The 127,539-nt window shown below is 42.0% G+C and overlaps 3 protein-coding genes and 1 non-coding gene across 15 annotated transcripts; 3 read left to right on the forward strand and 1 right to left on the reverse strand.

Moving 5' to 3' along the window:
* Positions 1 to 16,470: 16,470 nt before the first annotated feature.
* GJA8 (gap junction protein alpha 8) lies at positions 16,471 to 17,799 on the forward strand. Its single transcript, XM_004461125.2, has one exon. The coding sequence runs from the start codon at positions 16,471 to 16,473 to the stop codon at positions 17,797 to 17,799; it is 1,329 nt and encodes a 442-aa protein (XP_004461182.2).
* A 6,157-nt stretch (positions 17,800 to 23,956) lies between these two features.
* Positions 23,957 to 87,280, forward strand: GPR89A (G protein-coupled receptor 89A). 8 transcript variants are annotated; one of them, XR_011645365.1, is made up of 15 exons: positions 23,974 to 24,142; positions 32,562 to 32,621; positions 34,215 to 34,318; positions 38,950 to 39,056; positions 39,462 to 39,563; positions 46,004 to 46,124; positions 50,707 to 50,787; positions 60,232 to 60,341; positions 62,242 to 62,330; positions 63,191 to 63,283; positions 68,522 to 68,617; positions 69,926 to 70,015; positions 71,040 to 71,105; positions 71,184 to 71,605; positions 71,727 to 71,814. XR_011645365.1 is itself a non-coding variant. In XM_071207386.1 (15 exons), exons 5-15 carry the CDS (start codon positions 38,972 to 38,974, stop codon positions 71,931 to 71,933), a joined length of 1,140 nt encoding a protein of 379 aa, XP_071063487.1. In that variant the 5' UTR covers positions 23,974 to 24,142; positions 32,562 to 32,621; positions 34,215 to 34,318; positions 37,104 to 37,241; positions 38,950 to 38,971; the 3' UTR covers positions 71,934 to 76,034. The 8 variants fall into 8 exon arrangements, 7 of the variants coding, with proteins under 7 accessions (XP_071063488.1, XP_071063486.1, XP_071063487.1 ...); XM_071207386.1 differs by lacking the exon at positions 71,184 to 71,605 and adding an exon at positions 37,104 to 37,241 and having other exon boundaries at positions 71,727 to 76,034; XM_058309598.2 differs by lacking the exons at positions 71,184 to 71,605; positions 71,727 to 71,814 and adding an exon at positions 82,258 to 87,280.
* On the forward strand, positions 50,424 to 50,528 carry LOC111764775 (small nucleolar RNA U13). Its single transcript, XR_002797298.1, has one exon. It is a non-coding gene; the product is annotated as a small nucleolar RNA U13 (small nucleolar RNA).
* PDZK1 (PDZ domain containing 1) lies at positions 73,067 to 114,259 on the reverse strand. 5 transcript variants are annotated; one of them, XM_058309591.1, is made up of 9 exons: positions 114,185 to 114,259; positions 94,157 to 94,367; positions 93,169 to 93,418; positions 90,502 to 90,638; positions 88,830 to 89,025; positions 87,047 to 87,243; positions 75,552 to 75,776; positions 74,622 to 74,909; positions 73,067 to 73,547 (listed from the first exon to the last, which is right to left on the reverse strand). In XM_058309591.1, exons 1-9 carry the CDS (start codon positions 114,244 to 114,246, stop codon positions 73,494 to 73,496), a joined length of 1,620 nt encoding a protein of 539 aa, XP_058165574.1. In that variant the 5' UTR covers positions 114,247 to 114,259; the 3' UTR covers positions 73,067 to 73,493. The 5 variants fall into 5 exon arrangements, with proteins under 5 accessions (XP_058165574.1, XP_058165576.1, XP_058165575.1 ...); XM_058309593.2 differs by lacking the exon at positions 114,185 to 114,259 and adding an exon at positions 112,243 to 112,460 and having other exon boundaries at positions 94,157 to 94,393; XM_058309592.2 differs by lacking the exon at positions 114,185 to 114,259 and adding an exon at positions 112,243 to 112,457.
* Positions 114,260 to 127,539: the final 13,280 nt, after the last annotated feature.

The following is a 127,539-nucleotide window of genomic DNA, read 5'->3' on the forward strand; positions in this document are numbered from 1 at the left end:
AGTACCTCTTAATTTGTTTTGTGTCTATCTCTTCCACTGTAACATAAACACCATGAGAGCAGGAATTTTTTTTACTCATCATTGTATCACCAGCACGTGGAATAATGCTAGAAACCCAGTGGATGCTCAGTATATTTTGTTGAATAAATGGGGGGGAGGAATTAAACTGAAAAACTTAACTGAAAACTAAGGTTAGAAGAGAAAGAGCCATGCTTTGATTTTATCCTGTGAACAATGGGGAGTGACTAAAAGGTTTTAAACAGGGGAATGAGGCAATCAGATCTGTGTTTTACAGGAATCCAGAAATGATGTTTAAAATGTTAAAAGAAAACTAATTAAGGAACTGGCACCAATCAATCAGACCAGAAAAGGCCAAGGGTCTTGGGGGTTGTGCCAGCTGTTAACCCTTTACTTGCTAGGTCAAATGGGGTTGGGGAACCCATATGAGGAGTCAAAGAAGGATGTGGGAGAATCCCTGAGAACGTTCAGGGAAACATCCATTTGCCAACTAGTTCAAAGTCATTGTGACTAAACTATCCCATCAAGCAACAAATTGCTCTGACAGCAGCATGGAAGAAAACTATAGCAGCTGAGACTGGAGGAGGGGACACCAGAGCATAGGTAGAGCAACAGCAGGTAAGGGTGAGGGGCCATCTCAAGCAGGGGCAGGTGAGGCTAGAGAGGAGCTGGCAGATTTGAGAGAGATCAACCTGACTCAGGGTCTGATAGACTTGGATGTGAAGGAAGTGTGGTATACTAATGGCAGGGCAATGGATGCAGGCTATATTAAAACAATGAAACAACTAAAAATCAATCTGCTATTCCTAAACTCCCACTTCCCACCTCCACCTCGGTAAAAGTCTTCTGTTGGTCAAGGTCCTAACAATTGCTGTAATTATTATTTAATACTATATATGTAAGCTTCAAATTAGCACAGTTTTACTTATCCTTTAATAAACTTTGTTTCCTACATTAAAGTTAACTCAGAGAACTCCTGATTATCACTAGACCCCTTCCCACTTATCAACTAAACTATATATGTTCTTCTAAAGAGCCAACTTGTAATGGTTCAGTACACCTATATTAGGGTTCTCCAGAGAAAAATAACTGACAAGATAGATAAATAGATAGATAGATAGATAGATAGATAGATAGATAGATAGATAGATAGATAGATAGATAGATAGATAGATAGAGATGTAAATATTATGAGATTTATTACAGGAATTGGCTCATGCAATCATGGGGATTGGCAAATCCAAAAGCCATAGGGAGACCTCAAGTCGGGAACTCCGATGAAAGTGTTGATGAATTCCCCAGGAGAAACTGACTGGCTGAACAAGAGATGGAAATTCTTCTTTCTGACTGCTGAAATCATCAGTTCCCCCCTTAAGGACTTCAACTTAGTGGATGGGACTCTCTCATTGTTGAAGGCAATCTCCTTAGTTGATTGTAGATACAATCATCTATAAATGCAATCAACTGACTAACGATTAGAATATCTTCACAGTAACAATCAGGCTAGTGCTTGCTTGACCAAACAACTTGACACTATAACCTAGCCAAGTTAACACAGAAATTAACCATACAGTTAGTCCCTTATCAGTTTGGCACCCATACACATCTCCTTAAACCACACCTAACCTCTAAATAAAAACAATAAAGTCATACTTTTGCATAACATAATCCAACTGTCCCACCTATAACCAGAAATGCACTAAGCCTTTCTCCAGAAGAGGATGCAAGTCCTAAGGTAATATTCACTCTTAAATCTGATAATTTTTGTTATATGCTAAGGGGAAAAGATAAAGAAGAAAGCAAAGATATTTACTTCATGTGCATATACAGCATATTCATAACAAAACAAGGAAGAAATACTTATAATCATTATAGTCTTCATTTCTGAACCTGGGTATATGGACATAGGTCATATTTACAACTATTTTCTTCAACTACCCATTCTATATTTTCTTTACCTTCCCAAGCACTTCAGCTTGTCTTGGTTCTTTGCCTGGTGGGGTGACCCAAACCTTCATTATTGAAGGTCCCAGGTCATTAACCTGTCTGGATTGGGTTTTTGCAGTTTTCCATTGACTTAATCACAGGGCATGATATCATTAAGAGAAGCCCTAAGGGATCTCCTGTTTTCCAGGCATACTTTTCTTTACTTCCATTGTGAAGTAGCAATCCTATTTCCCCTTGATAATCAAGATCATTCACCCCAGCCAGAAAAGTAACTCCCTTCTCTGCCTGTTGATTCAGAGGCATGAGTAGCCCAAAGTGGCCAGGTGGCAGTCCTAACTAACAGATTAATGAAATTATTGCTGTGTCTCCTTTTTGTTTTTGTTTTTTAATTTGAAAGTGTTTTATTTTAGAATTGCAAAACAATTTTGTAGACATTTCTTCCAACAGTCTCGTGAAATACTCATGATCAATAAAGTTATATTTAGCTACAGAAACACAGGGGCAGAAAATTACTGTCTTCTAGTGGGTTTTTTTTTTTAACCATAATGCAGTATCTTTGCAACTTCCTGTGATTCTATAATTATTTCAAAGTGAAAAGTTAAAAAACAACCAAATCACACAGCACCATTATTATTGAGCTCATACCAGAAATAAGTAAATATGAAATATTGTATCATACATGAAAAATAGGAAGAAAAAATCTATACAAAAAAGTCTTCCAGTGGGGTGAGGGGGGTGGGGGGTATATGGTGACCTCATATTTTTTGAATGTAATAAAAAAAAAAGACAAAAAAAAAAAGAAAGAAAGGTTTAAAGGGAAAAAAAAGGAAAAAAAAGAAAATAAATACTCTTGGGCTCTGCCATAAAAAAAAAAGTCTTCCAAGTAGTTCTTCATTCAATGGTTACTATATGGATTGTAAGAATATCTGAAGTGGATCCAACAGAGAAATAAGGCCTAAGTTTTTTCTAAGTGTATCAGTGAAAGTGTAATTGATAGCGCTATTATAAAACTTTTTAAACTAAGATCTGCAGACCAGCCAAGGTTAAGATAGCAAGGACAAGAAGCAAAAATGTTTCTAGTGGATCACAAGAGGTAATAGTGAGTGGTGCCACACCCATTTCCACCCCTTGATTCCTGGACCAATGAGTCCTGGCTATGGGTGAAACAGTACCATAGAGTGGAGGCTGATATAGAGTATAAACAACCTCCTGAAAAACTTTCCCCATCCCTGCAAGGGATGTCACCTTGTGTGTACCATAATTGAGTCTTTAAAAAGGCCATTCTATCAATCTAGCTGCTTAAGGATCATGGGGAACATGGTAAAATCAATGAATTGCATGAGTATGTACCCATCCCTATACTTCATTTGCTATGAAGTGGGTTCCTTGATCAAAAGCAATGCTGTGTGGAATACCATGATGGTTTATAAGGCCTTCTATAAGTCCATGAATGGTAGTTATGGCAGAAGTATGGCATATAGGGAAGGTGAATCTGTATCCAGAGTATGAACATTCCATGATGGAAGTGGTCCAGTGCAATCAACCTGCCACCAGATAGCAGGCTGATCATCTCAAGGAATGATGCCATATAAGGAATTGAGTGTTGGTCTCTGCTGCTGGTAGATTGGGCACTCAGTAGTGGTTGTAGCCAGGTTAGCCTGGTGAGTGGAAGTCCATGTTGCTGAGCCATAACTTCCATCCCTACCATCATGGCTACTTTGTTCATGAGCCCATTGGACAATGACAAGAGTGGCTGGGAAAGAGGCTGACTGGTAGCCACAAAACAGATCATATTATCCACTTGATAATTAAAATGCTCCTATGCTAAAGTGACCCTCTGATGAGCACTCACATGGGACACAAATATCTTAATGTTTTTTGCCCATTCAGAAAGTTCTATCCACATACCTCTCATCCAGACCTCTTTGGTACCAATTTTCCCATCATATTCCTTCCAACGGCCCCTACCCATCTGGCCAAACCATGGGCAACAGCCCATGAACTGGCATATAAACACACCTCCAGCCATCCCTCCTTCTAAGCAAAATGAACAACCCAGTACACTACTCAAAGTTCTGCCAACTGGGAGGATTTACCTTCAATACTATTGTGGTAGTTTGAGTCTTTTGTGGACCCTGGAAAATCATGTTCTTAAATTAATCCATTCCTGTGGGACCCTCTGATTAGATTACTTCAATAAGGTATAGCCCAGAGTGGCTTAATCCTCTTACTGGAGTCCTTTATAAATGGGATGAATATACAGAGAAAAGAGGCCACAGAAACAGAGAGAAACACCCAGAAGCTGAGAGAGAAGACCTCAGGAGCCAGAAACTGAAAGCAGCAGAACACAATAGCTGAGGAAGCTGCTGAAAGCAACAAGGCCTGGTGGAGGGGGAGAGATAAGACGATGCCACCATGTGTCTCACCATGTACCTTGCCATATGAGAAAGGAATCCAGTACCACCAGCAGCCAGTACTTGGGGAGAAAAGCTTTGCCTGATGTCTTGATTTGGACATTTTTCTCGGCTTTGGAACTAAAAATTTTTTAATTAATAAATCCTCATTGTAAAAACCAGCCCATTTCTGTATGTTGCCTTGGGCAGCTTTTAGCAAACTAAGACGACTGACCTTCAGGGACATCCCAGAAAAGAGATGTAGTGCTGCAGCTGTCCACTCTCAGGTGGGCACCTGTATATCATCCAGAACCATCTGTAAACCAGGCCTGAGTTTTCTCTTCCTTAGTCAATTGATTGTGGGAAACTCATCCAAGAAATCATAGATGTGAGCTGGAAAAAATGCAGCAGGAGTGGGGGCCAAGAGCATTTGAGTCACTTCCTTCTGTAACTTATTAGGGCCTTCAGGGCCTGCTCAAGCCCAATTTTGTGTATACCACTTCCATTTGATAATGGAGTATGCCATATACGCCCAACTTTATAGCTTTCTGGGTCAGGCAACACCAAGTTCATAATGGGTGACTCAAGTCTCATGGTATCTTAGTGGCCCATGGTTAAGCATTCAGGCTCTACTAAGGCACACTAGCAGGTCAAACGCTGTTTCTCAAATGAAGAATAGTTATCTGCATTATAGTCAATATAACTGAATACAATTAAACTTTTTTATCTTCTTTTTTGTTGTTGTTTTTAATAAGGAGACCTTGACTATGTAATTCAACTAATCTGTGTTCATCTGTATATCTTTCTGAACACTAGAGGAACAACTGAGTTAGCAATTGGAATTAGATGAAATAAAAATTCCTGGAAAAGAAATTTTAAGAGTAATGTTTCCATAACTTGTTGAACTGCCTTTTTCTGTTCTTTTATTTTTGTGAACTTGAAATAAAGTTGTTAATTTAAAAAATTAATGGACCAACGTGATGTCTTGTGGAATGGAAAGCAATCAAGTTCCCTGCAGACTAGATATGACATATGGCTGGAGAATTGATATAATCCTAAGGACAGTGAAGGTGTATTGTTGGCCTTGTCACCTGAAACAAACTGTTTCTGTTGGTCTTTACAAACAAGTATCAAGATAAAAATATTGACTAGATCAATAGCTTCATGTCAGGTACTAGGAGCTGTGTTGATTTGCTCCAACAATGATACTACATACGGAACAGCAGCTACCATTGAAGCCACCACCCAATTAAGTTTACAATAATTCAGTATCATCTTCCAATATCCATCTTTTTTTGGCACAAGCCAAATAGAGGAGTTGGATGGAGATGTGATAGGGATCACCATGATGATGGCACTGCTTTCCAAAAGCCTTCCAGGAATGTGGTATCACTTTTTTTTTAATTTATTAAAGAAATTGTGAGTTAAATCCTGCATAAAATACAGGATTCCCATACACCACCCCACCACCAACACATTGCTTTGGTGTGGAACATTTGTTACAACTGACAGCAATTTTTTGTAATAGTGCTGTTTTTTTAAGGAGGTACCAGAGATTGAACCTGGTACCTTGTATACGGGAAGCAGGTTCTCAAGACCTGAGCTATACCTGCTCCAGTACGTTTTTTGTTTTTTTTTTCTGATTTGATTAGTTTTTTTTTCTCCAAATTCTACTCAATTTATTCATTTTTTTAAAAGATATTACATTAAAAATATATATATGAGGTCCCCATTCGCCCCCACCACCCCCACCCCACCACTCCCCCCACAGTAATCCAGTACTATTTTTTAACAGTAGTTACCTTTGTTACAACTGATGAAAGATTACTAAAATGGTACTATTAACTTTCATCCATAGTTTACATTAGGTGTCTTTTTCCCATATATCACCCTATTACCAACACCTTGTATTAGTGTCATACACGACACTAATAATTCATGAAAGAACATGAATATAATAAATCATGTTATGGTTCATGAAAGAACATTCTTATGCTCGTATTATTAACTGTAAGTCCGTCTTGTACAATGGGGCTCACTGTGTTATATGGCCCTATGTTATATCTATTAATTTTTAGTCTAGTAATATATATGACCTTTTAGAGACTTCCGGAAAGATGGGGGGCTAGAAAGACAAGGGACTCTCTTCTTTCCCAGAAAAATAGCTAGAAGACAGGCAGAAGCAGCCTGGAAAAAAATCTTCTAGGGTTTAGGACACCAGACTGGACACCTCCCAAAAGAGAGCGGGACAAAGGAAAAGAAGCACAACAGCAAGTCTGTGAGAAAAAAGTGGCAGCTGCTACTGCCAGCACCCTCCCCCAGGCGAAAGACAATTTTGAATTCTCAGGCCTCAGATCTGGAGGCTACAGACAAAAGGGGCCCCAGGGATCCACCTCCCCAGGAAAGGGGAGAGAGAGGGACACAGCTTAAGGCTGACTCAGGTTTTGACCCACAAATTTGGGCTGTTGTGTCCCAGGAGCCCTTCCAGGCTGGGTGTGGCCACACCATTGTTTGCCTTGGGAGCCAGTTCAGGACTGAAGAGGTCCGGCCCTCTCATTCTTCGTCTCTACTAACAGCCACTGATTATTGAGGATGCAGATAGGAGTGGAATTCTTTCCTACCCTGGAAAAAGGAGGAGGTTGCAAGCAAAGATTAGAGAACAGTGGCTAAAAAAGTTTTAATTACACTGCTCTTGTCCTCCAGGCAGGGACCTATATAACAATGATCAAGTCTTTGTTGGGTTTCCAAAGAGTGCTGTCTGCTGGCAGACCAAGGAAGTGCACATGAGGAAATTAAAAGTAAATAAGAGAGGCTTTCTCCAGCCTTTATAGCTTCCCTCCCCAAAGCCCTAGGACACAGGTCTACAACACATTACCGGGTCCAGAGCCAAGTTTTGAGCAACTAACAGGGACAACCCTAAAGACCCAGACTAAACCAAGAATCAAAGAACAGCAGTAACACACAGCCTCCTGCCACTAAATCCCTATGGAAGACAGAGAAATTGAGTATCTGAGGAAACTCACCATCCTAATCAGATGCCTAGACATCAGCAAAAAATTATAAGCCATACTAAGAAAATAGTAGACATGGCCCAAGAAAAGGAATATATCAAAGCCCCAGAAGAGACTCAGGATTTGAGACAACTAATTAATGAGATGCACACAAATTTCCAAAATCAAATTAATGAGTTGAAAGACAATATAGCTAAAGAAATAAATGACATCAAGAAGATATTGGGTGAGCACAAAAGAAGAATTTGAAAACCTGAACAGAAAAGTAACACAGCTCAAGGGAATGAAAGACACAACAGGTGAGATCAAAATCACATTAGAGGGAAGCAGATTTGGCTCAATGGATGGAGTGTCTGCCTACCACATGGGAGGTCCAAGGTTCAAACCCAGGGTCTCCTGACCCATGTGATGAGCTGACCCATGCACACTGCTGATGCGCACAAGGAGTGCTGTGCCACACAGGGGTGTCCCCCACGTAGGGGAGCCCCATGTGCAAGGAGTGCACCCCATAAGGAGCCACCCAGCATTAAAAAAAATGCAGCCTGCTCAGGAGTGGTGTTGCACATACGGAGAGCTGACACAGCAAGATGACACAACCAAACAAGACATGTATTCCGGGTGCCGCTGACAAGAATACAAGCAAACACAGAAGAACACACAGTGAATGGACATAGAGAGCAGACAACCGGAGAGGGGGCGGGGAAGGGAAGAGAAATAAAGACAAAATAAATCTTTAAAAAAAACACATTAGAGGCATAAACAGCAGACTCAAAATGATAGAAGAAAACAAAAGTGATACCAAAATCACATATGTGTTGAGGCTAAACAATACACTCCTAAATAATCAGTGGGTCAAAGAAGAAATTGCAAGTGAAATCAGTAAATATATTGAGACAAATGAAAATGAGAACACGGCTTATCAAAACTTATGGGATATAGTCGAGGGGGTCTTAAGAGGGAAATTTATAACCCTAAATACCTATATTAAAAAAGAAGAAAGAGCTAACAAATAGAGCAAATAGAGAACAAATAGAGAAATTAGAAAAAGATCAGCACACCAATCCCAAAGCAAGTAGAAGGAAAGAAATAATAAGGATTAGCCAGAAATAAATGAAATTGAGAGAAAAAAAAAAAGAAAAACCAGTTCTTTGAGAAAACCAATAAAATTGGCAAACCCCTAGCCAGCCTAACAAAGAAAAAAAGAGAGAAGTTGCAAATAAACACAATCAGAAACAAAAAGGGGAAAGTTGTGACTGACCCCACAGAAATAAAAAGGATCCTAAGAGGATATTTTGAAAAATTCTATGCCAACAAACTAGACAACTTAGATGACATGGACAAATTTCAAATGCACAAGCAACCTACACTGACACTACAAGAAATATAAGAACTCAACAAACCAATCACATCTAAAATCTCCCAACAAAGAAAAGATGGCTTTGCAGGTGAATTCTACCAAGCATTTAAGAATTAACATTTTATGAAGCCAACATCACCCTAATACCTAAACCTAATAAAGACACTACAGGAAAAGAACATTCCAGACCAATCTCTCTAATGAACATAGGTGCAAAAATTCTCAACAAAATACTTGCAAATCAAATCCAACAGTATATCAAAAGGCTTACACACACAAACACACACAAAAAAGACTTATACATCACAACTGTGATGGTTAGACTAATGTGTCAACTCAACCAGGTGATTATGCCCAGTTGTTTGGTCAAGCAAGCACTGGGCTAATTGTAATATAAGGACATTTATGGACTCTAGTCATCTGTGAGTTTACTGCATAGAGGGCTGACTACATCTAGGATGTAGTGAGATTTCCCTCAGCAATGGGTAACATTTTACCTAATCAGTTGAATGCCTTAAAAGGGGAATTATTTCAGCTTTCAGTGCGATAGTCAATAGCTGCCTTTGGACAGTCAATATCTCCCAGAAACTCGTTGAGGACCTTCACTGGACTTTCACTGGAACGCCTGGTTTGCAGCCAGTCTGTAGAACCTCGACTTATGCATCCCCATGGTCACATGAGAGGATCTTATAAAATCTCATACTATTAACAGATATCTCCTATTGATTCTGTTCCCTGGAGAACCCTAACTAATACAACAACCAAGTGGGATTTATTTCTGGTATGCAAGGCTGGTTCAATATAAGAAAATCAATCAATGTAATATACTACATTAACAAAATGAAGGGAAAAAAGTCACATGATCATCTCAATTGAGTCAGAAAAGACATTCAACAAAGTCCAGCATCCTTCTTGATAAAAACACTTTGAAAGATAGAAATAGAAGGAAAATTCTTCAATATGATAAAAGGCATCTATGGAAAACCCCTGCCAACATCATACTCAAAGGGGAAAGGTGAGAGCTTTCCCTCTAAGATCAGGAATAAGACAAGGATGCCCACTGTCACCATTATTATTCAACATTGTACTAGAAATTCTAGCTAGACCAATTAGATAAGAAAAAAGAATTAAAGGTATCCAAACAGGAAAAAAGGAAGTAAAACTCTCACTATTTGCAGATGACATGACCCTATATTTAGAAAATTCTGAAATATCTACTACTTGAGCTAATAAATGAGTTCATCAAAGTGGCAGGATACAAGACCAACATGTGAAAATCAGTAATGTTTTTGTACACTAGTATTGAACAATCTGAGGAGGAAATAAGGGGGGAAATTCTATGTACAATAGCAACAAAAAGACTCAAATACCTAGGAATCAATGCTAAAGAAACAATGCTAAAAGAAATAACAAAAACCTAAGCAAATGGAAAGATATTCTATATTCATTGATTAGAAAACTAAATATCATGAAGATGTCAATCCTACCCAAACTGATTTACAGATTCAATGCAATACCAAACAAAATTCCAACAGCCTACTTTACAGAAATAGAAAAGGCTATTACCAAATTCATTTGGAAGGGAAAGTGCACCCAAATAGCCAAAAGCATTCTAAAAAAGATTTCTCCTTTTAATGTGGTATTGCTTTTGATTTATCATTTTGCTAGGTAGAGACAGTTCTAATAGCCTCTTTTCTACCATAATAGCCCCTACTCCACAAATAAAGGAACCCATGTGGGAATTCTACCAATTGATGAGTATGTCTATTCCAATTATGAATCCCAGAACAGGGGAAATGACCAAAAAAGGGGTTTGGTGACCCACCAGACTCAAGATGATCTTGCAGTAAAATTCCATTGATAACCAAGCCTCCATAAGTCCCCTCTGACTGGTGGGCCACAGTGATGTTTTGGTTCTCCTAGAATTAAGCCAATCCCCAAAATGTCTAATCTTTTCCTTTTCCCCAATATACACTAAACCTGGCAAAAAGCAATAGGTCCCTTTGGGGAAGTATGGTAGAACAACTAACAGTATAAATTTTTAGACCCTCAAGGGGACCTGACCAGACCTTCATTCAAGGAGTGCTGGATCCGTAAACTGTCTCTCAAGTGTGTGAATTGTTTGAGGGACATGACTCTGTTTTTTACAATTCAAGTTAGACTTTTCTTCACTTGCCCTAACACACTTCTGCTTATACAGATCAAGTTAGAATTTACCGGACTGTCCATCTGTTTCATTTTTAGGTGCCCCATGATTATTTAGCCAATGCCATAGATCTCTGCAAGTCAAACTATTCTGATTACTGCTTTGACTCTGCTGTCCATTATTGTAGCCATGTCCATCTTGTATTTAGCAATTAACATTGTCACTTGGCTCCTGGCAACCTGGGAACCAATCATCTTCATTGTATTTAAGGGTCCAAGTTCAGTGGCAGCAGTTCCCACAGTAATATGTGACCCTTCAGAGAAGAGTGCCACAGAGTTCTTTAGGGATGATGAAGCTGCTCTTAAATTTATTCCTCACAGTCCTGGTGAAATGTGTATCCTCTGGACATTGCTCGGGTAGGTGAGCAGGTCTTACAAGAGAAATCCCCTCTAACATTCACATCTCTCTAAGTCTTTGGTTCCCCTCATCTACATCATACCAGGCCGTTCTGGCATTCAACATCAGGTAACGTATGTCATCTTTTGGTCCATGCTTCAGCCAACCACCCAAGCAAATTGTTAGAGCCCTTTCAAACTTCAACATTAAATTCAGAATCTCTGCTTAGTGGGCCCATATCAATAAATTCAGCCTGATCCAACTTTATGTTCCTTCTACAATCATCACACACTCTTAATATCCATTTCCACACATATTTGCTTGGTTTCTGTTCATATAAATTAGAAAAATCATGCAGTTCTTTTGGAGTGTTGTGAAACTCCTCATGGGTTACGTTTTGCACCTCATCTTTTGGGACCTGTTGGGACTTCAGACTAGTTATAAGATTGGAGGAAAAGAGAAATTGTGAAGTTGGGTCATGGGAGGAATTAGTAGTATCTTGCAAACCAACCACTTCAGGGCATGCCAGTTCAGTTTCACCTGGTAAAAAAGGGTTAATCTCGTCAGATAAAAATGTGAAGTCTATTTTATCAGAGGAGGCAATTACAGGTTTATCATGCACAACAGGATTAATCTCTTCAGGTGGAGGCTGGATGGCTGATTCCTCAGGACAGATCATTATAGGTTTATCTGGCAAAGAAGACTCAGCAGAATCTAGGTTTCAACATCCTCACTGTTGTCATTACCAGCCCATATGTCCCCATCCAATTTTCAGAATCCCATTCCTTCCCTATCAACACCCTTACTTTAACAGCAGGCACCCTGTAAGGTTGGGGCTTCAATTTATTTTGTAATTCAGCCACACACACAGTGAGACTCTGGATCTGGTTTTCAGAAACCTCAAATCTGCAACTACAAGAAATAAGAGTTTCTTTAAAAACATACATAGAAACTTTCATCTCTTTCATGCAGCTCTTGAACTGGGAATTTGAAGCCTTGATTGAACTAATCCCTTTCTTTAAAAATTGTATCCAACATATTTAGGAACAACCAGCCAACATCATTATACTTTTTTTTTTTTTACTTTTTTTAAATTTTATTTATTTTTTAATTCATTTTTTTTAATATTACATTCAAAAAATATGAGGTCCCCATATACCCCTCACCCCCCTCACCCTACTACTCCCCCCATAGCAACATTCTCCTCCATCATCATGACACATTCATTGCATTTGGTGAATACATCTCTGAGCATAACTGCACCTCATGGTCAATGGTCCACATCATAGCCCACACTCTCCACGTTCCATCCAGTGGACCATGGGAGGACCTACAATGTCCGGTAATTGTCCCTGCAGCACCACCCAGGACAACTCCAAGTCCCGAAAATGCCTCCACATCTCATCTCTTCCTCCCATTCCCCACACCCAGCAGCCACCATGGCCACTTTTTCCACACCAATGCCACATTTTCTTTGATTACTAACCACAATAGTTCATGAATAGAATATCAGTAAGTCCACTCTAATCCATATTCTATTCCTCCATCCTGTGGACCTTGGATTGGTTGTGTCCATTCCACATCTATGTCAAGAGGGGGCTTAGATTCCACATGGATGCTGGATGCAATCCTCCTGCTTTCAGTTGTAGGCACTCTTGGCTCCCTGGTGTGGTGGTTGACATTCTTCAACTCCATGTTAGCTGAGTGGGGTAAGTCCAATAAACCAGAGTGTAGGAGCTGAAGTCCATTGAGGCTCAGGGCCTGGCTATCATATGGTCAGTCCAGAGATTCAGATCCCCTGGGTATATCTTAAACCCCAGCACCAACTACAATTCTGGTAAAGTAACAGGAAAGGCTTATGAAAAGAAATCACATCTGAGTCCAGCTCCATCACACAGAAACACCAACTCCAAAGAGCACAGAACTCTGTTATCAAACACACTGTCTCCCAGTGCTTTGCCTTTTATAAGCATTTGAGTGGCAGTATCCAATGGTGATGTTTTGTGTATCTCTATTGCTAATTAATGCCATGGACTATAAATGCCATCTTGATCATTAGAAATCACATTATTGGTGCCTTTTAATCCAATCAGATTAAAGAACCAATTCCCAAAACCCCAGAACCAGCTCAGAAATCTTATCCTCAAGATTCTGTTTCTCAGGAAGTGGATATAGCTCAAGTTGGTTGAGTGCCTGTTTCCCATGTATGAGGTCCTGGTTTTGATCTCGGATACCTCCTGAAAACAAAAACAAACAACAAACAAATGGAAAAAACAACTGGGGGGAGCCAGTGTAGCTCAGTGTTTGAGTGTTGGCTTCCCACATATGAGGTCCCGGGTTCAATACCTGGCCCACTATCTAAAAAAAAAGATTCTGTTTCTCAATAATCCCTCAGGTATCAAAATCTTTATTAGCCAGGGTTCTTCAGAGAAACATAACTGAGACAGATATCTAGATAGATAGATAGATAGATAGATAGATAGATAGATAGATAGATAGATAGATAGATAATGAGATTTATTGTAGGAATTGGCTCATGCAATCAGGGGATTGGCAAATCCAAACCCCATAAGGCGGGCCACTGGTTGGGAACGCTAATGGAATTCTCCTGGAGAACCTGCATGGCTGAAATAGAGATAGGAAAATTCTTCTTTCTGACTGCTGAAATCATCAGTTCTCCCTTTGAAGCCTTTAAATTATTGGATGAGACTTCTCTCATTGTTGAAGGCAGTCTTCTTAGTTGCTTGTAGATGTAATTAGTCATAGATATAATCAACTGACTAATTATTTAAATCCATGAAATGCCCTTCTAGTAACAATCAGGCTGGTGCTTTCTTGGCCAAACAATTAGACACCACAATAGAGCCAAGTTGACACTGAACTTAACCATCACATCACCTCCATAATAACCTCAAAGCCCAGTTTCTGATTTAATTTCTCATATTCTCTAGAGTTCCATGCTGGAGTATGATAGCACAGACCAAATCAGCTACCATCCTCCAGGCTGCTACACTCTCACCTTCCCTTCCCATCCCTGGCTCAGTCTCATACCACCAGGGTCTCATACAGACACCATAGCCTGTGATTTCAAATTCCATCTACCCCTTAATGCCTGCATAAAAAATCACCCCCTGGCTACGTTTCAGTACTAAGGATGTACACACTGGTGGTGTGTATCAGTGGGATATACCCATAGAAAAGGGTATATTCCATGCAGGCCCTGGAAGCTTTGAGCAGGAAATTCTAGGCTTCTGGGTACTTAGGAGGGTGGGAGCAGGCTGCACAGACTCTAATTGGCATATCCCTTTGGCCCCACAGGTTCCTGGAACTATAGGGTAAGGCACGACTAGAAGAAGCCCAGAACAGGAGCCTCTAAAATGGGCTCTTGCCCTGGTCTAAGGGCAGTGCTGAGTAAACTTCACAGCTCTAGAGATGTTCAAACTGGAAGTACATCTGCCCTAGGTTGAGGGGGGAGTTTTGACTACAGTCCTTCACGGGACCTTGCACCACAGGCTTTCACTGGGTGAATAACCCAGTTTGCATGCATCACCTCTGTTGGTTCAATCCTATTTCCATTAGACATTTCTATAATAGGGTCATTATATACTATATGTGGGATGGGTTTTTTTTCCTTACAGGCCAATTTTTAGCTCTATTGAAGCAGCCACATTTCATAGATACTAAAACCTTTTCATTTGGAGGGATTCTATAAGTGACTTAGTGGATCTTCCTCTCCCTTTAACATGATTCCTCCACAAAACACTGCCTCAATTCTTTGGGGTTAAAAAAGTAATAATAAGAAATATACTACCCTCCATTTGTAAAGCTATTAAGAAGGTGTTCTAGTATGCTAGGCTGCCAAAAGCAATATACCAGAAATGGGTTTGCTTTTACAATGAGAATTTATTAGCTTACAAGTTTACAGTTCTGAGGCCATGGAAATGTCCAAATCAAGGCATCATCAAGATGATATCTTCTTTCTGAAGACCGGCTGCTGGCAATCCTGTACACCTCTGTCACATGGGTGCATCTGTTGATTTCTCTCTTCTCTTCTAGGTTTCATTGCTTCCAGCTTCTTGCTTCCATGGATTTCTCTCTTTTTGTCTGAATTTCATTCTCTTATGAAGGAATCCAGTTAGAGGGTTAAGACTCACCTCAAATTAGGTGGGCCACATCTTAAGATCCTCCTCACCAAGAGATCTTACTTACAAAGGGTCCATACCCACAGGAATGGATTAACTTTAAGAACATACTTTTGGGGGGTACATACAGCTTCAAACCATCATAGAAGGATTTTTCCAATTTCAGTGTGAGAAACAGAAAGCACAAATTCAGAGAAGAGTAGTTGGAGAATTGTGTAACTCTGATCACAGACAGTATAACTCAATAGTGTATAGAAAGAACCCAGCCTTTGGGATCAGGCAGAATCTCTACTGCTATTTAGCTGTGTAATTTTAAGCAATTTATTTAGCTTCTCTGAGCTTCAGTTTGCTCACCTATTGGGATCAAGTTAGTTAATAAACACCTACTGAGCACTCACTACGTGCTGGGTTCTGTGCCAGACATTGAGTAAATAGCGTGGTCATTATGGAGATTACAGTCTAATGGGATAAAGTTAAATGACATAGCATGACATCAAAGGTCTGTCACAAAGCAGTTACTCAACAAAAGTTAGTTTCCTTCAAATTTCTCTCAAACACATGATCATTATATATCTAGGCACTGTCAAAAGTAAGATGGCTAAAGCCAACTTCATACATACAAGAGCTTTGTTGGGGGCCCAGACACCATAGTGTAGGGTATCTTTTTTTAAAATTATGCCTCATGCACTTTAGTTAAGCTTGCAGTCTTTATGAGTTATAGTCAGTAGTGGATCCTTATTTTTTATGTAGTTGAAGGAATTATAAGCAAATACTGCCTCATTTATCCTTACAGACCACTGGTGAAATGAATGAGAAAAAGTATTACTATTAAACCCATTTTAAAGATGAAGAAGTGAATAGAAGCAGATTCTTTTATGCCTCTTTTGTCCCCTAGTTCTAGTCTGGACAGAGGAGGCACTTAATAGATGCTGTTTATCCCTTGATGTCCCAGCAACTCCAAAAGGAGAGGTATCCCCAAGAGTTAGCAAAAACAGACTGAACCAGGATTACACTGTGGCCACTCAGCTTTTGCCTTCTCCCTCCTCTAGGTGGGTGAGAAATGGGTGACTGGAGTTTCCTGGGAAACATCTTGGAGGAGGTGAATGAGCACTCCACAGTCATCGGCAGAGTCTGGCTCACTGTGCTCTTCATCTTTCGAATCCTCATCCTCGGCACAGCCGCAGAGTTTGTGTGGGGGGACGAGCAGTCCGACTTTGTGTGCAACACCCAGCAGCCCGGCTGCGAGAACGTCTGCTATGATGAGGCTTTCCCCATCTCCCACATCCGCCTCTGGGTCCTGCAGATAATCTTCATCTCCACTCCATCCCTGGTGTACGTGGGCCACGCCATGCACCACGTCCGCATGGAGGAGAAGCGGAAGGAGCGAGAGGCAGAGGAGCTGTGCCAGCAGTCTGGGGGCAACGGAGGGGACAGGGCGCCCCTCCCCCCAGACCAGGGCAGCCTTAAGAAAAGTAGCAGCAGCAGCAAAGGCACCAAGAAGTTCCGGCTGGAGGGGACCCTGCTGAGGACCTACATCTGCCACATCATCTTCAAGACCCTCTTTGAGGTGGGCTTCGTAGTGGGCCACTACTTCCTGTACGGCTTCCAGATCCTGCCCCTCTATCGCTGTAGCCGGTGGCCCTGCCCCAACGTGGTGGACTGCTTCGTGTCACGGCCCACGGAGAAAACCATCTTCATCCTGTTCATGTTGTCCGTGGCCTCCGTGTCCCTCTTTCTCAATATTATGGAGATGAGCCACCTGGGCCTGAAGAGGATCCAGTCTGCCTTCAAGAAGCCTGTAGAGCCTTCAAGAAGCCTGGGGGAGACCCCTGAGAAACCGCTCCACTCCATTGCTGTCTCCTCCATCCAGAAAGCCAAGGGCTACCAGCTCCTAGAAGAAGAGAAAATCGTGTCCCACTATTTCCCTCTGACTGAGGTTGGGATGGTGGAGACCACCCCACTTTCTGCCAAGCCTTTCCATCAGTTTGAGGAGAAGATTGGCACGGGACCCCTGGGAGACTTGTCCCGGGCCTACCAAGAGACACTGCCTTCCTACGCTCAGGTGGGAGCACAGGAAGTGGAGGGAGAAGAGCAGCATGTAGAGGCGGGAGCAGAACCAGAGTTGGGAGAGGAGAGGCAGGAAGCAGAGAGGGTGTCCACAGAAGGGCAGGAGATGGTGGTAGTGCCGGAGGGGGAGAAAATAGAACCCCCTGAAGGGGAGAAGCAGGGTAAGGAGGAAGAGCTGCAGGCCGAGATGGTATCAAAGCAGAGAGTGCCGGCTGAGAAGGCACCTGCGCTGTGTGCAGAGTCGACCAGCGATGACACAAGACCCCTGAGCAGGGTGAGCAAAACCAGCAGCCGCGCCAGGTCAGACGATCTAACGGTATGAAGTGGTGCCAAAGAAAGAAGAAAAAGGAAACACCCAAGCTAATATAAGGCAAGATGAAATAAAAAATGCCTGCAGGATTTGAATCTTTTGTCCCCTCCCCTTATACCTACTCCTGGTTGGAAAGGTGCTGCAGTAAAACAGGGCATGCTGTATGATTAGGAGAGTGCCTTTCCTTCACAGAGAGCAGGGGTTCTTAACCCTTTTAGTTCCACAAACCCCTTTGCCAGTCAGGTGAAAACCACGGACCCCTCACTAAGTCCACACTATACTTGTGCATTATTTAATAAATACATCACACCTGCACCAACATGCCCCCACAAGAGTAATGTTTTTTAGGATTTCAATTCAAGCTCATGGACCCCTTATTAAGAACCCCTGACATAGAGGCTACCATCACCCCATCAAAATTCCCAATCTGATTTGACTATCTTGCTCCTCTATCCCAGTACCTCAGATGACTTTTTTTTAATCCCCATTTCTCCATAGAAATCTCTCCAATAAAAATTGTGGGAGCGAGTCTGAGAGCCTTTTATCATGGGTTGCAAACTCAGATGCCCACAGGATCCAGGCAGACCACTCAAATTGGTGAAGTAGGCCTGTTCTAACACACTGGGGAGAAATGGGGCTATGAAAATTGGAGAGCAGGGGGCAACCGCTGCTCAATATCCAGCAGTTATTACCATGCAGTGTTACCTGGCCATCCAAGTGAAATACAAACTTTTCTGTGAAATTTCCAATGCCAGCATCTAAAATTTTAACACACTCTGTGAGCCAAGCAAAATGTGTGCAAGCTGAATTTAACCTGTGATGTACCAATTTGCAATGAAAGTGTACAGTAATGAGCCCAGATTTCCTGTAGAATTGGTCTTATTATCTAAGGTCTTACCTGGTTTCTGTGGCTTCAGAATCTCCTATCACCATCTTGGAGTGCTCATTTTAAATCATCCAGCTAAGAGATAAATTTCTCACTGACTATTCTTTGGATCACTATAGCCCCTGGATTCTGAAGGTGTCATATCCCTTACACTGTGGGAATTCTGCCCTGGGCACTATCACAGAAAGAAAGCAAGACTTCAAACCCTCTCCTTCTGAAATGGAAAGGCTTTGGGGACCTGGTCACAGTTTTCTTCCTTGAAGCAAAGAAGTTTATTTTCTTTCCGCTCCTCTTCCAACATCAGTGCCTAACCTAAAATCTTAAAGTCCTTTCATCCGGGCCTGGGAGCAAGCACAGCTCCCAGCTGGAAGACACCTGCCACAGGTCTGTCCTGAGAAAAGTCAGCTCTCAGGCCCAGCTCAGGTACAAGAAAGGGCCATCACAAGCAGGGATGCCCGCACGTAAGGGTGCCCCCACGCAAGGAGAGCCATCCCATGTGAAACCGCAGCTCGCCCAGGAGTGGTGCCACACACACGGAGAGCTGATGCAGCAAGATGACGCAACAAAAAGAGACACAGATTCCCAGTACTGCCTGATGAGAATACAAGTGGACACAGACGAACACACAGCAAATGGACACAGAGAGCAGACAATGGTGGGGGGGGAATAAATCAATCTTTAAAAAAAAAAAAAGAACCGGCCATCAGGGTGGCATTACAGAGAGCCTCTTAGAAAGTGGGTGCCCAAAGAGCCAAAGTTCCAAAATCCAGTCCCAGACCAGTCGTCATCCCTAGAGGAGACACAGAGACTGAAGAGAACAAGAGGCTGCCCAAAGGTCTCCTGTCCTTGTATCCCCCACCCAACCCACCTCAAACACAGAGTCCAGTCAGGAGAAATCCTGAAGTAGAAGTACATATTTTATGCAGGGAGCAATTTAACACAAAGCCAGTGAATTCCCAGAGCAGAGGGAGAAAGTTGTCACCAAAATGCTTTCTCTAGAAAAAAGCTGTGCTCGGCAGGCTGTAGCAGTGGTGCTAGGAAGGAAGGGTAGAAACCAAGCTGACATGGCAAAGACCTGGGCAAGAGACCACCAGGGAACCCAAGAGGTAACCAGAACTGCCTGTGTTTTATCCTCTCCCAAACCAGCACCAGCACAAGGTGTGCAAGTCCCTTTTGTGGCCTTCTGGTTACCAGGAGCCTTCCTTTTAGGAAGTTCATTCTAGATATGCCTTTCCAGAGCAAAGCTTCCTCCAAAACCATCCCTCCCCTAGGGCAATATTCCCATTCTTTGTCCCATTCTAAAGCAAAGTGATCTACAAATTAAATTCATTCTAAGATACGTTTGATTGATAGTTACTCCTAACAAAATTTTCATTTTAAAAGATAAAGCCGAAAATATATTTTGTCTAGGTTAATCCAAAGTGACAAACCTTCAATGAAGGAATGTATCAGGCAATGAGCAGTTGAATAGAAGAGTGACATTTATCTTGTGGGTGTGTGACATTCTGGCTGCTGCTTGGATGTTACTTCGTGAGGCGACACTATTCCACACAGATCTTCTGTATTTTTAGAGAAATAATAAAATCCCAGACCTGAGAGCCAACAAGTGCCTCATTGAGCCCAATGGCTGCACAATTAAAAAGAGAAAGCCTATTTTGGAAAAAACAGACGCAGACATCAAGAGTCAGAGCTTTTCTTCCTATTTCTGCCATTTAGTCGCTGTGTTGTTATCACCCCCTTTCCCTTTCTATACCTCGGTTTTCCGTCTACAAACCAGGGATGGCACTCACCACCTACTTACTTCCAAGGGGTATCATGAGGCTTAATGAGTTGTCTGCCAAGCCTGGAGCCTGCGAGCAGGGCTGCTCCCTGAGAAATTCCTCCAACAGCAGTGTGACTGCTGTTTCCATCTGACCCCCCATCCTGCCTTGGGGTTACCTAGTCAGAATTGTTCCAAGTGTAAAGTAGATGCTCTGGAGATCCGTTTTTTCACAGAAAATGCAAAACAGAATCTTGACCGCATATGTTTAGTCCATAACCTAAGGCTCTTTGACTCTGAGAAATGACTGAGGATGGATTGGCAGTTTCCTTCATCCTCTGGAAAATGTCCCCTCATGCCCCATAGCCCATCTCAAGCTGCCACACAATGGCTGCTAAGTTCCAGTCAGGGCAGCTACATGTCCATGGTAGCCTGTTTTAGCTTCTTGGATGCTAAAATAAATATCTTGCAATGGGTTGGCTTAAACAATGGGAATTTACTGGCTTATGGTTTTGAGGCTAGGACAATCAAGCCATCAGCAAGGTGATGCTTTCTCTCCAAAGACTGGCATTCTGGAGCTGGCTGCTGGCGATCCTTGGTTTTTCTGTCTCATGGCTCTTTCTTCTCCTTTCTCCTCTGGGTTCCATGGACTTCCGGCTTCTGGCTGCTCCCATTTACAAATGGGTTCATACCCACAGGACCAGAGGTTGGAACCTGAACAGGATTTTTGCAGAGGTCATGACTCAATCCCTGACATAGCCATAACACTATAGCTGAATCTCTCAGCATCTATTTTGAACAACTGTCATGACTGACTCAAGATTAAAACTCCACCTGAGGGCGGCGGACTTGGCCCAGTGGTTAGGGCGTCTGTCTACCACATGGGAGGTCCGCGGTTCAAACCCCGGGCCTCCTTGACCCGTGTGGAGCTGGCCCATGCGCAGTGCCGATGCGCACAAGGAGTGCCCTGCCACGCGGGGGTGTCCCCCATGTAGGCGAGCCCCACACGCAAGGACTGCGCCCCATAAGGAGAGCTGCCCAGAGCGAAAGAAAGTGCAGCCTGCCCAAGAATGGCGCCGCCCACAGGAGAGCTGACACCACAAAGTGACGCAACAAAAAGAAACACAGATTCCCATGCCGCCGACAACAACAGAAGCGGACAAAGAAGAAGACACAGCAAATAGACACAGAGAACAGACAATGGGGTGGGGGCAGGGGAAGGGAGAGAAATAAATAAATCTTTAAAAAAAAAAAACACCTGAGCTCTAGTAGATTGAACTTTAAATCCTACCCCTGGTCCTTCCCTTGTTAGATAAAACCCTAGTGTACATGGACCTACCAATAAAAAGAAACCTTGGCTAGCAGATCATGAGAAATGCAGCTTCCTCCAGAGGACAATCGCTTAATAGCAGTTATAACACCTCCAGCAGGGGAGAACTGTGAAGGGAGGGAGTTACTTAAAGTTCATTAGAAAGTTTCAAGCCTGGATAGGTAATTTTGGACAGCATGAAAAGGCCTGTCGCTTTTCACCACAACTTTGCTCTCTCTAAATGGGTGAAACATTCAAAACAGAAGGTCACTGTGCCTTGAGGATCAGATTTTCCCACAAAGAACACTGAAGTGCAAGTCAGGCATTGTTGGCTGCCCCTTGGTAACTTATGGGGTCCCCAAAATGTCACTTACTTGTTCCATATGACAATTTTTTCTAAGTTATTTGAGGATGATAAATACTTCTCCTTCTTCACGAGATATTACAGGGTCATATGAATTGACACTCACTTATTAATACTTATGGATAAGTATACTGGTAGAAATAAGTAGGCTTTTGGAAAACTCACTAATTTGGAAATAAAAGGGAGAAAGGCCTTATCCTAAATTGTAAGAAGTACATATCATAAAATGTATGCTAAAGCCATACAGTCATTGCTTTCAAATACTGAACAGAGGGGAGTGGATGTAGCTCAAGCTGTTGAGCACCTGCTTCCCATGTATGAGGTCCTGGACTCAATACCCCATCCCTCCTAAAAAACAAAGAAAAAAAAATTTCACAGACTGTTAACTGAGACACTGATAAAAAAAAAAGTAAGCCAATAAGTAAAATGAAGGAAGTAAATAAGGAAAGGAAAGGTCAATATTTCTATAGTCCTCTATTCCTAATAATGATACTATGAAAATAGTCATCTTTAGTCATGCAATAATTAATTGCTGAAAGTCGTGTTGAAGGTCAGCTTACTAGGGCTTTTGTAGAGAGAGGCACCAGCCCATGAGGCAGTCTCTGACTTGTGCCAGAAGGGAGTCCGTGGATGCTGAAAGAGCTGCGTGCAGACACTTTTCACTCCAGCCATGCAGGCCTGGGGCAAGGCTAGCGCTGAAGCTGCTCCTCACAGTCCTGAAAAGGGGTCTTTAGGGCCTGCAGGGAGAATGAGAGCACCACCAAATAGCGTCTCCCCTTCCACTCCTCCAACCTCCTCCGCCTCCTTTCCCTAACCCTGAATTGTCCCTCTCTATATATTGTTTGCAAATGACTGCATAACACAGGTTAGCAAAGTTTAGGTGAGAAAGGTTTGCCAGTTTGGGTGGAAAACTCTCCTAAGAGTAAATACAATCTGTAAAACACAGTGTGTGACAAGAAGTGGTAGTGAAATAGGCTGGGACACTTTCCTTTCTTGTGATTCCTGTATTATAACTAAATGTTTTATTGGTGAAAGGAGAGAAGAAGAAAAAAAGAGAAAGAAAATTATAGTTCCAACAGTTGCAAAAGAAGAAAGAAACACTTTTGGGAAACCAGATCACTCTCTACTCCCCTAGACATTGCAGCTCCCAAAATCAGGGAGAGAGTGGTATTCAGGTAAGGTAGTGGCTGCCAACATAGCAGTGGAATATACTGAAGTTCCCAGCCTTCTAAAAGTTGTCCAGGGCCAACACAGTGAATTCTGGAAGAGTTCAGAGAGTTCTCCTGAGGGAGGGAGAAATTTGCCCCTTTTCTGAAAATTTATCTATCAGTGAAACAGGATTAATAAATATTCAGATAAGAAGGTCATTGGCAGCAGCCTTCTTAAAGAAATCTTGGCAAAGGCGAGATGAATTATTAAGAATCTCAACATTCCACATCCTTTTGTCAGAGCTGACAGTCATATGTTAGACTGTGACAAAAGAAGTAAAACTAATAATTGACTTTTCACCATCTTTGTTTTTGTCTTTTGCCCTGCACGTTGGGAGTCCCCAAGACCACTCTCAGATTCCATGATTTGCTAGATGGACTCACAGAACACAGAAAAGATGTTATACTCATGATTATGGTTTATTAGAGTGAAAGCAAAACAGATTAAAATCAGCAAAGGAAAAAGACAGTACCATACACCGCCCTTTCACCGGGGCCACCCATAACTAAGCCCCGCCTCCAGAACAGCCTCCAGTGGCCGCAACCCCCCCACCTCTCCCCCCGCACCGCTCGTTCGCCCCGCCCACCCCTAAGTCCATGGCGGGAAACGCTGGATGTGGCCGTCCATTGGCTGACTGGAGGCGCAGATTGATGACGTCGCTGGCGCGCGGCTTTCCCAGAGGAGGGCCCGCGGGCGAAGGCCGCTTGTGGGAGCGGGCCTGTGGCCCCAGCGTGCGCTGGCCTCGGGGAGTGGAAAGGGAGGCACGAGCCCTCCTTGCGCTTCGTCATGAGTTTCCTGATAGACTCCAGCATCATGATAACCTCCCAGGTGAGTCACCGTCTCCCTTTGCCGAATCACCCACTCCGGGATTCCGCGCTGCGGGCTGGCCCGGGGTCTCGTTTTCCTCCTAGTTCGCGTCGTGCCCCCACCACACGGAGACCCAGAGCCGGAGGAGGGTGTGTGATTTGCTACATCCGTCTCCCTTTGCCCTCATTGTCAGAAAGCTGGCCTGAGGTCGTCTGCGCTGTCACCCGGCGTCCAGGCCCGGACTCAGTGGTCCTCTTTCAGAAGGAGTCAGTTGGCCTCAGCGCGGAGAGCCAGTGCCTCGAGAAGGAAGTGGTCCCCAAAACTCCCCAGCTACAGTGCTCCTGACCCACCAGTTGGGGAATAGTGTGGTTCCGGGCGCGGGGTGTGCGGCGCGCCAATGGGTCTGACTTCAGGGGACACGTGGAGGCTTTCCTGCTTAGTTGTCAAATCCTGAATCCGGGTGCAGAAGTATTTACCGCCGTCACTTCAGAGTCTTCCCAGTGTAAGGTTTCGTTTATGCACCAACACGTCATCCTTCATCCTCTGCTAGCTGCCCACCCTTTTCAAAGATCTTTTTCTGACCCTTCTTTCTTCCCACTTGGCCACCTCCATTCATTCGTACAGTCACGAGACATTTATCGACCACTATATGAGGCTCTGAGGGTAGGAACTTGACTAACTCACTGAAAATCCCTACTCTCTAGAAGCCTCATCTGGTGAGCTTCTTGCTTTTACCATGTTATTCATAGAGTTAATCTATTCTATTTTCTTCATAGTATTTACCATAGCGCTGATATATTTGTTTAATAATTTATTTTTTTTTAAATCCTGTCCTGTTCATAGCTGTATCCCCACCTCCAAGTGTAAGTACTCTATAAATAATTACTAGGCAATTGTTAATATTTCTCGAAACTCAGGCTAATTACTTAATCATTGACCCTTTCTTCCCTCATCTTTCCAGTTTCTTTTTTTCAAATGGCAAATGACAGAAAGCCCCTTTTGGAGTCGAAAGTAAACTAATCAAAAAATTTTATAGCAGCATTTAACATAATTTGAAACAAGGAAAAATCACCTATAATACTACTACCCTAATACAATAACTTTTTTCATTTAAAAAAAATTTACCGTGTTTATACGTATTCTTTTTATTGACTTCATAATAGTCACGTGTATCTGTACAAAAATATGGAATCTAACTCTTGTTTAAAACCTTTCAAAAATAAAATAAAACCTTTTAAAATATCCTCTTGCCCTTGTTGACAACTCAGGATTACTTTTAGCCTTAGTACCAACTCAAGAAAAATAACACTGTTTAAGCTGCATTTTTTTCACTCAAAATAAAAGTAAGAATGTCAGGGAGAAAATTGGCATTGCATTGTAACTGCTATGATTTTTAATATAGATATAATTAATAAATTGAAGCCAGAAAGTAGTTTTCTAATATTTTATCCCTTACAATCATATAATACTTAGGCTTTTACAACATGCAATGTTAAATTTAATTCTGAGACCAGCTCTTTACAGATAAGGAATTAAGACCCAGAGAATCCCTTTCCTGGAATGCTCTCTGTTACATATTCATGTACTTCCACATCATTTAGGTATCAAAAAAAGTCTCTTCAGAAAGGCTTTAAATTACTCCTTATTCTCAGCCAAAGTAGTCCCCATCCCAGCCACCTTCTATCCCATTTCCCTGTTTATTCCCTTGTTAGCATTTATCACTAGTCCTTATTTGCGTGTTTAGGTATTTGCTATCTGTAAACTCCATGACATCCAGGATAGCATCTATCTTGCTTTCTGCTGTATTTTTCCAGCAGCTGGATCAGTTGATAGTACACTCTTCCTGTACCTTTTCTTCTATCCCTCTCCTTTCTCCTGTCTGACTCTTCTTTGGCCTTCAGACCTCTGCTTGAATATGTTCCTAAATATGCTTCTCTAAGACCCCTCACCCACTGCCTTTTAGTAATACTTACAACATTTTAAAGTATTTTTAGGTTTTAATTGCTAGTTTGTCTCCTTCATAGACTAGAAGCTCCTAAGAAACAGGGCCCTTGCTGCCTTCTGTCCCTAGGACTTGGCACATATCAGACACTTAATAAGTATTTACTAAGTAAATAAAAGGTTGAATAAATGATCCAAAAAGGAGTCTTTTCCAGTCACTTCTTTAATAACTTTCCTGGCCATCTTTTTTTTTTTCTTCCCTTTATTTTTCCTCTATGTAGCTAATTTTCAACCTAGAGATTATTCGTATGAAAGCAATTATTTTCTAATGCATATGTTTTGAGTCTTCTTTACAGTCATAAGACTTATCAGTTCCAAAGTACACCTAAGTCCCAAGGTCAAAGCTTTACTCTGCATAATTCTAAAATTATTAATTCTCTCTTTTGAGTAACAAGTTGTGTACCTTCCATTTTATCTGCAAGGCTGTTTGAAATTGCTTTTTCCTTCCGCATGCCATCTAGGTCCTCTATAATCTTGCCAGAATTCTTAATTACCTTGGACTTAATGAATTCTCTGTTTACTTTTTTTTTTCTTATTCGTTGTTTAGAAGTCTTTTTTAAGCTTTTTTAATGTAAAAGGAGTCTACAATGAAATATTAAATGTATACATCTTTTTCTTCCATTCTCCGTCCCCTTATATAGACATATGATCTTCCCTTGTTTTCCTTGTGTAAAGTCCAATTTCAGGGTAATCTTAGTGATATACTTTTTTTCTTTTTATCATCCATCTCCACTGTACATACCACTTCCAGTTAAAATTGCCCAACTTCTCCAACATACAGTTCCATAAGTCATATAAATGTGGCTTTTACACTCTGAATTTCTCTCTCTCTTCACTGGTAGTGAGTTATTCTAGGCAAAAGGGTCTCCTGGTAGTCAAGTGATATGTTCATGGATCCAAGCTATTTTCTCATATCCTCTTATTCAATTACCTTCAGATAATAGTCCACACTTGTTTCTCTGCTATAGTTTGTCTACTGCTATTTCAGGGGCCTGACGACTGCTGTAGAAAATCACAGAGCTGTGCAGATCACCAACGCCATGAGTTTATGGATACCTTCAAATCATTGAATAGTTTTTTTTCTTGACTTCAGTGAGCTATGGGTTCCATTTCCCTCATGATTTCCCTGAACCTTTATCATCTCCTCAAGATCCCCTTTTCCATTCTCACCTCTTATTCTTACCAGATGACTTTGCCTCCTCGTCAATCAAAAAAAGTGAGACCAAAAGATGTGATCTCCTTCTTTTTCCCACATCTTAATCTAAACAATTATGTCCACAACCATTCTCACCTTTCCTCCCATCTCTGAAAATAAAGAACTCCCTACTCATGTATAAGGCCATCCTCTCCACCTCTGCCTTTGAACTTGGAATAAGTTACTGTGATATTATTGGAGTCAGCCACAGAAGCTTCAGATTGAATCCTGATTCTAACACTATATGCACTACATGACTTGACAAGTTGCTTAACTTCTTTAAGCCTTAGCTTTCTTTGTGAAATAAGAACAATAAAACCTATCTTATAGTGCTTTTATGATTTAATGAGATTACAGTAGTATTTAGAGTGTTTAGAATATAGTAAATTGTCAAAAAAGGGTAACCACAACTACTAATAACAATTTTTTTTTTTTAAAAAGATTTATTTATTTATTTAATTTCCCCCCTTCCCCTGGTTGTCTGTTCTTGGTGTCTATTTGCTGCGTCTTGTTTCTTTGTCCGCTTCTGTTGTCGTCAGCGGCACGGGAAGTGTGGGCGGCGCCATTCCTGGGCAGGCTGCTCTTTCTTTTCACGCTGGGCGGCTTTTCCTCACGGGCGCACTCCTTGCGCGTGGGGCTTCCCCACGCGGGGGACACCCTTGCGTGGCACGGCACTCCTTGCGCGCATCAGCACTGCGCATGGCCAGCTCCACACGGGTCAAGGAAGCCCGGGGTTTGAACCGCGGACCTCCCATATGGTAGACGGACGCCCTAACCACTGGGCCAAAGTCCGTTTCCCTACTAATAACAAATTAACATCTTTAGCTCATCTCCAGAGCTATGTTCCATCAGTTCCCTCTCATGTTAGTTTATCTCCTCTACTGCTTTCTTCATCTTGGCCTATAAACTGGCAACGGTTTTCCTATCTCAGAAAAAATTCTTTCCCTTTACCCCACATACTTCTCTAGACCTCTAACTAATGTTTTCTCTCACTCTCATCCTTGGCTCTCCATAGAGTAATTTGCTTATTGCCTCTTACTGTCTCTGACCCCCAACCCCTGCAGTCTTGTTCTTGCCCCTCATTATTCAGACTCTTATTCTTGCACCTCATTATTCAGACTCTTCTTCTTAATATCATTGACCTCTAAATTGCCTAACTTGAACATTTTTCAATCCTTATGTTATTAGCACATTCTGCTGCATATAAACTCCTTTTCTTTGGTTTCAGGACACTGCACTCTCATGGTTCTGTTATTTCTCTGACCATTCCTTTTCTGTCTCCTTCCTGGTCTCTTTCCATTCCTACTTGTTAGTATTTTCTCTTGGCACATTGCTCTCCTCACTCTACATATTATTCCTGGGTGATCGTGTGTCCTTTGGGGGTTTCAGCTCGTAGGTATATCTCAGCCCTGCCTTCATACCCTGCTTGTTTTGTCTAAATCCTTGCTAGATATCTCACCCTGGATGGTCCTTGGGCCCTTAGCATGTCTAAAAATGAATTTTCTTCTTCTCTATCCCCTGACCCCATTCCCAAACTTCTTTCTCCTATACTCTTCATATCAGTTGGGCGGCCTCACTTTTCATCCTGTATTCCAAACTAGTTATTCTTGGCTCCTCCCTTCTAATTTTACCTTCTAAATAGTTCTGAACTCTGCCACTTCCTTTCCTACCACCAATGTCATAATTCAGACCTTTATCATCTCTCGTCTGGATTCCTGCAACAACCTCCTATAATATTTCTCTTCCTACGAAGTTGTCTCTTTAAAGGCATCTTCCACACAGCCATTAGAGCATTCTATCTAAAACAAAGCTGACCATGTCTTTTCCCTACTTAAATGACTCCTCATCATCTACAAGATGTAATGCAGGGAAGCGGACCACATAGGAGGTCCAGGGTTCAAACCCAGGGCCTCCCAGCCCATGCGGTGAGCTGGCCCACGTGCTGTGCTGATGCAAGCAAAGAGTGCCCTGCCATGCAGGGTGTCCCCTGCATAGGGGAGCCCCACATGCAAGGAGTACACCCCTCAAGGAGAACTGCCCCACACGAAGAAAAAGTGCAGCCTGCCCAGGAGTGGCACTGCACACATGGAGAACTGATGCAGCAAGATGACACAACAAAAAGAGACACAGATTCCCGGTGCTGCTGACAAGAATACAGGTGAACACAGAAGAACACACAGTGAATGGTGAATGGTCACAGAGAGCAGACAGTGGGGGGGGGGTGGATAAATAAATAATAAACCTTTTTTAAAAAAAGATGTAATCCAAGCTCCTTAGCATGGCTTTCAGAATTTTCAGTTATTGGTCCTCTGCCCCTCCTTTCTAGTATCTTTTTTTTTTTTCACCACCTCATTCTTTGAGTTTTATCTTCTGGTACTGCTAAACTGCTCATAGTTCTAGCATATACCATGCTATTTCTCATTTCTGTGCCTTTGCTGTCTGGAAAGACCTGTTCTACCCTACCACTTCTGTCTTTTTCCTACCTGATTCTTATTCATTCTTTAAGAGAGTGGTTTTTATTATTTTCGGACTGATAAAAACCATTGAGTAAGTAATGAATACCTTGGAACCTCTCTCTAGAAAAATGCACATGATCTTAAAATTTTGCATATAATATCAGGTTTTAACCCCAAGTTAAAATACCCTTCGGCCCAGGTATTAACTTCTCCAGAAAATCTGTCCTTCAGTTTTGTTTGGTTGTCCTCTTTTATTATTTTTTTTTTAAAGATTCATTTAATTTATCTATTCCCTCCCCCCTCCCCCCTCCGCTCTCTGTCCACTCACTGCACCCTCTTCCCTGTCCGCCTCTGTTGTCAGCAGCGGCATGGGAACCTGCGTCCTCTCGTCCCATCCCCCGTCCCCCGTCGCCTTCGTCCCGTCCCGTCCCCGTCCCCCCCCCCCCCCCCCCCCCCCCCCCCCCCCGCTTTGTGCCATCCTGCTGCGTCAGCTCTCCGCGCCTGTGGCGCCACTCCTGGGCAGGCTGCACCCTCCTTCGCGCTGGGTGGTTCTCCCCAAGGGGCCCACTCCTTGCAGGGCTCACCCACGCAGGAGACACCCCTGTGCTGCACGGCACTCCCTGCGCATGGGCCAGCTCCACACGGGTCAAGGAGGCCCCGGACCTGAACCGTGGACCTCCCATGTGGTAGACGGACGCCCCAACCACTGGGCCAAGTCCGCCTCCCTTTTACTTGTTTTTATGATCTCATGTGCATACCTCTATCATTGCACGACCTGTATTACTTTATAATTTTTATTTAGTATCTCCACCACTATACCGTAAGCTCCTGGAGGGCAATGTCTATCTTCCTCATCTCTGTATTTCCCAATATCTAGCACTGCAAATAAGAAGTTATTACCAAAAAGTTATTACAAAAAATGAATGTTGCTGAAAAACAAACCATTCTTTCATTATGGACCATTTATTCAATCATACACTTAAGTAAAGCCTGTTATGTTTGAGCCATTGTGCTGAATGCTGAGGATACAAATATTAACAAGATTAGGATGGTCCTTTTCCTCATGGAGCTTACAGTCTAATGTCTAAAACGATGCATTTAAGTTAACTATTACAAACTGTGATAAATGCTTTGATAAGGGATGAACAGAGTTTAATGGGATATTTTAAAAGAGCAACTTATCTTTATTTGGAAGGTCAGAAGGCCTTCCAAAAGGAATTACATATAAGTATAGACCAGTAAGATAAGTGGGGAGGTGGCTGAAGAGCAGTTTCTGTCAGAGGACATCTGCAGAGGTCTTGATATAAGAGAGAGAATGTTCTGGGTAGCTGAAAATAGGAGTTTGGTGGGTCGGAAGGGGTACAACAGGAGGCCAGAATAATCTATATCAAACCTTGCTCAAGAGTTTACTCTTATTCCTTATTATTGGGAAGATGAAGGAGTTTTATTCATAAAGCACCTACACAATGTATAGAAAGAAAGAAAGTTGTGCCTGAGTCTGTGTATAACGTGTTTATATAGAAGATTCTATTTACTAGTGAAAAACAAACCAGCTTTAGGACAATAAGCAAAGCTGTCATGTGGCTATCTCTGATGCCATCTTGAACCAAAACTGACAAAGTTAGATTCTGCAATCTCTTGGCTTAATTCTGAGATGGAAACTGCTTGATTAGGTGGAATAGTAGAAAAGCTAAGAAAGCTCCCTGAAGAAAAACATATTTTAAAAAACTATTCTGCCTATTTCTACCCTATTTTTTGTCTTTATTCCTTTTCCCTGAAGTTGTGTTTGTGTGTGTGTGTGTTAATACTTGTGAACATTGATAAGCTATAAGAATCAGTTGTCCCTGGCTCCTTTCCTATTTGCTAACTTCTTTGGCTTATAAAATGATTATCATAAGATTACCAGCAAGTATTAAAAAAAAATTTTTGTCTAATGTAAAACATGTTCTATAGCTTGGATAATTTAAAATATCTTAAGAATAGTTCAGGGAAACGGACTTTGGCCCAGTGGTTAGGGCGTCCGTCTACCACATGGGAGGTCTGCGGTTCAAACCCCGGGCCTCCTTGACCCGTGTGGAGCTGGCCATGCGCAGCGCTGATGCGCGCAAGGAGTGCCGTGCCACGCAAGGGTGTCCCCCGCGTAGGGGAGCCCCACGCGCAAGGAGTGCGCCCGTGAGGAAAAGCCGCCCAGCGTGAAAAGAAAGAGCAGCCTGCCCAGGAATGGCGCCGCCCACACTTCCCGTGCCGCTGACACAACAGAAGCGGACAAAGAAACAAGACGCAGCAAATAGACACCAAGAACAGACAACCAGGGGAGGGGGGAAATTAAATAAATAAATCTTTAAAAAAAAAAAAAAAAAAGAATAGTTCAACATCTACTTCCAATGTTATGAGCTTTTATACGAGACCTTATATGAGTAGATCTCATCTTTAATCTCTGAAATAAGTTGTCTAGTCAGCAGACCTATTAGCTTAAAATAGTCTTTATTAGGTGTTTCTCAAAAGAATATGAGAAGTGGATGTGGCTCAAGCAGTGGAGCACCTGCTTCCCTTATGGGAGATCCTGGGTTTGCTTCCCAGTGCCTCCTAAAAAAAAAGACAAAACAGAAGCAAATAACAAGCAAAACAAACAAACAAAAAAACAACTCAGGGGTGCTCATGTGGCTCAGAGGTTGAACACCAGCTTCCTATATAAGAAGTCCTGGGTTCAATCCCCGGCCCCCAGTACCTCAAAAAAAAAAAAAAAAAAGATTATGTATATTGACGTTCTGCCTTCTTTCTCCTCCAGATACTTTTCTTTGGATTTGGGTGGCTTTTCTTCATGCGCCAATTGTTTAAGGACTATGAGGTGAGAAGAGATTGTTTCGGTTCTGCTAATACTGTATGAATTTAGATGATTTTAAGTTGCTTCCATTAAAGAAAGGTTATGTCCAGTAAAGACAGGAAAGTGTTGCCAAATAAGTATCATATAACTCTTAGACTGGAAAATATGAGGCTTAGTTGTTTTTTTGTTTCATTTTGTTTTGTTTTTCCCCTTTCCCTACCCTACCCTGCTGTTTTTGCTGTCTGTGTCCATTTGCTGTGTGATATTCTGTATCTGTTTATCTTTTTGTCTTCTCTTCTGGTCTTTCTTCCTCTAGGATTCACCAGGATTCAATCCTGGAACCTCTGATTGACCCTGTCAATTGCGCCACCTCAATTCCTAGTCTCTGCTGTACTTCACCTTGACTCTCCCCTTCATCTCTCTTTTGATGCATCATCATCTTGCTGTGTGACTCCCTTGCTTGAGCACTGGCTCACTGCACAGGCAATTGGCTTGTTGCGTGGGCACTGGCTCGCTGCGTGGGCTCTAGCTCACCATGCAGTGACTCACACGGGCATTCGGCTCACTGGCTCACCACATGGGCACTCACGTGAGCACTCTGCTCACTGCACAGGCACTGGCGTGCTGCACAGGCATGCTTTCTCCTCCTCTTTTCACCAGGAGGCCCCAGGGATTGAACCCCGGTCCTCCCATATGATAGGTGGAGACCTTATCACTTGAGTTACACCCACGTCCTGAGACTTAGTTGCTTTTAAAAAATAAAAAGTTATGTCATGTATAGACCAGAAGCTAGGAACAAGGAGTGTCATGTCTTAGTCAGATCAGTATAGGTCTCAAATGCCAAAAAGCTATTCTTTGAGAGAGAATTTAATTTATAATTCCTCACAAATGTTCCTTTTCACTTGTCCACCTGGCCTTGAATATTATTTACAATCTTTCTTTATAAGTTAATACCAAAATCTCAAGGCTAGTCTGGTGCTAATCTTAATCCTTTGATTCAGAAAACACCATCCTAGACTGGACATTTCCTAGTTAATCGAACTCTTTTAATCGTAAGCACAGTGGTTATGGACTACCTTGGGTCGGTTCTAGAATGTTCTCCATTAAATCTCTCCACAGAATTTGGGTTGTTATCTGAAAGCGCCCGAGATTCTGTTCTGCCCAATACTTTAAGTCCTCTTCGGGGAGGACCCAGCACTGATCCATAGTCTGCAGGTTAGCACTAACCATTATATATAAAATTGTCATTTTTTTCTTAGTGTTATCAGAAACTCTAAGTATGACTTCTGACCCTCTAACTTTGTCTTCTTGTGCTTTAAGTTCTCCATCCAAGAAAATATTGGTAATAGTAGCCCATGATACACTCACTGATGCAAGGTGGCTTATGTAGTGATATAGTCTTTTACAGAAAAAAAAAAATCAGCTTTTCAGAAAGTTCAAAAATGCTACTACCTACTTTGGTTTATTTCTTTACCTCCACACAAGGTATGATTGCAGCCTTGTTTCCAATGACTTGAAAATTTCTTCAGAATAATCTTTTTAACTCATAACCAGGAGATTATCAATTCAATATTTAAGACAAGGAAATGACTTTTAGTCTCTGTTGGTTTTTAACAGGTGCGTCAGTATGTTGTTCAGGTGATCTTCTCTGTGACTTTTGCATTTTCTTGCACCATGTTTGAGCTCATCATCTTTGAAATCTTAGGCGTACTGAATAGTAGGTGAGTAAGAGTACCAATTAAATCTTCTCTGTGTTACTTTCTATATTGTGGAAAAGTTACCTGGATCTTATAGCTGAAAAAATCCACCCCGTAGTGGGTTTAGTCTCAGTAAGTGTAATGATCACAGCAAAATTATGAGACCCAGCCACCTAAAGTTTGAGAAAGATTGTAATATAACAGGAAGAAGTCTGACCATTAGCTCTGAAGTATTAATCAAGAGTGAGGCTGTGGGAGCCTAGAGCCCAGGCTTCACTCCTCAAAGCTTTATTTTTCTCTCTGACCATGTTCTGCTGATTTAATATCTGCATTTGAAAAGATCAGAATTCCTATTGCACAGCTACTTAAGGGCCTACCTGAGTTCTGAACTCCAGTTCTTTGTCGATTTTATAGACATTAATTCTGACTGAACTTCATGTTTTTAAAGCATTTTCTTTTAAAGGAACTTAAGTTTATGAGACAATCTATCCAAAGTGTTTCTTGCTTATTAAACTGCAAGCTTGTGTTTTTTAGGCCAGTATTTCTATGTGGAATGCATCAGCTGCTCTATGTAGACTTTTGTTGTATTTCTTTCCCACCTCGTGGAAACATTTTTTAAGGAATGAAGAGGCTTTCTTCAGCCTTTGACTTTGTATAAGCTTATTATGGACCCCTGATGCTTAAGACTTACAGAGAGAATGATACTCAAATCCTTTTTCAAGAACCAGAGTTGATAATATGGTCTTTTGTTTTGTTTTTTTTTCTTTAATATGGTCTTTTAATAGCTTATGGTATGATAAAATAGGACTGTGTTCTGACTCTCCTACTTTTAAACTTGTTCTTTAATAATCCAATATAGACCCCATCATTTGAGAGAACAAATAGGCATGTATTATTTTACATGCTGCTTATTCAATGTTATTATCACACCCTGGGTGTTTCATTGCTATCTATGCAGAGGTCCTCAAACCTTTTCTGTAAAGGACCAGATAATAAATATTTTAGGCTTAGTATTTTAGATACAGTTACTATCTCTGCCATTGTAGCACAAAAGCAGCTATAGACAATACACATAAGCAAATAAGCAAGGCTGTGTTAGAATAAAACTTTATTTATAAAGGCAGATGGCTGGTAGGCCATAGTTTACTGACCTCTGATCTAAGTATTGATAAAAAGGACTATGGCACAGATATTCTAAAATATCTGAGAATAGTCCTTAACTTTTAACTTATTTATAATTAATGATCCTCTATAGTAAAACTATCTCTCAGTTACTTTGGTATATTTCTAATTTGGTTTGTCTTTTTTTTTTTTTAAGATTTTTATTTATTTATTTATTTCCCCCTGCCCCAGTTGTCTGTTCTCTGCATCTATTTGCTGCTTATTCTTTGTCCACTTCTGTTGTTATCAGCTGCACGGGAATAAGTGTTTCTTTTTGTTGCGTCATCTTGCTGTGTCAGCTCTCTGAGTGTGCAGAGCCATTCCTGGGCAGGCTGCACTTTGTTTTGCGCTGGGCTGCTCTCCTTACAGGGCGCACTCCTTGCACGTGGGGCTCCCTTATGCGGGGGACACCCCTGCGTGGCAGGGCACTCTTGAGCACATCAGCACTGCACATGGGCCAGCTCCACACAGGTCAAGGAGGCCCGGGATTTGAACCGTGGACCTCCCATGTGGTAGACGGACGCCCTAACCACTGGGCCAAGTCCGCTTCCCTGGTTTGTCTTAAAGAGTATAGGAAGTAGCACTGCTAAAATCTGGTTGTTCAATTGGTGCTTTATTTGGGATTGGGTTTGTTTAGGCTGAGATGTGTCTTCATGTCTATTTTAACAATTTTTATGGCAACATTATTTGGTCAGAATTTGGTAGCATTTGGAACAGAAATTTGAGCCTTGTTTATGTATTATATCTGCACATTCACTGGAATAAGAATAGTTTTCAAAGGTGAATCTTGGGGCTGACCAAGAAAAGTCCCTTGGCTCACCTCTGAGTAGAGGTGATACACAGGCCTCCTGTTTAAACATATAATCTTGCTAGTTTCATTCATTTTCTTAAGAAAATGTCACCTTACTCAGCTCAAAGACAATTAAAACATGTAGATTGCTTTTAATTGGCAATGTGGATTACACTTGTAATTTCCAACCCACTACTTCCCAGTATCTTTCAGAATCTTAGCTGAAATATTATGTAGCATTGCCTAGAAGATATGCAATTTGTAGTTTCTGTAGATTCTCTAAAGTATGCTAATCCAGATGAGCAAAAAAGCTGTCAGTATATCTAGACTAAATGGTCTTGGCTCCCTATAGGGTAGCCTTTACTGAATGACTTTTTGTTTTATGATGCCTCCCCTCTGTACTAAGGGAGAACAATAAGAAAGAGCCCTCAGAAATTTAGTGATATTTCTATTGAACTGATGTTGTTGAGAGAGTTAAGTACATTCACCTTAGAAAATAGCAAACCATTTGCTCAAAGAAAGTGTAATTATTACTGATTCATTATGATCTTGGTAATAATTCATTAATACTAATTCAGTAATAATTTTGCTCCTTTAAGCAAATGGTTTGTTATTTTCTTATGAATACTATGATTTATCTAACTGATCAAACTGTCTTGTCTTTCACAGTGATTGTCAGAAAACTTAGAACTAAATTTATGACCCATAGCAAGTTTCTAGAACTCTCTGGTATGCATTTTCATAATAGCCATCAGTCCTGGCCCTTTCTTTTACCTATCCTTTACCTTTGTTTTTCCTTTCTTTCATGTTTCCAAATAATTGATTTCATAATCCTTTGTTTTATATATATCCCCATAGATCACTTAACCATTTTGCTAAACAAGACCTGGATATAAGTAAGTTTAAAAATCACTAAAGACAAAGGATTCCATCAAGAAAGTGAACAGACAACCCACCGAATGGGAGAGAAATTTTGCAAATCATATACCTGATAAGGTACTTGTGTCTGGAATATATAAAGAACTCTTACAACTCAATAATAAAAAGACAAGTAACCCAATTATAAAACGGACAAAGGATCTGAATACACATTTCTTCAAAGAAGATATACAATTGGAAAATAAGCATATGAAAAGATGCTCAGCATCATTAGCCATTAGGCAAATGCAAATCAAATCATAAGGATATACCACTTCGTACTCATTAGAATAGCTATAATAAAAAATATAGAAAATAACAATGGGAAGCGGACTTGGCCCAATGGATAGGGTGTCTGCCTACCACATGGGAGGTCCACAGTTCAAACCCCGGGCCTCCTTAACCTGTGTGGAACTGGCCCATGCGCAATGCTGATGTGTGAAAGGAGTGCCCTGCCACACAGGGGTGTCCCCTGCGTAGGGGGGCCCCACATGCAAGGAGTGTGCCCTGTAAGGAGAGCCGCCCAGTGCAAAAGAAAGTTTAGCCTGCCCAGGAATGGTGCCACACACAAGGAGAGCTGATACAACAAGATGACACAACAAAAAGAAACACAGATTCCCAGTGCCACTGATAAGGATAGAAGCGGTCACAGAAGAACACACAACGAATGGACACAGAGAGCAGACAATGAGGGGGAAGGGGAGAGAAATAAATAAAAAATAAAACTTTTTTTAAAAAAAAGAAAATAACAAGGACGTGAAGAAATTGGAACCCTCATACACTGCTGGTGGGAATGTAAAATGGTACTTTGCAAAACAGTCTGGCAATTCTTCAAAATATTAAACATATACTTAGCATATGACTCAGCCATTCCATTCCCAAGAGAAATGAGAGCATAAGTTCACACAATGTCCATGCAAAAACTTGTACATGAATATACATAGCAACATTATTCTTAATAGCCAAAAATATGTGAACAACTCAAATGTCCATCGCCTGATAAATGAATAACAAAATGTGGTATATTCATACAATGGAATAGTATTCAGCCCTAGAAAGGAATGAAGTTCTGATACATGCTACAACATAGATGAACTTTGAATACATTATGCTAATTAAAAGAAACCAGTAGCGAAAGACCACATATTGTACAATTCTATTTATATGAAAGGTCCAGAACAGGCAAATCCTTAGAAAGGAGAATAACGGTTGCCTAGGACTGGAGAGCTTGGAGGGAATGGAGAGAGACTGCTAATGGGCACTGGGTTTCATATATTAAAAAGAAAGAAAAAAGTAAAAAACTAGATTTCTAAAAATAAAATACATTTTATAATCCCTAATAAAAGTCATGAAAATCTGATTTCTATTATATTGAGGGCACAAAGGAAATGTTTCTGAATGTTTATAGCATATATTACTATTAACATTTATTTTCTTTTAAATCTTATATTGGAGTGAGACTCCCAGTGGTAAATGGAAACAGTCATTCTATAGTAATGGTATATGTTGATATATGTTATGGTATATATTTTCTGTGACTATATATAGCTAAAGCATTGGTATTCTTAATTTAACAAGTGAAATTCTTGGCAGGTTAAGATGGTCACATTTAAGAACTTTATATTATTTCTATTTCTTATTGTTTACAAATGAGCAGATGGACAGAGGCTAGGTGGCTCATTAGATGGACTATATTCAACAAAGAGCAGGGTTCCTTTCAAAGATGAGAGATTGAAAATCATTGCCCTCTCACCCTCCCAGTGATATTCTTTGACATTTATTTCAGTTCCCGTTACTTTCACTGGAAAATGAACCTGTGTGTAATTCTGCTGATCCTGGTTTTCATGGTGCCTTTTTACATTAGCTATTTTATCGTGAGCAACATCCGACTGTGTAAGTGTTTTCCCCTCTTATGTCAGCATATAAATTGAGATAAGTATTCTTGGGGATTGGGGTTGTGGAGAGCTTCATTTCTAGATTATTTTCAGTAGCTTCTGCTATTGGGGGGGCACCTTACAGCATTTTTTAAATGTTGGCACAAAATAAATATTTATTGAATGAATGCTACAGCTTTATTTTTGTTTCTACTACTACTTTAATGTCTCCCTTATCTCAACCCACTTTTTAATTTCAACAAAATTTCTCTTATGATGGTAAGGATGCTTACACCAAAAATTACATTGTCCATCACTCATTTGGCAAGTAAAATATTAATTAGCATGATCCTGTATCTTTAAGTAGTGCAAGCTGTTTAACATATATCTATTTTCCCTAACAGTCTTATCTCCTCTATCTTAGTGTATAAACAGCGAGTGCTTTTTTCCTGTCTCTTATGGCTGACCTTCATGTATTTCTTCTGGAAACTAGGAGATCCATTTCCTATTCTCAGCCCAAAACATGGTAAGTATGTGTATTGGGGGTGGGGGAGGTTATTTAATTTTCTAATTTTGAAAAAAAAATAATTATTTTTAAACTTCTGAATGTAGATCCAAGTATGGCAAGCTATTTCTCTAAAAAATTGTCCTTCATCCTAGCAGGTGTCAAATGCTAAGTTTGTAACAGAGTTCTCTTGTTCTAGAGCAGAGTTTTTAGCCTGGGTTAGTGAATGAACTTCAAGGAAACAAGGAGTGGTGGTGTTCTTAAACCTCCTGATAATAATATGCAGAATTATATAACTACATTTTCATGTGCATTTGAGGGCAAGGAACCCATAAGCTTTTATCAGATTCTCAAAGGGGTCTGTGACCTAAAAGGTCAATGACCACTGCTAAAGCGATAGTAAAGATTGTCTTTATGGGAGTATATGTTTTATTTTAAGAAAAAGAGGTGGTATAAAACATTCACAATTAGTAGATTAGAAGAAAAACTTTCCAGGAATCTGTATATCTCATCTCACAAAAAGTTCATTTAAATGCAGGAACAACTCATGGACTGGGCTGCTCCCTATTTTCTGTGCTAAAATCAGTGAACAAGAATCTCTCAGCTAACAAGTCCTTCTGGAACTACGTATGAATCTATCTAAAATAGTTTGACAAAACCACCTATAATAAATATTCTGGAGCTTTCATATGGAGCCTGAAAAAAAAAATCTATTAATTTCAGTATCCTTTATCTGTCAGAGTTCTTACTGCAGAAAACAATATCTCTTCTACCTAGTTTAAAGCAGAAAGTGATTTTTATCGGCTATTAGAAAATTACTTAGGAAGACAGGGATGCCAGCCTTAAAAGCTGCACATTGAAGAGAAACACCCAATCACATCACAGTACTAAATTAGCAGAAGCCCCGCTGGAGTCATCACCTGCCACTCAGGGCTTATAACATCAGGAACCAAACAGAAGAACCTCTGTCCTGGCTCCTCCAGCTCCCAAGTGCTGTCACCACTCCACATTGTTCCCTTCTGCATTTGAGGTTTCACATGAGCGTATCAGTTTGGTGAAATCTAGGTAACATTCAGAACCTTAGCTGCAAGGACAACTGAGAAAGATGACTTTTAGCTTTCAGACTCTGTAGTAGAAGAAGGCATGCTAGAAGGGGACTGGAATGATTGTTGAATGCTGTGAAACCTCCGGTGTCTACTTATTGCTTGTAGCAGAGATTCAGGGGAGAGATTATGAGAGTCTACTACAGGAGATTCAGAAGAAATGTACAATTTCAAAAATATATTCAACATTGTAATTATTTATTTTGAAAATAAAATAGCTGTTTTGAAATTTCAAATAACATTAAAGAAGGCCAAAAAAAGTTAAGAAACATCAACTTACCAAAACCTTTCATATTTTTAGTGTGACATTTGGAACTCTTCTGGGCTTGGCTACTGTTCTCTTTCTCTATGTGTTCTGTCCTCTATCCGACCAAATTACTTGAAGTTTCTAGAAATGTTCTATTGGCCTGGACAATCCTTCATCCCTTGTCCACCTTGTCAATTCCTCTGAGATTTTCCTGACCCTCATTAGGAAATGTTCATTGTTCCCACATAAATGCACTTATATCACCTATAAAACTTAAAATTACTTATTTCCTTTTCTCATTTCTCACTAACCTATTAGCTCCCTGAGTTCAGGAACTATGTCTTATTTGTATGTTTATCCTGTGTGTGTAACATGGAACCTAGCACATAAGAAGTGTTTAATGTGTTTATTGAATCAGCGAATGAAAAATAAAATTAAGTCTCTCTTTGATATTAGATGGTTTCAAGAATTTAAGGTATAACCTAATCATACCCTGAAACACACTGAATGGAAATTTAGAATTTGCTGATATGGTCAGCATGCCCATGTCATTGTTGGGAAAGATTTGTAAAAGAGAGGCTCCAGATATTATAGCTCTCATAGAAACCAATTTCATATAAGCCCACAGAAAAACAAATTTATATATGATGTTAAAAGTGAGGGAAAAGGATTATAGAAATGACCTCAGGGCTGCTGACAACAGTAGCACAAGCTCACAAAAGACCTGACTTTGAGCCTTCCTCCACCTTTCTCCTTGTGAGAAGCCAGCTCAGCTCACAAGACCAGCACAGTCTGGCCACGCCAGAGGGAAGATGAAGACATCACATCTATTGTACCTCCACTTCACATCCATCACTTTTTCTAAATTCAATGGGAATATTCTGAAGTGGATACTGAGAAAAGAGCTAAGGAGCTGGTTTCAGTTTTAGTCTTTCCTTTGCATTCCAAAAAACAGGCACTTTGATTTTTAGCTGAATGTTTTATGTCTAATTTATTTTACCCTCTAGGAGAAATAAATAGGGAAAAAAGTTTAAGTAGTGATTGAGGAACAGCGGAACTTACACTGCCTGCTCAGAGCCTTCTCAGGACTGCCCAGACAACCAGTCTGATTTATTGCTGTGAAGACCGCAAAGAACTATAAGATATAGCCAGTCCTTATCTATAATGAAAAAATGTCAGTAAAAGTACTCTTTGTACGTGAAGGTTGGAAGACATTCCATAGTGGGAAAGAGTAAGAGAGGCCAAGAAAGCACATAAAAGTAGAAGGAATATGCATGAGCAGGTGGTATTGGTGAGATGGTCTTCTGCAAGTCACCTTATCCATCTGACTTCCATATATTAACTGCTACAAAAGAATGATAATGACTGACCTTTACTTCATTGAAATGCTGAGACTATGTAGATAGTACTACCAAGTACTTAAATTAAAAAAAAGATATTTAACAAAGTAACAGCACCTTAACAGGAATAAAAGTAAGGGAAACATTTGTCTTTTTTATATTTAATAACCTTTATTAATCCCTTGGAATTTTTGTTATTGTGTGATAATTGTGTACTCACAGTCAACAAACATTTATTGAACACCTTCTGTGTGCCAGGCAGCAAGGAAAACAAAAACCAATAAGACATGATTTTCTTATAAAGAGACTGCAAATTCAAAAGGTATTTGGAAAATGGATTTAACAAAATTTAGGTGGGAATTTACTCATTCATTTAACATTCCACAGATATTTATTTAGCACCTACTTTATATTAAGTGCTGGGGATATAACCATGAACAAAACAAACTTGGGTTTTTGGGTTCAAATTCCTCATCAAAAAAATGGGCTTTTCAATAATATGTACTTCATGGAATTGTAAGGATTAAATAAATTAATACGTGTAAAATGCTTAGAACATTGCTGGTACATAATAGATGCTTAATAAATGTTACCTGTATTTTACCATTACTCTTATTAGTGAAACCCATTACATTCAGTAGAGAAAAGAAGGAATAATTTCATTCAGTGTAGAAGAATGGGATGAAAGCTGGGTTGTAGCCAATTGAGGAATGAATGAGAGGTGAGGAAGAGGTGACCACAAGCATAATCTACTTTCAAGAAGCTTGGTTAGGAAGAGGGAAATCGAGGAATTGGTAATGAGAGGTAAACTCAAGGCCAAGGACAGACTTTTTCTTAGGAAGGAAACTTGAAACTGAAGGAAAAGAACCAGCAAAATGGAAAGAATGAAAATACAGGAGGTACAGGTAATGGACCAAGATTCTGGAGGAGGCAGAAGAGAAGATCAAAAGCACAAGCAGAAAAGTCTTAGCTTTAAACATATCTTGTTCTGAGGGATGTAAGTTGGAGTCATGATTGCAGATGTAAATATTTAGAGATGTAAATATTTACATATTTAGAGCAAAGGTAGTTAATAGTAAATATCTTCCATCTTACATGACAAGGGCATTTGCTAAGGGAAAGGCTGAGGGGAGAGGGGACTTGAAGAGTAGTTGCTAAGGGCGTGGGAAGAGACGCCTGACTAAGGGCAAGAAAAGGATTACACAGTATTCTGAGCTCTGCTAAGATTAGAAACTATAAATTTGTAATGGCACCGATATCAGGCTGCATTTTAGCAATTTTAGGGAGCTCAGAAATGAGCACAGGGAAGGCAAAGTGTTAGACTGATCTAAGATTGGGGGGTTGCAGAATGAGTTCTTCAGAAGGAAGAGAGTAAGAAACTGAGGGTGCTGGTGAAAGAAGTAGGCAAGCCTAGAGTCCAAGCTAGATACAGAAGGAAGTGGACACAACGGGGAAGCAAAAGACTAGGGACCAGAGGTTGCAATGAGCTCTTAATCGGTTGTAGCAGGAATAAAGGAGCAAAAGGACTCAAAGACTAGGAAGGCAAAGGGGTCAGAATATTGGAATTTTAAGTGTCAAAGCTGACAATTCCTAAATGGCAGCTCTGATGTTTGCCATAGGAGTGGATGGCTGAAAGGAATTATAGCCTACTAAAGTTTTTTTCCTGAGTTATTCTGAAGCTTTGCTTTTTTTCACTTATCCCAGATACCTCAACAGCAGCATTTATTTATTTTTAATAGATAATTGTGTTTCTGTCTCTTTTTTTGTTTTTGTTTTTGTCATTGTTTTTTTAATGTTACATTAAAAAAATATGAGGTTCCCACCCCCCACCCATCCCCCCACAATAACAACCTCCTCCATCATGAGACATTCACTGCACTTGGTGACCACATCTCTGAGCACTGCTGTACCCCATGAGCAACGGTCCACCCCACAGCCCACACTCTCCCACGTTCCATCCAGTGGGCCACGGGAGGACACACAGCGTCCAGCAACTGTCCCTACAACATCACCCAGGACAACTCCAACCCCCAAAAATGCCCCCACATCACGTCTCTTCCTCCCACTCCCCACCCCCAGCAGCCACCATGGCCACTTTCTCCACACCAATGCCACATTTTCTTCAATCACTAATCACAATAGTTCATGAATAGAATATCAGTAAGTCCACTCTAATCCATACTCTATTCCTCCATCCTGTGGACCTTAGAATGGTTGTGTCCACTCCACACCTATACCAAGAGGGGGCTTGGATTCCATATGGATGCTGGATGCAGTTCTCCTGCTTTCAGTTGTAGGCACTCTTGGCTCCCTGGTGTGGTGGTTGACCTTCACCTCCATGCCTGCTGAGTGGGGCACGTCCAACAAACCAGAGTATAGGAGCTGCAAGTCTGTTGAGGCTCAGGGCCTCACCACCACATGGTCAGTCCAGAGGTTCAGGTCCCCTGGACATACACCAAACCCCAGCACCAACTACAGTTTCTGGAAAAGCAACAGGAGAGGCTTGTGGACAAAGATCATATCTAAGTCCAGCTCCATCGCACAGAAACACAAACTCCAAAGTAGGGCCAACTGACATGGCACTGAACTCTATCTGCCATGACCATAGAACCTGTGGGTCTCTGTAGCCCTCAGAAGAACCAATACCTGGGGTTGTATCTACTTTATCTGTCTCTGGGACTCTGCTGAGGTGTGCATAAGGGCAACCCCTCTGATAACCTCCTGGCTCTTTTTGGAGACTCATAGCCATATAAACTCATTTGTCCTTTCCATTTCCCCCTTTTGTTCAGGTCAAAAAGCATTTTTAACTCCTGGTATTATATGTAGACTGAGATATTCTGCTGGTCCGAGTTGGCCCTTTTATTCAAGGTCATTTTCTAGTTACATCATCAGCTGGTACGTGGTAGTAATCCCTTGGCACCTGGGAGTCATGTCCCACACTGGGGGCAGGGCAACACATCTACATCCTGAGTTTGGCTTCGAGACTGGCCACATTTGAGCAACACGGAGGTTCTCAGGAGGTAACTCTTAGGCACCCTGCAGCTCTAGGCCTTGTTCTTATTTCAGGTGCACAGGCTTACAAGCATAATAATAATATCAAGGGTTAATTGTTGGACCCTCCTTCTTTGGTCTTTGCTGTTGCACTTGGGGGATTGTTGCTGTTCCTTTAGGGACTGTGATAGAGTCCCCTGGCTAGGAACTCAGCACTCCCTCAGTTGTTGTTTTTAATTATAACCACTATGAAAATATCCAAACATTTTCATGTACCCTGGATATAACAGCAGCATTTATTTTAACTGCTGAGTTAATTTTCAAATGTTCAGGAATGATGGATCAGGTACAACTGGTAATCTAAAACTCATGTATTTGGCTTTGAACTAATCATTCATATATAAATTCAGCCGTTTATTAGAGGCATTATGTATTTATTGGATGCAAAAATGAATAAGACATAAGCTGAGGCACTTATGACTAGAAGGAGATATATATATTTTTTTTTTGAAGGTAACTGTAATGCAAAGTGTTGTATGCTTTTTATTTTCCATTACCTTTACCATCGCCCAGTGATAGAGATTGATTCTGAAACCTATTGGATAGCAGGAAAACCAATAGACATTTATTTATTTTCTAAAATTTACACATTAATAATTAAAAGTTGTCTTTTATGCATTGGTTGTATGTATTGGTTGATGTTTTCAGTGATATTGTCTTTTGCAGTACAGATGCAAGCCAGTTTATTTACCTGGTATTAACATGCTTTGATATTTGTAGGGATCTTGTCCATAGAACAGCTCATCAGCCGGGTAGGTGTGATTGGGGTGACTCTCATGGCTCTTCTTTCTGGATTTGGTGCTGTCAACTGCCCTTACACTTACATGTCCTACTTCCTCAGGTAATGAGAAATTTTATCTCTTTTCTTTTTTTCCCCATTACTTCTTGAATACATATGGCCTATCTTCACAGCATCATTGATACTTAAATAATAGATCTATGACTCTGTTTTTTATTCTTCTCTTCCTCTGTCCCTGTAGGCACTGACCTATGAATCTTTCTAAAATGAGTCTTATTTCTTATATTGGTTGTCCTTGTTATTTGCCTTTCATGCATTCATTTGTTTGTTTTATTAGAGAAGTTGTAGATTTTCAGGAAAATCATGAAGAATATACAGTTACATAGTATCCAGTCCCCACCAGTATCACCACATACACACAATTTTCTCTAATATTAACACTTTGCAACAGTGTGATACTTTTCTTAAAATTGATGAAGCAATATTATTTTAATTATACTGTTAGCTATAGTCCATAGTTTACATTAGAATTCATTGTGTTATATAATCCAGTGGGTTTTTAAAATTTTTATTCTAATAACATATATATAACCTAAAATTTCCCCTTTTAAGCACATTCAAATATATAATTCAGTGGTGTTAAATACATTCACAATGTTGGGCTACCATCGCTACCATCCATTACCAAAATTTTTCCAAGATCCCATATAGAAACTATATCAATTAAGCATTCACTCCCCATTTCCTACCCCCTTCCCAGCACCTTATATCCTGTATTCTAGTATCTGATTCTTTGAATTTGCTTATTCTAATCATTTCATATCCATGAAATCAAACAATATTTGTCCTTTCATATCTGGCTTATTTCATTCAGCACAATGTCTTCAAGGTTCTTCCATATTGTAGCTTATATCAGAATTTAGTTCCTTTTCACAGGTGAATAATATTCTCTATATGTATATACCACATTTTGTTTATCCATTCATTTGCTGATGGACAGTTGGGTTACTTCCATAGTTTGGCAATTAGAAATTACAGTGAACATCAGTGTGCAAATACCTGTTCATGTCCCTGCTTTCAATTCTTTTGGATAAAATCCAAAAATGAAATGACCAGTTTATATGGTAATTCTATCTGTATTTGATTTTCTGAGGAACCACCGAATGTTTTCCACAGTTAATGCACCATTTTGCATTTCCACTAATAATGAAAAAGTATTCCTATTTCTCCACGTTGTCTCCAGCTCTTACTATTGTTCATTTTATTAATAGTAGCCACTCTAGTGGGTGTGAAATGATTTCTCATTTTAATTTTCATATTAAGCATTTCCTTAATAGCTAATGACATTGAGCATCTTTCCATGTGATTATTGGCCATTTATATGTCTTTGGAGAAATCTCTGTACAAGTCTTTTGCCCATTTTTAATTGGCTTGTTCTTTTTTTGTTGTTGAGTGTCTGGATTTCTTTATATTCTAGATATTAAACCTTATTGGATATATGGTTTCCAAATATTTTCTCCCATTTTGTACATTGTTTTTTTACATTCATCATGAATTTGATGCATGAAAGTTTTAAATTTTTTTTCCTAAAGAAAAAGAGAGAAGTTTTTAATTTTGATGAAAATCTGTTTTATTTGTGTTTTGCTTTTTGTGCTCTTGATGTAAAGTCTAAGAAACCGTTACCTAACATGAGGTCCTGAAGATGCTACTATATTTTTTTTCTAGGAGTTTTATAGTTTTGATTATTATATTTAGGTCTTGAATCCATTTTGAATTGTGTTTTTATATGGCATGATGAAGAGGTTCACCTTCATTCTTTTGATGTGCATATCCAGTTTTCCAGCACTATTTGTTGAAGAAACTCTTCTTTCCCCATTGAGTCAACTTGGAACCCTTGTCAAGAATTGTTTGGCCATAGATGTGGGCATTTATTTCCTTTCCATTGGTCTATATGTCTGTCCTTGTGCCAGTTCAGTGCGTTTTTTTATAGTTACTGGGGAACAAACTTAGGACCTTGTATATGGGAAGCTGGTGCTCAACCACTGAGCCACGTCGGCTTCCCTGAGTTGGTTTTTTCGACTGTTTTGCTTGCTTGTTTTTGTTTCTTCAGGAGGCACCAGGAACTGAACCTGGGACCCTCCATGTGGAAATCACTTGAACCACATCTGCTCCCCTCAATGCTATTTTTTTTTAAAGATTTATTTTGTTTATTTCTCTCCCCTCTCCCGCCCCCATTGTCTGCTCTCTGTGTCCATTCGCTGTGTGTTCTTCTGCGTCCACTTTTTATTAGGCAGCACTGGGAAACTGCGTCTCTTCTTTGTTGCGTCATCTTGCTTTGTGTGGCACCAGGAGTGTGGTGCCACTCCTGGGCAGGCTGCACTTCCAGTCCATGAACACAAAATATCTTTCGATTTATTTAGGTCCTTGATTTCTTTTAGAAATGTTTTATAGTATTCTATGCACAAATTCCTTTATATCCTTGGTTAAATTTATTCCTAGATATTTGATTCTTTCAGTTGCTATTGTAAGTGTAATTTTTCTTGGTTTCCTTTTCAGATTGTTCATTACTAACATATAGAAACACTACTGATTTTTGCATGTTGATCTTATACACCACCGCTCTTCTGAATGCATTTATTAACTCTGGTAGCATTGATGTAGATTTTTCAGGATTTTCAAAATATAAGTTCATGTCATCTGCAAATAAGAAAATCTTGACTACTTCTTTTCCAGTTTGGGTACCTTTTATTTCTTTTTCTTACCTTATTACTCTTACTAGAACTTCCAGTACAATATTGAATAACCCTAGCAATAGAGGGCATCTTTGTCTTGTTCCTAATCTTAGAGGGAAAGTTTTCAGTCTTTTACCACTCAGTATGGTGTTAGCTATGGGTTTTTCATGTATGCTCTTTATCATGTTAAGGAAGTTTCCTTTTATTTCTAGTTTTCTATGTGTTTTTATCAAGAAGAGATGCTAGATTTTGTCACATGCCTTTTCTGCTTCAGTTGATTTGATGATATGGTTTTCTTCCTTTTTTCTGTTAGTGTAGTGATTATGTTAATTGATTTTCTTATGTTGAACCACCTTTGCATCTTTGGGACAAATCCCACACGATCATGGTATATAATTCTTTTAATGTGCTGTTGGATTTGGTTTGCTAGTACTTTGTGTTTTGTTTTGTTTTGTTTTTAAGATTTATTTATTTCTCTTCCCCCCCCCCCTCACCCTGGTTGTCTGTTCTCTGTGTCTATTTGCTGCGTCTTCTTTCTTTGTCTGCTTCTGTTGTTGTCAGCGGCACAGGAATCTGTGTCTCTTTTTGTTGCGTCATCTTGTTGTGTCAGCTCTCTGTGTGGGTGGCACCATTCTTAGGCAGGCTGCACTTTCTTTCGCGCTGGGCAGCTCTCCTTACGGGGCACACTCCTTGCGCATGGGGCTCCCCTACGCGGGGAACACCCCTGCGTGGCACAGCACTCCTTGCGCGTATCAGCACCGCGCATGGGCCAGCTCCACACAGGTCAGGGAGGCCCAGGGTTTAAATTGCGGACCTCCCATGTGGTAGACAGACGCCCTAACTACTGGGCCAAGTCCGTTTCCCTCTAGTACTTTGTTGAGGGTTTTTTGTCAATATTCATGCAAATTATTTTTTTTTAAGAGATGTTTCTTATGGAATATTATTCAGCCATAAGAAACAATGAAGAAACATGATGCAACATGGTAGAACCTTGAAAACATTATGCTCAATGAAATAAGCAAGACATATAAGAACAAATATTGTGTGATGTCATTTACAAGAGATGCCTAGAAATAGTAAATTCACAAAGACAAAGTATATTAGAGATTAACAGTGGATGGAGAGAGGAGGAAGAGGAAGTATATGTTTGTTGAATATGGAATGTTTGTCAGTGAAATTAATTTAAAAGAAAAAATGGCAAATTTCAGTCCAGGGGAGCAGATCTGACTCAAGCGGTCGAGTGCCTACTTTCCACACGGGAGGTCCCGGGTTCGGTCCCCTGTGCCTCCTAAAAACAAACAAGCAAACAAACGAAAAAGTCAACTCAGGGAAGCCAATGTGGCTCAGTGGTTGAACACTGGCTTCCTACATATGAGGTACGGGGTTCAATCCCTGGCCCCAGTACCTAAAAAAAATTTTAAGCCAACCTCCTCCACACGCACCCTTTTTAAAGGCACATTTCCAGTGGACAACAGTGTGAACTAATCCCAACTTCAGCAAATGAATTCCTCCCAAATGTAGAGCAATGGAAGACAATGCCAAGTTATAAATGTGCTTACACACACATTCTAAATGTCACAGGATCAAAGCTAAAAAAGACCATAAGAGAGCTAGGTACCTTTCATTGCCCTGAGACCCCATAAACATTAGCTATAAGAAATGATAGTAGATCCTTTTGTGGTTCATAAGGATGATGAATTGGTGTTTACACGCTTGTGTGAGATATGCCTCCCTCCAAACCTTGTTATGAAGTCGGCACATTTCCCGTCTGATGTGAAAAAAAAAGATAACAAAAACATTTTAGTTTTTTTGCACTCATTTTAATACTCTATAAAAATACAACTCCTTGAATTACTGAGTAACAACTGAGGTTTATGTATTATTCTAGATGCCTTGTATTATGCCCAAGGGTGGAACCCCAAAACATTGCTCACAGTTTGTGCTTATTTTAGGAATGTGACTGACACAGATATTATAGCCCTGGAACGGAGACTGCTCCAAACTATGGATATGATCATAAGTAAAAAGAAAAGGTAAGATAGCATATTTTTAAAATTCGTACTCTTAGAATTTCTCAACAAGATAATCTGACTATAAATTAGTGCTGGCAGGGAATTTCATCTTGTCGTTTTTATTCTAAGGTATGGTGCCATCAAAGATTTAGTGTCTAGTCTTGTGTGGAAGAAAGTTTTCAAATTCAACCTTTTTCCCAAATTTAGATATTTTTCTTTGGATAAATTATTAGGATAACTTTTATATTTCAAATTCTACACTGGGTATTTTAAAAATTTATTGACCTGCATTTTTAAAAACTTTTTTTATGCCTGACATAGATCTTTTCAACATCCTTTCTCCAACTACTTAAAAAATCCTTCAAGGCTTCTACTTACTGTCGCTGGTGTATTTAGTGTTTAAAAAGTTGTTGTTGGGTTTTTTGTTTGGTTTTGTTATTTTAGAGGTACCATGGATTGAACCCAGGACTTCATACATGGGAAGCAGGCGTTCAACCATTTGAGCTACATCCGCTCACCAAAAAGTTCTTTTAAAATACGTTTTCAAGGTGGTATTTCATCAAAATCTAATTCACTGTAGATAAAAATATAAGCTCTGGAATAAACTGAATTTGAATCCTTTGTCTACCACTAACAGTGTGACCTTACTCTTTTTGTCTTGGTTTTTTCTTCTGTAAAATGGAGATAATATAATAGAGTCAAGACACATAGAGCCTTTAGACAATGAGTCGTACATACTTACTGAATGTATTAATCATCTCTGAAGGATAGTCATTGATTCATTTTGGTGTGTTTTTTTTTTTTGGTTGTTTTTTTTTAAAGATTTATTTTTATTTATTTAATTCCCCTCCCCTCCCCTGGTTGTCTGTTTTCTGTGTCTTTTTGCTGCGTCTTGTTTCTTTGTCCGCTTCTGTTGTCATCAGCGGCACGGGAAGTGTGGGCGGCGCCATTCCTCGGCAGGCTGCTCCCTCCTTCGCACTGGGCGGGTCTCCCCATGGGTGCACTCCTTGCGTGTGGGGCTCCCCTACACGGGAGACACCCCTGTGTAGCACGGCACTCCTTGCACGCATCAGCGCTGCGCATGGGCCAGCTCCACACGGGTCAAGGAGGCCCGGGGCTTGAACCGCGGACCTCCTATGTGGTAGACGGACGCCCTAACCACTGGGCCAAAGTCCGTTTCCCTCATTGATTCATTTTGATGTTTTACCTTCAGTGAGTCAATTATTTAGTAATTCACTTAATAATTATAGAAAGCCTAGTTTATTCCAGGCACTGTACTGGTTGCTGGGAAAGAACGATGAACAAGAAAATTAATTCTTACTTTCATGAAGCTTATTTGTCTACTGTCTTTATTAGTGCTATCATTATCCATATGTAAGTGGTGACACAGAGGCTTTAAATTGCACACATGTTTTTTAAGTTATATCTGTTCCTTCAACACTTTTCTGTAGTATGACCCATAATCAGGTCAAAGAAGCCTTAATACAAGAGATAACAATAGATGTTAGATTGATAAAGAAGACCCATATTTACCAACTAATTATTTGTCTCCATTTCTATGCATATTTACTAGGGCATTGGAGGTTAGATACACATGTGTATCCATTTATTTATGTATATATATTTTGGGTGTTTTTTTTTTTCTACAGTTTATTTTACATAAATATATAGGATTTTTAAAATGTAACAAAAAGAGCAAGATTATTCAATATAAAAAGATACTTTCATAGGACCAATACTAGTTTGATTCCAAAGATGATCTCCCTTTTACTATATTTCTATTTTTTCATATTTTTTTATTAGAGAATTTGCAGGTTAATAGAAAAATCATGCAAAAATAGAGTTCCCATTTACCCCCCTTATTGTTGACATCTTGCACTAGTGTTGTACCTTTGTATCAAATGACGATATAATTGTACTATAGTTTATAATAGGGTTCACACTGTTAGTGTTGTACAGTCCTATGGTTTGTTGTGTGTGTGTGTTTTTAATTCTAGTAACATATATACAACTTAAAATTTCCTCTTTTAACCACATTCATATAAAGAGATGAATATGAAGGTTAAGTCATGACCCATGTGAAATATGAATGTGCTACTTTTAAGCTATTTCATCACTAGTCATGGTTAGAAATTGACTCTAATCTTTACACACTCTAGTCCAGTACCCCTATAGCCCTTATTTAGTAAGTATCAGGCATGATTTGTGGTCCTGCTATAGGTCTTATTAATTTGAGTGGCCCTCTGAAGGATCAGCCTCCCAACTTTACCTAATCAGTACAGTCCTTTACCTAGTAGAGCTAAAAGGCAGGTAAACAGCTAACGTGGCAGCACTAGGGCCCTTGGGATTTATGCAATGCCCTTGCTATTTACTGCAATTTAGAAGAATTGTTTTTAAAAACACGTAACTGAGAAAGAGTAATGATTAGAAAAAAATCATCTTTTGATTTAAAAGTAGGGGACCATAGTGAAATGACATGTAAGAAAAACATCTGTTAAGAACAAAAAAGCTAATGGGTGAAATGGAGGGAGGTAAGAGGCACACTGTCTTCTAATTTGGAACGCCGAATAGGAGGTGAGGTTTTAGTAATTGGAAAACATTTTTCAAAACTTGAGTTCAATTAATATGGACATTGCAGATTTGTTAAATCAAAGACTTTCAGCTTTTTTCAAGTTGAGAGGATTAAGTGACCTATTGTTTTGTTTTGTTGTAAAGACTTTGTTTTGGTACCCATAATATAGGTTTAAAATAATCTCTATTCACAAACAGTATTAGTACAATCTTTAAGTTGTGATTTTAGGGAAGATAGGAAATAGAGCTCTGCAACTACACCATGGTATAATGAAAAGAACATGAACTAGAGAATCACTTTATAATAAACTTAAGTAGTCTTGAGCAAACACTAGCTTCTCTGTTTCTTCATTTGCAAAATGACATGGTTAACTAGTCTCTAGGATCCCTTTTGACTCAAATTCTGGTTTTATGATTTTTTCTGTATCTCATGGCATACACACACAAAAAAATAGAGAAATATAACATGTAAAAGTCAAACATGAACTATTATGATGTAAAAAAATATTAACTTTTCCTTTGAGTTTTGTTTTTCCAGTTTCTTTTGAAAATTTGTAGGAAAATGGGGAGGGAGGGAATGCATTCACTGGTGAAATTTCAGCACCAGCCACAGCTGTTCTCAAACCATAGTAGAGGGAACGTCCACAAATGGCAGTATATAAAGAAGTCAAGCAATTCCTTCTATAAAACTGGAAACAAATATTAAAAATATTTTACAGTGCTGGAAAATGAACATAGACAAGTAAAAATTTGACAAGTAAAAATATCTAACTGTGGTTTCTGGCTTTCTTGCCTGGAGGTGCTCTCTATCCTCTCCTTTTCTCCCAATATTTATTCAATTCGTAGATTGATAGAATTTAAATCAACAGAGTAATTGGATATTTAAAGGGGGAATTTTGGAAGCAAGGGAAATGCAGGGGGCTGAGACCAGAATCAAAGTGTAAAAGTCCCTGCCTAATCACTAAACTATGCGTGCGCACAGGAAACACCAGAAAACCTGAGAAAAAGTAGGCAGAAATTAGGCAGAGGTCTTCCCTTAAAAGACTGAATTGCTCCTTGATGAGGTTTGCATGTTTGCTGTGTCTTTAACTGAATGCATTACCCAGGCTGTCTGCAGACTAAACATAAGTAGCAGCAAGCAAAAGTCTTACTGGCTTATGGTGTCACAGGGCAGAACTCAGATCTGGCAAAACAACTAGAAATCTAGGCGGTATCCCTAGAAACAAAGGAATCGCGGAGAGAGTGAGCCATAAAATATGACTATCAAATCTTTGTTGACCACAAAACTCCAGAGAGTTAGGCTAAGAAAGAAACACCTGGTAGCTGAAAATAACTGAGCAGAGACAGTTGGCTATACACCACAGGTATGAAAAACTTCACAGTTTTTTAGTTAACCACCTACTAGAGAAAAAGAAACATATTTTGGGGGTAGAGAGTCCCTATTACATATTATCTACAATGTCAGATTTTCAACAAAACTTACTAGAAATGCAAAGAAACAGGACCTTATGACCCATATTCATACAAAAGGCAATCAGCAGAAACTCACTCCAAGTGAGCCCAGATGATATAGTTAGCAATCACAGACTTTAAAGTAGCAGTTATAAGTATGTTCAAAGAAATGAAGGAAAGCATGATATTAATGAGTGAATAGATAGGGAATGCTAAAAAGAACCAAGTGGAAATTCAAAAGCTGAGACTATAGTAATTGAAATGAAAATTTTACACTATGGACTTAACAGCAAAACGTGATGGCAAAAGAAAGAATCAATGAGCCTGAAGACAAGTCAATATAAATTATCCAATCTGAAGAAAAGAGATAAAAGATTGAAGAAAAATGAACAAAGCCTCAATATGAAACAACATCAAGCAGTCTGACTTGTAGTTGGAGTCCTAGAAGAGAGAATAAACACAAAGAAAACTTCACCTGGCCTATAGAGTCAAGCTTCTGAAAGGCAAAGATAAAGAGAAAAATCTTAAAGGCAATAAGAGAAAAATGATATATTACATACAGGGGAACAATGAAAAGAGTAATGGCTGTTCAACAAAATTTCAGGATACAAAACAAACATACAGGAAAGTGAATGTAGCTCACGTGATTGGGCTTCCTCCTACCACATGGTAGGTCCTGGATTCAGTTCCCAGTGCCTCCTGGAAAAGGTGACCTGGTGCAATGGGCACATGCAGTGAGCTGAGCTGATACAACAAGATGACACAACAAAGAGTCACAAGGAAGAAGGACAAAGAGAGGTACAACAAACCAGGGAGCTGAGGTGGCTCAAGTGATTGAGTGCCTCTTTCCCACATGGGAGGTCCCAGGTTCTGTTCCCAGTTCCTCCTAAAGAGAAGATGAGCAGACAGAGAGCACACAGCAAATGGACACAGAACAGACAGCAACCTCAAACAATGAGGGGGAGAGAATAAATAATTTTTTTTAAGATTTATTTATTTCTCTCCCCTCTCCCCCCCCCCCCCAGTTGTCTGCTCTCTGTGTCCATTTGCTGCGTGTTTTTCTTTGTCCACTTCTGTTGTCAGTGGCACAGGAATCTATGTCTCTTTTTGTTGGGTCATCTTGCTGCATCAACTCTCCATGAGTGCGGCACCATTCCTGAGCAGGCTGCACTTTGTTTCACGCTGGGTGGCTCTCCTTACAGGGCACACTCCTTGCGCATGGGGCTCCCCTAGGAGGGGGGCACCCCTGCGAGGCACAGCACTCCTTGCACACATCAGCACTGCGCATGAGCCAGCTGCACACGGGTCAAGGAGGCCCAGGGTTTGAACCACGGACCTACCATGTGGTAGACAGACGCCCTATCCATTGGGCCAAGTCTGCTTCCCTAGATAAATCTGTAAAATAAAATACAACATTATATTTCTGTATACTAGCCATGAACCTGAGGGCACAGAAATTTAAAATATCCCATTGATATTTGCTCAAAAAATTAAATACTTAAATTCTAAGTCTAACAAAACATGTATGTATAGGACTCATATGCTGAGAAAGATAAATAGGTAGAGAAACACATCTATTAGAATGTCTACAATGAAAATTAGTGACAACATCAAATGCAGGTGAAGATGGAGAGCAACTGGATCACTCATATTGTTGGTGGGAATATAAAATGGTACAGCCAACTCTGGAACACATTTTGGCTGTATCTCAAAAAACTGAACATGCAGCTACCACAGCTAGCAAGTGGACTCTTAGGCATTTGTCTCAAAGAAATGAAAATTTATGTTCACACAAAATCCTGTAGATAAATGTTTATAGCAGCTTTATTCATAATACCCCCAAACTGGAAATAACCTAGATGTCCTTCAGTGAGTAAATAAACTGAGGTATATCCATGCCATGGAATACCGTTCAGCAGTAAAACCTATTGATATATGTAACAACCTAGATGGATCTCCAGAAAATTACACTGAGCAGGAAAAAAATGCCCCAAAGGTCATATACTGTATAAGCCTATATATATAAGTAACATTTTGAAATGATATGATAGAAATGAAAAACAGATTAGTGGTTACCAGGGGTTAAGGGGAAAGTGGGGTTGAGAGGGAAGTGGGCTGGACTTAGAGTGATGGAAATGTGTTTCATGACTATTAATGTCAGTATTCTGATTGTACTATATTGTCCTATAGTTTTGCAAGATGTTACCAAAGGGGAAAAGGTACATGGGGTCTTTCCGTATTTTTTTTTAAACTGCATGTGAACATAAATCTAAAACTAAAAAGTTTGATTAAAAAGAAAGGTAATGGCTGACTTCCTGTATTAGTCAGCCAAAGGGGTGCTGATTCAAAATACCAGAAATTGGTTGGTTTTTATAAATGGTATTTATTTGGGGTAGGAGCTTACAGATATCAGGCCATAAAGCATAAGTTACTTCCCTCACCAAAGTCTATTTGAAGCAAGATGGCTACGGACGTCTGCAAGGGTTCAGGCTTCCTAGGTTCCTACGTTCCTGGGGCTTCATTTTCTCTTCGTTCAAGGTTCCTTCCTTCCTGGGGCTGGCCTCTCTTTCCTCTGCATGCTGACTTCCCAGGGCTCCAGTTTAAGTCTTCAGCATCAAACTCCAACATTAGAAACCCACAACCCTGTCCTTTGCCATGCCTTTTATCTGTGAGTCCCCACCCACCAATGGGCAGGAACTCAATGTCATAATGACATGGCCCAATTAAAGCCCTAATCATAACTCAATCAGGCCCAGGTACAGACTAGATCACAAACAATCTAGTATCTATTTTTGGAATTCATAACCATATCAAACTGCTACACTTCCCATCAGAAAAATGAAGACTAGAAAACAGTAGAATGACATATTTAAGCCAAAGTAGACATTTTTCAGCTTCCTGCAAAACTATCACAAAGCCCCAGCCAAGTTCATATGTTTTACCAGATTATGAATTTTTCAGTGTGATTCAGCTATTAAGAATTGACCATTTCTCATTATGGACTACCCTTATTATAAAGAGGCAATAGCAGGGAAACGGACTTTGGCCCAGTGGTTAGGGCGTCCGTCTACCACATGGGAGGTCCGCGGTTCAAGCCCCGGGCCTCCTTGACCCGTGTGGAGCTGGCCCGTGCGCAGTGCTGATGCGCGCAAGGAGTGCCCTGCCACGCACGGGTGTCCCCCGCGTAGGGGAGCCCCACGCGCAAGGAGTGCACCCATAAGGAGAGCCGCCCAGCGCGAAGGAGGGAGCAGCCTGCTGAGGAATGGCGCCGCCCACACTTCCCGTGCCGCTGACGACAACAGAAGCGGACAAAGAAACAAGACGCAGCAAAAAGACAGAAAACAGACAACCGGGGGAGGGGAGGGGAATTAAATAAAATAAAAATAAATCTTAAAAAAAAAAAAAAGAGGCAATAGCGATGATGATCATGATCATAGTGAAGATAAAGTTGAAGATGAACATGTATATCATATTGTTTTATTTTTTCTTTTTCACCACACCTCAGAAAGTTTGCTATTGTTACTTTCTTTTCTCAGATATATGAATGTTTATTTTTCATCTGCAACTTATTCAAAAAGAGCAAAATTGGTTTAGAATTGAGGAAATTCAAAGTTTTTTGTTTTGGTTTGTTTTTAGAAGGTACCAGGATTGAATCGAGGACCTCGTGTATGAAAAGCAGGCGTGAAACCATTGAGCTACATCCTTTCCCTATGCATTGTTTAAAACAAGGCCATTCTTTTCTGTGTGCAGCCAACTTTCACTTTTAGTGATTGTACCTTCTGCCTGTTATGGGGCCCCTGGTACAGTGCCACATCACCTCTACATATTCAACCAGTTGCACTCCACAGCCAGTCACTAGTGTTTGTCATACTGTAGACATTGAAACTAAAAGCAATAGAAATAGGCTTCTATGCGTCCTCTTTCCAAAATCCTATAATCCAGCATGGTGAACCTATGTGAAATATTAAATAAGTGGGGTAGAATCTTTTCCTTCTTCATATACATGTTCCAGCTTCCTCAACTGTATGAAAATAGGAAACTAAGGTTTACTGAGTCTTGTCAAGTCAAAATCTCTCTAAATTTGAGTTTCCTCTTGGCTGTTACACCTTCCCAAAATGTTGAGTTACAGTGAATGTAGAGTTAGAGAAGGAGCAGAAAGAACTAAAGCTTGGAGCTATGTTCCAAAGATCATTTTGAGAAGGAAACACGTCAACAAGGCTGGCACACATAACTTTCTTATCATTGTAACCACTGATTAAAGTACCTAGCTTACAGAAATACCATCTAGCATTTGTTACTGTTGGTATCAATTATATTGGTCCCAGCCATAAGTACCAATGCAGCTACTTCCTCCTCACCACTTCAATCTCCTGTCACCCAAGAATATCCGTATTGAGTTAACTATAGATAAAAAAGGAAACAGAAAAGACAGTTACACATTAAATTTTTCTTTAGTCCTTCTACCCTATTTTTATTAGACTTATCTTGATTTTTTTTTAGGTCTATAGGCCTTTTAATGACCATTATACTCTTCAAGTATACTCTTCAAATTCATGCACAGATTATTTTATTTTTCCTATAAGGACCCTATTTTTAATACCTGTCTGTGGGCTAGAACATGCCAGCAGTTACTACTGTTGGCAGTGGGTCCTCCACAGACTGAGGAGACAGACTGTAGATTTCCTCTTGATTCATTCAGTAGTGGAAGAGATCATAGTGGGTCAGTGAGAATTGGAGTTAAAGGGAGATGAGTGTTTTAGAAGAGGCTAGGTTTAAGTGATTTTGTTTTTGTTTTTGAAAAGAAAGGAGGGAGCAGATGTGGTTCAAGCACGTGGGAGGTCCCAGGTTCGGTTTCCAGTGCCTTCTAAAAATAAAACAAACATCAAGCAGACAAAAAACTCAACTCAGGGGAGCCATTGTGGCTCAGTGGTTTAGTGCTGGCTTTCTGCATACAAGGCCCTGGGTCCAATCCCTGACACTGGTAATCTTTAAAAAAAAAAAAAAAAGAGGAAGGAAACCCTTATTGAGTTCCTACTATGAACTTGATCCTTTAGCTAGGTGTTTACTGTTCCTGTTATTTTGTTCTCAAATGAAAATTATAGTAATTATTAATATATACATATCACTTTGTAGTTGATGACATGAGTTCCTATACATTATTTCATTGGTCTTCACTAACATCCAAAGATGAGGAAATGAAAATCCTGAAGTTTCACAGCTTGTAAGTGGCAGAGTCAGTCCTCAAATTTATTGCCTTTTCCAAATCCTGCTCTCCTTTACCTAGTCCACGTTGCTTCTGGGAGTGTATGCTTCCCCTCAGTTACCAGTAGTGAACAGCTCAGGAAATGAGAGGGGCAGTTATGAGAGGAAAATGGTGAGAGTGGAGTGGACTATGAAACTCCATGCTTCCTTGCTGAGGTTTTATATTTTGTTTCATTTTAGGATGGCAATGGCTCGGAGAAATATGTTCCAGAAGGGGGAGGTGCATAACAAACCGACCGGATTCTGGGGAATGATAAAGAGTGTTACTACTTCAGCACCAGGAAGTGAAAGTATCCTTTATCCCTCTGCTGGACTCTTTTTCTCAACTCTAGACTAAGGGCAGAAGAAAAAAGTAGTATTAGGATCATTTCCCTCTAAGGTACCTGACTACATCAGAAACCAGGCCGGTAGGACTAGCCTTAGGAAATGTAATGTCTGACACCATATAAGATCATAAAATCATTGTCTTTGAGCTGGAGGGATCCTAAAAAGTCAATCTGTTCTTTCACAGATGAGAAAATAGACCTAGAGAGATTAAGTCACTGGTCTGTGGCAAAGTTGGGACCAGAATTGTGGTCTCTTCTTCATAGTTCCTTCCACTAAAATGTCTTATTTCCTAACTCTGAAAGAAAACACCACAGAATATAATGGCTCCCTAAAATGGGCAGCTTGTATATGGGATAGTAAGAATCCATTTCTAAAACAAGCAATAGTCCTAACTGAGTTTTAAGCAGCTCTACTTCTCCAGTAACTTTTTGGTTTAATGAATGAAGGAGATTGGGTTAATGGATTATTCTGGGCCCAGCTAGTTACAATGTTAAACTGATTCCCAAATTGGGTAACCAGATCTCTCTGTGGATAATACCAGACTGTTAGGTCAAAACCTTGGGAGACCTAAGTGTGAGATAGCATACTCCTGCTTCCTTCCCTGGCCTGGGGAAGTGGGGAAGTGCAAATTCCCTTTTGCTTCATTGTAAGAAAAGTATGTTTGTTTCTCTTAAATGTATGTATTCTTGCTATGAATTATGACATATCCTTCTGGGTGTTGAATACAAGTAAGAATAAGACCAAGGCAGAATGACTATGGCAGAGAAAGAAGGATTAAGTTAGATTCATTTATTTAATCAAGATATATTTCTTTTCTGTCTCCTCTTTCCAAGCAGAGTGCTAAGGGATAAAATGATGAAGAGTATAGCTCTCTCAAGGAGCTTCCCATCTCATCATGGGAGAGACAGATATGTAAATCATGTTATGTTTGGAGGCCTGGAACATACCGGTATCATCCACTGCTGAGGAAGGGCATGCTCTGATTTGGGTAATAGTGGGAAAACCACAGAGAGGAGAGAGGTTAGGGAGTAAAGTCTAGTACTTCTATTTTTAAAGAGGCTAGCTTTGCTACTTTATACTTAAAAATCCGTAACAGCCTGAAAGTTTAGGTTTAAGCTATTTTAGTGACAATAAGTCAAACCAACAGAAATATCGGGATTATTTAACCTCTCTGAGTACCCTGTTTCCTATAGGGATAATAACAATACCTCACTGACTTCTTGGAAAGTAGCATAGCAAAATGGAAAGAGCAGAACTTGGAGTAAGGCAAATCTGACTTTGCATCTACATCTATTAGCTGTGTGACCTTAAGCAAGTTGTTTAACTCTGAATTTCACTTTTCTTGTCTGCAAAGTGGATAGTATTCTATTTCATAGGATTGTTATATTAAAGACAGTAATATCTGTAAAGAATTAAGAAGATGATATCTGTAAAGCCCAGTCCATATTAGGAGTGAAAAAATATTAGTTCACTTTCCTAAATTACATTTACTCAGATAATGTGGAAGAAAACTAGGCATTAATATGTGTAAGCATTTGAAATTTTGAAGACATCTCACTTATTCTAACTAGATTAATTAATTTTTTTTTTTAAATCATCTGTCTGAGCAACTTGAACTGGTGAGAAATTGAATGGTAGTTGTTTGGTGGTAGTGTTCTTTATAGAAAACCTTTTTTCTACACACCTGTTTTGGGAAGTTGGGAAGATTGCGCTAAAGTACCACTGATTGCTGTGAAATAGGAAATGGAAAATATTGGCAGTTCCTGGGATCCACTATAGGAGAAACCAAAAGCAAATGCTTTCTCCATTGCTATTTTTTTAAACTTTGATATGATTTCAGCCTTGATGCTCATTCTGTACCAGATCTTACTCTCATCCAACAGGAAGTGGATGCTTTGGAAGAACTAAGCAGGCAGCTTTTTCTGGAAACAACTGATCTATATGCTACCAAGGTACATAGCAAGGAAACTGAGGTGTGGTTTTACCAATATGGTTAAGAGAAAACAATACTAAATGGTTTTTTAGTGACCTCTATGGCCAAGCAGTGCAAGAGACACTTCATGGCATTACTTCTACCACTAGCAAAATCCTTAATGGAACATTGTCAAGGATAAAATTGGGTGCAATAGTCAGGAAAGGCTTCCCAGCATTAAGAAAGGTAGCCCACACCACTTCCTACTGAGCCAGGGTAAAGAAACCTCTTCATTCCCTAACAAATTAGTAATATTAGAAGAGCAAGAGACATCTATCTGCCATGGTCTGGCTCTATTTTAAAGGATCCAGATCAAGAAGTAAAGGTTACAAACCATTTTAATCCTTTTTGAGGATAACGTCACACAGTTGTCAGCATAAAGAGGTTAAAAACCTAGACTTTGGAGTCGGTTGCCCCGAGCCTAAGTTCCCCAACTCACCAGCTATGTGACCTTGAGCAAGTAATTGAACAATCTCTAAGCCTCAGTTTTCTCATCTGTAAAATTAAGAATAGAACATATAAGAGTTGTTATGTGGATTAAAGTAGATTATGCACAGAAGATATTCGTTTCAGTCTCTAACTTAAAATTAAGTATTCAATAAATGTTGGCCACTACTACTACTTCTGTTTTTTAAACAAATCAGTTTTATTGATTCATATTAATAAAGCATACAATTCATCCAAATACTCCTTTTATTTTAATATCATTATTACCATGTGTGGTTTTTTTGTCTCATATTACCAGTTTGAACAATGATTTATAGAGAGAGGAATACTTTCGTTGAATATAATTTTATATCTTGCTGAAATAAACCATGTTTTGTGTTTGTTTTCTCTCAGGAGAGAATAGAATACTCCAAAACTTTCAAGGGGAAATATTTTAATTTTCTGGGTTACTTTTTCTCCATTTACTGTGTTTGGAAAATTTTCATGGTAAGTGTTTATTTTTAACTGTCAGTATGTAGGTGGTTTTGCCTGGTAGTGGCAGAGAAGGAAGAGTGGGTTTGATTGATGCATTAAATTCCAAATTGAATTGCATCAACAGACAGTGTGACCTTTCATATTTCTGAGTCTCATTCTTTATTTCTTTTCTTTTTTAAAAAGGAGGTTGCATTTTTCTTCAGTCAGAAGTCATGAAGGCCTTAGATTATGAAATCTATAAAATGAATATAAACATTTCTTATTTTACACTCTGGTTCCATATTACCCATGAGTCCATGACTGTGACTTCACATCCTATACCTGTAGCTTAGAACAGAAATCACCTGTCTTCTTTAATAACCTGTATACCCCCAAAAATTTGAGTCCAAAGTAAATTCTAAAATACATTTCCATAGAAAAAATCTTCTTCTGTGTTTATTGATGTTACTCTTTTGTGACTCTCCCACTTAATATTTTGTTCTTTATGTGCATTTTATGTACATTATTTGTCTTCTGATCTCATCAACAAATATCAGTGACTTCCAATGTGACTATAGAAAAGGCTGATTTGACTTTTTTGTTTGGTGACTTTCCAGCTAGGGTTCTTTGTTAGCTTGTTAGTTAATCTCAATCAATGTAGATGAATGAAGGATTTTGGATTTTTTTTTTTTAAGATTTATTTATTTATTTATCTCCCCTCCCCCCCACCCCGGTTGTCTGTTCTCTGTGTCTATTTGCTGCGTCTTGTTTCTTTGTCCGCTTCTGTTGTTGTCAGCGGCATGGGAATCTGTGTCTCTTTTTGTTGCGTCATCTTGTTGTGTCAGCTCTCCGTGTGTGCAGCGCCATTCTTAGGCAGGCTGCACTTTCTTTCGCACTGGGCAGCTCTCCTTACGGGGCGCACTCCTTGCGCGTGGGGCTCCCCTACGCAGGGGACACCCCTGCGTGGCAGGGCACTCCTTGCGCGCATCAGCACTGTGCATGGACCAGCTGCACACGGGTCAAGGAGGCCCAGGGTTTGAACCGCGGACCTCCCATGTGGTAGATGGACGCCCTAACCACTGGGCCAAGTCTGTTTCCCGGATTTTGGATTTTATAATAAATTAATACTAATACCCTTTCAGATGACATTTTAAAATCTTGGTTCATTCAGTGAGAGAGTGTGATGGTTAGGCTAATGTGTCAATTCGGCCAGGTAATTGTGCCCAGTTGTTTGGTCAGGCAAGCACTGGGCTAACTGTAATACAAGGGCATTTATGGACTTTAGTCACCCTTGACTTTACTGCAGTGGTAAATCATAGATAACTGATTACAATTACATCAATCAGGGAGATTGCCATCAGCAATGAGTGAGGCCTTATCCAGTCAGTTGAATGCCTTAAAAAGGGAAGTGATTCCAGCATTGAGTGAGAATTTCCCAGCTTATCTTGGGACAGCGAATGTCTCCCAGACTTCATTAAGAACCTTCATTGGACTTTCTTTTTTTAATGTCTTTTTTTTTTTTTTCTCTCTCTCCCCCCGTCAGTTGTCTGCTTTCTGTGTCCATTCACTGTGTTCTTCTGTGTCTGCTTCTGTCATCAGTGACCTGGAAATCTGTGTCTCTTTTTGTTGAGTCATCTTGCTGCATCAGCTATCCGTGTGTGAGGCGCCACTCCTGGTCAGGCTACACTTTCTTTCGCACTGCGCAGCTCTCCTTATGGGGTGCACTCCTTGCCCATGGGGCTCCCCTATGCAGGAGACACCCCTGCGTGGCAGGGCACTCCTTGCATGCACGCAGCACTGCACGTGGGTCAGCTCCACACAGATCAAGGAGGTCCTGGGTTTGAACTGCGGACCTCCCATGTGGTAGGCAGACGCTCTATCCATTGAGCCAAGTCTGCTTCCCCTTTGGGCTTTCATTGGAACCCCTGGTTGCAGCCTGCCTGTAGAACCTGGAGTTGTGCATCCCCACAGTCACATGAGAGACTCTTGTAAAATTACATACTATTGACAGATATCTCTTGTTGCTTCTGTTTCCATGGAGAACCCTGACTAATACAGAGAGGATGAGTGAGAATAGTGTGTTCAGACACCTAAACTTCTAAAAAGTTTTGTCTAAGATGCAACCTTTAGGGGGAAGTGGATCTTTTTTAACAGCTTTATAAGTTTTGACGTATGTATTGACCTATGCAACAACCATCACCACAGTCAAAATAGTGAACCTATCCATCACCCCCTAAAGTGTCCTCATGCCCTTTGTAAAGCCTCCCTCCCACACTTCCAGTCCCCAGGCAACCATCCATCTGCTTTCTGTCACTATTCATTAGTTTATGTTTTCTACTAGAGTTTTATATTAAATGGACTCATGCAGTATGTACTCTTTTTCTGTCTTCTTTTACTCAGCATAATAATTTTGGTTTCATCTGTGTTGTGTGTAGTAGAAGTTTATTGCTTTTTATTTGTGAGTAGTATTCCATTATAGAATTATACCACTGTTTATCCAGTTGCCTGTTGATGAACATTTGAGTTGTTTTCTGTTTTGGGATATTAAAATAAAGCTCGTTGTTCATTTGTGCTCTTTTTTCTTTGCGGTAAACACTTAGGAGTGGAATGATTAGGTCTTATAATAGGTGTATCAGTCTTTTTAATTTTAGACATTTGAATAGTTTTGCGATAGTATTGAATCATGGTTTTAATTTGCATTTCCATAATATCTAGTAATGTGGAACATCTTTTCATGTGCTTATTTGCCACCTGTGCTTCTTTAGTGAAATGTCTATTCAAATCCTTTGCCAATGTGTTATTAGGTTCTATGTTTTCTTTCTATTGGATTTTTTTTTTAAGATTTATTTATTTATTTATTTATTTCTCTCCCCTTCCCCCCCACTCCCCCACCCTGGTTGTCTGCTCTCTGTATCTGTTTGCCACGTCTTCTTTGTCCACTTCTTTTGTTGTCAGTGGCATGGGAATCTGTGTTTCTTTTTGTTGCATCATCTTGTTGTGTCAGCTCTCCGTGTGGGCAGCACCATTCCTCGGCAGGCTGCACTTTCGCGCTGGGCAGCTCTCCTTACAGGGCGCACTCCTTGCGCGAAGGGCTCCCCTATGCGGGGACACCCCTGCGTGGCACAGGCACTCCTTGCGCGCATCAGCACTGCACATGGGCCAGCTCCACACGGGTCAAGGAGGCCCGGGGTTTGAACTGCAGACCTCCCATGTGGTAGACGGATGCCCTAACCACTGGGCCAAGTCCGCTTCCCTCTACTGGATTTTGAGAGTTTTTATTTTGTCCCAGGCAGTGACTTGGCTTTTCATTCTCTTAGCAGTATTTTTAAAGTACAAAAGTTCAATATATATATATGTATATTTTTTTTAATCGATTGTACTTTTGGCATCAATCTAAGAAATATACCTAATCTAAGGCTACAGATATTTTTTTCATATGTTTTCTCATAGTTTTAGATTTACATTTAGGTCTATGGTTCATCTTCTGTTAGTTTTTTGGGTTTTGGGAGGGGTTTTTTAGTTTTTTAATATAGTGTTGCAGTATAGATCCAAATTTTTTTTCCATGTATGTGTGGGTCTGTCTGGACTTGCTGTCTTTTCTCTTAATGTATTTGTTTGTATTCATGCCAATACACACTGTCTTAATCTCTTTAGCTTTGCATTAAGCCTTGAAATCAGGTCCTATAAGTTCTCCAATTTTGTTCTTCCTTCTCAAAATTGTTTTGGCTACTGTATGTCCTTTGCATTTCCATATGAATTTTAGAATGAGCTTATCAATTCCTACCGGAAAAAAAACCTGCTGGGATTTTTATTGGGGTTCCATTAAATCTACAATTTGTAGAGAGGTGACATTTTAACAGTACTAAGTTTTCTAGTCCATACAGCATAACTATTTATTTAGATCTACTTTAGTCTATAGGCAATGTTTTGTAGTTTTTTAGTGTACATACCTTTCACATCTTTTGTCAGATTTATACTTAAGTATTTCATATTCTTTTTTTTTTTTTTTTTTTTTAAAGATTTATTTTTATTTATTTATTTCCCCTCCCCTCCCCCGGTTGTCTGTTTTCTGTGTCTTTTTGCTGCGTCTTGTTTCTTGTTTCTTTGTCCGCTTCTGTTGTCGGCAGCGGCACGGGAAGTGTGGGCGGCGCCATTCCTGGGCAGGCTGCTCCCTCCTTCGCGCTGGGCGGCTCTCCTTATGGGTGCACTCCTTGCGCGTGGGGCTCCCCTACGCGGGGGACACCCTGCGTGGCGCGGCACTCCTTGCGCGCATCAGCGCTGCGCATGGGCCAGCTCCACACGGGTCAAGGAGGCCCGGGGCTTGAACCGCGGGCCTCCCATGTGGTAGACGGACGCCCTAACCACTGGGCCAAAGTCCGTTTCCCTTCATATTCTTATGCTATTGTAGATAGGATTGTTTTTATAATTTGAATTTCTGATTTTGTCTAATATATAGATGTACAATTGATTTTTGTATATTGATCTTATATCCTCTAACCTTGCTAAACCTACTAATTGGTTCTAGAAGCTTTTTTATGGATCATAGGATTTTCTACATAGACAAGTCTGCAAATAAGGACAGTTTTGCTTCTCTTTTCTCATCTCGATGCCATTTACAATTTTTTTCTTTTTCTTTGTTGTTCTTTCCTCCCCTGCCCCCTTCTTCTCCTCGTGTTCGTTTTCTTTCTTCTGTCTTCTTCTCTTTCTAGTAGTCTTTGTTATTTTTACACTACAACAGAGTTTGTCAACCCCTAGGTTTGAAGGTACCATTTTGCTACTTGTTTTCTATCTATCCTGTTCTTTTTTCCCTTTTTTCCTCTTTTTCTCTCTGCTTTTGGATTAATTGCATATTTTTCATGGTGACATTTGATCTCCTTTGTTGACTTACTAGCTCTTTTTTTTGTTATTTAGTGGGTGCTCTTAGAGAATTCAGAAAATAACCACAGGGAATCCACCTAGAATTCCTTAATTCTCTTTCTCTGATTTCATCTACCAAAATGTTACCTTTCTCATTTCTGATGAATTACAGTATTTTATGGAGCCTTATTCCCATTAACTTGTTCTAGAAAAGACAGATGGGGTAGACAGGCACTTTTGTTTGCCTGTGAAAGAATATCCAAAATGTATTTTGCACATATGATTGGAATGAGAGTAGAATTACATTTTTTGGAACATACACTTACAGAATATATTGTGTGATTACTTCGTTATTTTGACAAGTTTTGAAATTGTGATTAAGATGTTCTCTTACAAAGGTCTGTGATTCTGCAGGCAACCATCAATATCGTTTTTGATCGGGTTGGGAAAACTGATCCTGTCACAAGAGGCATTGAGATCACTGTGAATTACCTGGGAATCCAATTTGATGTAAGAGTTATGTCAATTTCCTGGTTTATTGTATTTCTTTCTGTTTTATCTGCTATAGATTACAATTGTTAAATTTCTAATTTCTGTAGTATCTGCTTTTATTTTTCCCACATTCCTGTCAATTTTGATTTTTTTTTTTTTTTTTTTTTTAAGATTTATTTATTTATTTAATTTACCCCCCTCCCCCGGTTGTCTGTTCTTGGTGTCTATTTGCTGCGTCTTGTTTCTTTGTCCCCTTCTGTTGTCGTCAGCGGCGCCATTCCTGGGCAGGCTGCTCTTTCTTTTCACGTGGGCGGCTCTCCTCACGGGTGCACTCCTTGCGCGTGGGGCTCCCCTACACGGGGGACACCCTTCCGTGGCGCGGCACTCCTTGCGCGCATCAGCACTGCGCATGGCCAGCTCCACACGGGTCAAGGAGGCCCCGGGGTTTGAACCGCGGACCTCCCATATGGTAGACGGATGCCCTAACCACTGGGCCAAAGTCCGTTTTCCCCAATTTTGATTTATTGAAATGGCAGTGTCATAGCAGGATTCTCTCTCTTACCATGAAACCATAAGGAATGACTTATTTTTGTCATGAGCATTGATTTTTTTATCCACCCTCTCCTTGCATCTGTGTAGCTAACTAGCACTTCTCCACTTTCTCCCCACCAAGTGTTTAGGTATCTCTTGCAATAATACTTGATGAGATCCTCAAACATACAATTAACCTTTGACTCCTTTGGTAGAAAATTAACTAATCAGTGTTCCATGTTAGAAATGAAATAATTTCTGCTATAAGAAAATGATTCCGGTAAATTAAGTAGTAGTAAAATGCGGACCTTGGGCTAAAAGTGGTAACTATCACCTCTACATAAAGGTTTTTTTTTTTTAATTCATATTTTTATCACTAAACATTATCTTCTACCTGCCTCATAGTATCAATGTATTAAACACAGTCTTGTCCCAAATTTTAGTTCAGTGTCTTTATTCATAGAGTAGTATCTTTTCCCAATATGTGTGGCCAATGATTCTGATTGATTAGCATTTTGGTAATAAGACCAAGGTCATGTTCTTAGTTCCTTTCTGGGCCATTTAGCTGTGAAGTGAGCATATCCACAGAGTGCATGTGGCCCCAGCCAGCCATCTCAGGAGGACATGCTCCTGATTCCAAGGATAACAGAGTAAAACAAGAATGAACCAGAGAAAATTTAGCTCTAGCCCTTAAGAAATAGATCAGAGCACATTTTTTGATGGTAGATCAATAGCGTATCCTTTTTGTATATGAAATAGCTGAAAAAAGTTATTTTTCTTCTTCTTATGGTGCAGGTGAAGTTCTGGTCCCAACACATTTCCTTCATTCTGGTTGGAATAATCATTGTCACATCTATCAGAGGATTACTAATCACTCTTACCAAGGTACATTGTATCAGTATGAAAAAAGTGTTTATCATTTTTTTAATTACATATGGCACCAGAAGATAATTCTACCTAAATATTTCTGCCTCCTAAGATCTTAGACAACACAATCACAAATACTTAAGTTATTCAGCAGCGGAGCAGGTGTAGCTCAGTGGTTAAGTGCTTTTTTCACATGTATGAAGTCCCAGGTTTAATCCCCAGTACCTCCTTAAAAAGTATATACAGAATTAAAAATGTTAATAAATATAAACATAAACTGATGCTGTATTTTATATCATATAACAATCAGACAAATACATTTTCCAGGTATATTAATTAGCTGATAAATGTGAATTGAATAGAACATGAAGGTAAAAGAATGAGATCAAGTCTGATTTGTTTACTGATAGGTACTTAGCGGATCTTTCAAATGAGTAAGTCTGATAGATATTTGAGGTTAAAAGAATAAGAGTCACTTGTAGAGAAGATCTGGGAGTAGAATGTTCAGCTGTTTTCTGATAAACGAAGGTTTCATAGAGGTGGAAGATAAGGTCTTGCTGGTAGAAGAGGAAGGGATTTTAAGATCCAAGAGCTGTTTAATTGAAAGAAGAGAAGAGGTTGGGAGGGCAAGGAATTTCCAGGCATCTAACAGTTAAATTCTAGAAAGAAGTCAGGAGCCTGTTGACAATTAAAAAGGCTTGGAGTGACCTGGAGTCATGTGTTTTCATGTTTTATAGTGATGTTAAAGTCATATGCATCATCTAGTTTCTGAAAGTTTGATAGCAATAGCAGTCCCTTTCATATGGTCTAACAGTACTTAAAGCCACCAACTAACTCAATGGGGAAACTATAACTGAATTCTTTTTACGTAGTCCATTTAGGGCTCTTCTTTGTAGCCTTAATTATGTAATTGTTCACAGAATTGTCACAGAATTGTGACACAGAGGAGACTTTTTCAATTAAATGTTAACCATGTTACTTATTGTTCATGACACAGGAATCTAGCAGTATTGCATAAATTCATCTCTTTTCCCTTTGACAGTTTTTCTATGCCATCTCCAGCAGTAAGTCCTCCAATGTCATTGTCCTGCTATTAGCACAGATAATGGTAAGTTTAGTGAACTGGCTTTATGTTTACAGCTGTAAAATACCAGAAATGTGTTTTACACTTTTTAATTATTTTAAGAATTTCTGGGAAGCAGATGTGGCCCAGGTGATAGGGCCTCCACCTACCATATGGGAGGACCCTGGGGCCTCCTGATGAAAAAAGAAGAGAAAGCGTGCCTGCATGGCGAGCCAGTGCCCACGTGGCAAGCCAAGTGCCTGCATGAGTGCCCATAAAGTGAGCCAGTGCCCACACAAGTGAGTCACACCGCAAGATGATGACTCAACAAAAGAGAGATGAAGGAGGGAGTCAAGGTGAAGCACAGCAGAGACGAGAAACTGAGGTTGCACAGGTGACAGGGAACCTCTCTCCACATCAGAGGTCCCTAGGATCAAATCCCGGTGAATCCTAGAGGAAAAAGACAAGAAAAGAAGACCAAAAAAAAGGAGAAATAGATACAGAAGATCACACAGCGAATGGACACAGACCACAAAAACAGCAGGGTGGGTTGGGGGCGGGGGAGGAGAAGTAAAATAAAATAAATTTCTTTAAAAAAAAAAATTTCCTTTGACCTGTCTTATACTACATTCAGAGTAACTTCAGATTAATTTATTTGACTTATAGGGCATGTACTTCGTCTCTTCTGTGCTGCTAATTCGAATGAGTATGCCTCTAGAATACCGCACCATAATCACTGAAGTCCTTGGAGAACTACAGTTCAACTTCTATCACCGTTGGTTTGACGTGATCTTCCTGGTCAGCGCTCTCTCAAGCATATTATTCCTCTACTTGGCTCACAAACAGGCACCAGAGAAGCAAATGGCACCTTGAACTCAGGCCTAATACTGAATGCTAAAGGCTGGTGGTATCAGAATTTGGATATAAGAAAAAAACAGAGGGGACCAGGGCCTAATTTTTTTGAAAACAAACACAGAAATGCTGTGGTAGCATATTCTACCTCCAGTATACACCTTTCTCCTCAAATGATACTGTGATCATGAGTAGTATCAGCTAGAGCATGAGAGAAGTAACTGAAGCCAGTGTTTAGAAGAAGGCATTCTGTGTTCATTTGAGGCTGGCTTAGGCTGGGAGGAAAGAGGAACCCAGAGACTGGGGGGGGGGGGGCGGAGTATACACTGGAACTCTGGGATAGGAGAAGTCTAAGGTAATGGGGCCAAACACCCAGGATTTAAGTCAAGGTTCAAATGGAGATCATGGCTTTCTCTTTAGATTGGCATTAAAATCAGATTGTATAACAACACATCACCTTTTATTTTTAAGATTCTTGGGTTCATTTTATCAAGCATATCACAGTATATGTTACACTTATACAATCTAATTTGAGTTGACATCCTGCCCCGGCTCTCCCCACTCCATTAAAACAACCAAGAGTTTTGCTGTTCTTTTCCAGGGGATGGGTGGTATATACAACTGAAATAGATTCTACCAAAAGAGAGACTTATGAGCATGTCATTTCTCTGGATTTCCTTTTAACTTAAAATTATTTAAGAGTGACTATCCTACCTCCAATTTAGTGATCATGCCTCATTTTTTCTTTCCATGTTCCCCTCATGCTATAGGGTTAAACAGTGAATAAGTGTTAACTGGAATAAGTCACTTTCCTTTCCAGGGACTCAGTTTCTTCATCTGTAAAGGGAAGATGTTGGAAAATTTGCACTACACTCAAAAATGCAATTTTAGAAAATCCTGGACTTTGTTATCTGAAAATCTGTTTTCACTAAGGTTTTATTCTATTTGTTTGGAGTTTCTAGAGGCATTAAAACAAATGAAGGTTAAATCAAAATGTTTACGAGGGGACTGGGTGTAGCTCAGTGGTTGAGCACCTGCATCCCACGTAAGAGGTGTAGGTTCAATCCTGGGTTCCTCTAGGGGACAAAAAAGTTTACCAAAAACATTATTCAGGTCCTATCAGTTAAAAGGGAACTTTCAAGCATACTCAGAAGACATTTTCAATGTTATTTATTCTAGCAACCACAACATTCTTACAGAAGCATAATTTTAATAGTGTTATCTGTTTGTATACTTTAATTAGCTCTCACATACACAGATTGATAAATCGTCTTTGGTGTTCACAGAGCTTATAGCAGTAAGAGTTGTAACGATTCAAGGAAATGTAGTTAAATTGAAGCTGGAAAGAGATCACATGAAAAGAAGCTGTCTCCTGCCTTAGCTTTTTCTAAGTGGACCATAAATAAGTTGTCTGTGGTAGCCAACCCTTACACATATAACAGAAGACAATCACACATGAGGAACTGGTTTCCAGAGGAGTCTTTTAGCAGGGACAGTAAATGAATGCAGCTCATTTCTTGAGAATGGATTCCTAGTAAATACCCAGAAACAGCCACCAGCCTAGGCCATTATTTGTTTGCATCACATCTCTGTATCTTCAGAATTAGAAGACGAAAAAGAGGCTGTACTGTGGGCCTGCACAAATGAAAATAAAGGATTTATAAGTGGTAGAGTGTGAACATCAGAAGATGAATGATCTATTCTAGAGTTGTATGACTTATGCCAGGTAATAGGGTCACTCTAAAAGCCAGGTGACCTGAATTCTACACTTGACTTTATTTCCACCTTGCTGTTTGACACTTAACATATTTAATGCTATATATGTTTCTTTTCTATAAAACTGGCATGGTACTATAATTGGCTTCCTAAAGAGCTATTATAGAACTCTCAAAAGACAACTAAATATTTTCTTCAGACAGTCTAAAAATGCAAGGTCAATGGCTAGTGTATATATTCATTAAAATCAGTATTCGTTATTTATATCACCAATCAGTAGAGTTAATATACTGGAAAGAAGAATGCTGAATTAAACTTGGCATTCCAACTTTGCCATAAATTCCTTTTAAGAACTCAGATAAGTCTGTTCACTATTGGACCTCAAGTTTACTACAAAAAGAAATTGAACAAAAATACGAAACTGAGACCAAGGAATTTATCTGATCCAAATATATATAGAATAATGCTTAGTCTTTCCTAGGATGAACTTTTTAATATCTGCCATTTATTTGAAAAACAATACTACCTCTTAGCTACGATTTTCATGCTGACTGTTAAGCCAAGCACATTTCCAAGCACTTTAATAGTAATAGTTATAACAACTCTACAAAGTATCCCTGTTTTTAAGGGGGGAAACTGAGGCACAAAGAAAATCATTTGCCCAAGGCTGATACAGAGCAGAGCCTGAATTTCTACCCAGATAGTCTGATTCAGGTTCATCTGGTTGTTCTCATTATAACTTGATAAATTTTTACTTTTCTTTCCTGATTTATCAGCTCCACACTAGCTTCTGTGCTATGAAAAATAAGAAATTTGTTGCCCTTATAACTATTTTCTCTCCTCCATGGTGCATTGAGTTGTTAGTTAGCTTTACATTGTCATTTTCTGATATTTTAAGAATCTGCGGTAAACAGAGACATGAGGTATACTTATTAAGGACTTTACCATACCCAGGTAAATTAGAATCACTAAAAGAAATGTATCGCCACTCACTCGTTCTTTTGTGGCACACAGGTCATGCTCTGGCTCTGCCAGCACTTCTTGGGAATCCAGTGGGGTATCCAGTGGATCAGCCATGGAGGAAACAATAGGGATTTTCTTAGCCTGGAAATAATCATAGACCTTCTTTCCACAGACCAAGAGTATAACATTTTTGCCACTGCTCTTTATTCTGTCCACCACCTTCTCGTAGGGTTCATCCAGTACATTTACCCCATTCACTTCAATGATGATATCATCATCTTCCAGCCCAGCCAGATCAGCAGGGCTGCCCTTCTGTACCTGTGAACATGAGTTCTGAGTTATCAATTCCAAACACGGGCAAGGACATGTTGAACTAGCTTCCTTCAGAGGATAGATGAGTTTGAGGATTTATTCTAAACATGTCCTTTCCTCTTGAGGTACAGAAGTTAAGAATGGTGCTCTAATGCTCTTCTACTTATAAAAGCTACAATTTCCATACTCAGATAAGCTGTGAGACAAATAGGTTTGAGAGTGATATTATTGTGAGAGGGATTGAAGGTACTAGGTTTCATTGGTCCCCCTTCTTCACTGCCAGCTTGAGAGATAACAGGGATAGTCTTCTTACTGTCCTACCGGCACCAAAAGCACAGAGCAAACAAGTAGGACTCACAGTCAGGGTTGATAGTGATTGTCACCTAGAATCATGTCAACTCTGCTTCTTTGATTTGAAAGTATTTAAAGAGACAATTAGATGGAAGAGATGTTTGAACTTGGGATGTACTAGTGGCTCACTAAAAGGGTACAGGACCATGACAGCATTAAACTGATTCCAAGTGAAACCAGATCCAGCTAGGCCCACATAGTTAACCTTTTTAGTAAGCCATCAATGGGTAGAAGAAGAGACTCTCCTAATTGTGTCCTCCCTTTGTTAGCTGGACTACTAGAACCAAATTACCATACCTCTTTGATGAATGAGCCTGGCAGATTCCGAATCGCATTTAAGTGAAAGCCATAGCCATTTTCACTTTTAACCAGCTTGCAGAGTTTTGGCTTCTGATCTCCTACTTCCTCTGTAGTATCTGGACTTGAGACCTCCAGAGAAGCAGGAGTAGGAGCTAGAGCCTCCTTGACAGAACCGTTGGGCAGTTCTTGACTTTGATAGTAGAGAAATGGAGAAAAACTAGCCTTTCGTAAATAAAGAAAACATACTTTACTTAATTGTTAAGTATGACTAGTTACACTTTATTAAATGTATTGATTTAATTTATAAGCTGTATGCATGTTCCACTCTTTTTCTGAATACATCTGATTGTGTGCTGTAAAATTCCTCAACTACACCAGGGAAAAGGCATGAAAGAAGATTGCGCTTGGTTATACAGTAGTATGTCTAAACATGTACACAAATGCATACATATGCATAAAATAAAAGCAGTATAGAAGTTGTACCAGGATCCAGAAAGATGTTTAACAGAATTGCTAGTTTATTCTGATAGTGAGGAAGTCATTAAACAATCCATAGGCAATCTCCCCGTGCTGGAAGATTACACACATCTGAGTGACTAGCCCAGTAGTTCTAGCCTTTCCCCCTTAATAAGATAATCTGCAGAGCTCTTGAAAAGAGAAACACAAGACACTTTTTATCACTGTGGAGACAGAGCTATCAAAAGAGTCCTAACTGGTACACAGTAATTAATTGGGGGGGGTAGCAATCACATGGTAACAAAAGTCCATTCCAATCCTTTGCTACTTGCCTTGCCCCTTCCAGTCTTGAGAGTACTGTGGTACTCAAGTGTGTTTTACTATTTATTATTGTAAACTGGCTCTTCTGTTAGGCCAGCCTTTCCACTATCTTCAAATATTCTTAATCCATTCTTAACTCCCAGACCATCCACATGAGAAAGGCAGATATGGCAATGATCTTTAATGCAGAAGAGCATAGAACAAGAAACATGACTTACTTTTTTTTTAATAGGTTTAAGAGCTTAGCTCTCTGGGTTTTAGTTGAGGAGGTTAGAAGGGTAGATTTAAGGACAGTAGGATCCTGCATCAGCAGTTAAATTGCTGTCCATAAGTGTCTAGGGCATTTGTTAGGCAATGAACAGAAAAACAAGCAATTGACAGTAAGTTCAGTGTGTGCTCTGCCCTGAATCACACTTTCAGCAGCCTGGCTAAAATTATATTTTGAGTCCCCTGGTTAGCACCTGTCTTATTAAACAACCGCAAGACCACATCTCCTTCCTTTCTGAAGGGCAGCACCATCTCAGAACCTCCTAGTTACCCAATTCAACTAACTTCAGACCCTTTCAGTGATAAACTTGCAAATTTTCCACATTGAAGTCTTTTTCTCTTCAAAATGTGGAAAATTATCAAAGTGACTCATACTGTGCAAAACAGCTGTTAACCCTAGCCAAAAAAGCAAATCAGCTATTTGACAATAGCACCTTGAGGCAAAGGACAGTAACATTAAACACTTACGAGTTTTTATTCATCATTCAAATGTTTGTCTAGCATGTGCCTTGGACTCTTCTAGGTGTTTGCTTTATTCACTGCTATATCTCAAAAACCAACCCCCCTATCCCCACCCCATCCCAGTAAACTCCACAGGGGGAGGGGAAGGAGGAAGAGAAAGGATCAGGCATCTTATATTAATCTCTCATATTAAGCCAGGCTGCAAAATCATAGATCATTCTAGAATCATCCTATCATAAGATTAGGAGTTGGAAAGGACTTGACAACCCCCGAGCAGTGAACTTCTGACTTCGGCTTGACCTTTTACAATAGGAGGTCCCTACTCTGCAGACATGGCTCAGCCTGTTGCTGGCAGCCTCAATCATTCAGTTGTTCTCAAGCCAAGAGCTAGTTCCCTTTAGCTTCTCTATCAAGCTCTGCCCCAGAGAAGCCTCAAAAGTAAGTCTAGGGGAGCAGATGTAGCTCAGTGGATGAGCACCTGCTTCCCATGTACAAGGTCCTGGATTCAATCCCCGGTACCTCGTTAAAAAATAAACATGAAAAATAAGTCTACACATTCTCCCATGTAATAATGGCCTTTCAGATTCTCAAAGATGCTTTCCTTTCTTCTCCAAAGTCTATGCTTTTTCCAAGCTAACTACTGGCATGGTAGCTTCTAAAACCTCTGCCCTGGTTACCTTTCTTCTCACTGGTCTTTAGTGAGGTTCTCAGAACTGGATACAATACTGATTTAACAACATCCATGCCAGGCAGTATTCTAGACACTCTAAATGTTAACTCTTTTTACCCTCATACCCTCGCTTCACAGTAGGTACTCAGGCTCAGAGAGGGTAGCGTACCTACAGTCACATCACTAAGAATGCCAAATACAGTCTGACCAAGTGATAGGACTATCATCTCCAGAAGCCAAATGGCAACCAATGCAACTTGAAATTGCCTTTTCTGAGTAGGGGGAGCTACTTTGAGTATCATTAAATGTCTGGTCTCAAGTAAGATCTCACCATTTGGTATTCATACATTTTCTTTTAAGTTAGTATAGCACTTGAAATCCATTTCCTGTTTAAACTTAATTTTGTTAGTTGTTGTTCTTTCCATCCTGACTAGATATTTTGATACCAGTTATACTCTCCAGTAAGTTAATTATCCATCAGAGCTTTAGGTTATTTGGAAGTATGTTAAATGTTTTCCATGACTCCATCCAATTTTGATCATAAATTAGCTTAGGATAGGAACAAGCAACATGCCATTAGAGACTTCTGTTCAGGGTGACATTGTCCAAATAGCAGGTATTCTTTAGGTGTGGTTGTTCAACTAGCTAAAAATCCATTCATTTCTCATCCCGTTCAGACTTAATCTTGTTTACACAGATAATCTTGAAAAATCTAGTAAAAATGTCTTGCAGAGAGGAAGTATGGTATTAGGAATTAAAAGTCCAAGATCTTGGGTCCAAATACTGGCTTCATTCTTTACTAAGTGAGGTGATTTTAGCAAATTACTTAGTCTCTTCCTAAGCTTCAATTGCCTAATCAAAAGGAGTTAATTCCACCCCTACCTTCATAATATTCCTCCGTCTTTATGTACCTTTAGATATCTCTGTTATTGTTTAACACAGAACAAGAACCATTTATCTTGTTCATGTTTGTGACCAATACCTAGCAAGGCAGATAGTACTCAGAAGGCCCCCGGATGTCTGTTAAACTAAACTGAACCTCAGTTCTTACGAAGAATGTACAACAAAATGTTATAAAGCCTTAAGACATGCATAAGGGAAATGTTATAATTAAAAATTAGTAAGAGGAAATACGTTTGATACAACTTGATCTAGTAAATCTGTTTCTACTTCTTTCACTAAGGACTTACAAGCTGTTTAATAATCCTCTTTGGGATTTTATATGAGATTGATGAAATTTACCCATCTCCAATTTAAAATCCAGTTCCCCATTTTTTTTTTTTTTAAAGATTTATTTATTTATTTAATTTCCCCCCCTCCCCTGGTTGTCTGTTCTTGGTGTCTGTTTGCTGCATCTTGTTTCTTTGTCCGCTTCTGTTGTCGTCAGCGGCACGGGAAGTGTGGGCGGCGCCATTCCCGGGCAGGCTGCTCTTTCTTTTCACGCTGGGCAGCTTTCCTCATGGGCACACTCCTTGCGCGTGGGGCTCCCCCACGCGGGGGACACCCCTGTGTGGCACGACACTCCTTGCGCGCATCAGCGCTGCGCATGGCCAGCTCCACACGGGTCAAGGAGGCCCGGGGTTTGAACCGCGGACCTCCCATATGGTAGATGGACGCCCTAACCACTGGGCCAAAGTCCGTTTCCCAGTTCCCCATTTTTAAAAGTTAGTGCTACATCTTCCTATTTCCAGGCTCCTGTTTGTCCATAGAATTTTTCACACTACCAAGAGTAACTCTGCAGTTAGATTTGCAAATTTTTTCATGATCTTGAGTCTAAGGACTTAAAATTTACCAATCACTTAGCGTTTTCTTATCACTACCCATTTGAGCTTCATACCTTAATCATCCTTCCAGTTTGGAGAACATCTCTAAAAGGATGGAGGCAAAAAGAAAAAAATCATAAGATGGTGTCATGGAAAGAGCATGGAATTTGGAGTCAGAATAGACTAGGCTTACCCACTTAGGGCTTCTGTGGGCACAGACAATTATCCCAGAACTCTCTTTTCACACTTGTAAAATTGTGATGTTAATACCCTCTGCTATGACAGATAGCCCTTCTTTGGACCTGGTGTTTCTGCGTGATGGAATTGGACTCAGAGGGGATCTCTTTTCACAAGACTTGCATGCTACTTTATTGGAATTGTAGTCGGTGCTGGGTTTAAGATATATGTAGGGGATTTGAATCTCTGGACTGATAATATGACACCCAGGCCCAGAGCCTCAACAGACTTCAGCTCCTACACTTTGATCTATTGGACTTACTCCACTCAGCTAACATGGAGTTGAAGAAGGTCAACCACCACAACATGGAGCCTAGAGTGTCTACAACTGGAAGCGGGAGGAGTGCATCCAGTACCCATATGGAATCTAAGCCCTCACTTGACATAGATGTGCAATGGACACAACCAATCCAATGTCCACAGAGAAAATGTGGAATGGGTGTGGGAACGGTAGCCATGGTGGCTGCTGGGTGTGGGGAACGGGAGGAAGAGATGAGATGTGGAGGCTTTTTCGGGACGTGGAGTTGTCCTGGATAGTGCTTCACGGACAATTACGGGACATTATAGATCCCCCCAGGGCCCACTGGATGGAACGTGAGAGAGTCTGGGCTATGATGTGGACCATTGACTATGGGGTGCAGTGATGCTCAGAGATGAACTTACCAGGTGCAATGGATGTGTCATGATGATGGGAGAGAGTGTTGCTGTGGGGGGAGTGGGGGGTGGGGGCGGTGGGGTTGAATGGGACCTCATATTTTTCATAATGTAATTTAAAAAAATAAATAATTTAAAAAAAAAACAAAAAAAAAAATACCCTCTGCTATCTGGCAGGGAAATTATATGGCCTGAATGAACTCTGCATGCCAAGAATCTAATACTTAATAAAGATTCAAATATAAGTTCTTTTTCCTGGTCTCTTCTTCCTTTGTCACTTACACTTTAGCAGGAAATATTTACAAAGTACATAGTATGAGCCAAACACTGTATTAAGTACCATACTTAGCATTCAACCTTAACAGCAGTCCCTCAGATGAGGAAATCAAGGCTCAGAAAGGTAAAGTGATATGTCCAAGGTTATGTAGTAAGTGACCCAGTCAGAATTTGAAACCAGCCCAGTCCAATTCCATAGCCCATATTTTTAACCATTATCTCTTACCCCTCCCCAACAATCAGGGGCTTATTACTTCTTACTCTTGTTCCAAACAACCTTAAGTACTTTAATCTTTATTTTCATAAGCCTCAGCTTAATACTTTTACCATTTTTACAGATTTATGCCAATATTTACCCTTAGCTATTTGCTCCTTAAGCCATTTTATAGATTTTTAAATTATAGCCAAGCAGGTTACATTAGTTTCTCAGATTAACAGCCTCTTCTTCAGAATTGTGTATATATCAATATTTAATTTATTTAGTGCCCTGGAACCAGCTTCTCTTTGATCATTTGCCAGTTTTTTGTGTTTTTAGATCTTAATTAATTGGAAGAAAATGATAGATCAGTAATTTGCTTATTAATAAACTAAGAATGGTTAATTAGATTTAGACACTTGAGTAACCTACTCTAAAAGTTAATTAAGGCACTCATGATTTTTTTTTTTCTCTCTCTCCTTCTGCCCCACCCCAGTTGTCTGTTCTCTGGGTCCATTCACTGTATGTTCTTCTGTGTCTACTTCTATTCTTGTCAGCAGCACCTGGAATCTGTGTCTCTTTTTGTTATGTCAACTTGCTGCGTCAGCTCTCCATGTGTGCGGCGCCACTCCTGGGTAGGCTGAACTTTTCTTTTGTGCTGGGCAGCTCTCTTTACAGGGCGCACTCCTTGCACATGGGGCTCCCCTACACAGGGGGTCCTGTGTGGCATGGCACTCCTTGCACGCATCAGCACTGCGCGTGGGCCAGCTCATCACATGGGTCAGGAGGCCCTGGGTTTGTACCGTGGACCTCCCATGTGGTAGGGCAGACGCTCTATCCGTTAAGCCAAGTCCGCTTCCCCATGATTTTTTGTCTTTATTTATTTTTAATGTTACGTTCAAAAAATATGAGGTCCCCATATACCACTCCCCTCGCCCCACTCCTCCCATAACAACCTCCTCCTCTATCATCATGGGACGTTCATTGCACTTGATGAATACATCTCTGAGCACTGCTGCACCACATGGTCAATGGTCCACATTTAGTTTACACTCTCCCCCAGTCCACCCAGTGGGCTATGGGAGGACATACAATGTCCAGTAACTATCCCTGCAGTACCACCCAGGACAACTCCAAGTCCTGAAGATGCCCCCACATCACATCTCTTCTTCCCACTCCCTACCCTCAGCAGTTACCACGGCCACTTTCTCCACATCAATGCTACATTTTCTTCAATTACTAATCACAATAGTTCATGAATAGAATATCAGTAAGTCTTTTCTAATCCATACTCTATTCCTCCATCCTGTGGACCCTGGAAAAGTTATGTCTACTCTACATCTGTATCGAGAGGGGGCTTAGATTCCACATGGATGATGGATGCAATTCTCCTGCTTTCAGTTGTAGGCACTCTTGGCTCCCTCGTGTGGCAGTTGACCTTCTTCACCTTCCTGTTAGCTGGCTGGGGTAAGTCCAATAAACCAGAAGGTAGGAGTTGCAAGTCTGTTGAGGCTCAGGGCCTGCCTGTCACATGGATAGTCCAGAGAGTCAGGTCCCCTGAATATACACTAAACCCCAGTGCCAACCACAGGTCCAGTAAAAGTAACAGGAAAGGCTTGTGGGAGGGTGGAACGTATACACATAAGAGATTGTCAGGTATGTGGTTGAGAGTATAATGTTGAGAAAACATTTTCAAAAATATAATAAGGAAGGTTATCTGTTTAAGATGCTTAAAGGGGAGAATCTGACACAGGACAGGCTTCCAGGGAGTGTGTGCATGCTCATTTTGTGATAGTGGGTTCTATCATTGGGTGGAGACCCATACAATGAGAGTGAAGGTATACCCACATCCTGGGGAAGACTGATGTTCTCAAATAGAGGGAATTGTACCTCTCGAGAGAAATGGTGGCTCGCAATGCGTTAGGGCAGTCAAGCATGTCAAGCCCTCAACATTGTTGCAAGTATCTCTGAACATGGCCCTTCAAGCAATGAAGATTGATTGTCACTGTGGGCCCTGAGGGGAGGGGGAAAGAGGTATTGCATAGGTGGAATCAGTGTAACTGTGGGGCAATGGAAGTGTTCCACAAGAGTATGCAAGGATGGATAAAGGACATGTTAAATTACACCAAAAATGTATAGGGACCTCTAGGCTAAAATGTAAATCATAATGTAAAACATAAGATAACTAAAAATTTAGAAAATTGTATAGTCTAAAGTATAAACCATAATGTAAACCCAAGTGTAACCTTGTTTGAAAGCTATTGTCTCAATATCTGCACATCAGTTGCAGTAAATATAGTATAAACATGTAAAAAGATTATTGCTGGGGAAGGGACAAAGTATCTTATGTTGGATATGTGGGAGTACCGTATATCGTATATATGAATTACTGTGATCTAAAACTTTTGTGAAGACAAGCTTAATAATTAGAAAAAAGAAAAGAAAAAGGATGTAGACACTGAGGAAGAGATGGGAGAAGTTGCCTTGCCAGTGTGCATACAGGGCAACACATATTGCAGTGATGGAAGGCAAAACATCAAAAACAAACCTTTTTCATTTTTTAATTTTTTGATACCCCAATTTACTTTTACTTTAATTTTTCTAAATTAGTATGTATTCTATATCTGACCTTTAAACCCATGATTTTTTACTATGATTTGGGTTGTCTCTCAGGGTAAGAATCTATGGAAACTTCCAAATGATTCAAAGAAACATACATTAAAAAGAACCTACTTTTCCCTTTTCTTTTATAACTTTCAAGAGGTTATACTCATTTTCCTACAGCCAGGTTCTTAATTACAAATAGATTCTTTAGTTGTCAGAACTCTTCTAAATAAGTACTGGATTTTCTCATTTGTCAATGCCTGGATGACCTAACTTTTTTGTTTTGTTTTGTTTTTGAGGTACTAGGGCTAGGGTTTGAACCCGGGACCTTGTATGGGGGAAGCTGGCACTCAACCACTGAGCTCATTGGCTCTCCATGACCTAACTTCTGAAGTTCCATTTCACCCTCAAAGGAAGAAGCTGCTCATGTCTCTTTGGTACTAGCAATGGAACAAATCTTCCACTTGCCAACCTATAATACTGCATTTGATTTTGTTTTCTTCCTTCTTGAAATCCTTCATCTAGTCTTCCATTTGGAAGTACTACCACTTAGAACCTTCATCCTCTTTAATGAGTTTTTCGAGTAGGAAAACTAGCTGGCATTTACAGCCCATATGACAAGGACAAGAAACTTAAATTACATCCTTAACCATCATTGGAACCCTCTCTTTGTCCTGCCTAGCAGTCATACCTTTAGAGTCTCAAGATAACATGAAAACAGGCAACATCTGTGCATAATTCACAAGTTTCATTATCCCAATTGTTTTGTTTGTCCTTTGCCTCAACCGATTTTACCAACTCAGATATTTTTTTCCTTTTGTAGATGGAAAACAAAGATTGGATGTGCCCAGTCTTCAGTCTGTTATCAGAATCTTGTTACTCTGTGTTTCTACTTTGATTAAAACATAACCCAGGGAAGGAGATGTTGCTCAAACAGTTGAGCAACTGCTTCCCACATAGGAGGTCCCAGGCTTGATCCCCAGTACCTCCATAACCTAGTACAATAAGACAGAGGGAAGAAGCGAGACAGTTGAAAATGACTTGCATTATGTATTTACCTTAGGAAGCACACATTTGCCCTGTAACTTCACAGAAGCCATTTATGTTAAGATGAAAGCCTCTGGGAAAACCTGGGATTCCAATAGTGAACACATTTTATACCTGAAAGTCTTAGGAACCAGTATTTCCCTCTCTGGCCTCTGTCCAAGCTTACCATTCTCTTGTCCCAATCCTCCTCTTCACTTTCATCCTGATAACCAATCCCTTCACCCTTTCATCATCTTCCAGTGGGCCAAGTCTGCTTTCCTCCATGTTCCAGTGTCAGCCACCTCCCATCCCTAGCCAGCCTAGATCCTGCCAACACACAACTCTGTTTCACACACCTGAAAATAATTCCCACCTCTGGATCATTCCAACAGTGTGCCTTCACTCCTATGCCAGGGCTGTTCAACCCAAATATGTTAATGGGTTCCAATTGATCTCCAGCATCACCTAAGCCCTCAGCTATACTGAATAACCCTGTGTACTCATCTTTTTCTTCTGCTCTTTCAAAACAGTTATTTCAAAATTCCATTGCTTTTCAAGTCCCTTGACTACTAACCCCCATTCTCAGCAAATGAGCCCATGTCCCAGTTACAGAAAAAGACACTGGCAGTGGGAACTCTTATTTACTGCTTCTCTCTTATCTCCTTTTCCTTTTACTTGTGATCTCTGTTCTATCCTTCTGTATCTCTTCAGGAGGCTCACTCTCTGCCCAGTATCTTTAGCCTTTCTTCACTTCCTTCTTTTTAAGCACTCATGTACCAGACAGCGGGTGGAGCTCAGTGGCTGAGCATCTGCTTCCCATGTATGAGGTACCAAGTTCAATCCCCAGTACCTCCTCAAAAAAAAACCAAAATAAATACTTATGTCCCTACCATCTTTTGGAGGAAAAAAATCTTCCCACCTTAAATTCTCTTCTAGTTACGCTCTCCATCTCCTCTTCACAATTAACCTTCTTAAAAACAAACAAAAAAGCAATCTATACTCAAGTCTTTACTTACTTCCATTCACTCTGTAGTTTCAGTTGTGTCCCCAGCATTTTATTGAAAGTTTTTTCCCAGTGCCTTCATCATGGCTATATCCAACAGGCAAGTTATTCTTATTGAGCCTCTGACATTTAATTCTGTTGTTTATTCCCTCCTTCTTGAGATCTACTCCTAGGATTTCCCAGTATCTTACTTTGCTTCTCTCCTCCCCCTTGCTCTTCTTTCTCTCACCCCTTCAATTACCACTTCCTCTGCCCACCCCACTTCCATGTATCTATGCTCCAGAGTTCTGTCTTCAGTGTGACACAATCCTGGGGAGCTCACCGAATCCTATGGCTTTAATTATAACCCTACATGCTGAGGACTTCCAAATATGTATCTTAAGTCCAGATCCTTCTCCTAAATCCCAGATCTGTATAGTCTTCAACAACTGAACAGTCTCATTTCAACCTCCCATTAACACCTCAGAACACAATGTCCCTAGCCTTTAGCTCAAGTCTGAACTCCCAAACATGTCCCAGAAAACCTATCACCTGGTACCTTTTTACCTTCCCAGTTTTATCTCATAACATGACTCTCCAGTCACACTGAAGTTCTTGCTCTTTTCCAAATGAACTACATTCCCTCACATTTTCATGCTTTTCCCTCTGTTGGTACCCACAGCCCTATACCAACTATCCCCCTATACCTAAGACCTGTTCTTAGCTCCAGATCAGCTTGCACATTACCTTGTTCAGAAGCCTTTCTCTCCTGGTTTGGTGATCTGTATGTTCTTGAGGTACCTTGTATCTTGTCCCCTGCTCCCACCCTGCTTTTCGCTTCCTTGTACTTTACCCACCTGTTCTTCGAAATCTCTCTGTATTATGGCCCTTCTCAGCAGCAGCTTATGCTGCTGCCTCCCTCTGCCCCTCCTCCCAGCCACTGTTATCTTTCCCCTCCCAGCCGATCGCTGTTCTCCCAGCCTCATTCCAACCGCCCTCATCCCGTATCCGCCCCGGCACAACCTCTGAAACAACCCCCCCTGCCATCAATGGCTTACACCCTAAACCGCAGGTCCGCCCTTGCCTCTGCAGCCAATCCTCGGCTGCCCCGCGGACATGCCCCTCCCACAACCTCCCCGCCTCCACGAGACTATAAAACCCCATGTACTTCCCTAATAAAATCAGACCTGCGCATAGACCTCGTCTCCGTGGTTCTTCTTCCATCGAACCGCGCGTCCCCACCAAGCCTTGAGCCGCCCGCTGCCGCCCCAGTCCGGCCGTGGGCTCGGCCCGACTCCCGGCAGCGACCCGCCCGCGTGGCAGCGACCCACCCGCGGTACCGCAGCGGCGGCCACAGTATCTGTCTCTACCATGACATTTATCATTTTCTTAAATAGCCTAATTTTTGGTCTAAGAACACTCATTAAATTATGAGGTTTTCTTAAGGGCAGGAGCCTTGTCCTAGTCTGAAGTGCTTTTCCTGGCAACAGGCACAAAGTAGTAACTCAACCAACATTTGAGAGCATGAGTGAGTGGGTTCAATCTTAGCACATGAGTAGGTGACCTTGCATTACTTACCAATCTATATATGTTGTCCGTCTCTTTGTCTACCACCAACAGGGAAGTCTGCTCTCCGCCCTCCCAAATCATTTCCACCACACTGTCATGATCGAGGGCTTCCACAGACTTGCCATTGACAGCAACTACCAGGTCATTGATCTTCAGGCCAGCCTCCTCGGCTGGGCTTCCAGAATCTATATCCTTGATGATTTGACCTAACCATGCCCCCCCCCCCAAAAAAAAAAAAAAGAATAAGATTAACAGACAGGCCCCTAAAGCTGCTTTAAAAAAAAAATTTCTGCTTAGACCAAGGCCCTGATGAAATAAATGGTGAAGGCATGCTGAGTACAACTGTTGTCCATCCCACTGGGATGCCAATAAGCACCCTATCCAGCCTCCATCCGTTCTCAGAACTCCCTCCAGAACAAACCCAGCCATTAAGAATGAAGGGGTCTTACAGAAAGGAAGCATGCTGTTACCAAAAGTGTCTGACATACAACCTTGATAAAGTAATAGCATGCTAAGATTAAATGCAAATTCCAAGGAAATCAGTGGAAATACGTGTATCCATACCTCTTATATAGAAGCCAAGTCATAAAAAGGAGGGAAGGGAAGAACAAAACTAAAGGCTTCAGCCCTAGGAAACCTATGCTTTCCACACTGGCGTTTGAGTAGTAATTGGGTTTATTCAATTGTGAACTGCACTCCCTATCAACTGTAGAACAAAACCCAAATGCCTCAGCCTGACATTGAAGGTCCCTCACCATTTCTTTCCAACCTACATTCTAACCTGGTTTCCTGCTCTACATATTAGATGCTAGCCAGTCAAACCACCTGTGTTTTCCTCTTCATTCACCTAGCTCTTAACCTTTCTGGAATGACCTTCCTTACCCCCTGTTCCATCACCTTATCTAAATTCTATCTGCACTGCAAAACCTGAGCTCAGGTGTCACCTCTACTATGGGCCTTCCAATATATCTTTAGTGAGAAATACTCTAAACTTGAATTTCCACAGTATTTTATCTACCCTGTATTAAGGTGCTTATCACTGTCTATCTGACTTATGGACAGCTATGTCTTAGTCCCTCTACTAAATGGAAGCTCCTTGACTAAAGAATTCTTGTCTGATTAACTTGATGTTCTCAAAGGCCCTGAGGATGTTTTGTGCATAATATGAACCAAATTAACATTTGATGAATTAATGTAAGGATATACAATGAAAAGAAAATAGCAACTTTCAGGTGATTACCAAGCCTGAACTCACATTCCTTTATATATCTGCCTGCCCTGAAAGGACCTTAGTTCATTCCCTGTTGTGTTACAAGGAAGCAAAAGGACTCCAGATTCTGTTGGATTCCCAGATTGTGACCCACACCTCTGCCCCAGATCCAGTGATGTGCTGGTTTGTATCAGTTCACAACAGCCAATTAATTCCGTGCATCTCTTCTCAACTTTGTGTTAAGTGATATCATATTGTTAGTCTGAAATTGGCCATAGAGGGAGTATTTACACCACAGAAATCAACAAATGCTACAAATTAAGGCTTATTTTTTCAAGAGAGCCAACTTGCCAGCTCATCACTGCACAGGTCCCAAATTCCGCTTTATCTTTCTGCTATGGAACTTTGGAATGCCAACATCGGGCCCCACCATGTGACACAAACTGACTCAGCTCCGCTTCCTATTTTCTTATTGTCCCCTCCTGCATCTGATGGGAAGTCAGGGGTCCAACAACTCCAGAGTCAGACTGGGATGAAGAATTAGATGATTCCACTCCCAAGTTTTCTGCTCTAGTGCCTCACCTTTCTGGTCTGGGCCTGCCCTTAGGTAGAACCCATAGCCATTGCTGCCTTTCTGGATCTCTACAACCCGGGGCTTATGGGGTAGCAGTTTCAAACTGGCTGTTTCTCTCTTGAATTTTATCTTCTGCTCACTGTGGTGCTTATCAGTTTCCTTATCCACCAGCAGAAACATGACATGGCTTCCTGATTTCTTCACCTGCAACAACAAACACAGGTAAGGAATTACATCAAACCCCAAGAATGATGCTGGGGGGTATAGAAAAGTTTCTATATATAGGCACACAGTCTCTAGATTCAAAGGGAAACGTGGTATGAAAGGCCTGAGTTTAATCTGTGTTATACTATTCCTACCACCTAACTGGTATTTATGTGCCTCCACTTCCACAGCTGTTGTTCTTCCCTTTGTCAAGGATGATCTCACCCACACCAGATGCCAACTAAACCCAAGTGAAAGTTGAAATTCAGAAATCTGAGAGAGGTACTTAAGTGAAAGCTGAAAAAGGAGTTTGGAAAAGAAAAAAGAAAGGAAGGGTTCACTTTGAAAGATGACGCTAAGATAATGCTGACTAATTTTCAAGGTTCAACATTAACTCAAAAGAAAACCTCGGGAAACGGACTTTGGCCCAGCGGTTAGGGCGTCCGTCTACCACATGGGAGGCCCCCGGTTCAAGCCCCGGGCCTCCTTGACCCGTGTGGAGCTGGCCCATGCGCAGTGCTGATGCGCGCAAGGAGTGCCCTGCCACGCAGGGGTGTCCCCCGCGTAGGGGAGCCCCACGCGCAAGAGAGTGCACCCATAAGGAGAGCCGCCCAGCGCGAAAGAAAGTGCAGCCTGCCAAGGAGTGGTGCCGCCCACACTTCCTGTGCCGCTGACAACAACAGAAGTGGACAAAGAAACAAGACGCAGCAAAAAGACATAGAAAACAGACAACCGGGGGAGGGGAAGGGAATTAAATAAAATAAAAAATAAATCTTTAAAAAAAAAAGAAAACCTCAGAGTATTTTCCATGTTTCATGGAACTATGCCAGGACATAAGATTTGGGAGTGATAAGCCCTCAATATACTCCAATGCGTAGCTCTGTATTCATCTCCACATTGGTTATCTTCCAGTTAGTATCAAAACATTTTTGGGAAGTGGATGTGGCTCAAGCCACTGAGCTCCTGCTTCCCACATGGAAGGTCCCAGGTTCAGTTCCCAATGCCTCCTAAAAACAAAAAAGCAGACAAGCAAAACAAATGAAAAAAAAAACAACTCAGGGGAGCCAATGTGGCTCATGCCAGCTTCCCACATAGGAGGTCCCAGGTTCAATTTCCAGCCCTGGTACCTCAAAAGAAAACAAAAACAACAACAACAAAAAACACTGGCATTGCATTTATTATAAATTCAGAGAGAGCTCCCAATCAGATACAAATAAAACCCAAAAGATAAAGTTAGTGGTTCTTTAGACCACTTTTCTTCAAGATAACATGAAACTAGCAAAGACTATATCCCAAAACCCTGTATTAACACTGCCTATGCCACTACTGAGTCTGTTCACCATGAATACAGAGTGGCAACTCACCTGGATATTCTTCCGATTATGAACTCATTCTGGCCCCTACCACCCCTGTCTTCCTGGCATTTCCAGTGAGGGCAGAGTGAAGGATAAAGAAAAGTACCCCTCTGGGGTATACCTTTTCAACTACTTCCTCGTGACTGGCATCTTCTACATTCTCTCCATTCACTTCAATCAAGTGATCATCAGCTAGGATACCAGCTTTCATAGCCACACCTTGAGGTAGTATATCAGTCATGTACACTCCCTTTTTACCTGGAAAAGTGTAGGGGGTGGACAAATGTCACAATCCATTGCACAATCCAAAGCCTGACTATAAAGGCTTTTCTCTTAATAACATGAAAGTAAATCTTCTAATTTTAGGACTAACTCAAATACACTTTGGCTTCTGATCTAGCAATACAATTATGGCCCCAGGCACAAAGCTTGACACAGCCATTAGTCATTTGGTATTTGTTGTACTTGATGCCAACTAAATGCAAGGAAAGAATCTGAGGTGGCATTGGCCTCTTGAATCAGAAAGCACCAAACTGTGTCCATGCTACATCACTGTGTCATATCCCTTTCTTTGAATTTGCAGAATTAGAAGGCACCCACTCCGTCCATCCTCTTTAATTAATGTCACCAACCATCATATAGGAGTCATTAAATCTCACTGATACAGGGTTACCAGGGCAGAGGCTCAGCAGAAAGGGGAAAAAAATACAAGCATACAATCAGCCTAGATTAGTAGGTGGGATGATTTGGTTGCTTCTTAAAGAACTGCTATCAAGTCTTTCAAGATTTTAATATTTCAATTTTGGCAAATGGCAGTTTCATAATGACTAGATAAATCATTTGTAAAAATATAGTAACTTAAACTCTGCCTCCTTAGACACTCTACATTTCTCCCCTTACATGGTAAATTTGTTATGAAGACAACATTATTTTTATAAAGCTAACCTAACCCATTTACTATGTAAGCACAAGAGCCAAATGAATAGAATCCAAATTATAATTTTAAAAATCATTCTACTGGATGGAGTTCTAGGAAATGCCATGTTTCTTTGGCCCACCTACATATACCATTATATTTTTTTTAAGATTTATTTATTTATTTCTCTCCCCTTCCCCCCCACCCCGGTTGTCTGTTCTCTATTTGCTGCGTCTTGTTTCTTTGTCCACTTCTATTGTTATCAGTGGCACGGGAACCTGTTCTTTTTTGTTGCGTCATCTTGTTGTGTCAGTTCTCCGTGTGTGCGGCACGACTCCTGGGCAGGCTGCACTTTCTTTCATGCTGGGCGGCTCTCCTTATGGGGTGCGCTCCTTGCGCATGGGGCTCCCCTATGCGGGCAACACCCCTGCGTGGCAGGGCACTCCTTGCATGCATCAGCACTGAGCATGGGACTCCACACGGGTCAAGGAGGCCCGGGGTTTGAACCACGGACCTTCCATGTGGTAGACGGACGCCCTAACCACGGGGCCAAACCACGGGGCCAAGTCCGCCACCGTACCAGTATTTTTAATGACTGACAAACTTGTGAAATGCTTCTTGAAGCTAGTTTGTATCTCTTGCTACAGATTAAATAAGGCTTGGAAATAATTCATATTTCCCATTGGTCTTTTCCTTTATCACTTACCAAACGATGGCCTACCCCCAATGCCTCTCTAGTACCAGAAAGAATGCAGGCAGGGGTAACATTCAAGGTGGAACCAACAGGCCAACATAGCTCCTAGGGCTGCAACCTAGATCCATGAGAAACCATTACAGAACGATGGTTCACTGAGCACAGGTGGGTCTGTACCTCTGAAATTCTAGAAACAGAACTTCTAGTACTTCCTGCTGGTGGGAGTTTCTCAAGTCACTATGTACTTCTCCTCAGGGGTCAGGGAAGCACCTCAAAACACTTGAGGCTGGGGAAACGGACTTTGGCCCAGTGGTTAGGGCGTCCGTCTACCATATGGGAGGTCCGCGGTTCAAACCCTGGGCCTCCTTGACCCGTGTGGAGCTGGCCATGCACAGTGCTGATGCGCGCAAGGAGTGCCCTGCCACGCAGGGGTGTCCCCCGCGTGGGGGAGCCCCACGCGCAAGGAGTGCGCCCGTGAGGAAAAGCTGCCCAGCGTGAAAAGAAAGTGCAGCCTGCCCAGGAATGGCGCCGCCCACACTTCCTGTGCCGCTGACGACAACAGAAGCGGACAAAGAAACAAGACGCAGCAAATAGACACCAAGAACAGACAACCAGGGGAGGGGGGGAATTAAATAAATCTTAAAAAAAAAAAAAAAACACTTGAGGCTGACCACAGCTGAGGATACTATTTAATTGTCACAGCAGCTAAGGATTTTTGCAGGGTCCTCAGCATTTATCACAGTCTCTGACACATCAATAGCTGCTCAAGAATTTGTTGGATGACCATCGGACACTGGAAGGGATGAAAAGAGATTGCAGTCTTAGTCAAAAGTAGTTATTATGACGAACCCCTGTTTTCTTTTTCTTGCCTCTCATTCACCATTCTCTCCTCCACCAAAGGAAACCAGAAGAATAACAAAGAAGTACAGCCTCTAAATCTCTGGGCTCAAAGGCTGTTGAGAAACAGTGTCTATGGCCAGCTGCTGACCCTGCATTGCACAGTGCTGCGAGGCTAGAGAAAGGGTAGACAGGGAGGGAGAGGGAGCAAAACTACTATTGGATATCCATAGCAACTGAAAACTTAGTCCAAGAGGAAAAGTCATTAACCAATGATATCTTTCTTCTGGAAAGCTGGTTGTCCATGACAAACTACCACCCCGCAAGCCCCGTAAGCTCACCATGGACAGTTTTCAGAGAGAAGCCATAGCTGTTCCCCTCTTTCACCAGGTAGCACAGCCGAGGCTGGGTCCAAGTCTCCACTCCACCATTCATCACTGGGGGCAGTTCCTCATCACTCAAACCTGGTACCTTCTGACTCTGACCCAACTCCTTCAAGTCGACCTGATTTTTAATGGCTTTCTCGTAGGAATCCCCATCCAGAACTAGAAAAGTTACTGAATGTCCACTCTTTCTGACCAGATCCACAACCTAGAAGGAATAAAGGAAAGGACACTTTAGGCAATAAGCCTCTACCAACTGCCGGAGGGAACTGCTCTCCATCTGGCTATCTGGCCCTGGAAATTCTGATAGTGACCCCTGGCATGGAGTAGTAAGCAGACAGGGACTGATGTCCCAAGCCCCACCAAGATCCAGGTACAGATTAGGCCAAGCCTCTGGCACTGTTGGAATCCAGGGTGTGGCCGACTGCAGAGCAGAGGGCTCTTGCTAGGACTGGCCCATTCTGGAGATGAATGTTGCTTCAGAGCAAACAGGACTTCCCAGGCCTCTGAAGAGAGCATGGCATAATGAAAATAATATTCACATGGAGTCAGACAGAATTGGGCTCAAGGCCCTCCCATAAATTCACTGCATGAACATATTAGCAAATTCTCTGAACCTTGACTTCCTCATCTATACAATGGCAATATCTATCACGGGGTTGTGGTGAGGATTTAACATGATGAATATGCAATTGCCTAGCACAGTTCCTGGCATACAGTGAGCATGCAATGCATGTCAGACCTGACGATGCAAATCTAGGAATAATTTTTACAGTTTGTGGTTATAGGAAACTTTGGTGGCCAGAAGGTTGAAAGTTGAAGATGCCTGCTTTGCCAGTGGCAGCCAGTAATGAATCAAGTTCCACCGGACCCAAAAACTATACCAACAGAGAATATGCGGGGGCTGAAAAGATCTGGGAGAGAATATTCCAAATGTCTCATTTACCTGCATATGCTCTTCCTTGTCCACAAAGACACCATTGATCCTGAGAACTCTGTCTCCATCCTGGAGGCCAGCCTTCTCGGCCGGGCTGCCCTTCTCAACCATCCGGACCAGGTGGCCAGCAGTGTCCTTCTCAATTCGCAGGAAGAAGCCATAAGTCTGCCCTTCTTGTTTGGACAGCTTACATTCTCGGGGTTTGAATGTGGAGGCCATTCTGCGATGAGAAACAAATGGATAAATCTATGAGAAAGAAAATCTGATTAGAGTGAGAACCCTGTTCCCCCATCTCCTGTAAGCCTACTCGTCCAATCAGAGCGATCTAGAGAGTGTGTGTATGGATGACGCCGGAGAGGAGGCCACTTTTCCGGGCCCTGTTCAGGTCACTTGAGCTCCAGACCCGTGGATTCAATGTCCATGTACTGGACACAAATGCCTCAATTTCCATAGCTCCAAAACCAAACTCCTCTTTTCTCCCTGCCCTGAAGAAATTAGGTCCAAATACATGACGCCCCAAAATTAAACTTTTGATAGATTGGTACTTTTATTCAAATCTTTGAAGAGCCTGGCTAGGCGTTGAGGATACACCTGTGGACAAGTCAGGCCAGACCCATCCCTTGCCCACTTATCAAGGAGAACTTGATTACCTTCTACATCAACTGGCGGCCCTGGGGGAGGACAGTGATAAGGGAGAAAGCAACAAAGGCGTTTAGGCGCAGGGAATGGGGTGGGAAGAATTAGGAATGACTTCCTGGGGGAATGCCTTTTCTAAAACTTTCGAGATTAGGAGTCAGAGTAGTGAGATACCGCAGGACAAGGCAGAAAGATGACCTCAATTGAAAACCAGAGAAGCCAGTCCTCCGAGCTGGCCTGATACACTGGGGATACGGTTAAAAAGTGGGTTACAGGGGAGCAGGGGGGGCTCAGTGGTTGAGCACCTGCTTCCCATGCGTGAGGTCCTGGGTTCAGTCCCCAGTACCCCCTGAAAAAAAAAGTGGGTTACAGGACCCTGAAGTTCCTACTCAGCGCAGAGTAGGACTGCCCCAGAAAGAGGAATCTGGCCAGTTAGGTTTCTCCCTCCTGACCCAACACTCCTTTCCATCCACCCTGACACCAGGTCATGAGCCCGAGGAGGACAGGACAAGGGTGAAAACCACCAGCTGGGTTTTGACACCCAGTTACTGTTAGGGGGAGACTCCTGCCGGTGCTACCTGACCCCTCCGGGCTTCAACCTTTTTCTTGCATAGGAGAAAAAGAATGGGGGCCGGAACAGCAAGGCAGGGGCTACGGGCGGAAGGCTGCACTCCGCCCCCTCCACTGTCTGAAGAGGCTTCCCCTCACCACCGTTGCTGCCAATAGGTCAGAGAACAGACCATCCGCCCCTTCCCTCCTGGGGGGCATGGGGGCGGCGGGAGAAGAGGCAGCAACGTGCCCCAGGCTCCCTAGAAGCCACGCCTCAGTGACTCAGGACCTTGTCTCTGACCTCAGTATCCCCAGAGGTGAGGAAGCCACAGTAGACAGCCTCTCACTGCCCAGTGACTCGGCCACTTCACAGTCTCAGGAGAGTCTAGAGCCATGCCACCAGTGACCTGAGTGACTAAGCAGCCAAGAACGCCAAAAAAAAATAGACATTTTTCCAAGTGATCCCCCCACACCCACCCCACTGGGTATCAAGGAACTAGAAAGCTCCCCCGCCCCACCTCGGGGAGGGCCCGCAGTTCTGCCACATCAGAAGACACAAGCGGCCACGTGGCAAATGCTGCTTTGGAGAGGAAAGGGGAGAAGGAGGCCGTCAGAGGAGCGGGCACCCTACAGGGCCCGTGCCTTCCGCGCGGGCACCTCATATGGCCCGTTCTGGCTCCCTGACCCTTCACCTGCCTGCATGCTGCTCCGTCAAGCCAGTTTTCCAGCTCAAATCCACATCTACAATCCAAGCTGGCTTCTAGAGCCCCAACAGCTTTCGATTTCATAGGGTTGCAAAGCCTTGAAGAAAATAAAATTCTAAACTTTGGGATTATTCTAGGGAAACCTCCTCCAAATCCTAGAAAAGTTGAAACAGAAGAGGCTACCTTTGCCTAAAGCGGTGTGGCTGCTGTGACCCACCCGCCAGTGCTCATTTCGAAAGCCCGCTAGCCCGCACCCGCGGCCACAGGCCCTCGGCCCCGCCACTGCGGGCTCAGGAGGGAAAGTGCAAGCGCCTCGCTCGCCCCCAGCCCGCGGGGGAGAAGGCGAACAGCAGGCTCCTGCCGCGTCCTCTTTCCTGCGTCTCAGCGGAGGCCTGAAGGCCTGACAACGCAAGGCAACGCGCGTCACCGCGTCTGGACAAACTCAGATAGTTGAAGTTTTCAAACAGCCGGACGGTAATCCCTCAGATCTGCTTCCGTGGCTGCGAAGCCTGCGGCGCGCGAGGTTTCCTTTCCTGTCTGGGGCTGCGGCCCGTTTGCACAGATAGAAACAGGAAATGCCCCGGTGCTGGCGGGCGCACGCGTCTGCTCCGGCCCCTGCTCCTCCCGCCGCCCTCTGCCTCCCCCAGGTCCACGACGACCGGTCAACGCCAGGGCCCACACCAAGCCGATTAACAACTGTGCGAGGAGGAAATCGGACAAACTCCAAAAACCTCGGAGTACCCATGACTAACTTGTCCTTTGCCGTATTGCAGAAACACAGTTCAACTAGCAGACGAGAGCCGGGCGCTGTCCGGGCACAGGGCTGGCTGGTGCAAATCCTGTGATTACATTGGCAGAGTCAGGGGTGGCATCGGTCGTTTCACTGCTGTGTGACAAGGATGCCTGGGGCTCTGGCACACTGGACCTGACTAGGAAGAATCTCTGCATTTAAGGAAACCGTTTCCTGTGTCTTCAGCCCCCACCCATCACCTGCTTCCTGAAAATACCTCCAGTTCCGACTCCCCCACGGATAGACGTGCACCAGCGAAGCCCTGTGCGTTTCTCTCACGTCAGCCACTATGTGAAGCTGGTGTCGACCAAATCTTTAGCAGGCTTTATTTCCCAGTTCAAGTAGCCAAAACAAAATACTGGAAATGAAAGCAAGCGAGAACCAATTCTGAGCTCTAGGCAGGAAAAGTCAATGCTTGGCAACAAAGTTGCTTATCTGCGGGAAAGAGAAGAAAGAGCTGCGCTCCTGCCAGGCAGTAAAGGCTCAGGGGGTGAGAGCCAGTGAGTCTTTAAAAATCAGTCTTTTGAAGTGATGAATGCAAAACTATGTGATTATACCAAATACCGCTGAGTGTGCATTTTGGATGAATTGTATGCTTTGTTAGTATGTACCTATAAAATCAGTTAAAATATCAGTCTTAATTAGTATTCATGTTAATCATATCTTTAGACCCATCTTCCTTCCAAAAAGATTAGATTATTGCATCCAGGAAAGGGAATAAAATGTCCATGGTCAGGAAGAAAAATTAGGTACAATATAGTAGTGAGGAAGGCTCGGTGACGACCACAGAGGGTTTAGATTCTCAAAGAGCGGGAGCTTCTCTGAAACACTTCCTGCTCTAAAGGAAAATTACTTGTCTAGCTTCTGGGAGCCTCAGGTATTATTTTTTAAGGATGCGGAACTGCTGCAGACCAGGTAAAAACGAAAAATAGGAAGACAAAGTCCTCTGAGGAAAGAGAAATGGCAGCTCAATTCCCTGAGAAGCCAAATTAGTAAGAACTACAGAATATATCCTCGGCCCTGAGAGTCCACTCATGCCCACACGAGCACCAGCCGGTTCCATCTGGTGAACAGATATTTGGTTGAAATTGTGTAGCTAGAGACCATCAATTGATGCTAGCCATAATAAATCATGTTACTGTTTGCAAACTCACCGTATGCCAGGCACGGTACATTACTTCACTGAATCCTCAGCATCACCTTACAAGTTTGTTTCTCAATCTTGCTGTCCCTCAAAATCACCTGCAGAACTTTATAAAAACAGATGCTTGGAGGAAGCAGATGTAGCTCAAGCAATTGGCCTCCCATCTACCATATAGGAGGTCCAGGGTTCAATACCCAGGGCCTCCTGGTGAAGGCAAGCTGGCCCGTGGGGCGATCTGGCTCACACGGAGTGCTGCCCTGCGCGAGAGTGCTGCCCAGTGCTAGAGTGCTGCCTTGCACTAGAGTGCTGGTGCAGCAAGATGATGCAACAACAACAAAAAAAGAGACACAGAGGAGAGAGAATAAGAGACGCAGCAGATCAGGTTGCTGAGGTGGCATAAGAACACGATTACCTCTCCCCCACTCCGGAAGATCTCAGGATCGGTTCACAAAGCCACCTAATGAGAAGACGAGCAGACACAGAAGGAAACAGCAAACGGACACAGACAGCAGACAATGGAGGGAGAGGGGAGAAATAAATAAATAATTTTTAAATCTTAAAAAATAAAACCAGATGCTTGGGCCACACACAACCCCTGACCTGGAATCTCCAGTCTGAAACCTGAACATGCTCATTTCTTGAATCCCCACTAGTGTTTTAAGTAACCAGTGCTCAGAGCTACCCTATGACCCCAACATCTCTTCTCTCCCCTCGCTCTTGGAATAACTTCCTCATGGGTTACAGAAGGATTTATAGGTTGGGTGAACCGCTAACAGCCACCCTGAGCTTACCTTTACTCAACTTGAGAAAGCCTGGTTAGGAGCGGCGCCTGGTCACACCTTTACAGTCTTGAGGAGTCAGCTCTGCCCACAATCAGTGCCCCAGCCAACACCGGATATGTGGGGGGCAACTAAAGTCTGTGCCTTGTGCCCCCCTCACCAAGGTCCAGTCCTGAGCCTGCAAACTTAGAATCTAACAGATGACGCCAATCCTTCCCAGCGCCTAGATTCTTTATATCATGAAATAAGTCTGAAGAGACCACTGCTCTCTCCACCCCCCAAAACCTAACTGCCTTAAAAGCAGAAGCCATTCCTCCTCCCCCACCACCGGAAGGGTAGAGCCCCGAGCTCCTGTCACGCCTGAGGCCCTACCAGTCATCCCGCGAAACCCACATAAGAGGGGCACCAGCCAGCGCTACTTCTTAGATTCTTGCTCCCTCAGACCCCTTCCCTTTGTCTCCCCAAGTGATTAGCTTCTTCAGTTATCATGCTGCAGCTGTGAAATCTGTTCCAGGAACATGCACGTGGTTCGTCAACTTTCCACTAAGCATCAAAAAAACCTATTATCGAGGAAGCGGATGTGGCTCAAGCAGTTGGGTGTCCGCCTACCACACAGGAGGTCCCGGTTTGTTTCCTGGGGCCTCCTAAAGATGACGAGCAAGACAGGGAGCTGGCACAAAGAAGAGACACAACAAGGAAACACAGTGAGAGATACAACAAACAGGAGCAGAGTGACTCCAGCCATTAGGCGCCTCCCTCCCACATGGGAGGTCCCGGGTTCAGTCCCCGGTGCCTGCTAAAAAAAAGATGCGCGCACAATGAACAGAGAGCAGACAACAAGCACAAACAACAAGAGGCAGAGAAGAACTAAATAAATACAATAAATCTAAAAAATATTTTAAAAAGAAAACCTATTACCGGGACCTGATTTCATCTGTTCATGCCACAAATGTTCACCCCACACTTACATGCAAAACCAACCCTTGTAAGTATCGCCAAGACAAAGTGCGACAGCACCCTTATTCTCAAGGACAGTTGAATGGGGGAGGAGAAAAAGTGTTAGTATAGAAATAAATACCATAAAAGATACAAGACATAAGAGAGACAGTCTTTGTGAATGAGGTAGGATTTGATCTGGTCCTCGGTGAGAGATGAGTAAGATTTCATCAAGTACAGAAGTGGGAAGAGAACATTTTAGACACAGAGAATAGTGTGGACATCACGGCCTGGGAGTAGGAAAGTTCCTGGGCATAGTCAAGGAAGCCATAAAAGCCAGTGTGGCTGGGGAGCGAGTGTAGCTCAGTGGTTCAGTGCCTGCTTCTCAGTACAAGGCCCCAGGTTCAATCCCTGGTACCTCCTTAAAACTAAATTAAATAAATAAAGTAGATAGATAAAAACCACTGTAGCTGGAGGACAGCCCAGAAGAAGGGGAATTATGGATAACAAGTCATCCTGCAAAGGCGCTTCTGGCAGGGGCATAGAGGACTTGAACCCTCGCCCAGGGATCTGGACTTAATTTGGTGGTCAGTGGCACCACTCAAGACTTTTGAGTAAAGAAGAAACAGGATCAGAGTTATGCTCCAAGAATGGTGGGTGGATTAAAACAAAGCCACACTGGAGGGAGGCCAATACCAATCCTACACACACAGGAAAGGGCCTCCCCAGGGCGGGAACCATGAGGACAGAAGGGCGGTGACAGAGGCAGAAGGAATTGCAGAGAGGGCCAAGTGCAGAGGGTGCTGACTTTCCCACCCTGCTTGCTCAGGTTTCCCACGAAGAGGTGGCCAGACAGCACGGGTGTGACAACACCGAGGGCCACGACACTTACTGACATGGCCATGACTAGCATCCAGGGGGGGCTACAGGGCTGCGGCACCCAACAAATGTTAGAGTCCAGAGGCTCATGGAATTCTCCCTAGGTACTGTTCGCTTCACTTACATGTAGGTATTTTGGTTGTTTTAATAGTTCCACTGCCACGAGGAAGGAGCTTCTGTTGCAGAGGGGTACATGCCCAGTTTAGTCCTTTGAGGCCACAGCCCAATTTGAGCACAGCTGTGCTTTTGGCTTCTCTCGGTCCTAGAGTTGCAAGAAAACTCTAAACCTGCAGTCAACTTCTTATTCTGTTTGCTTCTCCGTAAGGGCCAGCCATACACTTTCCCTGAGTTTTTTTTTTACCTTAGCCCAGTTTTTTCTACGAACCAACCTTGATATCCTTCTCTCCTCAAGCCCTCCATTCCTCTTTGCAGCAATGCCACCCACTCGGGACAGGTGCTGGGAAGGGAAGTAGTAAAGGAAACCGAGTTCAAGCCTTGGTGACTGGCAGAAAAGTGAAACCACTGACAGAGGATACAGGAATGAGATGCAAGGTCAGTTTGGAATGAGTTTAAATCTGAGGACTTGGCAGAACATCCTGCAGGCAGTTTGAAGTATGGGTCTGGAGCTCAGGGGACGCTGGACCAGAGCACTGGTTTGGAGCCATCTGCACAGTGGTGTTAGTTGAAACCCATGAGTGAGAATATTTAAAGAGGACCAAGGATAAAACCTTGAGAAATATAGGTGACAGGAAGATTAACAGAAGGAATCAGAGAGCCAAGATTTTGCAATGCAATCAAAATAAAGCAAGAACTTCAAGATAGAATAGTTAACAATACCAAATGGTAAAATGAATGAAAACATAAAATGCCACTAAACTTAGGACCTAAGAAGTGGACAGTAAATAACAAAGGCAATGAATATAAGTACATCTTGGAACAGATAAATGAGAGAACTGCAATAGCAGCTTGAGGGGAAAGCAGGGTTAATGGTTTTATTTTTTTATTTTTTTATCCACACAGCCCCCCACCCCATTGTTTGCACTCACTTTCTGTGTCTGTTCGTTGTGTGGGCATCTAATTTTTTTTAGGAGGCACCGGGAACCGAACCCAGGACCTCTCATGTAGGAGGGAGGCACCCATCGGCTTGAGCCACCTCTGCTCCCATGGTGTTATTTTTAACAGCAAGGAAGCCCATCAGCATGTTTGCACAGCAAGAGCGATACGGAAAGCATAGGAAATAGGGTTAGCCTCGAGGAGGTGAATACCTCTTCTACAGGGGCAGGAGGGTAGTGGAGAAATGGGGGTGAAAAAAGAAAATAAGGCCATTTACCTCAGCTTCTATCTTTCCTACCAAGTAGGTGAGACAAATTAGAAACTTTGAAAATATGGAGCACTAGGGTCAAACAGGTAAACAAGTAAAGCCAGCCAGGTAAATAAGTCAGGACAGGGGCTGAGTTTGCTACTTATTGCCAGGGACACCTGCCCTGAGAAGTGAGAGCCTGGCGTGCCAGATCTTTGGATTTTTTTTTTTTTCAAGTGAACCTGGAAATCTAGATTTATGTAAAATGTTCTCACTTTCAAGAATTGACAACTATCACAAACATTTAAGGAATTCCATGTTAAACAAACAAATTAATCCCTAGGTTGACAGTTTGCAACCATTGGCAAAAAAAAAAGAATTTCTAATAGCCACAGTGTTGTTTCACCATAAGAGCCAACAAATTCAATTAAAAATTCTAAGAAGCAACTTAGGTTTAAAAGAAAAATCATGAATTTACAACACATCAATATGCATGGCTTCATGGCTTTTTTGCACCATACTACAAGAATGGAAAACAAGATGGTAACTTTTACCCAAGTTGGAGTTTTGCAAGGTTAAAAAACAAAGCTAGGAGGTGAGGGTTTCCAGATTTACAGCGAGCACAGGGTTAATGTTAGGGTGTGGGGCCAATGTAAACTGGCGGGTAAGAGAAGCTAGGACTGGAAAAATGAACTGTTGTTTCAGGAACTGGCTCAGCAGAATAAGCAGGAGCAGGAATGCTGAGAGACTGAGTGGAAGGTTTCAAAAGTTAAGGGTGGGGAAGCGGATGTGGCTCAAGTGATAGAGCTTCCACCTACCATATGGGAGGACCTGGGTTCCATCCCTGGGGCCTCCTGGTGAAAAAGAAGAGAAAGCATTCCCACACGCAGGCCCACATGGTGAGCCAGTGCCCCACACAAGTGAGTCACACAGCAAGATGATGACACATCAAAATAGAGACAGGGGGAGAGTAAAGGTGAAGTGCAGCAAGAAACCAGGAACGAAGGTGGCGCAAAGAAACTAGGGGACAGAAATGGGGGGTCTAAGGAGGTATGGGATTTTTCCTTCCGTAAGAGCCACTGAGTGTACACTTTGCATGGACTGTACAAACCATGGGACTCTCTAACACAGGGGAGCCAGCGGTGGATGATAGACTGTGGTTAGCAGGAAGAATATGAGAACGTTTTCTCCTGAACAGTAGTGGGTGTATAATACTAATATAGTGTGTTGATGGTTGAGTGGGTTGGGGGAAAGATGCGCCAGGTGTGAGGTGTGGGCTGTAGTTGGTAGTGATGTTTTGACAATGCTCTTTCATAGTTTGTAACAAATGATTCACAAGCTGCAGGGTAGTGGTGGTGGGGAGGTGTGCAGGAGCCTTATATGATGACACGCATGTTTGTTTTGTGGGCTCACAAATTTTACTGTACACTTGTTGTTTGTGTATGTTCATGTACAATGATATACTTCAATATAATTGTATTTTAAAAAATAGATTAAAAAAAAAGTTGAATGTTGACTGATATAAAGTCATCTTGAAAGATCTTTAGAACAGAGTAGTTCCCAGTCATGAAAAGTCTAAAGGAACCATACCAATGTGTGGCTAATGTAAAGGGAGTTTGTATTTCCATTTCCATCTTCCCACAGCATTCTACTCTGGGTAGATTATGTTAGAAAAAGCAAGGGAGTTAGAAGTAAACCCAGTGTTTAATCCTGGTTTCACTACTTGCTAACTGTGAGGACATGGACGAGTTCCCTAATTTAAGCTGAAGACTAAAGATGGGATTAGACCTGGATTAAGAGGTTCACAGGGACATGGTGAAGATTTCTCAAACTAGAATGTGCGAAGCATCTCAACACATTACCTGAAACACAGATGCAAGTCTTCTTCTCGACATTCTGGTGGGAGTCCTGATGAAATGGGGATCACGTTTTCTAAGAATATCAAGCAGTGTTCCTGATTTGCTTTTTGAAGAAGACTAGGTACCTTGATTATCAGGCCAAGGATTTTCTATCTATTCACTCCAGACCACCTCTGCAAAAAGGTCAGAGCTGCTGAAATGTCTGCTGAAATGTCAGAGCTCAAGATTTTGCTCCCTACGAAAAAAAGCTCAAATAATGAACCAAGGTTTCCCCGATCCCAGAAGTGTTATGTAAATCTGAGAGCTGGGCAATTGCAAAAGTAGAACCAATTGCTGTGTATCAAGGAAGTATAAGATTTTGGTAAGCTTTTGCAGAACTTCAAGACTAAGCTGGCCAAAGAATCTCATCATCTGAAGAAGATCAGCGCTATAAGATGTGAGCACAAGGTACACCAGCAGTGCTAAGCAAAAGGACCCAAGGGACAGATAAGGATGGAGAAGATGCAGTGAGTGGAACATTATCTTGTAAATAGACACCAGGGTCAATGAAGCATGACAGCCAAGGAGAAACTAGTGAATAGGCTCACTCACCAAACATCACTGAATTTCCGCATTCTGCTTGTAGGAAGAAAAACAGAAAGGAGCTGTCCATCAGTGATGGCCAGGTACAATTACCACCAAGCAAGAATCCAGCTATTGCCTTCTTTGTCTACTTCCCAAAGTCCAGAGTACAGTAGAATTACTCTATGATCCAGTAATCTACAACTGTTAGTCACAAGTACTCTGGACCCACACCAACTCATCTAATAGTAATTAGGGATCAATATCAGACTACAAAGAAAGCATCCTCTCTCCAGTTGGCCCTCATGTAACCAACACCTGAACCATGAAAAAACATAGCAAGACAGCTGGGAAAATCTTTTTTAACCATAGTTACTGCGTCATGGAAGGATATTTGATTGTATAAACTAAGCTGTAGCTACAGAGTAAATTATTTCTGTTTGTTGAAGCAGAAGGGGATGAGAGGTTTGGGGCTCTCGGGTTCACTTTCCACTGAACTACATCCTGATCTATAAAACGCTTAGAACTTCAACTGGAAGAGAGCAACATGCCTGGGAAACTCGACCATCTGCATAATGTTCACTTTTGAGAAATGCTGCTACTCCAGCATTTGCATGCATCTATGTAATGATAAAGAAAGAAGAAAAAAAAATCACTAGAATTTCATTAGAAAAATACAATTGTATGTGGTGTTAAGTCGGCAATTCGTCAGCTCTGACACGAGGAGTGCATGGTATATGCCAGCCACACTGGCCTTCTTTCAGAGCCCGCCTCACAAAGCCACAGCACATGCTGTTTCTTCTAACAGAAAAGGCCAGTACCACTTCCCCTGGCCTCACTTTACCTACCTAACGAAGGCCTACCTATGCTAATTGGAAAAACCTTCCATTCCCCAGCCTGGGTCAGGTAATTTCCTCAACTATAATTGACTTTGCTAATTATTTGCTTAGGGTCAGCTCCTCCCAGACTATAAGCCCTCCCCATGAAGTCAGTCCTGACACCAAGACTGACACACAATAGGCACTTTGAGAACTGTTGAATAAGCAACTTCTGTGGAGAACCATGTGATACATGTGGACCTGAGCCAACGATGGTCAAAATGCACTGGTTGTCTAGAATAGGCAGATCTGGGAAGCAGATCCACCTCTTCTTGCAAGGCCCATTATATTTATATTCTAATGAGAAACCCTGCTGAGGGGAAATTGGAAGTTGAGCACAATGGTACAAAAACAAACACCAGCAAGTTATGCAAAGATGATACCTAGAACACAGGTCAAAGAGGTTGAGGATGGCTCCTAAGGGATGCTACCGAGAGGCATACCCCAGAAGAACACAAAAAAAACAAAAGGGCAAATTCACTGTTTTAAGAGCTGCTCCCAGGTCAGCAAGACCCGACAATTTTCCAAAAAAAAAAAAAAATGAGATCATTACAAAAAGAAGCATTTCAGCCATGGCACCACGGTGGGGGGAGGAGAGCATGGGGGTCTCCCTCCCATTAGATAGGTCTTTCCTATCATGAAGTGGACACCTAACACTAACTTCTTTTAGGCCATTAAGGATTCAAAATCATTAACTAATATGTTTTTCTCTAATTCCATGCTTCTACGCAAACTCTGAACATGTCTGGTTTGCCTAAATGGAGAATACAGCCCCCCTCATGGGCTACAATATGTATCTATGGCTGTTGTGGTTTTCACTGTAGATTAAGTGTTCAGATTGTGGTTGTTTTCCAAATAGCTCAACTCCAAACATGTGCCCTTATACCCTTTCTTGGCATTTTAGTTTGCGTGACAGCATTTCTTGTTTTAAGTTAACACAATAGCATACCATGAATTTTATATACCAGACTCAAGGGCTTGGTTATTGTGAATCCAACTTGAGATATAGGATCTACTTCAGACAGACTGACAAATCAAGTATGAGCATTCAGGAGTAAGGATCTGCCCCTGGATTTTGGGAAACACACTGGAGTTATGAGAACCCCACTAGAGGCAATTTGGTAGATGCTTACAGTTCTCTCTCCAGTAATGTAGCACTCCATTCTTTTTCTAATTAGATTCCCTATAAAGAGAAAAATTATTTTAAGATGAAGGGGACTGGGTGGTTAATAGAAACAAAGAAAACAAGCTATGCTATATACCAAAAACTTAGTGACTGAATCCCAGTGAGACAGTATAAAAGAAATCCTATTGTATCTCAGCTAGTATTGACAGATGTCTTTAGCAAGGAAGAGATAAAGGCAATTCAATTTCTTCCTTCTTCAAAAATATTATTCCTAGAACTAATCCCATATCTTTCCTGAATATATTACCGTACTTAAGGCCAACCTGGATTTATCCATTGAAAAGCAAGACCAGTAAAAATTCAAACATTCAAGTATATTTACTTTAAATAATTAGTATCAAAAGTAGGATAGGGGAGCAGGGAAGTGGACTTGGCCCAGTAGTTAGGGCATCTGCCTACCACATGGGAGGTCCGCAGTTCAAACCCCGGGCCTCCTTGACCCGTGTGGAGCTGGCCCATGTGCAGTGCTGATGCGCGCAAGGAGTGCCCTGCCACGCAGGGGTGTCCCCCGCATAGGGGAGCCCCACGCGCAAGGAGTGTGCCCCGTAAGGAGAGCCACCCAGCGCGAAAGAAAGTGCAGCCTGCCCAGGAATGGCGCCGCCCACACGGAGAGCTGACAAAGCAAGATGACGCAACAACAAAAAAAAAGAAACACAGATTCCCGTGCCACTGACAACAACAGAAGCGGACAAAGAAGACGCAGCAAATAGACACAGAGAACAGACAACTGAGGAGGGGGGGTGGGAAGGGGAGAGAAATAAATAAATCTTAAAAAAAATTTTTAAAATAAAAAAAAAACAGTAGGATAGGGGAGCAGATGTAGCTCAGTGGTTGAGTGCCTGATCCCCATGTCCTGGGTTCAATCCCTGGTACCTCCTTAAAAACAAAAGAAAAACCTAACTAGCCACATGTCCCATTATAGAAACTCAGGAATAAAAAATAAAGTAAAATTTAAAAAGTAGGAGGATAGATAGGGCCCTAATATATGTATTTACTAACCTACCACTGTGTTAGTTACTCTTTGTTCTTACAGGGATAGTTGTGAAAGGTGAGGAATTAATGAAATACGTTCCGTGTGGAAACAGAGGTACCTGCACAATGGATTACCTCATGCTGCTGATAGGTCTGGAACCAGAAACAGCCAAACCATCCTGAGGGCCAGCTGGGACAAGGTCATCCCCCAACCCAACCTTCGCTTTGCTTTACAAGATATCTTTTTTTTTTTTTTTTTTTTAAGATTTATTTATTTATTTAATTCCCCTCCCCTCCCCTGGTTGTCTGTTCTTGGTGTCTATTTGCTGCGTCTTGTTTCTTTGTCCGCTTCTGTTGTCGTCAGCGGCACGGGAAGTGTGGGCGGCGCCATTCCTGGGCAGACTGCACTTTCTTTCACGCTGGGCGGCTTTCCTCACAGGTGCACTCCTTGCGCGTGGGGCTCCCACACGCGGGGGACACCCTTGCGTGGCAGGGCACTCCTTGCGTGCATCAGCACTGCACATGGCCAGCTCCACACGGGTTAAGGAGGCCCGGGGTTTGAACCGCGGACCTCCCATGTGGTAGACGGACGCCCTAACCACTGGGCCAAAGTCCGTTTTCCCTACAAGATATCTTGAACTTGAATTTCTACCCCTCCCCTTTTTGAGGTGATTATCTGGACTACTGTGGGAGACAGCCTGCCTCCAGTCACTCCCAATCACTGCCTCAAGACATATTTCCCCACTTTGCTGTCATCTTGTCCCTTAAAACTCACTTAGCAAAGTCCAGACTCCTTGCTCAGAGACTGAGGCACAGCACAACCCAGTCCTACCTCATCCCCCCTGCTCCTCAGCAGAGGCCAAACTGACTGACGTGTGGTCACCCACACCAGCCTACCCTTTGCTCATGTGGCCAACTCTGCCTGGAAGGTATTCTCCACTCTGACCACTTAGTCACAGTAGGAGCTAGGTAAAAAAAAAAAATTTTCCAAGAGAATGAATTCAAGACCTACACATTTGCAAGGCTTGGTTCAAATGTTTGATCATATGCAAATCCTTTCGTGACCACCACAGTATGAAAGTACACTCCTTTCTCTGAATAAGAGGACTCTGAAAAGTTCATTGGTTTCCCACAGCTATTTGAACAATTAGCAGAGCCTGGATTCAAACCCAGTTCTTTCCGGGCTCCTTCCACCGTCTACACAGCCTCCCACCGTGAGGGGTGTGATATGTTATGGGAACACAAGTAGTTCAGCGGAGGAGTGGATAGGGGACGTTTCTAGAAGTGTTTAACAGATAGAGGGGAAGGCATCCCGAGCAGAAGGAAGAGCACATGTAAAATTGTGGTCAAGGAATGGTGAATGGTTCAGAAAAGTAAGCCCAAGTGTATGTTGAAAGTGAGGAGGTCAGGTTAGACTGCGAAGGGCCTTGACTCAGTCCTATAGGTGCCTGTTACAGAGGAGCTTCAGTATTTACATGGCGTGTCCCCCTCAAGATAGGCTCCCTATGAGCAGGCACCACAGCCCTTCTCCGCAGCCTCACACGCAATACAACTGGTGGAAAGCCCACGGGCTTTTCTGGGTCCATTGGTTTTGTGTTGCCAACTAGACCCCAAAACCCCTATGCTTCCACCAGTTTCATGAATACAGAGCATCTGTGCCTCTGACCACGCTTGGAGCCTCAGAAGCTGGTGGCTAAATGTGGCCAAGAGCAAACCCTCCATAGCAGCCATCAATTAGGCTAGGGCCATCTCTGCTATTTATCAGAACTCCTTGACATTGCCTGGGTCCCTTCCTTCCCTGAGGCCAATGCATGTTGCAAAGCTCCCTAAAGAGCATATTAATTGTTGCACTTGGGATGTGCTAAGCACTATGTGCATTCTCCCATCTAATTCTCATGACAGAGAAGTTGAATTCGATTATGCCCAACTTAATGAAATAGAGGCTTAGAGAATAAGATGCAAAGTCAGGTCTGGAATGCAGGTTTCCAAGCCCAAAGTCCGTGCTCCTAACTGTTTAGCCACAGTACCTACCAGGCAAAGAGATTAAGGTAATCTGGGCAGTCCTGGGCAGTCCCTCATGAAAGACCAAGGAAAGGGGCTACTGAGATCTTGAGGAAAACAGCTCTAGCTCTAGCTTGTATCTAGCTTGCATCAAATCCCTGTAAAATGAATGAGAAAATAATTTGGCCAAGAGGTGGCCAGAGGAGCCCATTTGCATATGATCAGACTTTGGACATCAGATGACCTGAGACTCAATCCCTCAGCCTCTTTTCCTGAGGAGCAGGCTCACCAAAACATCCTGCTTCTGTTCTTCCAGCTCTTTCCCCGCCACACTAACTCCCATTTATCCAAATATCGAAGCATCTACTCCGTGCTAGACTTTGTTCTAAGGGTTTGGGACACGGCAAATAATAAGGACGAGCTCTCTTGAAGCTTAACATCAGACAAAGGTAGCAAGTAAACAAGATGACTTCTGACAATAATGACAAGGACTGACAAGAGATAGTGGTGGGGTGGAGGCTGACATATAAAGCCCTTCCTAGGGAGGTAACATTTTCATTCACACCCAAATGACGAGACAGCCACACAATGATCTGAGGAAGGAACAGACGGTTTCAGCGTTCGTGGCCCCAGGAAGGGCCCTCAGTGTCCTAAAGACAGAGAGGGAATGAGTGGGCTTGGGTTTTGGAACACTTCTCAGCCCTACTGTTGTGGAGTTTAAGAGAAGTTCAATTATTTGAGTATAGAGGCCAGGACTCAGGAATGATTTTGAGAAGGAAAAATGGTTTATTGACAGCCGGCCGGTCTCGGGAGCTTTCAGTTTGAATCTCGAGCCCTGAACAAGATTTTCAAACGTCTTTTATACAGAGAGGAAAGGCCAAATGGTCTCTTTGTTTCAGTTCTCAATAGGCTTCAATTAGCATATATCTTCCACATCTTAGGTAAGCTTTTAGCATGGACTCCAGACATTCTAGATAAGCCTTTAGCTTATTTGGTTTTTGCATTTCCCCTAAATACTTAAAGTTTATAGCCCTTGCATTGTTAAACATTTCCTGGGACTGGAGCCGCTGCCACTGTCCCTAAGGGCAGGACTGCAGCCTCTTACCGTTCCACACCCACAAGTCAAACAACTTAGTTATCTCTGAAGAGACACAGAGCCTTCCACCCATAGCCCACATCACTACCACATACCTGCTCTGGGAATAGTGAGGCCATCGGGGCTACTACCACACTCAGACCTGCAATGAAGGTTATTCCCCAGGAAATGGACCAGCTGCAGGAAGCCAGTGACAATTTCATTTTCTAACTCCAGGCATCTGCATTATCCCTGGTGAGCTGGAGAGGATGTTACTCATCATCTAATCTCAGATCCTTATTTACTGGTGAGTAGAGAGATGGCAAGACTTGGACAAAGTGTCCTGACTGCAAGGCTGTTTCTTCCCACTACTCCACAGAGCCTTTGGATACACACTTCTGTAATTCAACACTTCATGTTTGTGCTTTTAATCCCCCCAGGCACATTCAGGGATGTAATTTTATTTTCAATACAGTCCTGAAAGAAAGAGGAGAGCCCTCATTTGCTAGATGTTGACACTGTGACTCAGAGGGGCTGAGTTGTCTAATGACCTGCCACTTAAAAATGACACAAAACCCAGGATATTTGTAATCTAGTCAGTCCTGTGTTTTTCCCCCTAGAGTAGGGGTTCTTAACCTTTTTTGTTGCATGAACCCCTGTGCCAGTCAGGTGAAAACCAAGGACCCCTTACTAAGTCCACACTATGCTGTGTGTTATTTAATAAACATATCACACCTGCACCAACACAGCCCCACAAGAATAATAGCTTTTTGAATTTCAATTCAAGCTCATGGACCCTTTGTGAAGAACCCCTGCCCTGAGGCTACGTGGCTGCCTAGCAACTGGTTTGTGATCATTGGACATCATCACTAACAACTTCTTATCGCATAAAAAAGAGCTAGAGATAAGAACAATTTAGCAGTCATAACACAAAGACTCAAAGTCCCTGCGATCTTTGCTTCAGGAAAGAACATGGACTCTGAGTAACAAGATAGCCAAGGCCCAAGATAATCAGCCCCAAGATAATCAGCCGACTGGACAGGGGCCTGGGAGTGTGGTGGTGCCACAGGGCCAGGATCGCCAAGGAGGAATGTGTTCCTCTCCGGGGCCAACCCAGACCGGGACTCTCCATAGCTGGTAAACCCTTAGGTGAAAGTTATACTTAAATCCCTTGACTCTTCTGCTTAGGAAACAAGCTGCCTGGAGGTCCCAAACCTGCCTGCACATCTGAATCATCTGAGGGAGCTTTAGGGGTAAAAAAAAAAAATGAAGTTATTTCCAGACCCACATAAGAGTCAAAGAATGGGAATCTCCAAAGGATAGAGGCCTAAAAATCCACTGGTTTTTCCTCCTTGCTAAGTGCTAAATATAACATGATGAAAAGAAGGGAGATGCCTGTGTTTATTATCCTTTGGGAACGTTAAGTTAGCTTGTGTCCTTTAAGGGCTACTTTCAAAAGAAAATCTCTAATAGCCCAAACCCCTGCAGAGGTGGGCAAGGTCCCGGGCTGTAGCTTCCCGGTGACCTGTGAATTCTCTTTTCTCACTCTCTTTGGCCAAACCTCAAATCCCCAAATGACCCTGGGAAAGCTTGCTCTGAGGATCAGTCCACCAACTCCCCTGTAAGGCAGATACTAACTTGCAAGGGTCAGGAGCACCCCAAGCGAGAGGCTTGCAGTGTGGACGCTGCCCCCTGTCCAGGGGCCTGCCTCCTTCCCCATGGGCCTCTATTCTGCCCTGGACGGCCAGCTACTGGCTTGGGAACACAGAGAAGAAGAGAAAGAAGGCAGTCCAGGCCCCGGTGGCCTGCACCCTCGGTCAGGGGAAGGCAAGTCAGAGATTCTTACCTGGATCTGAAAGGGAGAGAAGCCACTCCAGCGCTCACTTGGGAATTCCTCTCTGCTGGTGAGCACTAGTCTTGGAACTCACTGGACTTTGAACAAAGATTGATTTAAAAGCTGATGTATTTAACAGGGACGTGTGGTCTGAGTTTAGGTGACCTCTGTCCTGCTTCCTGCCAGCTGACTGGGCCCTGAGCTGGGAAAGCCTGAAAAACCCTCGGCTAACAAGTGCTCGGCCCACCTGCCCCACGGGCTGGGGATGCGGCTCCTGCCTGCCCTTCCCCAGGAATGAGGAAGGGCGAGGAGGGGAGGGGAGCTCAGGCAGGGAGGAGTGCCTCTGCGCTCCTCAGTTCTCTCCCCTAGGCAGATGCCTTGGTCACACCCAACCGACACCCAATTCCCTTAGTAGCGTCCACTGTCCCTCAGCCCAAGGTCGCACCTGAGCCCGGCAGCCATCACCCAGCTCACCCACAGGCCCTCCTGAGAAGCAGCAGCCCCCGCCCCCCCCCCCCCATGGCCCCAGCAGCAGGCCACGAAGCCCCAGTCAACTGGGCAGGAGCGCTCGGTTTGCCCGTGCTCCCACCCCTCGCCCTGGGAGCTCTCACTGGGGCCCTCCCTGGGACTTCACCCGCAAAGCCCACGCTGTTATTTCCCAGACTCCCTTCCTCCTCTTCTTCACACTCTTCCTCCCTCTCTCTTCCTTCCCTTATACACCTGCCTGAGGGCGTCTGTTCCCACGCTCTAACCTCCCTGAAGAGTGTCTTCCCTTCCCGCACACTCAGCGGCCCTCAGGGTAGGTGGAGGGCATTTTGAAAAGCACCCGGGCAGCAGGTGGTGTGTGGGGTGCTCAGCTCTAGCCCCAGCAAGGCCCCGCCACTGCTCCCTCAGGGGCACCCACACAGGCCCTGCCCGGGGTCTTCAGCCCACGCTGGAAAGCAGTGCGAGGGAGGCTCCCGGCAGCGAGGCCCAGGCGAGGCCCAGGCAGCGGGGCGGACCCCTCCTCCACCCCACAGGAAGGCTGCTGGGCCATGGCTTCGTCCCCAACAAAGCCAGGGGGTAAATGGTTGAAAACAACAGCTATCTGAATAGTTTCCTGAGACCAGGTCATCTTCCGCCTCAAGGCTGTGCCCTCTGGGCCTTCTGCCTGTTTTCCAAAGCTGCAGGAAAAATGGAAAAATCTGGATTTAGGGTCAGAACGCCTGGGTTCAAATTTCAGCTCCACCATTTCCCGTTTGCTATAGGGTCATTTTTACCCTGAGTCTCACCTTCATCATCTGTAAACAGTTATTGTTGTTAGGGATTTCTTCTTTACACTGTGCCAAAATTTTTGTTTGTTACCCTTACCCGTAAACCATAAGGGTTCCCTCTGAACCTTAGTTGACACACTATTATCCTGCCTAGCAGCCCTTCATAAACTTGAAGCCTGATGTACCCCCATAAGCCTTCTTTTCTCTGGGATTCATTGAATGCCCTTCATTCCTATGCCTTAACTGATTTGTCAACGTCCCTCTTAAAATCTAGGGCCTAAAGATGAAACTTTTAAGATGAGGGAACCATTCTGTCTTGAGTGTTGGGCTGGCTACACAAATGTCTACAATTACCAAAAATTCATCAATCTATACACTTAAAATAGGTGAATTATATTATATGTAAATAATACCTTAATTTTTTAAAAAAGCCCAAGTCAGTAAAACTGATTCTGGAAATTATTAAAATAAAGTTGAATGACAAAAAAAAAAAGAGGCAGTCCTCATGGTAGCACACTCAGCCCTCAGCCTAGAGCCTAGTCAGACTTGCCCTCCTGTGACGGCACAAATAAAACAAATAGCTACAGACTTTTAGACTGGAAATAGAAGAGGTCCTGAAATGCAAAGACTGTTAGTTCAAAATCAAATAAAAATGAGCAAGTGTTTAAAAAAAACAAATGGCAAAAAAGCAATGACAAAACCTTTTTTCCAGTGGAGTGTTGAAGTGAAAGAGATTTCTCCCACAGAAGCTTTGAATAACCATCAAGAACTGGAGGAAACAATTTTCTCAAAGCTCCAGAAAACAAAGGACTGCAGTCTCAGATTAAATTAAAGAAAAAGCTGTAACCCAGGGTTAAGAATTAACAAATAATTATGATTACTATGTAAATCATTACATAGATGCCTTATATTATAAAATAGCTGAAATTACTGAAGCTGGCTAGAGTGGTGCCACCCCTCTAGCCAGTTGGCTCCGGATCTAATTTCCGCTTTCGGGGATGCTCACCGCTGTGATGGTAACTCTAGCCCGCGCTCACCCTTGTGTCGGCTGGCTGTTGGAGTGGTCACCATTCCACCCTCCTTAAATAGCCATGTGGAAAACCTTGTGACTGACCTCTGTTCTGTACTTTCCTGTCTCCGAATCTCCATCTTGGAAAATGATTGTAACTTTGTAACTCCCCCTGGTTTGGGGTCCACCCAAACCCTTAATGTTTAGGGTTCAACCCGTTAATGTTTATTAATGAAGGAACCTGTGTCCAGCGCCACTCCAATTACTCATTAGGATCTGATGTTATAAAATACTAGAATTTCTGCAGATCAGAGAGGCAGTTTTGGAACCATCTAAGGCAATCTACATCCTTTGCGTGTGCAACCAAATAAATCCCATTCTTCGAAACTCCATTCTCAGGCACTGGATTAAAGACATATCGAGGAAAAAGACCCCATTTTGGCTCAGTATCAAAGCCTATTCAAAAGGGTAGTATCTCCTTCCCCCTCGCCCCACCCTCTCAGCCTGAAGCTTGCTGGCCTTTTTATGTGCGGATTCCTGTTCCCAGTCCCAGAAGGAGCAGCTACACGTTACGCACAAGATGGGAGCACATAAGTCTGGCCTGATCTGCCTGGTAGTTGCCTGAGGACTCACTATCCCAGCACTTGGCCTGGTTTGTAGAAGGCAGCTCGTAGAACGCTGTGGGAGAGCAGCCAAGTCATGCTGCCTTGGGCAAGAGATTGTTGCCCGTAAGGCTGCAGTGTCTGGGACTGGGCCTTGAGGACACTGTTTCCTAGGAAAGAGGGGACATTTGTAAGCATCTAAGCACACATAGAAAAGATCAAGGGGGCCCCTGGGCTTTGGCCTGCAGCTATTCTCATATAGCCCATTTATGGATAAGCCCTGAAGGAGAGCACTTACAGGGTCAATGTGCAAAGTCTGGGAAAGGAGTTTTCTTTTATTGTTGTTAGCTCCTCACATTCAAGGAAAACTCAGTCTTAACAATAGCTGGATACAAGTTTAAGGAACAGATGGAATGGGAATACAGGCTGTAAGCAATTCCAACAAATCAGAATATAAACTATAAGCTTTATAGCTACGTTACATTTCTTAAACTTGATAACTGCATTTAAGGTGGTTACGTGAGTGAGTATCCTTGTTCTTAGGAAATGTGCGTGGCTGCAGAATCTAAATTTCCACAATAACACATTGAAATATCTAAATATTCACGTTGCAACAAAAGGTTACAAAACATGCAAAGAAACAGGAAGCAATGGCCCAGGAAAAGGAGAAGATTAAAGCATGAGAAGCCATCAATGAGGAGGACCAGACCTAGGACATACCTGACGAGGACTTAAAAAACGATCCTAAATATGCTCGAAGGAAAACATGGACAAAAGAATTAAAGGAAATCTTTATTATTTTATTGGAGACCATGGGCAGACTCTCTTCTCTTTACCCTGGTGAACTATACAAATAGTTTCTATGTGTATCATGATGGAAAAAAGATTGGGAAATATTTCTAGTTTTCCATTTCTAACCAGTTGCACAAAATGTTGTGTTGTGCGCAAGGGGGAATGCTTCCATAAAGCCCTAACCTCCTGAGTGACCGCTTGTGTACCTGCAGCTGGCTTGTTTTCATCAGCCAGTTTGTACAATGTGTGCCCATCAATTAAAAGGGCTTTTTCTGTCAAAAATGATAATAATAATGTCATTATGTACCTAGAGTTTATCAAGTTCTAGGTACTCTACAAATGTCTTCTTACTTAATTCTCCAAACAATTCTATGAGGTTTTTAGTTTTATCTTTATTTTACAGACAAGAAAGCTGTAGCTTTGAAAGGCAAAGTAACTACTAAGTGTAGAACTATTTCTGGAAATATGGCAGACCAGATAAACTGAAAACCCTTTTAATAAAAAGTTCATTGAAATACTGAGTAAAGCATATAAAATATTTTTTCAAATAGATCATTGAATTTGGAAGAAAGGAAAAGAAATCTCTAAAGTCCAGAAATGAAGAGAAGACTGAAAACCATTAACTAAGCAGTTTGTTTTCAGAGGATCACTTTTAGACAGGAGATAAGACCTAGTAACAGACCTGCAAGAGAGCAGAGGCTCTCAAAAGCTGCCTTCTTGGTGAAAGGATGGGTGAAAACCAGCCCTGATGGCAAAAGGAGTTGTCTTCATTCCTTCATTTCCTTCTATTTGATTCATTAGACATTTTTTGAAGTCTACTATATCCTAGGCTTATATTCTAGTCATTTGGTTTATACCATAAACAAAACAAATAAAATCCCACTACCCATGGAATTTATATTCTTGTTGGGGGTGGACAGAAAAGAAATCATAAACATATACATAAGTGTGGTAGTGAGGCAGGTTAATAGAGGGAACACCTGGCAGAGCTGGTGGAAAACATGGCCGCAAGACTCCTGCAGGGTCCCACAGGACCCTGGCCACAAGGTCCCATTTGGAACTCTTTACTGGGGTTAAGGAGAAGCCCCGGATAAACCCAAACACTCCTCCTCCTTGGGTCCCTGAGAGCTAACAGGCAGGGAACATAAGGCAACCAATCAGAACCACAAATAGCTGGCACCCCACCCCAACATTATGAAAGGGGAGGAGGAAATGTTTTAAAAAGCCCAAACTGGGGCCCCCACATCCACATCTCACTCTGCAGCATGCCCACAGCCCATGTCTAGGACTGTGTACTCTTTCCTTGTTTCTTTTTCTTTAAGATTTAGTTTATTTATTTATTCACCCCCCTTCGTTGTCTGCTCTGTCTGTTTCCATTTGCTGTATGCTTGTCATCTTTTTTAGGAGGCACCAAGAACCAAACTGGGGACTTCTCATGTGGGAGAGAGGCTCTCAATCACTTGAGCCACCTCCACTCTCTGCTTTGTTGTGTTTCCTCTTTGTGTCTCCTTGTGGCATCAGCTCGCCATGCCAGATCTTCATGCCAGCATGCCTTCTTGCTCATCTTCTCCAGGAGGTACTGGGAATCAAACTGGGGACCTCCCATGTGGTAGGCAGGAGCCCAATTGCTTGAGCCACATCCACTTCCCTTCTTTTCTTATTTCTTAATAAACTCCACTCCCTTACCTATCCTATGGCAAGTTCTTAAATTCTTTTATGCCAAGAACATAGAAACCCAGAACACAGAGACTTCTGCCAACAGTAGAAGGGGGCATTTTATGGAAGAAGGAAAAAAAAAAAAAGAATGGAGAAAAAAGGGATCCAGGAAATAACAAGGAAGCTATCTATCTTGGCTTAGACTATGGGAAGAAAAAAGAATTCTTCCCTGCAAATTCCCAACTGCAGATCTGCCCTCATAGGGGATGAGGTTGTAACTGACACTAATTTCTTGAATGATCCAGAAACACCAAGGCAACTAATTAACATAAATTGGTCCCAGATTGTAGTGCCTTACCCCAAGCCCCCAACCCTTTCCCAGAAGTATGGAGAGGTGCTGCCAGACAAAAGCAAAAGAAAATCCTCCATGCAGGCAGCTCCGAGTTCCCACAGATAAAGCCCAGCTGAACTTGATCTCACAATTTAAAAATACAAAACTATGAATGGCAGATTTAGGATTCAATAGAGTATCTGTTCGATTCCAAAGCCTATGCTCATAACCCTTAACCATACACTCTCCACACATGAACCAGGGCTTATCCCACATGCCCTCATGGGCAGAGTTGCCTCAATGCCCATAATATTCAGGATCACAGAATCTTAGAGTTGGAAGGGACTGGAAAAATCGCCCACTCCATTCTTCCTAATGATGTCAGACATCTTTCAGCACCACTCTTCACAGATCATTGTTAGCCTTTTTTGAATACCTCTAGGGAAGGAGAATACATTCCTTCCCTTTATGGTGGGAGGCCTTCCCTAGAGACCAGCTGACACTACTTATTGAGACAGATGCTCTTGGGCAGGATAATTAGCTGGAGGAACTTAAGCTTCTGTTATCTATAAAATGGAGATATCATATCAGGGTCATGATGAGGGCTAAACACAATATGGATATAAAGGCCTTTCATATAAAGGACCAGGCACATAATAGATACTCAATAAATGTTATTTTCCCTTCTCATTAATAGAGTTACTGTGCTCTGCATAAATCAGATCACTGGATCCAGTTATAGGCATGAGATTTTTTTTTAGCTTTTTATTTTGAAATATGTTCGAATTTGCTGTACAGTTACAAAAATAATGCAAACCTCATATAGAGAATTCCAACATACCCCTAACCTCCAGATACCTAGTCCACCAATTTTAACTTTTTGCCACATTTTCCATATCCTTCTATCTATGCATCTATCATCATCTATCCATCCATTTTTTGAACACTTGAGAGCAGGTTGTACATATCATATACCTTGAAACTTTAATATTGCCATCTACATTTCCTAAGAAAAAGGATATTCACTTACATAAGCACCTTAAATGCTGGTATCAAGGTCAATAAATTTTTTTAAAAGATTTATTTTATTTCTTTCTCTCCCTTCCCCGCCCCCCCCCCCCCCAGTTGTCTGCTCTCTGTCCATTTGCTATGTGTTCTTCTGCATCTGCTTGCATTATCAGGTGGCACTGGGAAACTGTGTCTCTTTTTTGTTGCGTCATCTTGCTGCGTCAGTTCTGTGTGTGTGTGGTGCCACTCCTGGGCAGGCTGTGCTTTTTTTCATGCGGGGTGGCTCTCCTTGTGGGGTGCATACCTTGTGCGTGGGGTACCCCTCCATGGGGCCCCTGTGCGGCACGTCATTCCTTTGCACACAGCAACACTGCGCGTGGGCCTGCTTACCACACGGGTCAGGAGGCCCTGGGGATCGAACCCTGGACCCTCCATATGGTAAATGGACGCTCTATCAGTGGAGCCACGTCCGCTTCCCAAGTTCAATAAATTTAACATTGATATAAAACTTACAGTCTATATTCCAGTTTTTTCATATGTCCTAATAATGTCCCTCTGAGCTTTTACGCCTCTCTTGCTAGATCCCATCCCAGATCATGTATTGCATTTAATTGTCATTGTTGCTTTAATTACTTTCTTTTAATTGTGGGAACTTACATGTAACAAACTTTCCCAACTCAGCCACTTCTAGGCATACCATTCAATGGGATTAATCACATTCATAATATTGTGGCTTGTTGAGGGACATCTGGATGTTCTTGTATACAGGATTCCAGTCTCTACTCTTCACATTTGGGGTCCATTCTTGGTATAACCACCACCACCCCCATTTTTATTCCAACTTCAGGTCCAATTGTCCCTGTGTTACCTTGTCTTTTTAGTAGTTCATTAACTTACTGCCAACCTGGTGTTTTAAGCTCCAGCAGCTCTCTGTCTCTGTGCTGTGTCAATGTTTATAACAGTCTCCCCTTTCTACACCCTCGTGATCTTCTGGCCTCATCCACCACCCAAAGAAGCAGCCCATGTAGTCTGCATACCTTTGGAGGAATTTATTAGGCCAGGGTCCAGATGCAGGACTGAGATAAATGTTTTACAGCAGCGGGAGGCCCAGGGTGATGGGAGGGGTACAGGGCAATGCCACACGGCTTCGCAGCATCCCGCACTATGGCCTCACATGGCTGCTGATCGGAACTTTCTAGTTTTGTTGGCTACCAGGCAGTAGACCAGGGGAGGCCCAAGGACCCCTGGAGAGCTGTGAATTATTAACGCTTGCAAGCTGCCTGCAAAGGATAATTTAGGAGGCCCAGCTGGGGTGGGGAAGGGGAAGGGTGCAGAAATGCCCCCACCCTTGCCAGCTGTGCTGTAAGTGCCCTCTGGCCCTGAGGCTTGGTTTCCTTCCAGAGAATGGTTGACCTCACCAGAGTACAGTTCACCCTCTCCAGGGGAGATGCCAGATCCATACACTGGGCCCCGTGAGCGAGGAGGGGCTGAGTCCATAGTGGAAAAGGGTAGTCAATCCCTCTTCTCTACCAGCCTCTGATGGCTTCCGGCCACCAAAGCTGCCAACCATCTCACCACTCACCAAGCAGGTGCAAAACCAGAACAGGCCAAGGACCAGAGGAGTTCTCCCCAGCAAACGCCCAAACACACACACTAAGAGACGAGGGTGGCTGCACCTAGGCAGGTGAGAAGGGTAAATGTGACAGAAGGCAGACATGGCATCTCCGTTGCCTGAAATTTCAACATGGCTGAGTGAAATGTGGAGTTAGCCACAAAAGCTGAAGTGCTCTTTGGCTGCAGTAAACAGACAGGCTCTGACTAGCCTGAGGCAGATGGCAGGTCTGAGCCCCAAACTGGACACACTGGACTATGTTCAGGGAAGAGTAACAAGGATGAAGAAAATCTTCAAACCATTACTTAAGTAATAGTTAAAGAAACTGAGGCTATTTAGCCCAGAAAAGAGAAATGTTAGAGAGAATGATGCCTTTCTTCGGAGATTTGATAGACACCCATGTAGAAAGGGAAAACTATGCCCTTTTCATTTGAACCTATAATTAGCACTGTGTGTGTTAAATATATGTCCCAGAGACTTAAATCTTCTGTCTGTTCATGTGCCTGTTGAGCCCTGAATCTCAGCAGAGTTGCAACATCTACTCCACAGTTCACTGGACTCACCTAGGACAACTAAAAAGGGGAGGACGATGGGCAACGCCCATCCCAAGGAACAGAGAGTATCTGTAACAGCAGGCAAGATAGTTTCATCCATCTGCCCCATGGGATCTAAGCCCCCTCTCAATTATTAACACAGTGGGCGTCACCATCCCAAAATCCTCAAGATTGGGGAATGAGCAATGGACTAAAATACATTTATTATTATTCGATTACAGACTTACTATTATTTTAGAAATGGAAGAACTTGTATCACTGATATAAAGGCGGTGGCCATCAGAGGTTCTGAAGGAAGGGAGAGGGAAGAAGAGGTGTAATATAGGGGCATCTTCAGGACATTGGAAATGTTCTGCATCACATTGCAATGACAGATACGGGCCATTATACATTTTGTCAAAACTTATACAATTGTGCAGGGCGAAGGGTAAACTATAGTCCATGGTTAGTAGCAATGCTTCAATATGTGTTCATCAATTGTAACAAATGTACCGCTCTAATGAAAGACATCGTTAATGTGGAACAGAGTGGGAAGGAGAGGGAGTGGAGTATATGGGAATCCCCCTCTATTTTTGATGTAACTTTATGTAATCTAAAGCTTCTTTTAACATAAAAACTTTTTTAAAATTTTTAAATCGTTTTATTTGGGAAAAGCGCTTTTTACAAAAGGGCAGCTGCAAAATACAGAGACCTCTGCAACAATTACTTGTTTTTTCTTAAAGTGAAAGAATGGTTGGGATCCAAGGAATCAGAGCAGTAGATGGACAAATCAGGAGCCTCTCCAAGCTATTTTCAGGAAATAGAGCAACAAAATGCAAAGCTAAAATTTCCGATTAAGGGATTCTTCTAACGACTTAACTTTAGCTTGCCTCATGGATGACCGCCCCCTCCCCCTTTAGTGGAAAAGCGTGACTTATTACTGCAAATCAATGACTCCACTACAGTAAACACCTTAGAAACATAGTTTTGAGTCACATCTGTCTACCTGGCAAAGCTCAGGGGTGGAAGGAGGCAAATACCCACGAAAACAAACACAAAATAAACAACCAAAAATTTCTCAAGAAGTGCCGGACTGAAAAGGCTAGGAGATTATAAAACATTAAATACAACTGTGTACCCGAGACCCAGTTTGTGTTAATATATGGGATAACCAGATAGTTTTAACCTCTATGGCTAACCCCATTTCAATATTTATATGGACAGAAAAAGCTAGCACTGCTATATTAACAACTACTAACATCAATATCCTGCTTTGTGCTTTAAGATCTATCTGCCACACTAGGCTGAAACCACTAAACCAAGTTTTCCCGCTAAGGCTAAGAACACTGCATCTACACAGGGATGAAAAGTTTATTACACACTCGCACTCTCACATGCCAAATCTATCAGCCCTTAGGAATCACCTTCCAACTCTGCATTTAATATATGCCACTATAGCTTTTATATGCATTCTTTCACAATTTTCCCAAATTGCTCAGCACAGGAAAAATCTCAACACATTCTCACCTGGTTCTGGTTACCCAGTAATATTACTTGTGTGCAATTAAACAAGAGACCAAAACCACAGAACAAGTGCCCGTGGTGGGATTACAGGGTAGGGAACAAATATATAAAATCACAAATGTGCAGATTTCACCAAGAACTTCTGAAGCCTGTAGCCAAAGGCTACTTGCCAGTTCAGATCCCTTCACCCTTGGCCCATCGTCCCTATTCTCAGACCCCAAAGCACAGCCAGTACTTTATATTTGGAACCTGAGGTCCTCAAAATGAGTGTGGAAAGTCCATCAAAGTTAACCCTATAACTGTGTGAATCTGGTTGAAAACAGATGACACAACAAATCTACACTAACTGTCTGACAGTTAAATTCATATTAACAACAAAAAAAAACTAACTTTAAGATTTATTTTTTATAAGTTTTTAAACAGAAAACACACTCTCTAGGGAAAGGTGAGGGATTGAGAAGACAGACCCCGGGTAAAAATTACTACAACACCACCTGGAATTGATAGGCCTGCCTAGGAGAGAAACCCAGGCACTGCCACAACACCACAGGTAGTAGCTACTGTCTGAGGCTCTGCAGACCAGTTCATTCTCCACTGAAAGTTGCTATAGGTTCAAGTCATAAAAATCTTCCAGCTCATCATGAAACAAGTCCCACTCATCTTCAGAGTCTGTCAAGTTGTTGTTCCCACCTGCAACCAAAAGCATGAACAACATCTCACCCAGCTCAAAAGTGACAACCTCTTCTTCATCGTTGATAAAGGGATTGCTGTTCTCTCTTTCCTCAATGAGCTCCCAGAAGTGGTTCCTTCATTGGGCTCAACAGTGTCTGCAACTGCAAGCAAGACAGTTCCAGCCATCTACCCCATGGGATCTAAGCCCCTTCTCAACTAGAAACACAGTGGGCATCGTCATCCCAAAATCCTCAAGATTGGGGGATGAACAATGGACTAAAGTAGACTTATTATTATTTGATTACAGACTTACTATTATTTTAGCAATAGCGGAACTTGTATCACTGATATAAAGGCGGTGGCCATCAGAGGTTCTGAGGGAATGGAGAGGGAAGAAGAGGTGTAATCTTCAGGACATTGGAATTGTTCTGCATCACATTGCAATGACAGATACAGGCCATTATACATTTTGTCAAAACCTATACAATTGTGCAGGGCAAAGGGTAAACTATAGTCCATGGTTAGTAGCAATGCTTCAGTATATGTTCAACAATTGAAATAAATGTACCACTCTAATGAGAGATGTCATTAATGTGGAAAAGTGTAGGAGGGGGAGGAGGTAGGGTATATGGGAATCCCCCTCTATTTATTTATTTATTTCCCTCCCCCCTCGCAGCTTGCTTGCTGTCTGCTCTCTGTGCCTGTTCACTGCATGCTCTTCTGTGTTTTTACTTGTCTCCCTTTTTTTTCAGTTGTGTCACCTTGCTGAGTCAGCACTCTGCGGCACTTGTGGGCCAGCGGCTCTCCGCAGCATGTGGGTGAGGCTGCCTTCACAAGGAGGCCCCGGGACACGAACCCAGGGCCTCCCATATGGTAGACAGGAGTCCAACTGATTGAGCCACAGCCACTTCCTTCCCCCTCTATTTTCCCCCTCTATTTTTGATGTAACTTTATGTAATCTAAAGCTTCTTTAAAAATTAAAATTAAAAAAAAGAAAAGAAAAACCAGCTAAAGACAATAGCTAACACTTATTAAGCACTTACTATATGTTAAGCATCATGCTAATTGATTTCCACACATTTTCTCATTTAATCTAAACATCAGTCCTGTGATGTAGGTGCTATTATTATTCCTGTTTACAGATGAGGAAAACTCAGAAAAGTTGAATGGCTTGCCCAAGGTCACTTAGTAAGTGGGGGAGCCAGCATGGGAACCCCGGACAGTCTGACTCCAGAACTCGTGACTTCCCACCGTGAGCTTCTGCAGAATTCGGAGGAATAGTTGGAAGTTAAAGGGAGGGAGATCTTAACACAATATGAGGAAGAACTTTTAACTAACTATAGCTGTTTCAGAGAAGACTATTGAGTAGGTATTATAAGTGGTGGTGAGCTACACACCACTAGAGATGTTTAAGAAGAGGCTGCAAGAGGGTTTGCATAGATTAGTGGTTCTCAAAGGGTGGTCCCAAGACCAGCAGCAGAACCCAGGAACTTGTTAGGAATGCAAACTCTCAGGCTGCACCCTAGGCCTACTGATCCAGAAACTCCAGGGATGGGCCCAGATATCTATGTTTTAAAAACCATGCTGGGCAGCAGACGTGGCTCAAGGGAAGGGGACGTGGTTCAACTGATAGAGCGTCTGTCTACCATATGCAGGGTCCAGGATTTGATCCCCAGGGCCTCCTGACCCGTGTGGTAAGCTGGCCTGCATGCAGCACTGCCATGCAAAAGGAGTGCTGTGCCATGCAGGGGCGCCCCCGCGTAGGGGTGCCCCACGTGCAAGGAGTGCTCTCTGAAAGGAGAGCTGCCCTGCGTGAAAAAAACGCCGCCTGCCCAGAAGTGGCGCCACACACATGGAGAGCTGATGCAGCAAGATGACACAACAAAAAAGAGATGCAGTTTCCCAGTACTGCCAGATAATGCAAGTGGATGCAGAAGAACACACAGCAAATGGACACAGAGAGCAGACAACAGGGGGGAATGGGAGAAAAATAAGTAAAATAAATCTTAATAAAAAAATAAATATAAAAGCCATGCTGGTGATTCTGATGCAAACTCAAGCTTGAGAACTACTCGCATAGAAGTTTCTGCACACTGCCAGAGACTGAACTGTCCCTTCCATTTCTGAGATCCCACAATTCTATAAGAACTGAGATAAAATATGATTTAATACTGAACTGGTATTTTGTGGGTTTTTTTGTGTTTTTTTTTTTTTTTGGTGATTTAATGTTGAACACTTCTATTAAATGAACATAGTTGCCAAATCAAGTAGTTGGATTCAGGTACCTTCGATATTCAAAGGTGGACAAAATACATATTTGGGAGGCTATGGGAAAGGGACACCCCTTACAACCCCCTAGGTGGCAGCCTACATTTTAGCCACCTGTCACTTCACTGGTTTCTACACCTGCCCTGTATGTCCCTACTTCTGTTATTTTTTATTGTTCCTCTACTTGAAAAACACTTAACCTCTGCCTTTTGAAATCCTCCCCTTCTGTAAAAACTCAGTAAAAACTGTCACTTTAGCCATGCAAAATGCCTGACAGTGTCTGGCCCATGGCACAGTCTCCCTATCTACCCCCTTCTTCTCTCCTTCCTGGGGTTTCTCTCACTCCTGGGTACTTACAACTTGGTACACCATGGATGTATCATGGGGATGAGGACCTCTCTGGAGCGTGCTAAGTCATTGTCATATCCCACAGTGCCCAGCACAGTAATAGGCAGCGAGGAATGATCCAAAGCAGCATTTCAAGAAAATTATCTCTGTAGCTCTTTACAGGATGGACAGATGGTGCATGACCTGTGAAAAGGAAGCCCTGTGAGACCCAACTTCAAGCCATGGCATCTTTACAGAACATGGAGGTTTTTGCAATAAGCAGTATGAATACTTGTGTGTCTGCTGGTGCTCTAGGTGGCCCTATCCTCATGCAGCCATAACCCTAGTTATCCTTTACTATTCTTCACATTCATAATTAGCGCTGTCTCAGCTGCTGCATGATGAGGAAGGCTGAATGCCCTTACAGCCAACCTTCCAGGTATCCCACAGAGACAAGCATGAACAGTCTCCCTGTTAGGGAAGAGATAAGTCATACACTTGGCCACTATCTTAGGGAGAGCAAGTAGGGAGACTGGGATACCAGATACCAGGTCCAGTTTAGTAGTATATCTCTGAGGAGCCAGGTGTCATGTGGGCTGTTATGGAATGGTCCTGTGACCAGGATGGTGGTGAGGAGACATGAAGACGGGGTGCGAGATCACCCAACATGGGCTAAATAAGTCATGAAAAAATTTTCCCCACACCCTCCTTCTTATGACACCCCCATCGACTCCTGGGTAGCTCAGCACTGACTGGCAAGGGTGACAGGTGATTGCTGCAGAACTATAGGGATTCCTGTTGTCCTAGGTCTCCCCAGCACTGGGCCTGGGTGAGTATCACAGAGCTTAGATCATGACACTTCTAAATCTTAGGCCAATGCTCTTTCTATCAAAGTGTAGAACTCTGGGATTTTGGAATAATCACTGTAATCTCCCCACCCATCCACAACCAGGGAGAAACAGAATAAAATGGAGATGGTAAGAAGGTCATGGAGCAGGAGGGTAAAAGACAGGATGAATGCACAGAAAGAATCAGCAAGACCCAACACTTTGGCCTGCAACTATTTTCTAAACTCACTGAATGGATAAACCCTGAAGGAGTGCATTTGCACAGGCAAATTTGCAAAGACTGGGAAACAATTTTCTTTTTTGCCTCCTCCTCCCCCTCCTTCCTCTTCCCCTCCTCCCCTTCCTCCTCCCTCCTCCTCCTCCTGTTAGCTCCTGGCACCAAGGAAAGTTCTGACATAATTCTAGCTTAGATACAAGCTAAGAAAAAGACAACTCAGAGACTAAATTCCAGTGAAAACACATTAGAATATCAAAATGTCCAGGTTGCAACAATAGGTTACAAAACATACAAAAAAACAGGGAGTGATGTCCTAGGAAAAGAAGAAGATTAAGGCATTAGAAGCCATCAGTGAAGAGAACCTGACCTATGGCATATAAGACAAAGACTTTCTAAAAAATGGCCCATAAATATGCTCAAAGAGCTAAAGGAAAACATGGACAAAGAATTAAAGGAAATCAGGAAAACAAAGGTGAACACAAAGAGAATATCAATAGAGAGATGGAAATTATGAAAAGGAACTAAACAGATCTAAAGACCATAGTAACAGAATAAAAAATTTCCTAGAGGGGTTCCATAGCAGATTGGAGCTGGCAGAAGAAAAATCAGTGAGTTTAAAGAAGATACAACTGAAATCATTCAGTGTGAGGAGCAGCA

This window comes from Dasypus novemcinctus, chromosome 13 (genome assembly GCF_030445035.2).
Source record: "Dasypus novemcinctus isolate mDasNov1 chromosome 13, mDasNov1.1.hap2, whole genome shotgun sequence".
Taxonomy (NCBI): domain Eukaryota; kingdom Metazoa; phylum Chordata; class Mammalia; order Cingulata; family Dasypodidae; genus Dasypus; species Dasypus novemcinctus.

Bases quoted from the DNA above. Each gene is read 5' to 3' on its own strand.
- GJA8 (XM_004461125.2), top strand. From the start codon at position 16,471: ATGGGTGACTGGAGTTTCCTGGGAAACATCTTGGAGGAGGTGAATGAG.
- GPR89A (XM_004461116.5), top strand. From the start codon at position 24,101: ATGAGTTTCCTGATAGACTCCAGCATCATGATAACCTCCCAG. The intron at 63,284-68,521 runs GTAAGTGTTTAT...GTGATTCTGCAG, and splicing joins GTGTTTGGAAAATTTTCATG to GCAACCATCAATATCGTTTT. The intron at 68,618-69,925 runs GTAAGAGTTATG...CTTATGGTGCAG, and splicing joins ACCTGGGAATCCAATTTGAT to GTGAAGTTCTGGTCCCAACA.
- PDZK1 (XM_058309591.1), bottom strand. From the start codon at position 114,246: ATGGTTATTCAAAGCTTCTGTGGGAGAAATCTCTTTCACTTCAACACT. The intron at 87,244-88,829 runs GTGAGGCACTAG...GGGCATGGTTAG, and splicing joins GGCAGGCCCAGACCAGAAAG to GTCAAATCATCAAGGATATA. The intron at 73,548-74,621 runs GTGAGTGGCGAT...TCATTTGTGCAG, and splicing joins TGTGTGCCACAAAAGAACGA to GCCCACAGTACAGCCTCTTT.